At 33.2% G+C, this 139,593-nt stretch overlaps 4 protein-coding genes across 8 annotated transcripts; 1 reads left to right on the plus strand and 3 right to left on the minus strand.

Annotated features, from left to right (window-relative positions):
* The first annotated feature begins 5,732 nt into the window (after window positions 1-5,732).
* Window positions 5,733-59,780, plus strand: LOC131855269 (uncharacterized). The gene is made up of 10 exons (XM_059206514.1): window positions 5,733-6,105; window positions 31,921-31,998; window positions 40,853-41,009; window positions 41,964-42,105; window positions 52,900-53,090; window positions 55,416-55,494; window positions 55,792-55,934; window positions 56,629-56,785; window positions 57,806-57,940; window positions 58,541-59,780. The coding sequence occupies exons 2-10, from the start codon at window positions 31,929-31,931 to the stop codon at window positions 58,736-58,738; spliced, it is 1,272 nt and encodes a 423-aa protein (XP_059062497.1). The 5' UTR covers window positions 5,733-6,105; window positions 31,921-31,928; the 3' UTR covers window positions 58,739-59,780.
* A 2,994-nt stretch (window positions 59,781-62,774) lies between these two features.
* On the minus strand, window positions 62,775-85,844 carry LOC131855268 (NAD kinase 2, mitochondrial). 2 transcript variants are annotated; one of them, XM_059206512.1, is made up of 12 exons: window positions 85,480-85,844; window positions 74,785-74,926; window positions 73,816-73,980; window positions 72,276-72,314; window positions 68,272-68,373; window positions 67,863-67,971; window positions 67,369-67,478; window positions 66,360-66,474; window positions 65,797-65,930; window positions 65,078-65,217; window positions 64,500-64,625; window positions 62,775-63,353 (listed from the first exon to the last, which is right to left on the minus strand). In XM_059206512.1, exons 1-12 carry the CDS (start codon window positions 85,526-85,528, stop codon window positions 63,235-63,237), a joined length of 1,350 nt encoding a protein of 449 aa, XP_059062495.1. In that variant the 5' UTR covers window positions 85,529-85,844; the 3' UTR covers window positions 62,775-63,234. The 2 variants fall into 2 exon arrangements, with proteins under 2 accessions (XP_059062495.1, XP_059062496.1); XM_059206513.1 differs by lacking the exon at window positions 72,276-72,314.
* Window positions 85,845-91,063: 5,219 nt separating this feature from the next.
* On the minus strand, window positions 91,064-106,355 carry LOC131855273 (endoplasmic reticulum junction formation protein lunapark-B). 2 transcript variants are annotated; one of them, XM_059206520.1, is made up of 9 exons: window positions 106,020-106,355; window positions 98,492-98,727; window positions 97,843-97,975; window positions 97,255-97,342; window positions 95,857-95,978; window positions 94,733-94,862; window positions 93,572-93,706; window positions 92,491-92,565; window positions 91,064-91,790 (listed from the first exon to the last, which is right to left on the minus strand). In XM_059206520.1, the coding sequence occupies exons 1-9, from the start codon at window positions 106,050-106,052 to the stop codon at window positions 91,711-91,713; spliced, it is 1,032 nt and encodes a 343-aa protein (XP_059062503.1). In that variant the 5' UTR covers window positions 106,053-106,355; the 3' UTR covers window positions 91,064-91,710. The 2 variants fall into 2 exon arrangements, with proteins under 2 accessions (XP_059062503.1, XP_059062502.1); XM_059206519.1 differs by having other exon boundaries at window positions 97,228-97,342.
* Window positions 106,356-108,697: 2,342 nt separating this feature from the next.
* On the minus strand, window positions 108,698-117,216 carry LOC131855302 (uncharacterized). 3 transcript variants are annotated; one of them, XM_059206555.1, is made up of 9 exons: window positions 117,113-117,216; window positions 116,303-116,432; window positions 115,247-115,360; window positions 114,314-114,449; window positions 113,220-113,305; window positions 112,682-112,900; window positions 111,292-111,499; window positions 110,027-110,112; window positions 108,698-108,952 (listed from the first exon to the last, which is right to left on the minus strand). In XM_059206555.1, exons 1-9 carry the CDS (start codon window positions 117,206-117,208, stop codon window positions 108,759-108,761), a joined length of 1,269 nt encoding a protein of 422 aa, XP_059062538.1. In that variant the 5' UTR covers window positions 117,209-117,216; the 3' UTR covers window positions 108,698-108,758. The 3 variants fall into 3 exon arrangements, with proteins under 3 accessions (XP_059062538.1, XP_059062540.1, XP_059062539.1); XM_059206557.1 differs by lacking the exons at window positions 116,303-116,432; window positions 117,113-117,216 and adding an exon at window positions 115,498-116,085; XM_059206556.1 differs by lacking the exons at window positions 116,303-116,432; window positions 117,113-117,216 and adding an exon at window positions 115,440-116,085.
* Between the last annotated feature and the right edge of the window lie 22,377 nt (window positions 117,217-139,593).

Below are 139,593 nucleotides of genomic sequence, written 5' to 3' on the forward strand. Positions count from 1 at the left end.
AATACATCTTACAAGCTGTAACAACAACATAAGATGATGTTAATGTTACAGACGTTTATACAAAGTTACAAGGAACAAAAATGAAAACGACAATTATAAAGAATGAAAATAGAAGTTAGTTAGTATATGTATCAAATACATTCCTGAGATTATTTTCTTATTTCAACCTATAAGCCTTTATTATTAATAATTAGTTTGTGATATTTCATTGGAATATAATTATCTATTACATATTGAATACGGTCTTCTTGAATATATAAAAGTATTACATCATCTAAATATAAAAATTTTTCGTTTTCTTTCATAGGAGTAAAATTATACGAGTATATACATCAATATGATACTTGAAGACCCGTTTGTATCCATATGGCGTAGATCTCAACAATATTTAATGTATTTTTGATCGTTATAACTGATTTCATTGTAAATAGCAGTTTGTTATTAACCACTATTTAAATCGATGCAAAGCATTGATGTTGTTCGTCGGTGCTACTACACATTGTCATAAGAATATTGTAATTGTTTAATCTCTATATTTAGTTGTATTTTATTATTTGCTATTTTTTTATATTATTTCTTATTTTGTTGTTTGATGATTTATTTTATTGAAATGAGCTGATGACTGTTTTTGTAATTTCAAACAAATATGAATCTATTCAAGATAATATAACAAGTACCATATACCATACGGTTACAAAACAATCTTGTAATAGGGAATAATCAGATCCTCAATCGACAATTGTTAACATTTGTAAAGATAAGATAAAAGGTTTGATCACGATGAACCAAATCACGGGATAGATAGAGAGAATCGCGTTTAGAAAACTTGAGGCCTTTCTACAAATCTCTTTCTTTATTCATTCCTTTCTGTATGGAAATAATATTTTGGATAAAACAACGCTACCTAGCTGTATTCGAGCTCTATTCATTAGTATAGATATAGTAATGGTCGGAATTTGATCATCAGAGATGGTTGTAACGCTTCCAGTAGAAGTGGTCAGGTTTCCATACTGAATATTTGTGATCACACATGTTAATCATAACGGAATTAAACAAAATAATATAAATACATCGAGTAATGAAATAAATGTGTGGAATGTTTATAATAATTATTATGTTTTTGTTATTCTAAATACATTTTACAACTAAATACATTTTGTCTATTAAAGTTATTTTATATTATGTTATAAAAATTAATTGTCCTTTTATTATATTAATCTTCTATATTTAGGTATTATTTTCTATAGTCATTTTTTATCACTTTTATATTGTCTATGATTGCCTTACGGGTGATTCAGTATAATCGATTGTAGTCCTAAATTAAGAGTCGGATATACATTTTGATTCCTGAATTATATAGATTCACTGGTAAAAGCTGTATTAAGAGGCCTTTCGGATTACTGGGCTATGTGGCCCGTCATTTTGTAATTTTATATTTAAAACCTATTTATTATTAATGTACTTATTAATTTAAGTTTTGTTTTTACTTGTTAGCAATAAACTATTAGTAATGAAAGAAACAATATATATGGTATTTATTTTTAACAGTATGTTAACCCCAAGAAGACACAAGTGTGCACGGGTACCGCAAAAAAGATTGCATTTATCGTGTCTCCTCAGTTAAGTCAAGTCAGTCTGGATATGAAACACTACAACTCTCCTTGATATGAAACAAAATCTCATATATATATATAATAGCATTGATATGCCAATGCCAAGGGTCAATATAAGGCTGCCAATATAAGGCTAAAATAACCTTTAAAAAATTTGAGAACATTTTGTGCTCAGAAAAATGTAAGAAGAATAAGACGATAGTTTTTTTCTAAATTCAGCGTTATTGCCATTATTATCGCATTTGCAATTATACAAGGCATCCGGCCGCATATAGCATACTGTTCTTATCACAATACCAACTACTTCCATTTGACCACATTCAGAAACGAGGAGCCACAAGCATTGGTAAATTACGTCTTTGTCTCTGTGCATTTTCTATCTTATATATCACGGTGAGTGTTCAGATTAATACCAGTTGCTCAGTTTCATCACCGTACCACCTACCAGAAACTAAAAAGAAAGGAAGAAACTAAAATCATCTTTTAGCAATGCTATTTCCGAACCAATACTATATTGAAACCTTCAACTTGAAGTTAGCAACGCAATTGTAATGCCCCTGGTGTTGCAGATACTCATAGCTAGCTCATACTCACTAACCGCAACCTCTTTTGTCCCCTGTGCTATAAAATGTCCTAAATTAATTCCAATAATTAGTGTAATAATGTTCTCTTTATTAATAACAAGGATATTTGTAATATCGGCTACAAATTTGGAAAAAATACACATACAAGTCAGTGTGATTTTTTTTTTATTTTGTAGTAAAAATTAATTAAAGTAACAAAATAAAAGTTAAAATTAAATTAAACTGGTTAAATTGAATTGAATTCAAGTTGAATTCTAGAAAATATTATTTGATTATTGTGGAAATCAGTTAACTCCATTGAAAAGCAACTTAACGAATTCCAAAGTCACTGCGTAGCCGCTGATTTAATCTACATAAGCAAAAATTACATATTTTGTATACATATACAAAGAAATATTTATAAATTAACATATTTTTTTTTCTTATAAGAGCTTATAAATATTTCCATTAATATTATCAAAAATAATAATTCAATTATGACTTCTAATTTTAATCGATAGATTTATTGCAATATACAGCGCCATCTAAAATGAAGGTTTAAATATACCTGTGTATATCGCAAAAGTGCAGAGCGCCATCTATTATTTATTGGAGGTACTAAACAGACTTCCAAAGACGTGGTAAAAGCAACTGGTATAAAGTTATAACTCTAAACACAATCCGTACTTCTCATGTACTTAAATTACTCTATGCTTTGCTTTCTAATAAAAGACTTCAACGAGATCTACAACAATCTCTTTGATCATTTAAAAATTTTAATTGCTGCTTTCTTTTCGAATTTTTAACTATATTTATTGTGGATTTATATAAGATATTTTTTTATAATATAGAGTCGTCGACTTTAAAATGAATAATGACCTTCATATATCTCATAAAATACTCTACGTTAATTAAAAATAAACACATTTTCCTTACTTCTTACTAATCCTATAAATGTGAAAGTAACTCTGTCTGTCTGTAGCGGTTTAACGTCAAAACTACTAAATCAATTTAAATTAAATTTGGTACACAGATAGTCTAGAGCTTGAGAAAGGACATAGGCCTTTTAATAATAAAAAAGGTTTGTAAGGGGTTGAAAGGGTACATGAAAGGTATAGAAGTACCGTCATTTTTGAAACTAGAACAAGGTGGGCCGTGAGCTGGTTTATCATTCCCATTACAGTAAAATATATATGACTCATAAAAAACCCAACTAAGCAATAAATAAGTTTTTGACAGTCCTCCATATAAGTGATATGGTGTTGTCGGGTCATAAGGCCAGAACTCCAATTAAGGCAAATGAATATGATACACGTGATATCACTCAGGCGTTGCCATTCAACCGGACTAAGATGTCATGCCTCTGATCCTGTAATTTTACTGCTTAATCTGCACCGTACAACTGAAACATAGCTTACAGAGCAGGAGGCTTCGCAGCTAAAATGTGTGATACTAACATTAACGCAGATAACTTTTAATAGTCTATATGTGGTAAGTAATGTTATAAAGCTAAAGTTGTTTGTTTGTTTAGTTGAAGTTACTATCTTATTTTTATAGAATTAGATGTTATTTTGAGTTGTAGCGTTTGTTGTATTGTAGCGGAATAAAAACAAATAATATGAATCCATTAAGTATTAGGAACTAATTCGAATTTAAAAATTGTGACACTTATCTATCTCAAGGAGTTGATTCTTCTGGAACTTGTTCAAATTGTAAAATTATCGAATAGGCTATTTATCGAGGAAGGTAAAGCTAAAGTATATAGTTTGTAGTATAATATTATGCATATGTATATATATATATATATATATATGTGTAACGCAGACAAAGTTGCGCTGGTTGGCTAGTTATTTTATGTTTTATGAGTTTGTATTTCCAAATTTAAATATCAAATTAACGCTGCGGCGATGTTAAACACCGGAAACACTTAAACTGCGCCCTCAGTTATGTCGTTTGTACCATGCCTGGTAAGTTCAACGCAAGTCATCAAAACAAAAGTAGGGAACGTTCTTTTTAAATATTTTCTAATTTAACTGTATTTTATGTTCTTTAAGAGATTTTTTACCAATAAAAGAAGTGTATATATATTTATCATATCTTTATTATTAATAATAGTTAATCCACCATTTCGTGTTTCTGTTGGTGATAAAAGATAACCTATGTCCATGTGATAAAATAAATTTTGATGTGAAGTTTCATTTAGCTCACTTTAGCGGTTTAGTCGTGATAAGTTAAGAAATAGACAGACAATACATTCACATTTATAGTATTATTATGTAATATTATGTTATCTGTGGTATTATTAATATGTATACATAAATATAGAGGTGTATTACTGTTCCATATGTGAAATTGTTGTTAATAAAGTTTGTTGTAACAACTCATTACCAACATTTTTTAACGTATAATTAATTTTGTTGACAGAAATTGTGTTGAACAATATATATAATTTATTTAATATTTTTTATTAGATATAATTTAATTATATGTATTTTATAATTTTTTTGCACCGAAAAAATATATTAGATGTTTTGTGCAATAAAGAGTTTCTGTGATATTGTTTTATGAAATCTCTTCCAAAAAATCTTTGGGTAGAGAAAAAAACGACAAAAGTACACATACTATATATATGAATATTCTAGTAAGCATATTAAAATATTTATACATATGTAATCATAAACACAGATTAATATTACAAATAAATGTTCCAAAATTATTGTTTAATTAATTTTTATAGCTTAAATTAATAATAAGCAATAAAACTCACTTAATCTAAGATAACAGACTTTTCTAAAAAGGTAATATCTCCACTCCGTTTTCGTTGAAGCAACAATCAATGTATCCCATTATTTTAACTCATCAATATTCCCCGTTATGGTGCAACAAGTTTTAAATATCCTTTTCTGACATCATCTCACAATATCGCAATTGAGTTTATTTTAGCTCGAAATTATAGATACGACCTTTCCGAGAGCAACGTGCGCGAGCGCCGGTGTTGCCAACTTACTAGGATTACCACTAGAATTGGTAAATTTGACTCCCTTATATTACTAAAAATGTCATCCTAAATTCAATCTCGTTTAATTAATTTCAATTACAGTCTTACTAGAAATTTTCTTACGAGTTACTTAGTGCATATTTAATTGACTTTGTGAACACAGAAAATAAATATGGCGAATTTTAAATATTTTATTCCATAAGTTATTAATATAAACATGTTTTCAAATAAATAAATATATTTTGGAATTATTATTTAATTATTTATAGTTCTAATATAAATAAATTTTATTAACGTAGTATTATTGAATGGTAGGTGAAATAAGAAGAGACAGCTGAATTAAAGATTACTAGGAAAGTTAGGAAACAATGATCATTATATTATGACATAATTTCAATTTTATTTTTAATTATAAATAAGTATAGTTTGTAATGGAAAATCGTAGCTTAATGGTTATTCTAGCTGTTTCATTAGAAATTTAAAAAAGTATTGGGTCTCAGTAGTCATAGTGATACTCCTTCGGGTGGTTTTGTTCAAACTTTGTTTGCAATACTGATCGCAACCAACCAGTACCCCGTCCGACCACAGAACGCGCGGCCGCCATGCGAGAAAAAACGAATAATAACGAAAACGAAATTCCAAATTCAAATTGATACACCAACATTCCAGAAACTTGTAAATAATAGTCCTATGCCGCGTGATTGATTGAGTTTTTTTAAACAAAATAATTTAATTCGATTTTTGAAAAGCATATGGCCAGTCCAAGGATGTGAACTTTTTTAATTTATTTGTACAAAGGAATGTGGTTTTAGTGTTTATGTACCGAAGTGCTAGTGTTGTGTGTTTTATTTGTTATCTATTTTAATGTCCGCGGAGGTGTCAACCTTTGCGAAGTGCCAGTGTTGGATTTAAAAATAAATATAACAATAAGGTAAGACAATTAAGCATTTAAAACTTTATACGTTGATATTTAAATTCATTTTAATTTCTCAACGTTTGTAAAATTCCTTTTCCAAAGGTTGTTAATGAAAATATTATGTGAGTACTAAACACTAATATAAAATACCAAAGAAATAAAAATAAACAAATTAATATATGAATAACCATTTTTCAATCTTTCATTTATTTTAATTAATTAGTATTGCAAGTTTCTACAAGTTACTTTTGTAATGTTCAAGATGTAATTAAGATAGATCCTATAGAGAACTAAAGTCGTAGTCCTTCGAGCCGGATCAATTAACATATCGTATTACCAGAAATTAGAGTATATTACATAATTACTAAAAGTATGCATTCAAATATTTGTTTTATATTGCCTTTGGTCTTATTTAATACAAATCCTCGTAAAGTCGGTACTTCACATTTTCACTATATAGTACCTACAAAACAAAGTCGCTGTCGCTGTCTGTCCATCCATATGTATGCTTGAATCTTTAAAACTACGCAACGGATTTTGAAACGGTTTTTAAATATATATTTTTTTATACTACTATGGTGGTAAACAAGCATACGGTCCATATGATGGTAAGTGGTTACCGTACCCTATGGATGCCTGAAACACTAGGGGTGTCACGTGCGCGTTGCCGACCCTTAAGAAACCTTAATGTACCCTTTTTGAAAAACCCCATGCTGTAGTCTCGTGAGAAAACCTCGGCATGAAGTTCATTCCACAATCTAAGTGTACGAGGGAGAAAGCTCCTAGAGTGATTCAAGAGGGAGGTTTATATGTATAATACGTGTACACCCATACGAAGCCGGGGCGAGTAGCTAGTAAATAAAAAATTTGTTTCTCTAGATAGTTCATGGTACTGGTAATATTTTGTGATGTGTGTATTTCAGGCGCCAAGCCGCTTGCTTTGTAAGATGTTTTACTGCTAACGGGTGAGATAAGGTAGTGAAATTAAAAGGGAGGCATAACACTGTAGTGTATTTAGTAAATGGCTAAGGAATAAGTCCTATCACGGACGTCTAGCGGTTTAGCACACCGTTTTACTTCCGATGGTCGCGGGTTTGATTCCTCGAACGGTGCAAACATTTGTATTCATGAGTATGATTGTTTGCATCGATCTAGATGTTGTATATGTATGTTATGTAAGTATTTATTATCACTTGTCTAGTGCCTATAACACAAGCTCCGCTTACCGTGGGACTAGATGACACCGTGTTAATTGTCCAAAGTTATTTATTTATTAAATATATAGCACAGTTCATGTATATAAGTGACAGATACCACTTACCATCAGATCCGTTACCATGTTTGCCATCCCAGTAACAAAAAAAAAATATAAATTCTACAGAGTACTAAGCAATGGTCCTTCGAGCCAGATTAGTTAAGATATCGTATTACTACAAAATGAAAGGAAGTGAACAGTTATAGAATACGCAAGTCCATTGTTAGCTAACGCAGTTAATGTCTTGAATTAACTCCATTGTTAAAGTTAACTTGAAAACAAGTTAATATTATAAACGTACTTAAATATAAAATTATTTGTTATTTTAAGCTTCTTTCAAAATAAATGACGAAAATTATTTTTATATATTTCTGGTACGACGTTATTGCTCATGAATCGATTTTGATCAATGTTTTTTTAATCGAAAGAGTTGACTCTCGTATTGCTGTTAAATATAATTATAGTGAGATGTAACAAACTACCAAATTGTAAACATATTAAATGTCTCCATTTTATTAATTTAGCTTTTTAAAACTCCCCCATTACACGTCATACTCGTATACAAAATTTACATCATCATGAGGTATTTTTTGAAGGAATAGAATGGTGCACCCGCCTGCTCTAATGGTTTACGCTGACTTCATGATCTCATTCTCATTTTCATACTGGTGGGGCACCAGTGAAGGATGATGATAGGTCAGGTCTGCTGCTGCGAGTAATTTATCACTATAATTTTTTATATTGTAATATCTATCGCTTTCTTTGTGGCATCTTTTACTCTATATTTTCTTCCTGTATGTGTATTTTTCAATTTCTTTTTAACATTTTAGTATTTCTGATAACGTATAAGTGGTATCACGAGCCTTATATGATAACGTGATAACCTATTTTCGGATTATTCTAATGCTGCTGGCCGCAGACCTTTACACCTTCACCGGATGATAACGTGTTATAAATAACATGATAATTGTGGTGTTATTCCTATATACATAGGCGACGTTACCATCTACCGTCGAATAAGTAGCTTGTTTCAGTTAGATAAACAAATTTATAAATGATATTGATTACCAAGTAGTTATATTAAGTATCCAGTCGACCGTGTGTGAATACCTACGGCCTCCCCGACTCAGTGGAGCGTGGATAGTCACCCTGCTTGAAGTCAAGGTTCCATGACGCCTCATGACATCATTGCGTTCAAGAACTGGAACCGAGGACGGAATTAACTATATCCTTGACAATTCTTAATTGTTATAAAACAACCATTATAATACTGTAAGGTCTAAGAAATAAGATATATTTTCTACTAACGATCCGCCCGCCTTCGCACGAGTGTACATGTATTATACATATATACCTTCCTCTTGAATCACTCTATCTGTTAAAAAAACCGCTTCAAAATTCGTTGCGTAGTTTTAAAATTTAAGCATACATGGGGACGGACGGACAGCGATAGCGACTATGTTTTATACTATGTAGTGATTAAGCAATTATTTGTATTGGTCTAGGTGCTTCCGATATTTAATTCAATCTAAATTTTATATGTAACCTTTGCTTAGCCGGGAACTAGCTGACGCTATGAGAAATATTGATTAATGTGCTTAAATTGTGGCTATTATTGTGATTAAATGCACATCTTTTTTTTTTTCTAAAAAACTCATACATTGTTTTTTGCTTGAAGGATTTTTTTATGAAGACCCGGCCGCCCCGGGCAAGGTATGGGTACTGCCGGACTCTTATCGCCTTAAAATCCCAAGGTGTTCCTTGTCTTCACCTTTTGTCAGGATTACGAGAATTCGCGAGCAGTCTTTCGCAACCCCGACGGCGCTGATTCATATAGACAGAACCCTACTCATTTAAAATAATCAACCGTAATACTAACATAGCAAATTGAAATCTGACAAGTTATTTTAAATTAAAAAGTATTTATGTATATACCCACAACTTACTGTACATTTTTTTATTAGAACTAGAACAACGTTTTTTGGTCGAGTTTATCCTTTAGGAAAGGCAAAGGAAACATACCCATCCTGTCATGTCTACTTGTTGTTAGAACATAGTTAATGTTTTAGCGCGCAATTCTAAATTTAAAAGTTGACAGGCCACATTTAAAAATACACATTTTGACACTCAGTAGTACTATGTAATATTATGTTATCTGTGGTAGTACCCAGTGCTGTTAACCTGTGTTTAAAAAGGAAAACTCTATTGAAATTTACTAAGTTTTATTAAGTTGGCTATATAATATTTCCCAAAAACATGATGTCATACAAATCATTCGATAGTGTTTACTCAAGGTTGTATGGCGCCCACATTACACCTACATTGTGACGTCAGGGTATAAGCCGGAATAAGTGTGCAAAATAGCATAATATGTAGGCAGGCGTCATTGACAGGAGATTTTTAATAAAAATAATCTCACTGCTGTATATAAATAAAGTCTAGGTTTCTTTAAATATCTAAAATCATTATTATATTTCCTATTATGTGCAAATATTTGAGTAATTACTAATTAGTTGGTTTTCCTAATATTTTTGTTTATAATTACAAATATTTTCATAATAAATTCATGTCAACATAATTTCGAAGTGTTCTTACTTAATTTATTAGGTAGAGTTTGTAAAAAGTCGTCATCTAGGTACCTCAGTCTCACCTATTTCAGCCGCCAAGCAGCTGCTCTGTAAGATGTATTTAGGCTTTAGTCTATTATAAGTAATGAAATTACAAGATAAGAGGCAAGATAGTCCACTGGAATGACAGCAGATGAGTGTACCAAGTACAGTTTAATTAAAATAATAACCACTTTAATCACATTAATGAATAATTCACAGATTATTCAGATTCACAGAAATTTAAATTCAACATTATCATCATTTCCTTGTTTTAAAACCACTAGTTATGATGACGACTTGTTCCCTGATGCCGGCCATCGATCGATCAGGGATCAATATACACAATTTCCTATCTCAGTTGTTTTTATAATAATAAACACTCCAGCCTTTTCGCTCCAAAACTCCCGCTACCTAACTGAAGTACATCCATCCGTCAAATCTACTTGTCAATGTCATAAAGATTATTTAGGCCACTGCAGTTTCGTTTCAGGTTACTCTGAATGCATTGCGTAAAGTAACATGATTATTGACTTTACCATTTTTTATTAATGGTGTTTCACACGATAGTTAACACTTGCCTTCATCCCATCATTTGTTGTCGCATGTCATCCTCTTCCACTGATCCCTATCAGTCGTCATATCTGATCATGTTCTCCTTTTATTCATATCATTCTTCACGCAATACAATGTAAATTCAACATACAAAAGTATCATCACCATTATCATCATCTGCTTCTTCTTTATCCCATTTATTTGTTGTCGGCGTAATATGTTTTTCTCTTCCATTCGTCCCTGTTCGCAAACATCTCGTTATTTACTCCCTTTCTCACCATATCATCTTTCACACAGTCCATCCATCTCTTTTTCTGTACCTATTCCTCTGCCCTTATAACATATTGAACAACATATAAAAGTATATGTTGTAATATAATTCCCAGGAACCAATAACTATTCGAAATGGCAAATAGAAGGCAATAATCGAGCGTACTGTTTTGTAATGTAATGAATATAAAGATGCGCGGGTGTTTCACAATCGTTAAAATGTTATTTTAAACATGAAATAATAGTTGTAATGGTTTATACGTTCGCCTCTCATAAACTTCTTTACTAGACGGCCTCGGTGGTCTATCGGTTGAGCACACTTCTGATGGTGGCGGGTTCGCTTCCACGCACGGTGCAAACATTTAATGAGTGTGATTGTTTGTGTCGATCTGGGTGTTTAGTATGTATATTATGTATTTATTTACAAAAAAATGTATGTAAGTATTTATATCAATTAAGTAGTACGCTCAATACAAGCTCTGCTTAGCGAACCTAGTATTGTATCTCGGGTTTTTTTATGGATGATAATGAAATGATGCACCCGCCTGCGCTAACGGTTTATGTTGGTGGGGCACCAGTGGAGGATGATGAGATGAGCATGAGGTCAGGTTAGTTAATCCATCGTGACAAATTCACCAAGAATTTATCACGATGGTTTCCAACCACGTGGAGGTCGACCTGACATGGTACATTGCTAGCAATAGGAATTTCTAGTTCCCATTATTAACAATCCCCTTCCCCCCTGTATCTCGGGTTAATTGCATTTGTTCTTGGTGTGTCCATCAATGGGGAATCAGAACTATAAGTGGACATACAAAGTTTTTAATCTGTGTCAGGTTAGAACTCACGTCCCATTCGCCCATATTTAATAACAAATTCTATGAAAATATCTTTCCTCCAGTCATTTTTCAATGAAAAAGACAAACAGTTTTCTACTGGTCATGATTTTACGATTTTATTAAATGTAAGTAAAGTAATAAGTATAATAAAGAAGAAAATGTAGTGGCATTAAGTAAATTCCATACAGACAAACTCGCGGGAAATAGTAAATTGGTCATAATCCATAAACGTCTGAGTAAACAACCCACTATCCTTTTGAAGGCTTCAAACCTTGTAATATTTTCGCAATCACCCCAAATATGCTTCGACAAGTTGTTAAGGGGTCACTTGAAGATGTCTGCCCATTCACACAGTATTAATGTTGTCAGTAGTTCGACTTGATACCAATGTCATTTTGAGAATCATTATACAATCATTTGCCTGACAATATAAAATTGTTGAACGAGCGAGCTTTTAAAGTAAATTTAACCAAATGGCAAATGACATTGTTTTTATAGTCTCAAACAATTTATTGAATTTAGTAATTTAATGCATAAAATATAATAATTATGTCTGGCAATAATTCCGATGGCATGCTTATTTTATAATAATTATTTATTATTATTGATTAATTAGAATGACATAAATATATAAAAATTTGCACGCCTGTATGCAGGCTGAATACACTGGACATTATATTTAATATTGGTACACCAAAAGCACTGTATTCTGCGAATAAATGATATGATTTGATTTGGAATATCTAGTATCGCTGCTTAAGCCGTCAAATTCATAACAATTCTACATAGATCACAATACTATTTTAAATATACATACACATATATATACATTTAAAGTATATGACAATATATTGAATATTTATTTCTCTCTTGTTCTCTTAAATCTATAAATAATTTTATGTTTTAAAAATTTGTTTTAACTTTTTGGCGCCATAATATTTTTACTTTTTAATATGGACTTATGCATACTATGGAACATAATTAAAGAGTTATATTGGTATTATAAAATCTTAATACAGTCTATTTCTGTATTTATACAGTAGATTATAATATTTATTTATCAATGTATAAATCGTGGGATATTTATCAATCGCTATTTAATATTTCTTTATTTATGATAGTATCTTACTAACTTACGAGCGTGCATAGCTATAATTGTTCACGAGATTTTCATTTAATGTTAAACATACACACCTACATAAACTCACAATGTAAATAAACTGTCATAAAAAAAAGACATTGAGTTGAGTTTCTTGCCAGTTCTTCTCAATTAAATCTGTATATAGAACTATACTAATAATGGTAGTGAAAAAAAATATATTACAAAATATTATAAACGCGAAAGTTTGTTAGTATAGCTGGATTGTTTTTTGTTACTCTTTCACGCAAAAATTACCGCATACCTCTTATAGTCTCAGTTTAAAAATTTTAGTCAGAGTTGTACTACTGCCTGTAGTAATACTGTGGTAATTGTAATCTGTGGATTCGATACAGCTACGGTGCTGCAAGGGCGCGCGCGGGCTGCATATGTATATGGTTGCATAATACTTGACTATGTTTATTGGCGAGTGTGGGGTAAATTTACAGGTACAATAACTATTATAATAGTATATTACGATATAATTCTCAACCATAAAACTGTGATGCACAATGTTGCTTTCCCGCGGTTTTACTTTTATAAATCAGCACGCTGCGTACTAGCTAAAGCCGCGCGATGGTCAGTACGAGATTTGAAAAAAAAAGCAAATAGTGCAGTTATGGAATATAACTTCATTTGCGTTTATAACGCACCCATGTTATATGAACTGCTTTATATATATATATATCGAAAAACGTCTAAATTAGATCTACGAGCAAATGCATAAAACATATATTTTTTAGAAATAGGTGTTATTTTATAATAGGAAGAACGCGTAAAGTGGCAAGAGCTCCACCGACGAGAGCGTAGCTCTTAAATTATGAATGAAATGAATGAAGGTGTTATTTTGCGAAATACCATTTCACTGCTTAATTTATTTAATATTATTTTGTTTAATTCCGCTACAATTAGCATTTATGAGACCACAAATATTCAGTGCGGAAATTTGACTACCGTTACGACCTTCTCTAATGGTAAATTCAGACCGTTGTTGAGTCTACACCCATATTGCAATATGGGTGTAGACTTGCCTCGCCTTGTTCAGAAGGAAAATACGTGCTGCAGCACATGAGGCATCATCAGGCATTGAACAGAGTTCGGATATAGCCTGGAAGCATTGACGGCATGTAATATGGGTCCTATCTATGCGTTTTCATTTAAAAATGTATTTTTTCTAATAATGCTAAATATCATTATCACTAAATCCAGTTTGTATATGTAAATAGTACCTATATGTAATACAAAATAATGTCTTAAATATTAGTATATGGTATTATTCGCTTAAAATGAAAACTTTGAATGCTAAGAAAAGAACAGAAGAGAATTTGGAAGGCTTTTTTGCTCAGGAATTGCATTAAATGGAATGAACAACTTTACATACATAGTGTTAAAAATGCATTCACGTAAAATTACACAAAAGTATGTGTGTTCGTTGTCTGTTGTAATATGATGATTATCTTGTATTACTGTTAACAATACAACTCTAGGTAGTTGTTTGTAGTGTACTACACAACTGAAAATCACTCAAACCATAACTAGCATAGTGTTTCCAAGTAGGGTTCGATTCCTAGCATGGTATAAACATTCGTGAGTATGATTGATTGTATCAGTCTGGGTTTTTTCTATGTATTATATGTATGTATTCACAAAAAATCTATATTCATAAATTCATATCACTTGTCTATAGGTTTTGTGATTTGTTCTAAGTTAACATATAGCCTAATCCTAACTATCCCAATATCTAACACTACAAAAATTTCGAAATCGGGTCAATATTAATTTATAACACTAGCTTAGATTTTTTTTATCCTACGATGGTGGCAAACTGGGCCTAGCTTGCCAAATGGTAAATTAGAATTTCTAATAGTAAATAAGATTTCAATTTTTTTTTTATTTTTAGAGACATACACAAAATGTACAAATGTATAACTAATCTATATTAACGCAACATATATTATTAATTAATACGTAACATATAACGGAAGCAGGTTATATGTAGATGTAAACTTACATAATTCTATCACTAACGATATATGTACATATTACTGTCTGTTCTAAATACATAAAATTTATACATATTAATAATATTGAAGTGTCTGTTTGTCATTTCAGATTAACAGCTTTTAACTAAATGCATATAAAACTAGGCATATACGGTACGGTATTACGATTAAAAACGTTACGTTACGTTACGGTATAAAACTCTTTTAAAAAATTGTCTTTTAAATATTAGGACTTCAGAATTTATGAAAAATATTAATGTGGGAAACATAGAAGGGAAGTGGGGGAGGGGAAAACCAAGGCACAGCTACATCAAGCAAATTAAATACAAAATCCCCTATGTTGTATTTAATTTGCTTGATGTAGCTCATGTCGTATTAACATTCAAAGAGCATGATGGAAGATCGTGGGATGCCTGCCACTGCAAGAGCTCCACCGACAACAGTAGGCTCTTAAAGTATGAATAAATGAAATGGTTGTTTTTAGAAATTTCTGAAACGGCTGAATCGATTTTGACAGGACTTCCCCTCACATGTAGCCAATATAATAAGATAACTAAAACGAATAAAATTCAGACGAATTCGCGGGTACTCGTTAGTTTTACATAAAAAGTAAGCATTTAGCAATCAGTTAAATTGTTGCTTGCTGACGTATATGGTAGTGTTGAGTAAAGGTAGTCCTTGTCTTATATGATGACTAATAATCCTTTGGAGATGTCAAAACTCTTATACACAAATATATTTTATAGACAAGGAGACCATGTACAAAATTGTCTACGTGGGTAACTCTGATATAATATAATATACTTTATTTGTAACCTACAGTAAAGTAACGACATAAACAATATATATTAAAGAACACATGTAACATGTTACAATAAGGCGGCCTTATTGCTGAAAGCAATCTTTAAGGCAACCTTTGGGAAATGATTTATATAGCATACACTTTATTTGTAACATACAATAAAGAAACGACATATACATAACACTGCCAGTATCTTCGGAACGTTGCCTAAAGGGACCCCTTTTAATAATATATTTTAGTCATCATATTATATTTTTTAAGCTTTTTAATTTTAGGTTCTTAGTTGTACAATTAGGTTATGTAAATAATAATAATATATACATATATATGAATTAATACGTGTGTAGTTACAATAAGGCAGCCTTATTGCTGGAAGTAAACTTTTTAAGGCAACCTTAGGGAAATGAATTTAAAAATCCAATAGGTATTTTTTAAATAATTTATAATTGTTTTTTTTTTAATAAATGACTCTGGAACGGTACATTCACTTACAATAACGATGACTGTTGCGAAAAATAAAATATTTTTTTATTAATTTTATATTGTCTATGCCTAAATAAGTAAAACATATACATATCTTTGTTACATCTTTGTTTATCACAAATTTGATTTGATTTGATTAACTGTATTCAGTGGCGGGGCACCAGTGGATGATGTTAGGATTAGCAATTAAGTAATATTAGCATATTGTACCAATTTTCTAAGGAATTAACCACGATGATTCCCAGGACAAAACGCGCGGAGGTCCTTCTTCCTTCCTTTATCCTTCTTCCTTCCTTCTATCAAACTACAATAGTAGATGTACTAGGCAGTTTGAATAAACATAAAAATTACATCACACGCCATCATTAATGCTATGTTGAGATAATAATCTATGAGAAAAACCATTGCAAAAAACCTGCAACGAAAATCAACTTAAACCCATTAGTAATAGAGTCGACAATTGGTATCTAACCTTGGAATTTCCACGACATAATTAGAGATTTTTCATTTAATTATCCAAAGGAAAATAACCTCTATGTCTTGGTGGACAAGTGCCAGCTGATTGCGTGGTGTGGGTGGCATATAGGCGGTCGTCCTCGCTCGGAGGCCGTATATAATCACCTGGGCTTCTGCCATTAATAATATACAAGGTGTTAACCAAAGGGTTTAATAATCAGAAATCTAATTACAATTGACTAGCCGTTAACGCTGAACTTTCACGCGTCGAATTGGAATAAAATAAATCTAAAATCTAAAAAAGTAGCCTAACTTACTCCTTATAATATTAGCTATTTGCAAATGAAAATCCCATCAAAATTGTTTCAGAGATTAGCAAAAACAAACAGACAAACAGACAAAAATATTTATGAATAAATTTTCATGTAAGTACCATATATACTTTCAAATGCATTTAGAGAAAAGCTGTTAATTTGAAATTATATACAGATACTTAAATTTTATATATTTATATGTATAGATATAATTTTTGTTAATTTTATTTATTGCTCTTGAACCTGCAAAAATATAACGAATAAAATTATAGAGTAAAAAGGTACAGAAGGCGGTCTTATCACAGACAACCATTTGGGTGCCATCAGGCTGGCCGTCAGATTGATTCCTATTAAAGCTACTTAAAAAACAATTTCTTTAAACAGATATATCTCTGAAGATTAATAGAATACAATGAATTCCTTCGTTCGGATAGAGCGTCTAATGCAATTTGCTCACTGGTCAAATTATGTAGCTCTTAGTTTTAGGGCACAATGGGACTGGCATGTACTTTTAGTTTGTACGAAAGTCCCTAAATACCAAAGAAATAAAAAAGATATAGGTTTCTAAGATGGCGGCGACTGATTTCACGCTAATCAAAGGAGTCGCGTCCACTCTGAATAATAATGACGTAACGTTTTTTGTGGCACACGGTCGATGGCAAGGACCTGCGTCAGGTGGTCGGTGTCATGGCGTGACGTCACACGCAGGTGACATCATGGCGAATGTAGAGTCAACAAAAAAGCAAAACCGAGCACCGGAGACACGTATAATTTATTTATTTATTTCAGGCTACTAGGCCCATATTATAAATACCTTATAGACTAACATACATATATAATAATACTAGCTCTGCCCGCGGTTTCATCCGCGTTAAATTTCATTAAAAAATATATATGTTATTCTGATGCATAAGCCATACTACTGTAAAGTTTCATCAAAAGCCGTTCAGTAGTTTTTGCGTGTAACAAACATCCATACTTACAAACTTTCTTCTGTGTAATATTATTAAGATAATATAAAAAAAAAACCTCAGCCTTTGAAATGTTCGTTGATATTGTTTTTTATACCATACTTTTGGAATATTCGTCTCTTGGACACTGTTGGTACATATTTGCCACTCCGGTTATACGGCCATAATTAATATGAAAACCATTTATACCTTGTCACAATAACTATTAATTACGATTGAGTAAAAATGTTTGAAGTTGACAAAAGTGTCGCTATGATAAAGTGCTAAAGTATTGTACGTGTACCTAGTTGCGAATACGAATCTAGGCCAACTATATATTGTATATCTATGTTTTTTACCGCAGTCCTTGAACAGACAAACGCATATTTATAACATGGCGTCTAGTTACGAAATTGGAAAAAGTATGCAACGAATTTCTGCGTATCAGTAGGTACTTATACAAAAGAGTTACTCGTTACCGAAACGATACCTTAGTTACAACCTTTTTATATTAGTTGGTGTTACCGACATTTCTTCCATAAACTTTAAGATAAAAGGTAGTCTTTATCTGCCTCTGTAATATAGTCTATCTTTATGACAAAGTTCGTTCATATCAGTTCAGCCGTTTTGTCATAAAATGACGATTTATGTATCTTGTATTTGTAGTAACGACTCACCTGATCGAAAATATTAACCGACTCATATATATATGAACAGCATAACGGCCATTACGTGTTCATGTATTCAGGAGAACTAAACTGTTATATCTCCTTACCCTTCATATCTTACCTTTCGACTGAAACGCATCTTACCAATAAAGCTATTTTTCGGCCAAAGAAAACAAAGGTAACGAACATGTGTTTATACAAAGTTATACCTCGGTAACAAATCTAACTATCATGTCATCGACTAAATACATAACAATTTAAGTACATACACTAATCATTACATAAGCAAAATATAAGGTAAGACAACAATTGACACATCAGAGGTCATATCGCATGTGAATCAAGCAAGGTTGCCGAACTACAACCATCCAATACAAGTAGAGACATACGCGGCTCGATCATGAATGGAAGTGGAACTGAATGGAAGGTCTTATTAGACTGGATATTACCTTGAATGGGTCTTCCTAGTAGGTGGTTTTGATTTTCATATTAGCGGGGTACTATTAAGTATTCAATCATGTTTGTTTGTGTGATTTGTTTGGTATATTGTAGTGTTCGAAAATAAACCTTATTTAATTAACGCTGAGGGTCATATTTTATTGTTTGTTTGTTTAGTGACTAAACACTAAAAATAACAATTGTACAGTGAGAAAATGTATATACAATTATCTACTTGGTTACCCTATCTCACTTTCTTGCATCTCGCGATGAAAAAAGATCAGATTTCCAGGTTGAGATATGTCAGTGAAATTACAGGTTATGGTCGCATGTCACCTTTCTGATGGTCCTTTTTAGATATAATAGAATATGTTCCTAATGAATGAAAGGTGAGAGGTATTAAAATAGTATTTTTTATATTTTTTATTGAGGAGTTTTATGCTGACCCTTTTTTCAGAGTTCGGTATGAGTCAGGCACAAGAATTGAAGGATATTCATAGCAGCGATGGTTTTAACCCCTCAGGATAGAGTGTGTATTTCCAAAGAGATATTTAGTTTATGCATGAGTGAGCTACAACTACATAAGATGTGTAGTGGCGTTTCCTCTTCCATTTGGCAAAATCTGCATTATTTGTTCAATTGGCAAAATAAGCCTAAGTTTGTCATGTGTTTACTGCAGTGTCCAATGAGGGCCCTCCCTAGGCATGATTCATATATTGTTTTTACTCAATAGTAATAGTCTAGCGGGGGTATTGATTCGAATAGTCTTTTGTAGGACAGAGTATATTATGATTTTTAGAATTTTTGTTCTTATAATAATTATAAATAGTACAATTTAGTGACGACACCCCAGACTAACCAGGATAGACCATACTGGCGAAGATTGATCAGACGGGCCGACCTCAAATAATGGGACTAAGGCCAGGCAAAAGAAGAAGTTCCTATATATATTTCCTGCGATTGAAGTTGGTTGGTTTTCTAGAGCAAAATCTTTGATTCCCACAACTATTGTTGACTGTTGAACCAGCTGTCGTTGACTGTCGCGTGCTCTCCAAAGACGAGTATTATGCAAAATATGTTTTTATACATCTTATGCTAAAGTTATCAGGAACAAATGTAATGAAATACGAAACATAGTTTCACACGAGTCCCCATTGTCTCATGGGAATATTGTGCAAGCGTTCTCCTTTTGTAACTGAAGAATGGCCCCGCTACAAAATGCTTTAGATTTCGTGATAAGAAACGAATATTCTCGCTTCTCGTAATTACGTGACAATTATATAATTATTTACAATGTGCTTGTATTAATTTTAAAATGTCTTGATAACTATTGTTGTGAACTATTTATAGCGATCAGCCATATTCTTGTGTTGTTTTTGATTATGTATTTGTTTCTAAATGTATTGGGAGATAAATAACAACTGTAATATATCTGGACAATTCACACAGCATCATATGGTGTATACAGTGTGGTCTAAAATTGATTACTTAGCGATAACACCGCCTTTTATATCAACTAATGTATATTTACTATTTTAATTTTTTTGTTATATATTTGGTGCAATAAAAAATATAAATAAAAAAAGTTAAATAATCTCTAAATCCGAATATTAACGTTGATCTGAATTTGCATTCTCTTAATGTAATTCAATGAATATTTATTTGTACCTAAAGACAACGTAACCTATTTATTTACTTTAAATAAATAGATGTTTTATAATATCTATTTATTTATTTACTTACTTAATCTCGTCTGTGGACATTTATATGTCCATAGATGAGATTAAATCTTATTTCCCATCACATCTATCACAATTCTAATCAATTATCATATTGTGACCTCGGAAAATAACAATTTTTATGCAAGACCAGCGATGCGCGTCGGTAATGATCTCTAACTCCGGTCAGTTTAAGTTTTACACGCAAACCTGCGTCATTTTTTACACATAACCAGTTTTTACACGCGATGTCGACCGTGTGGCTTGCACCGGAAAGACAACATTGGCCAAGAGTAAAAAGTAGTTTAATTTTGGTCTAGTCTAATGCGTATAATTGTTGATCATAGATGGCCTTTGCAAATTCACCGAGGGCGAATGTAAACTCTCTAAACCCGCGGAAGGATCTTTAGAACAGCTGAAGGCAAACTCCTGCCTGACGAATGCGACATCAGTCTTTGGGCCCGGCTAGGGGTTCGATTTTTGACACAGGCCGTCGTGATTTCAATACCCGTTTGAATGGGACAGGGAAAGACCCTAAAAAGTGGCTGAAAAAAGGGCGAGTGCAGAGGGCACTTCAAACCTGCGAAAGGATTTATGAAGCGGCTGCAGGTCAACTCCTGCCTGACGGATACGTCTTTAGTCTGAAGGCACCGCCAGGAATTTAAACCTTACCTCAGGCCGTTGAAATTTCGATTCTCGTTTGAATTGGACAGAGGCTCGATATTAAAGGCCCTAAAAAGTGGCTTATTTATGTAAATAACTTTTACCAATTAAACTATATTTGAACCATTATTATGAACATATAACAATGGTTCAATTCAATATTTATTCTAATTTTTACATTAAAAAAAATCATAAATTTTTCCTTGTTGCGTGTTTGTACTGTCCGAAGAAACTAAACGACGACCATTAAAAAAAAATCAGTGTGTTAAGCCGCTACACCAGCGAGGCCATAATTAAATAAATTTAAAAAAAAAATTATCCTCGAAATTTATGATTAAAAATCAATTGTAACTCATAAGAAATGCTTCCGTCCCTATGTTCCTTTGGTAACGGTAAAAATTACGATATGAAGCAGACAGTCATGCCGCGGACCGGTCGTACGGTGACGTAACAACTCGCTACACAACCTTGTGCAACCAATACCCATGTATACGAACTGGTTAGAGGTAAATTAGATATATATATATTATCTATACCAATATATAAAACTGAAGAGTGTGGTTGGACGTACTAATCTCATTGAAAAAAAATTAAGTGTTTCTCATTTAGAAGAAGACTAATATACAGCAAATTAATGGAAAAGTTGAAGTCCTGTCGTATTAACAATTAAACCGATTGATAGAAGATTGTGGGAAGCAGAGAAGATTGTAGCAAGAACTCTACCAATAATATTTGCGGCTCTTAAATTATTAATGAATCAGACAAGGCTATATACATATCTTATAACATCACATTACAGCCACTATGAGTGAAGCATCAATGAAAATGTTTTAAATTCGGGCAAAATGTGACGAAATTGTCTGCGAGTGAATGTCCCGTTAAAATACAGCCATTTCAGAGATTAGCAAGAACAAACAGACAGACAATTTCTTTTTTAATTAATTTAATGATGCATTTGTCGTATATACTTTCATATGGATTTAGTATAAAGCTGTTAATTTGAAATTGCAAACACTCAAATTTTATTTATTTGTATAGATTTATTTATTTAACAATTATATATTTTATTTAATAATATATAGTAAAAGGTGAAAAAAATTACGATATTGTACAAAGTCTTCCCATCAGATTAAATACCTAGAGAGCTATTTAATCTGTTGGGAAGACTTTCTCCAGAGGGAGAACATTACCTCATTTTAACCGACTACACAGAGTGAGTATACCGTCGTGTTTCCATTATTGTATAGCGACATTGCTCCGGTTGTTTGCTGTAAGTTGTGTCGTAACCGGACCTGTTAAACATAAGCGCTATCTTATCCGCTGGTTCAAATCCGGCTCGAAGGACCAATTTGTCTCAAGTGGGAACACAACTATTTAATAAAAAAACTGTAATAATTGTATGTGTATTAGGAAATATACATTATTTCCTAATAGGGCTCATACATGATTTAAAAGTGACATATCAAAAAATAGGTATGAAGATAATACAAATATTTATAAAAAGAATAGTGGACAAGCTGCCAGCAAATCATATTTTATTTCATTCATTCATTCATAATTTAAGAGCAACGCTTGTCGGCGGAGCTCTTGGCACCTTCCTCGATCTTCCATAATACTCTTTAAATGTTGTACCAACATCCACGACGTCACGACTCCAATTCTGTCTTTAATTTCCTTGATGTAACTGTGCTTTGGTTTTCCTCTCCCCCTCTTTCCTTCTATTTCTCCCTCAATAATAACTTTCACAAATTAATCATACTGTATCAAGTGTCCTAACGTTATTAGTACAACTTCATTTCTTACTTCATCTTTCCCTCTAATTCTTTACATCCATTTATTTTAACTATGATATATAGTAATGGGTTATTCATGACAATATTGTACAATATCTTCCTATCAGATAATACATTTCTACATAACATTACCTCTCTTTAACCGACTACACAGAGTGAGTGGTCCGATTGTTTGCTCTACGTAGTTGTGTCATAACCGGACCTGTTGGCCATAGGCACTATTCTTATTTGATCGTATACATTCCCAAAAACTAGTTAAAACCAGTTTGAAATTGACAGACAGACTGACGGGAACAAAGAATGGCATGGACCGTATACGGGTTTACTTTATTTATGTACGTACGTGTATTACATTTAATTTATATAATATGTATACCTTTAGTATATGTATTTTGTATTGATGTAATATCTATTTATTTTTATAGAGCGTCATCTACCTTTTCTATACTCAAAGCTTCGATCACACAGGTTGTCTTTAAGAGGTTGCTGAGTCCATTCTCTCTGCTATTCTATTATAACATTTATCTGTGAAGTATCTAAATTGTAACGCGTGAAACAAAAACATTGTACCCCTTTTTACGAAGTAATTAAGTATGAACGTTTCGTACACTTATAATTTATATAGAGAAAGAGTACAGAATGTTATTTTTTTAAATTATGCATAAAAATACATTAAATCAATAATGTTATTTACATTACATACACTACCATGTATTTAACATAAACACGCATAAGTCAAATTGAGGATAGATTAATAGAAATAGAAATAATCTTTATTCAAATAAACTTAATATAAGCACTTTTGAATAGTCAAGTTTTTTTATTCTACCGCTTATTCGGAATGCAGATTTATCACAAGAAGAATAAGCAAGAAACTTGTGTGTTCCTCTTTTAAATAAATAAATATGTATATAGTGTTATTGAATGTGAAACAACCATAATTTAGATTTATTATGGTCCAATTCGACCATTGAACGACCATAATAATCAGCGACAACGATATCATATAAGTTTAAATCAAAATCTGAAATTATGCATCTCGTAACCTAAAAACCCATATACATCCGAAGACACAAGAAAGTGTGTCGATAAATAACCAGTAATATTACCCAATGAAGGACGACTCTTGATGTATGGTCACAACATAAATCTTATTACATAAGGCGTAGATGTTAAATTACAATCACAAGTCATAATTTGATGTTTTTCGGTAAGGTGTCGTAAGATATTTTAAATAGGTTAATAAGGTAAGGTACCTCAGTCTCAACTATTTTAGCCTCCAAGCAGCATGCTCTTGATTACGTATGGATGTATTTGCAAAAAACATTTGAGTAGTTATATTAGTTGTCTAATACCCCTAATACAAGCTTAGCTTGGTAGTAGATGGCTCTGTTTGAGTGGTCCTGCGTTATTATTATTAATATAAAATAAAAAAAATTATAGGCAAGCTACCAACAACACTCCGATGCAATAAATTTTATATATAACCTAACATCTGTTAAATCATATTTATTGAGCAAATAATATTACACACTAAACGATTACTTAAATAACAAACGTGCATGGCACTAGTTGTTCATGCACGGAATTTTCATTTAATGTTAGACATAGATACCACAGATAATATAATATTACATATAGATACCTATATAAATAAACAGACTTAAAAAGAAAATCGGTTAAGTTTCTTGCCAGTTCTTTCCAATTGAATCTGTATAACTGGCCGGTAGATAAAAAAAGAATACAAAAAACTTGACTGTTTTAAATTTGGCGCGGTCATTATTTATACGTATAATTGGTAAATGACGGGATCTTACCACGTTTTATTTTTATTGTGTTCTCGATATTTCTGTACTGTTTCAACCGCCATGATGACGGGTAAACTTATTTACTAATTGTACGTATAAAAAACTTGACGTTCATAAGAGGCTAAAATGTACTGAATAAATGTTTTTTGATTTGATTTGATTAGTAACTAGTATATGGAACCGTTCATTTGAAACTATTAGTATATGAGTCTATAATTTAAGAAGCCGACCGAGCATACCTGCTGATGTTGTGCTTGACGAACCTTGAATATACTCATATTTCCGGGTACGAAGACATCAAAGCAATTTATTTTATCATTCAAAAAACATCATTAAATTTTATTTTGTATTATATGGTTTTCCCAGTGGCATCACAGGATGTGATTATTGAATTCACGATTTGTTAATTAGCAAAAAACTAATCTTAAAAATATTATTTCCGCACTAACATTATAATAGAACTTAACTTAAAGTTTATCTTTACATAGTATAAAATTAAGTCACTTCCGCTGTCTGTACGCTTTACGCTTACGCTAGATCTTTTAAAATAGACAGCGGATTTTAATGCAGTTTTTAGCAATAGATAGAGTGATTCAAGAGAAAGGTTTATATGTTTAATATATGTACCGCCGTGCGAAGCTGGGGCGGTTGTATAATCATACAAAGCCCAACTAAACAGCTCTGCTTAGTAGTGCTTGTATTGTGGGTACTAGACAACTGATAGAAACACTTAATCACATTTTTTATAAATACATAAATAGGTAATATGCATAGAAAGCACTCAGATCTATATAATCTTACCCACGGATAAAAAATTAGTCATGCGAGGAATCGAACCCGAAACCCGAAACGAAAACAAGCGATATGCTACCTAGCTACCGCTATACCACAGAGACTCCAATTCCTTGAATTGATTACGAACATAAATAAGAATTGAGTAATTCAGTAGATAATTGGCTTTCACCGTGTCATTCGGCTCACTCCACTTGTGCGACCTTTGTTTTTAATGTCTATGGTCATTACAAATTGATTATTGCCGCCAAAACGCAAAACTATGATTTCTTGTAATTCACAACAAAGAGTTTTTTTCCCTAGATCTAGAGATTTTGAACACCTGAACAACCCCTAGATTTTGTACCTAATTTGTAGCATTTAGTATTTAAGATAATAATAACCATGGACAATAACTCGGCGCCATCAAATGCCAATTTAGGATCGTTGTAAATACAAAGTCTAGTTACAACCAACAGCATTATGTAGAATAGTTTGAATAAAAGGCATCATATATAGTGTAAATAATAATAATAACTATGGACTATTCACACAGCATCATCTAGTCCCAAGCTAAGCTGAGATTGTGGTATGTCTGTCTAGAAACTGACATTCGAGTAAATACTTATATGTATAGTTTTTTTTTGTATATGTACTTAATATATATATAAAATACAATACCGATACAATCAATCATACGCATGAATATAAATGTTTGTATCGTGCGAGGAATCGAATCCGCGACCACCGGACGTGAAGCGGTGTCCTAAACCACCGAGGTCGTTAAATGGTGGAGAAATGATGTTCCAACATTGAGTTCCTTAGTAACTACAATATACAAAATTACTATTATTCAAACTGTGTTATGATTTATATTGTTAATAGTAACACATTTTTTATTACCAATACTAAGTGTGAATAGAAATTGTACTCATTTTTTTCTGAACAATGTAGGCTTATTATGACTCAATATGTATGAACAAGTGTTTCACACAATCTTATTCAGTTCACAAGACATCTGTACATACAATTCGTAATATGACACAATATCATTTTAAATACATATATCATTTGTAACCGAGAATTGTGTCATCACAATCAATGAGGGTTATTATATATAATATATATATAATAAATAAAAACTCTTAGTTACTTTACTTTACTTTAGTAAATTAATTTTATAAATTTAAAAAATATTATTTCTGATTTATATATTTTTGAAGGTTTAGATACAAGTTATATACTTTATATCAATATATTATATAAATTGACAGACAGAATTACTTTCGCATTTGTAATATTAGTGAACTTACATTGTATTAATTTTATTTTATTTATTATTTACATAACCTAATTGTACAACTAAGAACCTAAAATTTAAAAGCTTAAAAAAATATAATATGATATATATAAATTTATATACATGTATGTGATATATTTTTTTTTATAAAGGATAATAATGGTATCGTACTTAAGCTAACAGTAGACTGTGGCGAGGCACCGGAGGAGGATAACAGGATGAAAATGAGGACGGGTTAGTTAACTCATCATGATAAAATCACCAGGAATTAATTACCACTCTTTCCACGGGAAACCGCGTCGACGTCTATCTGGCATGGTTACGTTGCTAGCAATGGAGTTAGTAAACCCCATTACTAACGAGGATTGTTATTCATTTTTCATCGAAAATATATATGTATTTAAACTTATATATCTTACATCAATCGCCCATCAATAACAAGTCTCTTCCTCGCATATACGTATCCCTACACATATTTAAATTTATATATCTTACATCAATCTCCTTCTATTAGCAGTGGGGTGAAACATACAGGTGGCAAATAGCAAACCAACATAATCGTTCCCATTTCACTCGTAGCTGAACAGTTTTGCAATACGTCTGTATCTGTATGCAATACCGCAGCCGTATCATTTCCCCGGAGGCTGCGTAACTGACACTTTCGTTTTTCATCTTAGTGCCTTTACACAACACGACCGATACGATCCGATGAAGTACATCTTTTCTTTTTAATCGGACCAAAAACAGAAAAAAAAGAGAAATGATATGGCTAATATTTGTCGTTTTTTTATTGAATTTTCCATTTCGAGGGATTAAGGTGTCATGACTCTTAACCTGTAATCTCTATACCTTATCTTACTCACCCTACAATCTAAACACATCTTTCCAATCGACAACCGCAACAAATTTCGCAAAATAAGCTATTTGGCAGCTCAAATAAGTGAGATAGAAGTAACGACACACGCAGAAATTTTTTTGCAAAATTCATAGCTCAGTCGATATTTAATATCTGTTTACAATAACTATAATACAAATAAAAATAAAACAAGTTAAGAATAATATTACTTATTCGGTAAATATTCAACAAACGCGACACAGACAAAAAATAGGAGACTTAATATGCAAATATACAAATATTAAAATATGTACAATTTAACTATTGGAGTCATCTGTCAGTTTCTATCAAGTAGTTACAGTAAATATCTAAAGAGAAAAGGACTCAACGATATATCACTAATTTAATTTTGACAAAATTATTTGAATGACTATAAAAAAACTCAGGGACGACGTGCCGACTATTTGTAAGACTAATCATTTGTAACTATTGTCGCATATACGATTATAACGATAGTATCGTGTCGTATCGTCGGATCGTAACTACTAAATCTGTACAAAGTAACAGTTAGCACTCCCGTTTGTGAGTGTTAATTGTATATAATTAATTATACAATATTTTGACTAGTTCCTTTCTATCGCAACGATTGAACCGTTTTAAAATTATTGCGTACTAGTTATATGTTTATTCAGAAGATTTAGGTTATCTATAATAATAAAAGTAAATGAGAACTTAGAATAACAAACGCATGTTTCAGTAGAGTTTCATATCTGTTCTTCTCAACTGATGTAACTGGTTGGGACGGTAGGGTGGGGCCTGCCCTATATCATCTACAGGGTGGGCCAACGCCGCCGGAGGCTAACATGACCTCGCAACTCCGGCAATGGCGCTCATTGGTCCACCGTGTGGTATTTTTAGTGGGTAAGAATCCCACACCCAATCCTCGTCATCCCTCTGAGGTTTGATAATGTTTCGACACGATAAAATAGGACGGTTTGGTAGGACATAGGTATAATGAAATAGTAATAAACTATATACTACTAACGAATATGTTATTTGTGCTAATGTTGGACTACGCTGACATATAACAAGTCCAAATTGAGTCTAACTAGGTCACATATGGCCATGTGTGGATATATGTATTTGATCAGTTTAAACATTGCAACACTGTACAGCAGGTAGACACTTGTGACTACATCCTATTACAATACTTTGTGTACAGATTTGTACAAACTACAATATACAATATGCGTACTGTCGGGAACAGATTTTTTTATTTGATAATAAAGAAATAGTGCAGCCAGATTGACTTGTTATGGACCTGTTATACGGAGAATAGAATAGAATAGAAAATCATTTATTCAAATAAATTTACATTGAAGCACTTTTGAATAGTCATCACATTTTTATTCAATTTACCGGTAATTCGGAAAGCTGTCTCATCACAAGAAGAATGAGCAAGTAACTTGCGTGTTGCTCTTTTAAACAACTTTGTTCTTACTATACATTTTTACGTTGCAATGTCTGAGTACAAACTACCAATTACTACTACATCAATTAAATACTCAAATAGAGAAATGAAATACATAGAGCTGACCGGAGGATCAAAAACCAAGTATTTAACATGATCGTGGCAGAGGACGACCGAAAAAAAGATGGATGGATTGTGTGAAGAAGATGTATAAAAGAAGAGTAAGCTCAGATATGACGGCTGATAGGGATCAGTGTAAGAAGAGGATATAGGCAAAGCAATGATGAATGGAATGGTGCACCTAACGGTTTACGCTGGCGGGGCACTAGTGGGGGATAATAAGATGAGCATGAGGTCAGATCAGTTAGTGCAACGTGACAAATTTATCAAGAACTTATCACGACGGTTTCCAGTGGTAATTGCTTGGAGGTCGACCTGACCACACATGACAACGACATGTCCGGGGAGAAAGGAATTATTAGTAATGTGGAGTAATTAATCCATTACTAGCAATGGACCATGTCAGGTTGACCTCCACGCGGTTCCCTCTGGAAACTATCGTCATAAATTCGTCGTGAATTTGCCACGATGGGCTAACTGTCCTGATCTCATGCTCATCTTATCATCTTCCACTGGTGCCCCGCTAGCGTATACCGCGCGGGCGAGTGCACCATACCATTATCATCCATGAAAAAATAAAACGTCATATCTGTAGTGCTGACGTATATTTTTTTATTATAAGTGAAATGCTAAGAAAGGTGTCTGTGTGAGTGATACTGAATGAGTAAGTCAAAAATTAACAGAACATTTTAAATAATTACTTCATTTTAATTTTTCCTCAAACCTACGTTTATGTTCTTTTGCTTCTAGTGATAAAAACAGTTATACCAAATTGAGGTCTGCGTAGGTGGCTTCGAGGCGCTTTAATTCCAAAAAAGGACAGATCAACAGAAGGTCAACTCTTGTCCGATAAACTTAAGACCTTGACTTAGGTCCCCTTGTTAACGAAAACGGTACTGATAATACAAAACTAAATTATACTTATCGTAAATTATATTTTTAACTAGCTATTTATATAGAAACTTAGTTTTAAATTAAAATAAATATAATTTTAAAATAAAAGTGTTGTAACTGTATTATTACTAAACTAGCTTTTGCCCGCGGCTTCGCTAGCGTTAATTTATCCTCTTAGGGGTGGAATTTATCAAAATATCAAAATACTTTATGTATGCAAAGTCTCACCCTGATCGGTTTAAAATTGACAAAGTTTCATATAAACTTTCATCCCCTATTTTATTCCTTTGAGGTTAGAATTATTTAAAATCCTTCTTCTTCTTAGCCGATGCCTACGTCATAACATCTACCTGCATACCAAATTTCAGCCCGATCCGTCCAGTGGTTTGGGCTGTGCGTTGATAGATTAACTCACTACGTCAGTCACCTTTGAGTTATATATACATATTTAGATTTGTATTTAAATTTATTTGGTTCCTTTTATTGTACATTCTTGTTTTGTTACTTCATTCTGTTATGTCAGTAGTCTATCCAAAATATATATTTTCTCCGTATACCTATTCTTTATTTCTTTTACCTATATACAAATACTATAAAACTACAACGAAAAGTAATTTAATTTACTTGAATAAAATTAGCAAGAACAAACTGACAGACAGATAAAAAAGATTGCTGCGAAAATATATCCCTAATTAAATTTAAAAATAAATTTTTTATTTTAAACTTGAAAAGAATAAGAGATAAGTTTCTTGTTAATTCTTCTTAGCTCTAAAGCACTCCAAACTGGCGGTAGATTTGACATTATCGTAAGAGCCTGTAGTAGACCTACATGAATAAGGATATAGTGATTTGATTTGATTATAATTTCATTACGACCATGATAACTGTCATTTACCAAACAAGGTCTAAGCCCTAAAATGTCATAGTATTGTTACACATACTGATTACGATCTGGTGAAAGGCCGCACGGTTACGCCTTGCAACTAGGGTTGTCAAATGGCCGATATAAATATGAAACTTCGGTATGAGAACAAAAGCAGTTAGCCGTAAACATGAATTGATCGCAATGGTTTTAATATATGAACAGACTGCAGACGTCATACCATCAAGTGAGACCTGTGATACCACTCTTACATATGACACTCCTGAGAACTAAAGTGTCATCATAATGTCATTGAAATTTTTAATAAGGGTCTATTTATGACCCTCGGTGGTCTAGCGGTCTAGCACACCGCTTTACTTCCGACGGTGGTGAGTTTGACTTCTCGCACGCTGCAAACATTTGCATTCATGAGTATATTTGTTTGTATCGGTCTGGGTGTTTTGTATGAATACTATGTATGTATTTATAAAAAAATCTAAGTATTTCTGTCAATTGTCTAGTACCCATAACACAGGTTCTGTTTGCCGTAGGACTAGATGGCGCTGTGTTAATTGTCCAGGGTTTTTGTTATTTATTTATTTATCAAATAGGGATCACAATTACGACGGCTTGAGCCGAGGATTGAACTCATAACGGTACCCTCAGACTAAAGTCATATCCGTCAGACAGGATTTGGCCTTCAGCCGCTCCATAAGTCCTTCGCGGGTGTGGAGTGCCATCTACACTCGCCCCCTATCGAGTAGTCCGAAAAAAAAATTGTCTGTTTGTCTGACTGTAGTATTGTGTTGTTGTTTCAGACTGAAAGATGTGGAGCGTGTTGTTGTTGGTGGCGCTAGTAGCGACCGCGCGTTCTAAACAATTACCTCACACACATGGTAAGTACCTCATTTTTTTATTAGTAGTAGTTAATTCTACAATCTACAAAGTGTACGCGAGAGCTCCAGCTGACCTTAGGAAGTGCAGTGGTACACAAATTTTTTTTTTATACTACGATGTTAGCCAACAAATGTACGGCCCATCTGATGGTACCAACGGATCTGATCCGGCCCAACGGATACCTATGGACGCCTGAAACACCAAGGTTGTCACATACGCGTTGCCGATTCTCAACAAACCTTAGACTTAACCTTACCTTACTTTTCTCGAAAAATTTCATGCTATAGTCTGCTAAGAAAACCTCGGCAGGTAGTTAATTCTACAATGTAAATGTATGTGGGAAGAAGATCCTCTGAAACCGTACTGTCCGAGACTACGTTCGTTCGTTCGTAATTACATGAGCGGCCGTTTCTTCGGCTTCAAAGCAGCCCCGACAAAGGGGACTGTCTACTGACAGTGTGCACCTATTGTGTACAGGTGTTTATTTAAGGGACAGTGGCCGGACGGTTAATAGTTTTAAATGTGTTTAGGTATATGTTATTGTTAATTTTAGTCACACTGGAAATCAGTGAGTCACACCCAAACTTAGCGAACATGTTTTAGTAGTTTTCGACATGTGAATGACCTTACAACCATTATTGGCATGGTGGTACAGTCAGCTTAATATAAATGTTTCTACTATTATTAATATTAACCTAGCTAAACTTTGTACAAAGTCGCCTGCTTGTGTACAATTACTACCGCCAAGTATATTGTTTTGTTTGTATGTTTTTCGTTTATTTATTTATTATATTTTTATGTAATTGGAATGACAAACAAACTAACGGCTCTACTGGTGGTAATTGGTAACGTCACGAACACCACGATATCACGTGATGCCCATGATACCACACATGTGTTGCCATTATGGATCACATATATATTAAGTCTCTTATTCTGTAATTCAGTCGGTAAGATGAGATATAGCTGTGAAATTATAAAACTATGGAGACATATCGTTAAATCCTCAGAAATAACAACATAAATTGGTGCAATTTATTTTAATTCATCAGAAAAAGCCTTCATTTCTAAGAACTTAACGATATGCCTCCATTGTTTTATAATCTCCAGTCCATTTATATACTCTTATATATGCTTGCATTAATAATAGTAGAGTAAACCTCAACGTGTTCTAAATAGTTGTTACAAAACAATTAGGTATCTAATTATACTATTCAAATGTTGCAAGCACGCAATGAACAATAGCTAAGTAGTTAGTTAATGTTATTGTCTAAACATAATAAATATCAATTTGTAAGATCGATTTATTAAGACTATCATCCTACCATTACCATTCTATCATCAATCAGATCTATACATATAAATAAAATTGGAGTGTCTGTTTGTAATATTGAAATAACCGTTTTTTACTACATGCATACGTAAAAAATGTTATGTATATACACACCAAAATAACATAATTTTTGTCTGGCTATCTGTATGTCTGTTTGTTCCGGCTAATATCTGAAATGGCTGGACCGATTTTGACGGGACTTTTTTTGGCAGGTAGCTGAAGTATAATACACACTTTTATTTTAGAAAAATATAATAATCTAGACGAATATAATTTGAGACTATTGTAATATCATAATAAGTAAACAATAAAATAATAAATATGACCTTCATAAACATAACCAACTTCAACAGGGGCCATGTCTGTTCGGGTTATGGCTACTGATTACACTATTTGCTTTTGACAAAATGCAGTAGTATATGTTGGTTGTCACTCTATGCTCCCTAAATTGAATTTAAAATCTGTTTTTTTGTAAACATGTATCAGCTCATTTGAAAGGAATAAAAGCTAAGGTTCTTGTCAGTTCTTACTCAGTATACTCAGTATACGCTCCGAACTGACCGTAGATTTCGACATATCACAAGAGTCTGTAATAGACCTACATGAATAAAGATTTTGACATATCATAAGAGTCTGTAATAGACTAAGATATTTGGATTTGGTTTGCCCTAGGTGGTATAGCATTTTAACTCGACTCCAGCTATGTCACCCTCAATGTCAGATTACTCCTAGTCTGTATAAGCGACATTGTCCTGCTCCTCGGTGCTTAATACCTTATCTCTATATATGATCTTACAAAGCAGGCCTCTAAAGGCAGCAATAGATGAATTAATGGTACCGTCACAGACTACTTTGTATAAAGCAGTGATTCCCAACGCGGGGCCCACGTCCCACAGGGGATTTTGATTTTCAAGTGGGCAATTTGAAAATGGACTCGACACGAGTTCGCTCCGGGCCATTTCAATGCAATACTAGATTTCGGTGCCAAATTAAATGAAAAAAGCAAATTTTAAATAACTGTTTTATCTCTAAATTGAAATAGTAAATAAAAATAGAAAAATCTTTACTAAATTTATTTGGAATTGTGTAGCCCTAACGGGTTCTTTAATGAAGGGGCTGTATATTTATAAAATATTGTTCTAATACAATAAATGAAATAAAAGGAATTATGGCAATGCGTATCTTCGCTCGTTTAATTTCAGTATTTGATTATTTTGCTTATTGTGTTTCTTTAACAATTTCCTAATAATTACTTCCTAAATCATCTCATTTAAATTTGTTAAGTGAACATTCATCAATTAAATATTACGTATGTTATTTTGGAGGGGGAGGGGGGAGCATAAGAATTTTTGAAAGGCTAATGTGTGGCACGGCACAAAAGATTGGGAAACACTGGTACAAAGTTAACCTCTGATCCTCTGGTAATACTGTAAAAACAATCGCCTGTCTCGTAATTTTTAAAGCAATCTACCAATACTGTTAGCAGGTTTTAGTGTCCGGCTGGGTGCACGACCGGGGTCGATGACCTTCGGGTCGGTGCGCAGACGCATCCTTAGAAATTGCCCACATGGTCATTTCCAACCAACTTCAAAATGGGAAGTTCTAAATTCGATCGCCTTTTTTGTGGGTCTAAATAAGACATCTTAACCAATTTATAGTAATACTAGTGTTTAACGTTTAAACAGTTCTATACATTTTAGTAACAACTGCGTTGATGACTGACATAGTCAGTAAAGTCCTTCTCTTATTAAAACTAAGATATCTCCTAAAGCGTTCGTTGAAATTAAATGAAGGAAAACAACAATTTTGTTCAAAATTGAATACTTATAATTTAGATAAAAATTAATATCATGTTTATAAAAACATCTTAGTAAATAATGTATTATTTTAGAAGAAAATTGATACCAGAAAAAAGGTTGGTAAGTTAAAAGCTAGACATACATATGTATGTGGTTGCGGACTTTTTTTAGAACTTTTAAAGATGAAGAATTCCATCATACATACTTATTGCGTAAGTTTAACCGTAACTTTAACTAACCTGACTTGGTCATCATATGATCCATACGTATACCACCAGTATAAATCCACCGTTATCATTAATCATAATTTCCATTATCATCGATAAAAAAACAAATGTACAGTCGAATGAATAAAAATAAAACACATAATATCAAGAAATAGGTACATATTGTGAATCAAAGTAAAACATATATTGTTAACAAGCTCATCTCGCGTGACACACACCTATTATAAATGTCTGTCCGTCTGTACACACCCTTACGTTCCCACAACAAAAAGCGCCTTCAAACTTAAGACTACAAATTATGGGCTCAAAGATTGTTGTATCGTTTCGTCTTGTACAAAAACTTTATGGTCTTTTTATGGGCTACGTTTCGAAGAACACATAATTTTATGGCATTTACAATCGCTCAGTGTTATGGGAGTTCAAATGTTACATGGGAGTCATGTTTTTAAACTCACAGTTAATGCTCTTGACGCTTTTGTTACTTATTTTATGTCGTATAGCTGTCCATGCGACTTCGTCCGCGTGGAATTTAACTTTATTTTTCTAAAATAAAAGTAACCTAAGTTAATCCTTATTACATTTTGCCAAAAAAAGTCCCGTCAAAATATAGCCATTTGAGATTAACCGGAACAAACAGACAGACAAAAATTGATAAAAATGTTATTTTGGTGTATGTACGTATTTATATTCATATGCATGTAGTAAAAATGGGTATTTCAATATTACAAACAGACACCTCAATTTTATTTATATGTACCTATAGATATAATAAGAAATTTAATACGTAAAGACTATACAAGTACCTACGTATATAAATACGGAGGTACTTGCTGTACCGACAATGTTTATCATGTAAATTATTTTAAAATAGGGTCACACTTATTACCTAGCGTTTAAAGACAATATAGCCTAAAATATAGCCTACGATCCATTCTCAAACCAATCAAATAAACCCTCCACCAAATCTTCTATAGCGGTCAGAAGAAATAAAGATTATGAATGTGATTGTTTGTATTGGTCTGGGTGCTTTTTGTACATATGTATATAATATAAATAGTGAATATTATGAATGTATTTTAAAAAAAAGTATTTATAATATTTATATTACATAATACAAACTACGCTTAGCTTGGGAATAAATGGCATTACAGGAAAAAAACCTGTAAATAATTTTTATTCTAGCAATTCTAACCACAGATTCAACTTAGGCCGTACAGATCATTTATTTCTTATAACATAGGTATACATAGATACTACCTATAATATAGTATAATATACTATATGTTCACGGTTCACGCCTACCTAATAATGACTATATCTAATAAGGAATAAAGTAATTGAGAACTGGATCCAAAGAATTATTTTTTTTATATTCGCAATGATTGGTTGGAGGTCGTGAATTACTCATGAATTATATATGTAACCATACTGAGAATATAATCAGATTTTTTAGTTATATTAAAAAGGTCAACCTTATTATATATACAACATGTATAGACGAATAATTTCTATACAATAGGAAGTGATAATACAATAATACAATACACTACACAGTATAAAACAAAGTCGCTGTCGCTGTCTGTCCGTCTTTATGTATGCTTAAATCTTTAAAACTATGCAACGGATTTTGATGCGTTTTTTTTAATAGGTAGAGTGATTCAAGAGGAAGGTTTATATGTATAATACATGTACACCCAGCCTCGCTCGGATGTACATGTATTATATATATATAAACCTTCCTCTTGAATCACTTTACCTATTAAAAAGCGAGTAGGTAGTATACAATAAGACAATAAAAATTATATTATTTCTTCCTAAAACCCGTGTTTACCAGCCCAATATATATACAGTCCTTCGTTTACAACACTAATTACTAACTATAATTGGACCTATGCTTCTATCCTTAACAGAATAATTTTGTAATATTTGAGTCACAAATGCCTTTTAATTTTGAACTGATAGACATTTCGTCAAAATATCTGCTATAACTTTTTCAGGGGGAAAGTATTTAATTATATAGGCCTGCAGGCGTATTATGAACTCTTATTCCCAGTCAGTTTAAGGCCGTAAACTGAACTGCCTGGAAACTGACTGGATTTTAATGAGCTCATAATAGAGAGCCCCCTGATGGAGATATAGTGTGGATATACAGCAGTAAATATCATTTACTCTGGATTTCAAAACAGTTGTACGCAAGATTTATCTATAAATATGGATTATACTTTTTATTCCGAAATTAATGTACCTTATATGCGTTGCCATTCCAGAGAACTAAGCTTCGATGCACTGTAATTTTACTGTCATATAGTACCCTTCAAACCGGAATGAATATATTTTACATGCAAGTTACTTAACTGCAGACGTTAGGATATAATATCTACCTATGCAGTCGATTTTGTACTCTCTCCCTTTTAAAAAGAGTTAAATTTTGTGTGTCACATATTACCATATATTTATTAAAACAGACACTGAGATACAATACCGACTCAAGCAGTCGATTTTAAACTCTCTCCCTTTTGAAAATGAGTTAATATTTATGTGTCAAGCATTACCACATATTTATTAAAATTCATAGCGTCACTCTCCTATTGCAGTCTCGAGCGATGCATTGGAAATACTCATGTGTCACATGCAAATACCGACCTTGTGTGAAGGTCGTACGCGCTATATTACAACGAGAAACTGGTGACATAACAGGCTAAAGATCATGATGCAACTTGTTACTGAAGGTCATTTTTTAATAACTTAGAATGGCAAAACAGAGGCACCTGATGGAGTCGCATTAGGACATTAACGGCAGATCATTAGTAGATATTACAAAAAATTCTGTGTCGCCCTGTATGCCTGAATTTTTTATAATGTAGTCAAAGTCATGAGAGGTGAAAAATGTAACCAAGCGGTATTAACTTCGGTGTCCATAAGAGCGCCCAATAATTACGTAAAAGCAAGAAGACAAAACTTGTATCATGTTCCATGGAGAAGAACAGAGCTGGCCAAACAGGCTCCTATTTCTCTGGCATTGAGTCTACTCAACGGTGTAGTTAGTCGCTTTCCAGATCTAGACATATTTACTTGTAATTTGCTGGAGTTTCGTAGGATGGCAGTAGATTATTTAGGTAGTATGTTAAATGGAGATTAGGTATTATTATTATTATTGTTTTTTTTCTCTTTTGTTTTTCTTGTGTAATTAGTGTTTATAATTGTGTGTATTTGTATATTATCTTCCTAAGTGGGCATAAGACTGTTAACATGTAAATAAATATTTCATAACTATCTTCAAATCTCTCTTCATCCATCTCGATCTAGTTATGAGATATACTTTTAAGATAAAAATTTAAAGTATAATGTCTAAAATATTGTAACTAAGAACCATCTCGATCAAGGTATTTTTCAAACGAAAAAACATGTCATAATCGGTCCATTTGTTTAGGAGACACCTACCTATGCCACAGACATGTCGTATTATAACAACTGTTTTTGAATTGCGGTGTTCAAAAAAAGTAGACAAGAAAATAACTTTTGAAATCTTCATACAAACTGTGCGATCTTGTAATCAATAAGGAAAAAAAATATTTTAAATATAAACTTCCACTTTATGTCATGGTAACAGCGATTCAATTATAAGTCTCACTCTCTAAGAGTCGAAACTCTACTCGGCTTTTATCTCGGTATACCCTGTACAACTAAACATGTATAATATATAATAAATATATATAATTGCTCTGTACATGTGTTTGTCACTTAATTTCCGTCCAAACTACCCCCTTTCCCATTCAAACATAAATCGAAATCACAATGACGTAAGCCCAGGTTCAAATCTAGCGACGCCCTCAAACTCAAGTCGTATCCGTCAGAAGTTGATCTTCACACTTCAGCCGCTCCATAAGCTCTTTGCGTCTGGAGTACCTCCTGCACTCACCCTTATTGTCGTTTGATGGAGTTATAAATGTCAACAGCATTAGAATAGTTTGAAAAATAAACTAAAAAACGGCTTAACCGATTCGGATGAAATGTGTGTATAAATCAATAGGTTCCTGGATGGTTTTAAAACGTACTACAAAGTGTCTTGTCTTTATCCTGACAGAACGTTATACGTGGGTTCCGCCAGGAGTTAATATGTTTTTTAATTAAAACACACATCTATATGTTTTCCTCAGTTGTTCCAGTGGAATAATTTTTGTATACTTTCTACAAAATAGTTAATATTTAACTGGCGCATACCGTATCATATGTAACACAGTAATTTGCAATGCTTTCTGACTTCATTCGTATAACTACGAGATTATAATCAAACATAAACATCATAATGGTTTGGCATTATAAAGTAACATTATATATATAAAAAACTACTTATATATGACAAAGTACATAGAGACCCCATGGGAATTTTATTTACATTTAAAAATTATGTAGTACTTATTATAAAATATTCTTATCTGTAATAATAATAACACAAAATAAAGCACACAGCGCCATCTAGTTCTAAACTAAGCGAAGCTTGTAAGGCTTCTAAACGACCGATATAAACACTTTAAACACACTTTTTTAATACATAAGTAACACCCGGACCAGTTTATACAAACAATTATATTAATTTTTTTTTTTGACTACTATAATGCCTTTAGCCTCAGCTGGCCTTTACAGCTTTGGCGGACGATAGGAGCAAGTGCAGATAGCACTCCAAACCCGCGGAAGTACTTATGGAGCGGCTGAGGCCAACTCCCGCCTGACGGATACGACTTTAGTCTGCGGGCACTGTTAAAGGTTCGAACCTCGGCTCAGGCCATCGTAATTTCGATCCCCGTTTGAATTACACGGAGGATCGATCGGAGGGGGATAACCATATATATGAACAAAATGTTTGTATAATGCAAGCAATGAACCCGTGACCATCGTAAGTAAGGCGCTGTACTAAACCGCACCGAGGCCGTCAGTTCATTCAGTTTAATGATGATTACATGTTCGTATCTCACAACAATCAACAAAATACACCGTTACAGTAACGTTAACATATCGCCGAAAGCTAATGTTGACTTACATTTTGTACTCATGTGTTTGAACACTGTGAAAATGATATATAAATATGTTGTACTCGTATATATTAACCAGCGACCCGTCCCTTTTTTTTCGGACTACTTTAATGCTGTTGGCCGCAGCTTGGCATTACAGCTTCACCGAACGATAGGGACGAGCAGATGGCACTCCAAACCAAAGGAAGGACCTACTTATGGAGCTGCTGAAGGCCAACTCCCGCCTGACCGATACGACTTTAGTCTGATAGCAGCGCTAGAGGTTTGATCCTCGGCTCAGGATGTTGTAATTTCGATCCCCGTTTAAATTGGAGGGGGTATTGATCGATGGGGCTATCTTTGGGTATATAGAGATAAATACATTGATTAGAAAAATGTTATCAAAGTGCAGACTAATCTACCACCCGTTCACAAGTATGACGAATGTATTAACCGTCATTTTTAAAAATGCTTAATATTTACAGATATATCAACAACAACAGTAGCCACAGCAACAGAACTGGACACAACAACGTGGCCCGGCGCATTGGCGCCACTAGACACGCTGACGGTCGCGTGCGAGCGAGACAACATGCATGTCACCATCTCGCTCGCGCACACGCACGCCGCGCACTCTGACAGGTTAGATACCATAGAGTTTACTTTTTATTCCAAAGTCCTTTAGGCAAAGAAAGCAACTGAAGGGGAGTCATGTCTGCAAGTTTTTATTTGTTTATTTTGTGAAGAATTTGTTTTCTGCGCTTATTTGTATAAAGTACTCGAGTATTGCACATGACTGCATTGCGCCTTCACGACTATTATCGTAGATGGAGTAGTCAGAGGCATTACCATCTGTAGGCCTTATGACAAACGGACGTGTTCATTGTATATTTGAAACCGATGTGGCTCAAGGCGGACTTACTGCCTTAGCGCCGTTTATCGGATTAGTTTGTTTGTTGTATTTGTTTCCATCACCTGAAAGTCTGGCAGTGGCACCATCTAGTCCTAAACTAAGTAGAGCTTGAACTATAAGTACTACACTACTATTTCAAACGAATTATCACATAACGAATTATTTATACAAATAGGTGTATATAAGTATATCTTTATATTGTTTAGGATCCGTTTCGATCCGTTTCTAAACTCTGTTTAGTTTAAACCTAGACAGCTGTGTGCATATTATTATTATATAATAATAATAATAATAACACATATCAATTCCCATAGGGCCCTGTAGTCTCTATCTAAGCTGAGCTTATGTTATGGGTACTCAACTACTCATAGATATACTTAAATATGTTTTTTTTTTATAAATACACACAAAATTATATAGAAAACAGATCCATACCTAACAATCATTCTCATGAATACAAATGTTTCCTGCAAGGAACCGAACCCGCGACTATCAAATGTATGGCAGTGTGCTAAACCGCTAGACCACCGTGACCGACAATATTCTAGGTTGTAATGTAATGTAAATTGGACTCTATTCCCGGCATTTAGGCTCTCATCTGGGCCGTTCTGTAGAGCCGAGACTAGTCAAACAAACTCTTCAAAAAATATTCTAGGTTATTTATTTTGTATTTTTTCCAACAGTATATACGAGACGTTCAACGGTATAGTGTACCCAGCTGGACTGGGCAGTAACTCCACCTGTCTCCGGGAGTACGTGTCAGCAAGAGGGGATCTGCAATACACCCTTCCATTAAAGGGATGTAACACTATGTCCACGGACAGTGTAAGTACCAAAAGATTTTTTTATCTTTCTTCTCTTTTTATACCGTCTCCTACTGAAGGTTGGCGATCATCATGGTGACCTTAACATGGTCTAACATTTTTCTAAACAGGATCTTATCTTAAACCCTAATAACTGCCTTAAGTTCTTTAGCCATGACATGCGGCGTCTGCCCGGTCTTCGTCCGCTCTAGATTTTATTTAATAATTACATATTATTTATTTATTTCTCCTCACAAACGTGGATGGCAACAAATATATGTAGTATTTTAGATAATACAATACATAAAGTTAGTATTAATAAAATACTGCTTACAATGTAGTTTTTGATATCTGTAATTCATAGCTCAAAATGAGTATTTTGCTCTGCATTACTGAGTGAGTGTTTCTCCACACTGAGTTATGACCCATTTTATATTGCTGTAGCACACATGTAGTATTTATATTGTATTGCATTAGTCTGAAACATAGAAGAAAAAAGATTTTTATTCTGTGGTTTATATAGTCTGTATTGTATACTATTTGTATTTCGCGCCTAGAAACTATCAACCAGCAATTTTTATCATTTTTAATTATTCATTACTTGTTCACAAAGTTATAAATAAAGGACAAACAAATGATTACTTTACAATTGAGGAGCAATTTCATTCAATCTTTTTATACTAAACAACCATTACATTCGCATCCATCCTTACATTAAAACGCCTTTTTTCTATATTCTATAGTTGATCAAATTACAAAGCAATATATCTTTTTTTTGGACTACTCTAATGCTATTAGACGTAATTGTATTGTATTTAATTATTTATAGTTGTCTAGTACTCATAACACCAGCTCTGCTTAATTTACGACTAGATGGCGCTATATGTTATCCAGAATTATTATTATTATTCACCTGTTAACATACAGGTTGATCAAACAGCCAGTCAGTCAGTAACCAAAAATGACGGTTCATTTAACACTTGAAAATTACGTAACAAAGCTCTGACGTACGTAAGCCTGACACCACACACGGTTCTATTGTTCTGTCACTTTTAACATAATACAACGCCCACCCACTTGTCTCTTGGTATAGTGAACAGCATAATGCACTGGGAGAGGGAATTGTTAGTAATCATATGTATAAAATTCTCGTATCACAATGTTAGTTGCCATACTCCTCCGAATCGACTTGACCGATTTTTATGTGATGCTTATTTATTAGGTTTGAAAACATCGGCTACAATCTATTTTTCTTACCCCTAAATGATTTATCATTTAGGGGTAAGAAAAATAGATTGTTGTTTTTTTTTTGACAATTTATCGTTTATTTTTTATAATAATTTTTCCCTCCTATCGATACCCCGTACCCTAAGCCGAAGTTCAAACCCTTACGGGGCCCTCAGACTAAGGTCGTAACCGTCAGGCAGGAGTTGGCCTTCAGCCTCTCCAGAAGCCCTTCCCCGGGTTTGAAGTGCCATCCGCACTCGCCCCCTAATCGTCTGGTGAAGCAAGGCCAGCTGCGGTCGACAGCATTAGAGTAGTCAGAAAAAAAACTGAATATAGCCTAATGACAAACGTACCGTTATTTGTTCATTAGTGTACGATTACTGCGACGGCCACGCGGTTTGGTATAGTTTTATTATTAGTTTTCTTTCTGAATTTCCCGTAATCAGGTCTTATTCAAAGTCAACTTTGAGTATAAAACATTAAAATATTCCCTCACAATTATTTCAAGAACATTGTCTACAAATCAAATCCAGTAATACTTTTGTATGCATCTCACATGTTTCCTAGTTACATAATGCATGACATGTGTGTGCAATGAACTGTGATATTCTCAGTACTTATTATCATAAATTATCTATACAAATAAATATAATTGTAGTATCTGTTTGTAATTTGAAATTAACAGCTTAGCACTAAGTGCATATGAAAGTACGGTACTTACATAAAAAAATATCTGTCTGTCTGTCTGTTTGTTCTTGTTAATCTCTGACACAGCTGGACCGATTTTGATGGGACTTTCACTCGCAGATACACTAGCTATCTGAGACTGTGATGAGTTGCTTAGGCTACTCTTATTTTAGAATTTCGTTTATTACCCACGACTTTGTCTGCTTGGAAATCGTATAGTTTGGTAAGAACACACAGACAGACATGTTTTTTTAATTAATCTATTGATGTAAGTACCGTAGATATTCCATACGCATTTAGAAGAAGCTGATAATTTGAAATTTTTTATTTGTATAGATTTTCACAATTATTAGCGTTTTATAGGCAGTTTGTTATTTAAAGCAATAAGAGCAATAATGGAGTAAAATATCGTACTCAGAAATACTGCCTGTATTAGTACGATATTTTAGTTCACTGAAATGATACCACGAGTGTAACAATGATGTCATTATGATCATTTGTCGTCAAGTTAACCGCCAATGTTGCCAGTTATATTAAGAAATTAACGTAACGCTACAAAAAAAACGAATGTTACACCAAAAATTACAAAACCGTCTGAGTGTTGAAAAAATGTTCAGACGCGCTAATATTTCGTTCCCTACTTACATAATATGCTTCCCACAAGATTCTGTCTAATATAATTGCAATATTGCAACTCTCAATACGACCTCGTAAGTGCAGTGAAAACACTTTTTTAATTTAACTTAAATGGCTTATTATATAGGTCTATTACAGACTTTTATAATATACTGAAAAACTGACGGCTAATACGGCTCTTTCTTTTCAATTGTGCTTGTACATGTTTACAATAATACAGATTATTTTTTTTATTCAAAATTATGCAGAATAGAGTGAAAATGCATATTGCAATTGCATTGTAATATTGCCAAAACAAAATAGTCTAAAAGGTCTAAAAGAATGTGTTTAAAGAAATGTAATTTGTTATATTAGCTAGTAAAAATAAAGCGACTCATCGTTCCCTAACGCCCTACGGCTATAGCAACGTTTCCTGACTCAATACAGCTATTGTATCACGATAATCGTGATCATAACTCGTGATCTATACAAATCACATCACTTCCCGCCAGTTACATGATGGTAACTGTAATATATTACCATAATTAGCGATGACATAGCACACTAATAAGAAACTAAATAAAAAAGATTGACATATGCGAATTGGATGCGTATATATCATACGTAACATGCTGCTTCACTTGGTGCTTAAAATTGCGAATAACTCTATCTAATGTATAAATTCTCGTGTCGCGGTGTTTGTTACTAAACTCGTCCGAAACACCTTTACCAATTTTTTTGTGTGCATATTTACTAGTAGGTTGGTCTGAGAATTAGCCAAATAAATATACATGACTAAATAAATATTTTTAATCAAATTTTTTTAAATTAAATGTCTTATAATTATTCTTCATTAAAAAAACCAATGTTTGCGGTATTGATTTTGATGATATTTTATATGTATACTCGGTAGGTCTGAAAGTAGGTTGTTATCTATTACCCCTAAGTGATATGGTTGGTCCAAAAGTATCTTATTTATCTCCATTCATATATATATTCTATACTATATATATAGTATTGACTTAAAATTTTAATAAACTATATATTTTCAATTAGAATGCGTTGCGTTGTTTTAAAGATCTGTGCTATATAAAATATAAATTTGATTTGTTCGTTCTTTTTATGCTGTCTCTACTTTTCTTAATAAGTGGCAGATTAAAAGAAAACTATCACTGTTCCCAACTTAAATTTACTTGAATAAAAAAAATTTTATTAATTGAAATTTCGAATGCATAATCTTAGTGTATAATTAACAAATATAATATTAATAAAGACATTTATTCAGCATAACATCAGGAGAGTTTACAATATTATTTGTACTATATATATCTTAAACGTTAACCTACTATTAACGTTGAAAGTGACTCCCACTCAGCATTTCCACTATTCCTTTTCATAGAGAATCTTAAATAAGAACATTTTATAGTGGCTATGCACATAAACAGCGCTGGTTCTAACTACATTTAATTATCCACTATAATCACCTGTGAATTACGCACAAAAACCTTGTAGTTTAACAACAAATCCATTAAAGTAATGACTGTGTGGATAGGAGTCTTTAATTTGACATTTTTTCTAAATTGCTAACTATTTACAATCTTTTTGCTGGTCACTATTAAAAAAACCTTTTAGTTAATAGTCTGCAGTAAATAATAAGCAATTTAAAGACCTTTTTATTCGATTAACATTAGTGTAGTAAATTATCGTTGGATGAATTTTTATTATATGTAGTTGTGATTAAATCACGTATATTTTGGTCATATTGTGATTATTGTTCGTAAACTCAGTAGTAGAACAATGGCAATAAAAACTCAGTACTTTGTAACAGATGAGTTTTTTTTTGAGAGCGATTTATCGAGAAAACAAATGGAATATAGAGCTGGTAAATACAATTTTATCAAATCAGGCGGGTAAAATAACAGTCAGTTCATCGATTTTTGCTATTGAATATCCAATTCTGGTCATTCATACCGAATACCGATATATCAAAACACTACGAAACAATTTTTTAAAAATGTGTTTCCTTGTAAATTTTCATTTTATCAGGAAAATCACGTATATAAGTTTCAATAACAAAGGCTTAATTAATATCAAATTTTTTTGTAATTTATCAAATTAGAGACATTTCCGAAATACACGAAATAAATATAGGTATACGACAAAATAGTGCATTTTAAATAATACAATGAACGTGTGTTTTATACAAATAAAATATTTCAATTGTCTGGAAGTGTATTGTTAGCCTGTGTACCTAAAGTACAATAATCTACAATTTTTTATAATATGATAAACACGCAGTCCTAAATAAACAGTTTTTTTAAATTCACATTTACTTCACTCTGCATCAGGGCTGCCAACGTTAAAACATTTAGTTTCATAAAATATCGTATATTACTTTAATTTGACTCATTAATCTTATCTATAATCTATATAACATCATACAATAGAATTTTGAACAATTTTCGTATATTATCTCGTACATACTTGGTACTTGAAGATGATGAAAATATCTACGTACTAAAGACTAAAAATATTGTATTTGTACTCATACGGTAGGCATCCCTGTTCGGCAAAAATACACGTAATAAATATTCATCAGTTCACTTTTTGTAGGATGGTAAACATTTTAAAAATAAATATTTAATCCTAAACAAGCAAAAAGTGTTTATTAATTTATCTTTTTTTTTGTTGTGCACGGACTAAGCGAACCAAATATAATTATGGTAACTTAGATCTTTATCTACTTAAGTAAGTATTAAAATATATTTTAAAGAATTTATAGACACACGGAGATTTTAGATTAAATTTGACCAATACCAAAGAACTGGGTGTTTCGATTTATAAAATAAATTATCAGTTGAGATTTCAATGTATAAAAAAATATACGAGTTTCTTGCCAACTGAAGTAGCTAGCTGAAAACGTGCACAAGAGGCAGCAAGATCCTACGACTTTTTCTTATGGCGATCAAATTCCGACCGATACTGAATCTTTTGTCAACACAAGCGGTGGGCCCTAGTGCTGACCAAATCACGACTCAATCACGGCGAATAGTGAACACTAGGCTTCTAAGCTATATCCGAACTCCATTCAATGCGTGATGATGCCTCGTTCATAGGCGAAACACGTGTCGCAATATTAATGCTGTCGGAATATGGGTGCGTAGTGCTGTTAATGTTTATATGCAATGGATACCACTTACCATCAGGTGGTCTACCATCTTCTTGGCTATTCCATTTACATGATGACATATGTATGTAGGTGTTTCCACTAAGTATGTATATACCTAGGTTACAGCATCTAATAAAATCACAAAGAATCATTGCAAAACAATTTTATAATATGTAGATTCTAATAAAATGTTAATATAACCAGTCGGTGTGGGCGTCATTTAACGCATTATGTTATTTGTCATTGATTCTTTACTAATGTTGTTCCAATGAGGCTGCCTTATTTGAAATGTCAACATTTTATTTCGCTACAAATAAGCAATGGTTTATAAAAAGGAAAGGACTGCAATGTGCATCTAAATGTAGTTATATAAGTTTAGAGTTGGCAAAATTTTATACAACCTATAAGTAGTAGAGTAATAAATATATATGACTATTCAAAAGTTTATTTGAATAAAGATTATTTTTATTTCTTTTAATACAGTCTAAAATAGTGTAATTTTTATATATTTATGTAACTAAAGTAGCAAATAAGCTGACAGTTCAAGATGGTAAGTGGTAGACATATACATGAACAGAATCATAGAGATCATGTTATCACGTGATGCCCGTGATACCACGCATGCCTTGCTATTCTGTAGGGCTAACATATGCTGTAATTTCAATGCCTTATCTCAACCTCAACCGATCCACAGCTTAACAAAGCTGCATGGCGGCTGAAATAGAAATCTTTGAATGAAAACATTTATATATATATTGAAACGTGAAGCAAAAACTTTGTGCCCATTTTTCGACAGTTGCTTGGACATAGGAGTACGAAATTTCGCACTATATATACCTATAGTTTAGTGGAGGGTAAGGAGGGCAGAATGCGAATATTTTTTCTAAATTATACATAGCAAATATATTAAATCAATAAAAAAGACATTAAACACTACTATGTATAAGACACAAGCGTATATACTCTTTTGTTTATTGTTAAAGTCTGTGGTCAAATTGAGAATAGATTAATATTGTTTGTGTTTAATAATATTTATCTAGTCTTTGATGAATGTTCAACCTTATAATTTAAATTAATTATGGTCGAATTTCGAAGACTGAACGATCAGTAGTATTCATAAAACGGCATAACCTTAATAAGTCTAAATCAGAAACACTTACCATCCACGCCTTTCAAATCGGTTATATAAAATCAATCGAGGCCACATTACTCATAACGCATTACCCCTCTACTGGCACCACCTCGGGCAAAAACATTTCTGCTAACTCATATGATGGCCTTATTAATTGCCACTTAGTTCTGCTACGTTTAAAAAGAATAATATCTCAGAACAACTCACACAGCATCATCTAATCTCATGCTAAGCAGAGCTTGTGTTATCGGTACTAGACAACTGATATAAATACATAGATAGTTTTTTTTTTGTAAATACTTGCATATTATACGTAGAAAACACCCAGACCGACAAATAGTCGTACTATAAATACAAATGTTTGTACCATGCGAGGAAGCGAACCGCGATCGTCGGAAGTAAGGCAGTGCTAAACCGCTTGACCACCGAGGCCGTCAAACAAAATAATATACAAATAAACAAAATAATAATCTTAAATTCACAGTCGATTAATAGACGAAACTAATTTCGAGATTGCGATACGATAGTAAATAATGATCCATCACATCATTACGTTGATGATAATGATGATTATCTCCGTCGAGATGACATCAGCGTATAATAATAACAGTTGTGGTCATGAAAATGAGTCTGTACAAGTACCCACTATTTTTCATATACAAACTTGTATTTAATTAAAATATAGTAGTATATAGCAGTTATATAAACAAACATACTCACGACTGCATGTTCATATAGGATAGGCAGGCATCGTCGACAGTAGACTGCAAAAATTGACATTACATTTTGCTAGGTTACAAAAAAATATATCAGTTGCCTAGTGCAGGATAATAAGATGAGCATGAGATCAGTTAGCCTATCGTGACAAATTGAACTGTGGAGAACTGGGGGAGGTTAACTCAACATGGTACATAGCTAGCTATGGTGTCAACAGTCCAGATTAGTAATAATCTCCTTTCTCCCTATGTACCTAACTTTACATGGTCTAAACACCACAGATAAGCAAATATTAAACAAAGGCGCCACCGTTGATTTTAATGCAATTTTCAGCAACAGATAGAGTGTGATGCAAGAGGAAGTTTTATATATATGCGTGTTATAAAATATAACAAACCGAGTAATTCAAAAATTTATAATGCATCCGTAAGAAGCCTGGACGGGTCGTTATAAATAAAAATATTATTATAGTAGGCGTGCATATTTATAGCCTATATGTTATTCTGTTGTATAAGCTATATTCCTGTAAAACTTCATCAAAATCCGTTTAGTACTTTTTACGTGAAAAACATGCATCCATACTCACAAACTTTCGCGTTTATAATATTATTAAGATGTAAAAAGATTTGCTCTCATAAAACCAAGTGGTCGAATTTGTATGGCACCGTATGTATCATACAACTGTCGGACCAGTATACAAGGCCAGGTAAAGGTCACTTGTCTTTCTCCAGAGGCGGTAACATTCTATTTTTATTTATTGTTCGTGTAATGCAGCCTTAAGATCACGTTCCGCAGTAAATTGTAGTACATACAAAGTTATTTTATACTACTTTTAACTGCCTTAAGTAAAACCACTGTAATTCTCGCATCGCGATTTTTATACTGACAAAACTCTAATATTTTTTCTACTACTCTAATGCTGTTGGTTAGTAGTTTTACATTAATAATAAAAAATTGACATACTAACTGAAATTCAGGGTAAGTCATAAATTATATATTAGTACTGTCCCAGACATAGATTTATCAGCAGTGGACGTCTTCCATGCTGAGATGATGATAGTTTAACGTTAATAATAAAAAAATTACATACTAAGTTCAGTAAGTCATAAATTATATCTTAGTACTGTCCCAGACATAATTTATAACTTTATGCAATCATAGCAATCCATTTTTAGCTGAGAATAGAAAGTCTAGATTGTTTACTTTTTTGTAAACGTTGAAAAAATGTGAAGGTGTAAAAATAACTTTCAAATTTTAAACATACTCATAATATTATTATATCATTTATTTATATTGCACATTATTATTCTCTGCACCACTCGTGGTTGACAGGTAGATAAAACCGTATGGTATTAAAATTGCCATATGTATTTTCAAAATATATATTTTACCATTTTTTTTATATAACTTAAAGCATATGCTTTAAGTTATATAAAAAAAATGCGATAGTCAATGGAGTGGATGTAAAGGATGAGAAAGCCTCAAGAAAGGAGGGATGGACTATGTGAGATGCACAAAAAGTATAAGATCAGATATGACTGCTGATAGGGACCAGTGGAACAAGTTGACATAAATAATTAGACAAATACATTTTTTATTCATTTATCTATATACTGAACCGACCCTAAATAATGGAATATAGACGGGGCAATGATGAGTAAATTTGTTTGTTTATGGCAGTACCACAAGTTAACAGCTTAACCAACCCTCAGGAAATTTGACATAAATTAAGAATTTGAGATAGAGAAAGACATATGTAACTTTATTTCGTTATAGTCGAGCGGACTGTTGCGGACACGAACTAGTATAGAAGAATAATGTATTGTTCCACAGAAACGAATATTATTTTGATTATAATAAAGCATTTAAACATTAAAAAATCCTCATTTCTTATATGAACTTGATGTTACAGGACAAGAAGGATTTTAAGGATAAGATATCTTAGACCTCTGGAATGGCAATGGCATGAGTGGTATCACTTACTCGTATTTTTCAGGCGACACATTACTTTGGCCTACGGTTACCGCTAACCATCAGCTTCATTGCTATTACGATAACATAACAAAAAAAACTTGTTTCTGTTAGTCAGTTAAAAATGATGTGATTTTCATCACAATTATGGAAGTGTTGAAAAGTATGTTACAACTCTGTCCAATAAATTTGCCAGCCATAAAACATTGGAAATTTGCGATGCGAAAGTTTAAAATCATGTTCCATAATTTTATTACTTAGTATCAATTTATTAACAATAAATCAAATTAGACAATACTATCACCAATCAATCAGTCTTACCGTTAAATATTAAAAATTCACATCATTGAATCGATATCCTTCATAATTTCGTGTGTGCAACGGACCGGATGTGACGTCACGTCCCCTCATTGTTGTGCGTGGCTGGGCTCACGCTTGTCTGCTGCACCATGGGTATATTACCCATAGTTACATTCATAATTATATTTAATTTCACTGCTTTTAATTCAAATGTGCTTACATTAAGTTTCTTTTAATTTGAATAAAGATTATTTATATTTCTATTCAATTAAATACCGAGTTACTAGTATAGAAAGAATGAAAAGGTAGTTTTAAATCAATAAAAGATAATAAAATTAGCACCCTCCTACGCTAACGGTTTACGCTGTCAAAGCAGCAGTGAAGGATGATAAGATAATCATGAGGGCAAGTCAGTTAACCCCACGTGTTTATCACGATGATTTCTGGGAGAATCGAATGCAGGTTAACCTGACATAGCATGTTGCTAGCAATGGGATCATTAGTCCACTTAAGTAACAATCTAATAATAAAGTAACTTCCCCCTATATTAGGTAGTTAAGTTAGTTTACTCGGTAACTACCTTAATCTTACTAATTTTATTGAGTATGAATCGAAGATTGTTACTCTTTCACACAAAAACTACTGAACGCATATTTATGAATCTTTATAGTAATATAGCTTATGCATCGAAATAACACATAGACTATATTTTATATTGAAATATATAACTGAAATTTAATGCCGGTGAAACCGGGGGCACGGTGTATATAGAAAGATAACTACCAGTTATCTTTCTATATACACCTTTGTATCAACTAACACTAATTACAAGAAATATTATCCTGTTCAAAATTTAAAGCAATATGAAAATCGTGCAATATAATTCATTCATTCATTCACCGGTCTGTCTTTCTTACGTTTCCAAAATAACCCTGTAGAGGTATACTGAGAAGACTAGGGTATATAGTGAAAATAAATATTGGTTTCCTTATCTCCAGGACGACGGCACAGTGGAATACTTCAACAACATCATCGTTCAGCCTCACCTGAAGCTGGTGACCGGCCAGGGTCGAGGGTACCACGTGAGATGCCGGTACAGCCGTCGCGACCTCACCCACTTCCACGTGTACCATCATCGGCCAAGAGCTGACCGTCTCAGCAATTCATTGTCCGATACTGATAATTACAGGTATGTTTTTTTATGGATGATGATAGAATGATGATCAATATCAACATCGATTTATAGATATTGAAGTACTTATAGATAGATAGATTGATTCTATATTTACCAATCAATTACAAACACACAGCATACATGAGGTCCAGAAAAAATAAATTGTACCTACAATTAAAAAAAATAGTGGTGGCAAAGTTGAAATGGTACCGCAAAGTTAAATAGCATAATATATAATTGTATTATTTATACTTATAACTAGCTGTATCCGTGACGTCGTCCGCGTCGAATTTAATTTTATGTTTCTAAAAAAAAGTAGCCTAACTTACTCCTTATTACATCAGCTATCTGACAATAAAAGTCCCGTCAAAATCGGTCCAGCCATTTCAGAGATTAGCTGGAACAAACAGACAGACGAACAGAAAAAATTGTAAAATATGTTAATTTGGTGTATGTACCGTGTTTATATTCAAATGCATGTAGTAAAAACGGTTATTTCAATATTACAAACAGACACTCCAATTTTATTATATATATATATATATATATATAAGTTACTTATCTTACTAATATTATAATTGCGAAAGTTTGTGAGTATCGATGGATATTTGTTACTCTTTCATGCAAAAGCTACTAAACGGACTTTGAGGAAACTTTACAGTAATATAGCTTATATATCAGAATAACACATAACAATAAATGTCAAGTAAGTGTGATGCAGACGAAGTTGCGCAGGTTTGCTAGTTAATAATAAATATTGAAAGAAAATATCGAGTAGCTTATCTTGGGTATTATTATTAGATAGTTTTCATTTCGATCTATCTGATTTTATATAGTTAGACATATCGAATAATAATAATAATGAATGAGGACAACTCCCACAGCACCATTTAGTCCCAAGCCAAGCAGAGCTTGTGTTATGGGTGATACAACTGACAGAAATACATCAATATATTTTGTAAATACATAGATAATATACATTAAAAACAACCAGACCAATAATTATAATGGAATGACCTTTTTACAGGACATCAGGTGTGATGTCAGTTTGCGGTTCTTGTTTTTTTATTACTGTTGTCGGTAACTTAATCGATATCGATGTTATAGAAGACTTGATGTCGATATAAAAACATCTATGTTCATCGAACATCCCTAGTCAACGGTAATCACTTGTCATCAAGTTATTCCCAAATAGTTTACTCACATGCCATTATTAAAAAAAAATCGGTGACGTCATTGATCCTATTCATGTATCCCATTGTAACCGACAAGATAGATCGTCAGTTTGTTTGTCATTAAAATTATTTAATATATGTACGTCTGACAAACTTGTAGTTGTATAAACAATACAGAATATAATGAAGTTTGCCATAGACCTTGACATTTAACAAATTACCTTGAAGAATAATTAATAATGTGCCAGGAAATGAAAACATCAATGATTCTGCTTGCCTAGCATTTATATTAACTGTTCATACAAAAGACATCAAGCGATTTAATTCCGTTCCTAACTAATCTCCGCCTTCCCGTTTCCCAACCTTGATTTTGGCGAATGCACATTATGCTAAAGCATACTTTAAAAAAACTATTGAAAAAATTAAAAAACCTGTTTTTTATTTATGAGTATGGTAATGGTTTTTATTTTCTCAATGTAAATATACTCGAGGTAGGTTGTAGAAAGTTATCTGCGTACCTCTGTCTCACCTATTTCAGCCACCAAGCAACTTGCTTTGTAAACTATATTTCTATTGTATTAGAATTTGGGTGCTATTAGACAGTGAAATTACACATATACAAATTTAATTTTTACTGCCTTGACCGTTTGTATTAGTCTGGGTGTTTTCTATATATATATCTATATATATATAACTCAACATGACTGACATAGTGATCTATCAACGCACAGCCCAAACCACTGGACGTATCGGGCTGAAATTTGGCGTGTAGGTAGATGTTATGACGTAGGCATCGGCTAAGAAAGGATTTTGATTAATTCTACCCCCAAGGGGATAAAATAGGGGATGAAAGTATTTATGAAACTTCGTCAATTTAAACCGATCAGGCTGACACTTTGCTTGCATAAATCTACTATGACGTAGCCATCTCCTAAGAAAGGATTTTGATAAATTCCACCCCTAAAGGGATAAATTAACGCGAGCGAAGCCGCGAGCAGAAGCTAGTTATGCAGATATTTCCAAAATACTGTATTTTGTACCACTTGTTTAGTAACCATAACACAAGCACTACTTAGTTTGGAACTTATATGGCGGTATATAAATAGGGTTACAATTACTATTAAAATTTATAAGACTAATAAATATTTTTGTATTATATTTTCAGTGATGAATACGACGAGGATTCAGGGTTACTGCCGTCCGTTACTATGAAAATATTCAAAGGGGATCCTAAAGATAAAGAGGTAACAAATTCTACAATTCTATCTTCATGCCAGACTTGTCAATGGCAGAAAGATTAAATGTCTAGAGAGAGAGAGAGAGAGGATTTTGTTATGAAAACAATATACTCCGGAACAGTAACTTCTTGATTCCAGAATTTTCTTTCACTCTTTGTTAGGTTCCGTAATTCAAAGTGACGTAGGCTAAACTATACACCAGGTTGACCTGTTAGAAGATTTTATTAGGATTCGAGTCCACGTGGTCCCTTTACCAACAATACCTTTTCCCCATAAAAGCGATATTACTCCTATTCATTGCAGGTAGCGTCCACAGTACGTATAGGTGATGCCCTGACCCTCGTGGTATCTCTGGAGAAGCAGCGTCAGTACGGACTGCTGGTGTCTGAGTGCGCAGTGCGAGACGGACTGGGCTGGGCTGAGCAGAGTCTCATCGCTGATGATGGGCGAGTATTAAACATATTTATCAAAAACACTCGAGTTTCTTACTCGTTTCATTCTTCTCGTGTTGGAATTATTTATAAATGAGCCGTAGATTAAAGAAAAATGACTATTCAATAGTGCTTGACTTAAGTTTATTTGGATAAAGGATGTTCTATTTTATGTAAGATTGAAATATCCCGTAAAATGTAATGCATACACTATAGATAGAACTCCGCTGCCTATGTGTGTGTGCTACGCACGCAGGTGCCAAAACAAAGACACAGGATGAAATGGCGGCGACAATTATTGACATAAAATGCACTCAAATTTCGTAATAAAAAAAAATATATACAACATATTCATTATAATGTGAGTGTGAGTCAGCAATAAGTAAGTATTTAAAAGTCAAATATACATATATAAAATAAACATATGTTTCATACAAACATTTTGTCGTGAATATAAGCTAAGCAGCGCATGTATTATGGGTAGGTACTAGGTACTAGACAACTAATATAAATAATTTTTTTTGTAAATACATACATATTATACATAGAAAACACCTAGACCAATACAAACAATCATACTCATACATGCAATTTGTACCGTGCGAGGACACAAACATCCGACCAACGAACGTAAGCCAGTGTGATAAACCGCTAGACCACCAAGGCCGTCAATGTATGAACGTGTATTAAGTGTTTTTTTTATATACAGATGTCCATTAGACGGCGAGATAATGGGCATGTTCCAGTATTCAGGCGACAAACAGGAGGCGAGCGTGTCGTTCCCGGCTCACAAGTTCCCATACACCGCTAGCGTGTACTACACCTGCGAAGTAAAACTGTGCGATTTGAACCATCCCACTGATTGTGTAAGTAAACCTGATATGTTTTTTATAATTAAAACAAACCCTTACGATATTAATCAGAATAAATTATTGTCCTTCGTACTATTGCAACATCATAACTTTCAGCTTTACTCCGCTAACATTGTGGAATGGGGGGAAGGGGATTGTTAGTAATGGGGACTCATGACCCAATACTAGCAATGTACTATGTCAGGTTGACCTCCACGCGGTTCCCCCTGGAAACCATCGTGATAAATTCATTGCGAATTTACCACGTTGGGCTAACTGACCTGACCTCATGCTCATCTTGTCATCCTCCACTGGTGCCCCGCCAGCGTAAACCGATAGCGCAGGCGGGTGCACCATTCCATTAACATCCATAAAAAAAAAAAACATTGTGGAATGAACTGTGTAAGGTTTTCTCTAGAGTTATTTAATAAGGTCATGATAAGGATTCTAAGGTCAGCTAAGTGCACTTTACATCCCTAGTATTATATTAACATATGAGGGAACACCAGATAGTTTTCAGATTATGCTTATTCTATAGTATAGAAAATACGTATATAAAATGTAACAACATGAATTTGAGCTTTATTATGCAGCTATATATATTTATATTTGAAAATGTAGGTATGTAGTATGGAACTAGTTTTGTATTTTATTGTATTTTTATGGATGAGAACGGAATGTTGCACCCGCCTGCGTTAACGGTTTACGCTGGCGGTTTCTAGTGGAGGATGATAGGGTGAGTATGAGGTCAGGTCAGTTAGCCCTTCGTGACAAATTCACCAGGAATTTATCATAATGGACGGAATAGGAATTTATATTATTTTGAAAATTTGACGTTCATAAGGGGCTGCAATGTTCTACATGAATAAATGATTTTTGACTTTTGAATGGTTTCCAAAGAGAACTCTGACAAAGTACATTGCTAGCAATAGAGTAGTCAATCCATATGACAATACAATCCCCTTTCCCCCATATTGTAATATAGTAGAGATAAAATAATTGAAGTCAAAGATATTGTTGTCATTTATACTCTAGGAGCCATGTGCACATAAGAACAACCGAGTTCGCCGTCAATCGGACGAGGGCTCCCCAGCGACTGTGGAAGTGTTCTCCGGACTGTACGTCAATGAAGCAGACTCACTCGACAATGATGAAGTTACCAGCGAAAAGGTAGATAAAACTAAGATAATCCATGTATGTATTTACATGATATAAATGTAAATATAATGTATGTAATGATGACATGACTAGAAAACTAGAACAACTTCGGTCTATATATGGGACCACAATACTTGACACGCCCGCATTTCGCTAAGAATATTTGAAAAAGAAATAGGCCAGGGCGACATCTAGTCTCAAACTAAACTGAAATCAGCTATAGATTTTTTTCCATATTCATAAATTATTAATAAAAATAGACATGACATAGGTACTAATCACAAGAACCCCTACAAAGCGTCAGTTTTTTTAGCCATTCTAAGGCTGTTGGCCTCAACTGGCCTATGAGCACAGTTAGTTCAGGAGTACTCCATACCCGCGGAAGGACTTAGGACCAGCTGGAGCCCTGCCTGACGGATACGCTTTATACTCAGAGCACCGAGGCTCGAACAACGGTTCAGACTGCCGAAATTAGATTCTCATTGAAATGAAACTTGTTATATATCGGAAGAACATTGACAAAGGATAATACCTCTAACTACCTCATCTAGGATAAGTCGTGAAGGTATAAAAATATGTATGAAATTATAATAAATGTTATTTTGATTACAGAAAGAAGACGAAATCTGCATATCGCAACGTAACTTCGCCATCGCAATATGTGTAGCAGGCGTTATATTAATGATATGTGTAATTGCGGCCATCGCATTCATACTGGCCCGGCGACGAAATCCCAAGACCTACTCGAGAACTGGCAGCTCACTGTACAGCGGCCCTTATACAAACACTGGTTATTCGCACACGAGTTAATATAGAAAATCTCCAGTCAAATATTATAAATAAGTTCTCAAAAGTTGGGAGAAAAATGTGATTGGTTTTTTAACTAAAGAATTTAATGTATTATTTACCGCCAATTGTCAGTGTTTAATATCCACAGACAACACTAATAAGTACGTTCTATACTGCCATATAGTTCCTTAGTGTAAATTTGAAAAAAGAATCGATAATATCATAGAGAAATTATGTAAAAAGAACATATTTGTATTTATGAAGTGAAATTCATTTTTAAATATGGCGGTCTGATTGGATATAAAAGAAGCGCAGTAATAAATTGAGTTCTTGGTAACTTAGAGCTACGAATTAATGCAATATTATATTAAATTTTACAATATAATCCAATTATTAATATTAGATGTTGTGTTCATATCACAACGATCAGTCAAATTTAGATAAGCACTAGTTATTTACCAATATATTTAAGAATTTCGTGAGCATACTTAAAAAAATACCTACCTATTTATTTTGTGATAATTCGTACCCCGTCTCCATTTTGATTTTAAGTTTTTTTTTTATTTTTATTGTAAGTATTTTAACTAAAAGGTTGCCTTACATTACGTAATAGATATATAATGTGATCAAAGCACAATATTTAGCTGAGGAATGTGGATTTAGATTCTATTATGGGTTTGGCCTGTGAAACTTCCGGATCAAGACATGACATAAAGTACCGATGTACAGATGTGTGTAGTAGTAATAGTACATTCCAATTTAAGTGAAAAGGCAAAAGATCAATACCATACAGCCTATTCTACAATAATCCAGACATTAATATTATATTCTAATTTCAAACTTGTTTTTAATATACAGTTTCATAGGCCTTTTTATTAAACGGTGGCGGGCCATATATATTTTCTCTCGCAGTTTTTCTTTTAGTTCAAGATCTTCTGTAACGATTTCTTTAATGTTTAAATGTGTGGAGATAGCTATAAGAATACCTAAATGTATAACATTTTTACCATGTTTTATAAAATCATTTATTGTTTTTCTTTTCTGATCCACTGAGGCACAGGAAAAATATATGAAAGTTATAATATTATTTCTATGCCTGAGGTAAACTGCAAAAAATGTTTTACGGTAGAAAAATAACTGTTATATTTATATACCAACCATCAGAGTATTTTTTATTGATTGAACGTATAACGGATGCCATATATTTTAAGTTATTTAAGGTTAAGACATTCCACGTGGAATGCCAAATCCGTCCTAACGGTGCTATTTTTCGGGCTTATATTTTAAGTTGCTTTTGCTTATAATCCTATATATAACAACGAATTAGTTCTGATATGTGTTTCATAATTACCCCATTGTTGTTTTTATTTCGTATACTAATATACTAGTTTTTTTTAATACAATGGGGTTCTGGAACGATATCGGCGATGTAAGTGATCATGTACGAATTTTTTTTTAACAAATATACTGACTTCATATGTATTGTATTGTATTTATTTTATTTTCCTATATCCTTTATCTATCCTTGAAAATTCAGTTACGGCCAGTAGTTACTACATACAAACAACATACATAGGCCTGTCCTGTGCACAACAAAAATCTGGAGATTTTACCAAACTAACGAGGAAACGTCACTACACATACTATGTGGTTGTAGCCCACTCGTGCATAAACGAAATATCTCCTTTTGAAAGTATACACTCTATACTGAGGAGATAAAAACCATCGCTCCCAAGAATACCCCTCAATTCTTGTCCCTGACGGGTCTAGTAGCGAACTCTGAAAAAGGGCGAGCAACAATAGATCTATGTAGGTCGCAGTGCTAAAAGTCCAAGGCTAAATAACAACACAGCCCAAATCCCCCAATAATAAAAAAATACTACATACAAAAATATACATATGACAATAAAGACCTCTATGGTACAGCCATTTGAGTTCAGCTTAGTTTGAGACTAGATGGCGCTGTATATTCCCTACCTTATGTTATTGTCCCTAAGTATACTGTAATAGAGGCCTAGTGGTTTACTACCAACTTCGTCCCTAAAGATAGCGAGTTCAACTCTGAGAGACACCAAAAAACTTGCCATATGAATTTATTCTTCTGACTAAACCTCCGGTGACGGAAACACCGATAAATAAACCAAATTCGAGGGAAAGCGATAGGCTGACCTCTGACATGGTTGATTCCATACACAGCGGAATGCGGGCCAGTCAAGTATTCCATTCCCCATAACGTCAACCGTTAACAATATCTCTGGCTACCCCTCTGAGATTAAAGTTGTGAAGATATTTTTTGTACTAATAGTTAAGAAGTTTTTATATGAAATCAAACAAATAGAATATTCAGTAACAAGTTTATTTTGATTATTGTAATGGTCTTGTGGAAAGATAGACACAACTCACTATTACACCTTAGTACCAGTTTCGAAGTGTATTTATCTTAAACTGAAAGTAATTACGTACAATTTAATATATTACAATTAAATTAATCTTCACTTCTCTTACATAACGCAACTCATAAGACATAATAAAAGTTTACAATAACGCACAATTAACTTTCATAAATCATAAAATATTTAATGGCAATTGTATTGTTTGGTCATTAAATAAATATAATTTATAATGACTATATAACTGTATTTATAGATATTTTCATGTTAAAGTGTAAATTTAATACGTAAGATAAACTATCACGTCGGTGCTTAAAGCATATGGACTTTCTTTTCAAATCAAGTGAAAAACATAGTAGAACATATTAGCCGCTTATGAAAGTCAAGTTTTTGAATTAACATTTTATTCTCTACCGTCCAGTTCAGTATACAGATTCAATTGAGAAGTACTGGCAAGAAACTCAACTAGATTTTACAAACTAGTCTAATGCTGTTGGCCTTTACAGCTTCACCGGACAATAGGGGGCGAGTGTAGATGGCACTCTAAACCCGCAGAAGGACTTATGGTGCGGCTGAACTTGAAGTCCTTTTGCGGGTTGGACTTGTATAAATTTGAACGTCCATACACGGCTAAAATGTCTTACATGAATAAATGCTTTTGATTTCAAATTTCAGTTTTATGCTGGGGAAATGTAATCAACTGATATATAATTCATCACAAACTATCCGATTTCAAACTGCAGCCGTCACATATATTATTAACTGACTTAAAAAAGGAGGTCTCATTTTTTGTGTTTTTTTAATGATTTTTTTATTTGAAAATTGGTGTTGCTCATGCTTGAAATCCAATGTAAATATAATCAATATCTTATCACTATTTTTTAACAACGCTAATGTAATTGAAGTCGCTTTTTTCGTGGCCTGAACACGCGTAAATTTTTTTGTACCTCTTATTCAAACAAACAAATATATAAACAAAAATTACTCTTACCCTATATCTCAGTCTTACACTAATGTGATTATTATTTACAAAAAAAAATATAAAATAGCGAACGGCCATAAATGATCACAGTTTCAACAGGTTTACTAACAAATTACAACCCAAATATTATTTATTGACATTTCTAATTAGAGGTCACTCGTTAATTACATACATCACACTAATTGCAGTCATTTTTACCATTACTCCACCCCCTCGCACAGCCCGACACATTTATATATTTAAAATTTCGTGTTTTATTCATATAATTGAAATAAAATGTCACAAACCTAAGAACCACCTAGGTAGGTGGGAATGGCCCTAGATTTCATGATTTTTTTACACGAACTATGACATCTTCAACCCCTTGTCACAATAAATAATATCACAATTTATTCCCCTAACGTGTAACCTAATAATCCCATTGAAGTCCCATCGACTTTACTGTAAATATTACAAAAGTAACTAAGCGTCGTAACAAAATTATCGTTGTTGTGATAAAGTAACAGTACAAAATTTACGTTACATAACAAAATTGATGTAACATCACAGAATTAATGTTACATAACAAAATTAATGTAACATCACAATAACAGTCAAATGCGCTCAAAATTTAATATAAAAAAAACAACAACGTTAACGTCAAGCTATAAAGATATGGCACAGTACTAGATGAGATAATTCGAAATGAATAACTGTTTGAAAGAAAAGAATTAAATTTGGATTCTTAGGTCATTTACGCATCAATAAATAATGTTGGAGTTGTTTTCAATCACGACAAATTTAATCTAGCCCCCTTTCTTAATTCGCTAATTAATTACCGACTTCAAAAGTAGAAGTTCATAATTCATGAATTCGAACATTTTTTGTTAAGCAAATAATATTGCGAAATTGTGTGAAATACAATTTTAAATAGTCTCTTATGTATAGATTTGATATATTATATAACAGAAGGTGTATCAAGTAACCTGGTCTTTGTAAACAAGGGGTATTTTTTATAAAACTATAGAAATACATATGTATATTGTAATATATATACAGTGGTGATATAACCTCTTTAGAAGTATATATATAGCGTTGTCCACATAGCCAAATAAATATATGCCTGTATACAAATTGAATAGTTCCTCACTGCGAGTTCTACTTTGTTAATGGGGTAGGGCTTCATCCATTTGCACTGTCATCAGGGAATCTTCAGGGTATATCTCCAGTAAGGCTTCAGTGCCATCGTTGAAGGGGAACGAGACACTGCCATCGACCACTAATCCTGAATGAACGAGACAAAACATACACACTTTAAAAACTGCACCAACTCGAAAATATAATATTAAGAACTCGCCTTTTTAAAGCCACTATAGTTTATTGGTTGACTAAAAAAATGCAGTAGGTATATAGGTAGGTAATGAAGTAAGTCCGGTATGCTAAATGTTAGACCAACCAGGCCATCATATATATATTAGAATGGCAACGGAATAGGCGACGGATGAAAGACGACTACATGCAACTGAAATGAGAATGTTGAGGTGGATATGTGGCGTGACAAGAATGGATAAGATAAAGAATGAATACATTAGAGGAAGTATGAAAGTGGCACCGGTGTTAGAGAGGTTGAAGAGTAATCGTCTATCATGGTATGGACATGTAATGCGTAGGAACGAGAATAATATTTTAAGAAAGGTGTTACATATGAATGTGGATGGTTATAAGGGCAGAGGAAGGCCGAAAAAGAGATGGATGGACTGTATGAAAGATATGGTAAGAAAGGAAGTAAATAACGCGATGACTGCGAACAGGGATGAATGGAAGCGAAAAACATATTACGCCGACCCCAAATAAATGGGATAAGGAAGAAGCAGATGATGGCAACGGAATAGGATTTGATATGCTGATAAAACTGAGTTTACGCAAACATTATTTCAAATTAACACATTAGTGGCCAGCACACTCTTTAAAAAGCCCAGTGACAGGTAATTTTATTTGTAATTAATGTTTATGTATATATAAATTAAATAAAGTACATATTAGTAAAGTATTATGAGTTCATGATTTAAAAATTTATTATAATATTTAAGGTTATATTTAGCGACACGTCCTGGCTTTGCACGAATGCATAACAAAACTTTAAATTTCTTAGCTTGTTATATACTATAACACGCACGTATTATACATATAAACCTTCCTTCTTCTTCTTCCTTTCCTTCACATTATCTATTGCTGATAACAGCATTAAAATCCGTTGTATAACTTAACAGATATAAGCGAAGACATAGCGGCGGCAATTTTATTTTATACTATATAAAGATTATATTAATACAAATTATTTAGGTTTTCTTTAATGACACTTGTAATCTGTGAACAATTTCTACCTAACAGTATAATAAATAGAAAATAAAATAAATAGAATAGTTTATACCTGCGTCGGTGCAGTGCGAGCGTACACGCACAGATGCGGCGGAGTCCCGCACACGCAGGCCACGTGGCGCCGGCCATTCTTCGAACGTGATGTATTCGCGGACGCTGTACGCCAGCTGCCGCGAATCTGACAAACAAAACATTTTATCAATAGCTGCCTTTAAACGTACAAAGTACTGTCTTTGACGCGCTAAAAGATAGGAAATAACTTATTTATTTAAATTGAAACATACAAATATTACAGGCGAACATGTATGGCGGGAGTGCTCAAAAGCATTGAACAGCGAGTAGAGAGTAGTTGACATATCATAAGAGCCTGCTATAGATCCGTACGTATGAAGATATTTCAATTTGATTTGATAAAAACATTCCAGTTCAATTATACATTGTATAAAGAGAGATATTTAAAATCTATCATACTAATTTCTTTTTTAATTCGTGACCCAAATAAGTATTTTGGTGAAGGCTGACATAAGGCAGGGATACTACAGTTTGCGGCACTGTGCGTTATTCTGCGGAACTATGCGTTAAGGTGCGGAACCTTGCGTTAGGGTCCGGTAATTCGATGGTAAGACTCACCAGGTGGGAACATCAGTTTCTGGTTATATCTTTCTGCGACTTCGCGTGCCTTCTCCAGCCGCGTATCCAACTTCACGTCGAAGTCCTTACCGAGGATCTTCATCAGCTCCAGTACCGAGTGGGTTCTGAGGCAATTTATACTGGAATCAATAAAGATTAATTACAAACTGAGGAATTGGTACTAGATTCACTTCTGAGAGCCGTGACCCAGTGATTTACTAGTCAGACCGATAAAAAAAATTATAAATTGTATTTCTCAAGCGATGAAAACGCTGATAAAAATCCAAAGTAATCCGAAAGATGGCGGTAAGCTATGTCATGTACAATTAAAGCTAAATAAATTTATAATCGAAATTACATTTATCTCAGTTATACGCGTTCGTTAGTAGACTAGGTTAGGTAGGAATTAGGGAAAAGCTAAAAATAACCTACAAAACAAAATAAATAAAAAATCCAATATACGCATGGAGGAGATTTTTAGTAATGGGATTATTTATGTATTTTATTATGTATGTATTTACAAAAAATCTAGGTATTTATATCTGTTGTCTAGTATCCATAACACAAGCTTTAGCTAGCTTGTGTCTAGATGGCGCTGTGTGAATTATCCATTATTATTATAAATAATTTTCTATTGCAGTCTATAATCCACACGAAATATTAAATACAAACCACATGAAATGCTTAAAATAAAACATAAAATACTAATTATAAAGTACCTGAAATGCCATGAAGTACTGCCCGTGCCGGTTGTGACACAGAGCCCTGAACTCTTCGTCTGCGTCCACTTGCCATTGTCGATCTGCAGTCGAAGCAACGACACTCGTGACGTCACACTTTCGCCTATGAACACCTGGAAATTTCCATTGATTTTCATTATTGATTCTTTATTTTACACATATATTGGACTAAAACAATGATATAATAAATGTAATGTACAAGAACGAGTTTATCTTTATTAAATCTATAATAATAAACAATATAATTATATATACATATTTAGACACAGCAAACGTTGCTTTGCCATATAAATTAATATTGCTATTAAAAAAAGGGGTTGATCGTAAAAGGGAGAAAATTTGAAGTTATATGTGTTTTTCAATGATAATTCATAATAAGAAAACTGTCAAAATGTATTTAGAGATATCAAAAATAGACGTGGGCCAATTCTCAGACCTACCAGATATGCACACAAAATTTCACAGAAATCGGTAAAGCTGTTTTGGAGGAGTATGATAACTAACATTTACTTTAATTTAAAGTTAAAAATAAATAAATATACCTCGTTAAGTGCTAAAAATGGCAACACCTTCGTGGATAGCTGCGAGCTTGGTGCGTCTTGGTCTGTGTGGTCGGGCTGACACTCCGTGTCCTGGAAGTGAGACACTGGTGGGTATCTGCAATTTGTCGTATAATTCAAATGACGTACGACAAAATTATAATCCCAACTGTTGGGTAACGGTAGAGATTAAATTAAAAATCTATGTGCATAATTGCTACTTTTCAATAATAATTTATTAATAAACAAGGACAATTCCTCTGAATTGTCAGAGTGTCATCTAGTTTCAAGTTAAGCAGAGCTTGTGTTATGGATACTAGACAAATGATATACATACACTGTTTTTTTTATGAAACACATACATAATATACACAGAAGGGGATTGTTAGTAATGTGGACTAATGTCCCCATTACTTGCAATGTACCATGTCAGGTTGACTCTACACAGTACCCTCTGGAAATCATCGTGATAAATTCCTGGTGAATTTATTTATTTATTTATATACACACTATCATAACAGGCATATGCCCAATACATATAATAGTGCATATACCCAATTTGCCACGATGGACTAACTGACCTCACCTCATGTTCATCTTATTATCCTCCACTGGAGCCCAGCTAGCGTGTACCGTTAGCACAAGAGGTACATTGCTAGCGTTGGAAACTACACTATATATCTTTTTTAGTTTATATATTTTATAACAACTATATTGTTTATATTAGGTATATATGACATTAGTCAGTAAAATATTTGCGAATATAGTCGCGGTTTGTTTTTTTTTATCTCTCGTCTTTGATCTCTCTCCTTTACAACTAACAGTGGGGCTAGTAGTCCCCTTACTTCACTAAGAGACCCCTTTCTCCCGTTAAATAAAGATTACTATCTAAATTAAACCGTTAGACCACAGAGACCTTCTCAAAATTAAAACGAGTTAGCAAATAAGCAGATGGGATGGAAGAAATAATATATACATATACAAATACTGTATTAAATTATTGTTGTGGTACCTGCAGTAGTGAAGTGTGTGCAGATCGACTGGTGTAATTTTGTCGAGTAGTTTGGGCACGCTTGACACTGTCGTACGAATTCGTGATCTGCGCAGCCACTTAAACTTGCCCTGCGAATAGTATAAGATACCATATATATCAAAACTGGTCAATATATATATTTATAATACGACGAGCTGAGTCTCTTGTCAGTTCTTCTTAGCTCGAAAGCACTCGGAACTGTTAGTAGGTTTGACATTATTTCTGCCCGCGGTTTCACCGGCGTTAAATTCAATGTAAAATATAGCCTATATGTTATTCTGATGCATAAGCTATATTACTGTAAAGTTTCATCAAAATCCGTTCAGTAGTTTTTGCGTGAGACTAGCTTATATGTGGCTATATTTTTTATTGAAATTTAACGCTGGTTAAAACGCGGACACAGAGCTAGTATTAAATATAAGTGTTAAACATGTAATTTGGTAAATAAATATATAAAAATAATTAAAACTCACCTCCTTCAATGCGTGTAGCGCACCCTTGACGTCGTTGGAGCACCACGTGGGTAGGCACAGCCTCCCGACAGACCGTTGCGGGGAACTGTTGAAGCCTATCACTGGTTTACTGAAACAATCATCATTATTATTATTACCCCTCCGTAAATTATACGCGTGGTGACGTGGTAATATGATGCTTGCGTGAGTGAGTGCGTGATTGAGTGCGTGAGTGAGTGCGTGAGTGAGTACGTGAGTGTGTGCGTGAGTGAGTGCGTGAGTGAGTGCGTGAGTAAGTGCGTGCGTAAACACGCACTTACTGCACTGCTTACGCACGCACTTACTTACTTTCAGGCAGAACTTAAATGTAACAATTGTCAAAAGTCAAATTAGTAACTGTCACCCGCACCATGCTACAGCGCATACTTACTTTGCATCTCGTACCCTGGAAGCGGCCAGTAAAAAGGTGCCATCCCCACCACACGGCACCACTACGTCACACCAATTGATTAGTTCATCGTTGTATGTTAATCTGTAACAATAATAATCATAAACTCAAAATAACTTTCAAACAAAAAAGACTAGGTAATAAATTGTAGCTATAAAAAATAACATTCACATAAAAAACAAAAAATTGTAGCTAAAAACATCTCGATAACGTTTAAACAAAAAAACCGCATCATGATAATGTTAAACTTATAATTTTTTTGGCTCGGCAGTTAATGGTGTAAATAAATGGATCAGTATAACAGTTAATAATACCTATCCATTTATACCTGCCCTTTCTACGCATTAAGCCAGTACTTCGGACAGCTGGTCCAATAACGTGAGATACGTTTCTCCAAACAGTGCTATAACTCTGTATATACATACAGAGTAGGTATAGTAATCACAGAGTACACACGAAAACGATTAAAAAAAAATCATCAATATTAGTTCAAATATTAGCAAACAACAAAGTCAACAACAAGCGTCTGGGCAAAATCCACTAGTTCTATAAACATAAAAAAAACCTTTTTTTTAATTGAGTTAGTTAAAAACTCATACCTATTCTATACCTACCTACTCTATACACGAATATATATACTTTTTACCGCGACTATCTCGAGTTATCTAAAGTTATCGCAAAACGGGGGTTTATTTAATAATTAACAACCAAAAATAAATTGTAGGTACTTAACCTTTTTTGCTCCTCAGTTTAATTAGCCTACAATATTAACTGCATTAAAATCTTTCAAATATTACACTATGGTTATCTGGTACACAGCTCTACAATCTATAGTGAGAAGTCACTATCGACTATGAATATTGATTTTTCTGTCAGCAGATTGTTTTCTTTACAGTATAAATCAAAGTCGCTGTCGCTGTCTATCCGTCCCTATGTATGCTTAAATCTTTAAAACTACGCATCGGATATTGAAGCAGTTTTTTTAATAGATAGAGTGATTCAAGAGGAAGGTTTACATGCATAATACATGTACACCCGTGCGAAGCCGGGTGTTTAGCTAGTATATACATATGAAATACGTTGGACAACGAACTTCACATGTCAGATTATTAGATTTGTATTTATGTATGGTATATGTATATGTATATGAAGCTATTTATTCATATATATTGCCAGTATAGCTAGTGGTTATCATAATATTCATACTATGTAAAACTTTAGACCCCTATTTAAGAAAATTGCGCGAACTGAAGAGTATTTCACACTTATAGTTTATGTAGAAAACGAGTACAGCGAGATTTTTTTTAATCTATACATATAAATTAAATTGGAGTGCCTGTTTGTAATATTGAAATGATCGTTTTTTACTACATGCATATGAATATAAATACGGTACATATGTACACCACAATAACATTTTTTACAATTTTTGTCTGTCTGTCTGTTTGTTCCGGCTAATCTCTGAAATGGCTGGACCGATTTTGACGGGACTTTTTTTGGCAGGTAGCTGATGTAATAAGGAGTAACTTAGGCTACTTTTATTTTAGAAAAATAACGTTAAATTCCACGCGGACGAAGTCGAGGATACAGCTAGTAACGAATATAAACACATATAATCAATAAAAAAAAATTATCAGTCGTGTAATATTATGGTAATGGGTACCGTCATATTACACGACTGATAACAAGCGTCAATGAAAATAATGGCAATATTGGTCATTGTCAATATTGGTAATTGCCAAATCAGCAAATAGAAACAGTCATTTCTGTGCTGTTATCAAAGTAATCTATATATTAATAATATGTGACGCAAGTCTGTAATAATAGAACCTTAAAATGTTCAAACTTATGATTTAAATTAATTATGATCAAATTTTCACCATTGACTGATTGTTAAAATCAACTTTGGTTCGAGCATCGACCGGAGTTAAACCTAGTTATATGAAAATACTAGATGTTCCCGCGACTTCGTCCGCATGAAATTAGCCGGAACAAACAGACAAACAGACAAAAATGGTAATAAATGATATTTTGGTGTATGTGCCGTATTTATATTCATATGCATGTAGTAAAAAACGGTTTTTTTAATATTACAAACAGACACTCTAATTTTATTTATATGTATAGATGTATAGATCAGCTGTAAATTAGTAGTAGTAGTGTAATTAAATATATTATAAAATTGTGTTGTGTGTAAAAAAGTCGAAAATGTCCAGCACCTATTGATTGAATATGATAGGAATCGAGCAGAGAGGGAAATATTTATCAAAAGTTTTGAAATCAATTTTGATTTTAATGTGTGTGTTATTCAGGGTCTACTACTATTTGCCTTTTTTCTGAGATTGCGCTTTGTGTGTGCTGATACAAGGAATTTGATAAATAGCTCGTATAATAGCTCTCACTCGGTAATTATTTAATTATTGTTAAGTAGCTTTAATATTTGTTATAATAAGGTTCGTTTCAATTTATGTTACAAAAAACGCAAAATAAATTTAGATAATAAAAAAAATATATCATAAACATATTCGTTTTTTTTTCAATTCTCCATCTGCAATACTCGTAATTTCCATATACATATTATCAAAGACCGATAATATGATTACAATGAGTTTCCGTTCAGATTTATCAAAATTATATTGTTGTTATATAAAGGGTATTATGGCCTTATATAATAGGACAGAGGTCGTTGCTACTCGGCTCTAAGGCGAACGTAAAGATTATACAATTAAATATATTATTAATTATGCTCAATATCATACATCTTTATTTATAAAAATTACGTTTTTTGTCCGTGATGGACTCCTAGACTGAACCGACTGCAATTTTGATTTGCACATTGTGCGCAATTTGATATAACTTGAAAGATAGGATAGCTTACATCTCAATTTATAGTCGCAACATTATTTTACTCAAGAACCTTAGCCACAGCAACTCATGTCCAGGTCAGCTAGTTACACTGTATAATGTACAATATGACCTTTAAGGTCTAAGCAAGTTTTCTCGAGTGATGCAGTTTCAAGAAGGGTATATTAAGGTTTTTTAAGGATCGGCAAAGCCCACGTGACACCCCTGGTCTTTCAGGCGTCCATAGGCTACGGTAACCGTTTACCATCAGATGGCCTGTATGCTTGTTTGCCACCGTCGTAGTATAGAAAATTAAAAAAGCAAAATTATGCCCAATAGTTTAGGATGTCGACACATACATAGATTTTTTTATGAATGATAATGCATTCCATTGTCATTCATAAAAAAATAATGTACGCGGCTGCGCTAACGTTAACGCTGGCGGGGCACCAGTTTTTTTTTATGGATGATAATGGAATGGCGCACCCGCCTGCGCTAACGGTTTACACTGGCGGGACACCAGTGGAGGATGATAAGACGAACATGAGGTCAGGTCAGTTAGCACATCGTGACGAATTCACCAAGAATTTATCACGATGGCTCCCAGGGGGAACCGCGTGGAGGTCAACCTGACATGGTCCATTGCTAGTAATGGGGTCATTAGTCCACGTTACTAACAATCCCCTTCCCCCCGGCGGGACACCAGTTGGGGATGATAAGAAAAACATGAGATCAGATCAGTTAGCCCATCTGGCAAATTTACCATGAAATTATCACGATGGTTTCCAGGAGAACCGCGTAGAAGTCAAGCTGACATGGTGCATTGCTAGCTATTCTATTTATATTAATGAAACAAAATAAAAGTTGAACTCAACGCGCACGAAGTTGCGGATAACAGCTAGTCTTACTTAATATTATTTATACGCAAAACTTTGTGAGTATGTATGAATTGATGGATGGATGAATGTTTGTTGCTCTTTCAGACAAAAACTACTGAACGTATTTAAATAAAACTTTACAGTAATATAGCTTATACATCAGAATAACAACTACAAATTTCATGCGAGTGAAACCGCGGGCACAGCTAGTGGTTAATAAAAATCAAACGCATTCAGTTAATCTCATGCTAATGACACAATTACCTTGCGGGCGTCTCTACAATGGTCCCAAGTTTCGCACATCTGAGAGAAAATAATATGTTATTATCTTATTAATATTATAAACGCGGAAGTTTGTGAGTATGGATGGATGTTTGTTACTCTTTCATGCAAAAACTACTGAACGGATTTTCATGAAACTTTACAGTAATATAGGTTATACATCAGAATAACATATAGGATATAAATTTTAAAAAAGAGTTTTATTTCAGAGATTCACATATATTATGAATTGACAGAAAGTTTTTTGATATCGGTTAGATTTGAACTAAGAATCTTTCAGTCTCATCATCATCATCATCAGCCCACTGCAGTCCACTGCTGGACATAGGCCTCTCCCAAGGCACGCTACTGGGCACGATCTTCAGCCCTTCTCTTCCATTTTCTTTTGGTCTAGAAGAGTATAATAAACCACTAGGTCACAACTCACCTACACAATGTAACTAGATGTTTCCCTAATACTTCTAGTTTTTTTTTAGTGGATGATAATGGAATGATGCACCCGCCTGCGCTAACGGTTTACCCTGGCGGGCACCAGTGGAGGATGATAGGATGAACATGAAGTCAGATCAGTTAGCCCATCGTGATAAATTCACCGGGATAGTTTTCAGAGGGTACCGTGTGGAGGTCAACCTGGCATGGTACATTGTTAGCAATGGAATCATCAGTCCACATTACTAACAATCCCCCTCCCAATACTTCTAGTTACAACAGTGTACATGTATTAACGCACGTAACACCTCTATAACCCCAAGTTCATGTAAACGGAATTATTATCATTCGATAAGAAATGAACAAAACAAACTTTTGTTTACAATAACAATAATCGGAAATGCGTTTCATATAATCATGCTTCCTTTGAAATGCCAACGAGGCTTTAGATAATCCTGGTATACAAAAACAGCCGTCTACATGAATTTAGAAACAAAAAAAAAACAAAGTTCATTTAGAAAAACATCACTATGTTAATATCGTCATATTTTTTCAAATTATCAAAAACAGTTGCCCGAAACTGGCGTTTACAGCTTTACCGAACGATAGGCGCGAGTGCAGATGGTACTCTAAAATCGCGGAAGGATTAATAGAGCAGCAGAAAGACAACTCCTGCCTGACGCTAGGGGTTCGAATATGTCGATCCCCGTTGGAATTGAACGGGGATCGTCTGGTGTACAGAAACGTGGAAACAAAATGCTGATGACAACCTTGCTGATCAAAAAAATCTTTTCGATACTAAGATAATCCAAAGGAACATAAGTTCAAGAAAAAAATATCAAAGTCACGGAAAATATGCTGTATAAGCGACATTTTCGTTTATTTCATTCATAAACAAACTTCATCTCGCTCTCCTATTTCGTCCAGTTAGCTTGGAACGGCGCAGTGTGAATTTCCCTGGGTTATTATTATACCAATGATTGTATCGTACGAGGATCGCACCGGCGACCATCGGAGGTCAGGTAGTGTGCTAACCCGCGACACCAGCAAGGCTATCAAAAATCCACTTTAGTTAATAGAATGATCATTTCACCTGCTAGCCATCTCCACTTTCAATCCAATGTCCCTCATATTCTTCGCAACACTTTCTTCGAATGCTTTCTGTTCTTTATGGTTTTGTAGCATGGCGTCGTAGTCTGACCCTCGCTTCCGAAGTATCCTCTCCAGCTCATCATCGGATATGTTCTCTCGACTGTGTCTGTGGGAAGACCATGTTCACTATTATTCAAATATTATCTTTTTTATTTATATCTGTATCTAACAGAAAAAATAGGTAGAAAGTGTTCTGTCTATGCTTATTTTTGGTGTGTGTATAAAGAATTTATCCTTAATTATTATTTCTTAATAGAATAACGCAACTATATATATTTTTACTGATTGGAAGAACATATATTCTGTATAACTTTATGGATACCCTGTCCAAATCCGGTACCTAATATAATATTATTATTATTGTTTTTCTTTGTACATCCCTATGAGAACAACGAAAGAGTTTATAATTTCACTATACACTTTTTTTCTAATCGGAATGTTGATGATCTTATATTACAGATCAAAAAACACAGTAGGTATAACATGTGACAAATCTTTTTTTTCGAATTAGGTGTTATTTTACAGAAGTCCATTTCATTACTTTATGAACATTATACCCATTATGGATACCCTATCCAACTCCGCTACAATTATATTATTATTATGCAATGGAAATTGAATAAAAAATAGATTTTGGACTACTCTAATTCTGTTGGCGGCACCTGGCCTTCGCTGGACGATAGGGGGCGAGTGCAGATGGCACTACAAACCCGCGGAAAGACTTATGGAGCGGCTGAAGGCTGAGGACCGGTGTCCTCAAACTAAAGTCTTATCCGTCAGGCGGGACAGACCGAACCTCAGCTCAGGCCGTGCTAATTTCGATCCCCGTTTGAATTGGACGGGGGATCGATCGGAAGGGTGGACAGGGAATCGATTGTAGGGTACAGCTTATAACTGTTACATTGCTTACTTTTCATATTCGAATCTCGTGACCTTGGACACTATGAGGCTCTTCTCCATCTTCAAGTGGGGTCTGTCCTCTTTGTTACTGGTGCTGCCTCGCCTCTTCGTGCTGGACAGAAACGGCTTCGTGACGTCATTTTTTTGAAGACCTGTAACAGTTTTGATCTAAATTTTATAACATTGCCATTTTATAAAATAATATTTTATTAAAATAGATGTACATTTAATCACTTAATGATAATGTATTATTTTGTTTAAGTTCTCTACCATTAGCATGTGTGCAACACACAAATATTCTGTGCGGAAACCTGACAACCGCAGTGGTCAGTACTTCCGATGGTCATAGGTTCGAATCCTCGCACGGTGCAAACATTTGTATTCATGAGTATGGTTTTGTATACGCTGGGTGTTTTCTATGTATATTTATTTATAAAAAAAAATAAGTATCACTTGTCTAGTACCAATAACACAAGCTGTGCTTAGCTTAGGACTAGATGATATTATATAGTATACCAGTTTCATAACAAAACCTAATACACTCATTCTATTTCCGCCTACACCAAAACGTTACAAGTAATCACAACACGCGACCCGGTGCAATGCAGTTCCATTCAATGGATGCATTGATTACAAAGTCAAGCAAAATATTAACAAACAAACACACTTAGATAAACTTGACCTATTGACTATTGGAAGATATAATTGGAAAGTGGAATTTTTTCATTGATAACCGTTTATATTTAGTATTTGTATACAAATATTGTATACAATACGAAAAAAGGGAATTACATTCGACGAAATGGGAAACGAGGTTAGTAGAATAATAAAAATACTATAATAATAATGCCCCTGGATCATTCACACAACACCATCTAGTCTCAAGATAAGCAGAACTTGTGTTATGAGTACTAGACAAGTGATATATATATGTACTTACATTTATACATATTACATTTTTTGTAAATATATACATTTATAGAGGACACCCAAACCAATACAACAATCATACTCATGAATACAAATGTTTGTACCGTGCGAGGAATCGAACCCGCGACCATAGTACGGCTGTGTGCTATACCACTATATCATGCTAGTATCTACCCGACACTTTGTCTTCAATAATGCAGAAAAAGTGTGTCAATTCCAAGCCATTCTCTTATCAAATGTAGAGAATGGCTCTATAAGAAATGTGTCAATTGGATATATATTTGAACACGCGACCATCGAAAGTAAAGCGATGTACTAAACCTCTAGACCATAGGGGCCATCACAGTATTTTAAATTATAGGTTGAAAGACGGCGTAATGACAAAGATAACAAGGGGATGCTGTGCAGGTTTGGACATTTGGATAGGACTACTGAAAATAACGAGAGATCTATTCAACGATAATTGTGACCTGAAAGGGCCTCCTCTCAGCTGGTGCCGCAGCGTGTCACTGCAGCGCTGATTTTCAGTGGAGCCACTAAAAGGAAATAGCATTCTTGATATTATTGAGTTTAAATGTATAAAATGTAATAAAGTTATATAATATAATATAAGTATATATATAATAATATAAGTAAGAGTAAGTTAGATAGATAATGATAAATGTCAAGTAAGTGTAATGCAGACGAAGTTGCACGCGTCAGCTAGTAACAAATAAATAAAAATGGCATTGACACAGTTATTTAGAGTCAGATTAGAATTTACGACCTTGTGATACATAAACCGGGGTAGCAAACCACTAGGTCACCACCCGTTCTCAATAAAAAATAAGGTTTATAAAATTGGTACATCTTTTTAGAAATGCGTCACTTCGATAGTGCTGATTAACAAATGTCAGCACGGAATCGACTGATAGGCCGTATCATCTAAAGGTTAACTTCCACTGTAGGTCATTGAACCGCAGCGGTGGATCTTTTAACCAACTCTTTATTGAGAGTGAGATTAGGCAGGTACTTATACTCTCTATAGTTAATAATCTAAACACTAAACGCTAACTGATTAATTTAGTATTTGCAACACATGTTGGGATGGACCATATCTGCATGTGTGTGTGATTTTGTATGTCATTTTAACTTTGAACTGTTTTAAGCTATATTTACAAATGAATTTCTAAATTTTATGTATACCCCGTAGATCTGAGTGTCAGGTTGTTATCATTTTTTATACACCTATCTAAGGATGACCCATCCAAAAAATATTTTTTCTGTCAATTTTTTATAATGTGTCATTAAAAATACACTCATAAATTTCCATTCTCCTATTACCAACCCCTATTTTTTTTGCGACATTTATATAAAAAAATAACGTTTGACTTGGAGTTAGTAATATATATCTCTACATAATATAAAATGAAGTCGCTTCCGCTATATGTTCGCTTAGATCTTTTAATTTAATCTACACAAAGGATTTTAATAAAGTTTTAGCAATAGATAGAGTGATTTAAGAGGAAGGTGTATATGTATAATACATATACACGAGAGATGCCGGGGCAGGTAGCTAGTAGTATGTATAAAGAGTAATAATTAAATATATAACTATTGGCACAGATGATATAATAATTATTAAGTTATATCGCACAGAAAATGAGATGAAACTAATGTATCATAATTAGTAATAAATAAGACAGAATAATGAAATAACGTCACAAATTTAGTCACTAATAGGGTCGAACCTGTGACCGTAGATAAACTTGTAATGATACCCACCAATATCTAGACTAGACAGTAGCAACTAAGAGAGACCCTAACTGACCCATTTCTAATAGACCCATTCTTTACATTCGATAAGAGAATGATATACTAGTTGTACACCAGACTTTGTCTGCATTTTTAAGACAAAAGACACTCGGTACAAATATTTGTATTCATGACTATGATTATTGGTATTAAAGACTTCCATGCGGGTGAAACCGCGGGAAAAGTAATAAATAGATTAAATACAACATTATTTTGACAGATATCAAATAATAGTGACAATCTAGTAAAATATTTGTATTATTTGATATCGTTACTTATTAAGGGGAAGACCAAAACACAGCTATATCAAGCAAGTTAAAGATAAAGTTGGAGTCGTGTCGTATTGAGAACTAAAAAGGTTGATAGTAGCCTAAGTTACTCCTTATTATATCAGCTATCTGCCAATAAAAGTCTCGTCAAAATCGGCCCAGCCATTTAAGAGATTAGCCGGAACAAACAGATAGACAGACAGACAAAAACTGTAATGATATTTTGATGTATGTACCGTATTTATATTCATATGCATGTAGTAAAAAACGGTTATTTTGAATATTACAAACAAACACTCCAATTTTATTTATATGTATAGATATTGGAATTATTATTGAATACATGAATGAAGTTTTATATATCACTATGTGACCATCGACATTAGAGTTTTTCTATAATGTCATTCGTTCATTTAACGCGCATTTTTCGCTTAATTATTTTCAAATACAATTTAGAAAGTGAATAAACACTACGGTAATCATTTACCATCAGATGGGCCGTATGCTTATTACCTACATGATATACCAACACTGCAAAAAATTGTGATTTCAAATACAATTTAGAAAGTGAGTACAAATAATCAATGTTAGTGAAAAAATGGTATCACCATTTTGCAGTTTAAACCCTGAATGTTCGCATAAATTTGTTGCTATTTCCATTTCATCATCATCATTATCAGTTGTTAGTGCTTACATGATAATTCTTAAGATAGAATGTTTATTTACATTTTCTGTATGTTGTATTCAAACAGAAGTATATATTATATACAATTGTATATCTATACATCTTACTAATATTATAAATGCGAAACTTTCTGAGTATGGATGGATGTTTGTTATTCTTTTATGCAAAAACTGCTGAACGGATTTTGATAAAACTTTGCAGTAAGATAGCTTATTCAAATTCAAATTCAAAATATCTTTATTCATGTAGGTCTATTACAGACTCTTATGATATGTCAAATCTACCGTCAGTTCGGAATGATATCGAGATGAGAAGAACTGACAAGAAACTCAGCTCGTAATTTTTTCAAATAATAGTGGAACATGTTTATGATAAATACAGTTATTAAAATTCAAATTTGGGAGAATAGAGTGACCACCAGCATATGCTATCGCAAAGAACAAAAAATTTAATCAGTGTTCACAACCTGAACAGACCAGTCCCCACAAGCAGCACCCGTTCACGAGTATGACGTATGAGCCAGCCATCATTGTACTCAACCATATTTGAGGGAGCACATCGACCCGGCCCACCACGCCGCCACAAGTTTGAACTTTATAGCGAGCATGACTGTTTCAGGTTACTCCACTACGTCAATTATATTATTTACAGCATAGGCTGTACCGATCACAGTTTTCACCCATTACAATATTAAATTTACATTATTTAATTTACAATATGTCATTACAAAATTTATAATAAGTTTCTTTATTGTTATTACATTATCCATGTCAATGGGAAAAATTATATGGCTCATAACAAAAGTTAAAATTGTAATTAAGTCCACACATTGTAGTCATTTAAGTAGTCGTTTATTTTATAATAAGCTTTAGAGCAAAGTGTTTTTTTTACATGTATCTTAAATTTGGCTTCACTTAAATTTAAAACACTATCTGGCAATTTATTATAAAAACGTATACAATGTCCCATGAAAGATGTACTTACTTTTTTGAGACGATAACTAGGCATATTTAATTTATTTTTATTCCTTGTATTAAAAGCGTGTAAGTGACTATTTTTTGGAAATAAATTTAAGTTTTTGCGTACATACATAATATTTTCATATATATATTGAGAGGGAACAGTAAGAATACCTGTTTCTTTAAAGCGTTCTCTAAGAGATTCGCGACACGGTAAATTATATATTGAACGAATTGCTCTTTTTTGTAATATAAAAATTGATTCTACATGCTCTTCCCCACAATATAATACCATACGACATTATACTATGGAAGTAACTAAAATACACTAGTTTCGCTGTTGCAGTATCAGTCAATTGTCTAATTTTTCTGATAGCAAAAGCAGCCGAGCTTAGTCTTTTGGCTAGTGTGAATATATGTGGACCCCACTGCAATTTATTATCTATTACAATACCAAGAAACGAAGTCTCATCAACAAAGTCCAAAACATGATGATTCATACTAACAGTTGTCGTTACTTGTTTTACATTTGGTAAAGAGAATTTAACACATTTTGTTTTCATTGAATTAAGCGCTAGATTATTTGATGTAAACCAGTTTAGAACATCCTCAAGAGCAATATTTATATTATTAAAATCCTTTGTATTTCTTTTCACTTTGAAAATAAGTGATGTGTCATCAGCAAACAATACTATGTCAAGTATGTTTTGAAACTGGTATGGTAAGTCATTTATATAAACAAGAAAAAGAAATGGGCCAAGTATAGAACCCTGGGGTACACCCATTTTTATAAATGACCCCTTGGACTTGCTTCCTTTAATGTCTACCACTTGAATTCTATCGCGCAAATATGATCCAATGAGTTCTGAGGATTTTTCTCTAATTCCATAATGCTCTAGTTTGCGTAATAATATCCTATGGTCAACGCAATCAAACGCTTTAGAGAGATCACAGAAGACACCAATGGCATCCTGTGAATCTTCCCAGGCACCGAAAATACTTTGTATTAAGTTAATGCCTGCATCAGTAGTAGACCGTCCACTTAAATCCAAATTGCTGCTTATGAAATAAATCATGTGTATTAAAATGAGCTAACATTTGTGTAAGTAGTATCTTTTCAAAAATCTTACTAAATACTGGTAAAATTGAGATAGGTCTAAAATTTGATATATTGTCTTTGTCACCAGATTTAAATAGCGGTATTATTTTACTCACTTTCATTAGACTGGAAAAATACCTTGATCAATGCTCATATTAAATATTTCAGTTAAATGTGAAGCAACTTCACTTATTACAGTTTTCATGACTCTAACTGACATACCCCAGATATCCTCAGTTCCTTTTAGATTGAGAGCGTTGAACGTTTTTATCACACAGGAGCAACTGATATGATGAAAAGTAAAGTCATGAACGCAAGGATTTATGGTATTTTTTAATAATGTTTCAGCTAAACTAGGTGACGAGTTTAAATTTTCCGTAGCTTTGAGAGGTATTGTTGAAAAGAAATTATCAAAAGTTTGAGCAACTAGTTCATTATTATCAATAATAACGCCATTTTCTGCTTTTAACTCATATTCTGACTGGCGCGACTTAATGTTACCTGTTTCTGTATTTATTATATTCCAGGTAGTTTTTATTTTATTTTTAGAAAACTTAATTTTATTCTTTAAATAAAGTGCCTTGGCGGCCTTACATACTTTTTTGAATAACTTTGAATAATTTTTGACATATTCATAGAATATAGGATCACGCAAATATGATCTAATATCATATAATTGATACATATTTTCCCTACTTATATTGATACCTAATGTTGACCATTCAGCGTACTTAGAATTATTGACTTTAAGTTTCTTTACTGTAAAATTGTTATCAAAATGATTTTTTATTATATTGAAAAAACGATTATATGATATATTTGGATCAATATTATCAAATATCAAAAACGGTAAACTTCCATTTAATCTGTTTTTAAAATTCTGTAATTTAAATGCTGTTGTTGGTCTGTAGAACTTATACATAATCTCGTTTTTTTCATTACATGCGAATGTTACTATTTGTCCACAATGGTCTGACGGCAATCTATTTATAATCGATTTATTTAAAATACTAAAATACAATATATATTATCAATACATGTTGCCGTAGTGGATGTAATATATCTGATATATATATTATATATCAGAATAACACATAGGCTATAGTTTAAAAATACATTCAGTAAATTGAGCTATATATAATGATAAGTGTGATGCAGACGAAGTCGCGGGCGATAGCTAGTATAATATATGTATACGATCACGACACATACACAGTACATCATGCGAAGTCTACGTGGATGTACTAGCCTATATTTCTTTATTTAAGGAAAGAGATACATCGGCTTTAGCACTTCCAGTAAATTTATAATTTATATTATCATAGTTAGCCAACCAAGATTCCACAAATAAAAAGGATACACATATGTATTTACGAAAAAAAAAAAATCTATGTACTTGTATCAGTTATCTAGTACCCGTAACACAAGCTTTAGCTAGCTTAACTTGGGACTAGATGGCGCTGTGTGAATTGTCTTGAGATTATTATTACTATTATACACACAAAATAACAGTTACTCTTATCCAAAATACTCTCAAACGATCAGACACTCTTCTTCATTGAGGAAATATATTTATTAATTTTACCACGGAACAGATCGACGTGACAACGTTATTTGCGTTACAAGGACTAATTAAGTAGTTTATGGCAGTCAACAACCGATTAAAAAATACTCATCATAATCGGTGCTAAATTGAACAAGAAATAGCTTAACGTACGCACATAAACATAAGCGTAATTCAGACCTTCATTGAAGTCAATTGAACCGGTAATCATTCAATATTTCAGAGAATTAAATTATTACAAAAAAAACCTAACGATGTGGTTAATGACTGATAACCTCTCAATTATTTGGGGATATAGAAATCCTGGTTCAGAGTCCACGGGATAAACTGACTAACTAATTAGTAATAAAAACAAACAAACAACGGACCGATTTCGAATTGTCATTCTCTAAACATATCTCCAAAACTACAATTTTACTGAGATCATTTTTATTAAGTATCGTTCATAGATCATAACGAACTAAAAACAATAATATAAATAAATAACCCTGGACAATTAACATCGCACCATTTAGTCCCACGGTACAGCTGGCCTTTACAGCTTCACTGGACGATAGGGGCGAGTGCAGATAGACTCGCAAAAGGACTTACAGAGCAGCTGAAGGCCAACTCCCGCCTGACGGGTACTACTTTAGTCTGAGGTACCGATCCCCGTTTGAATTGAACGGGGACCGATCGCAGGAGAGTATGTATGGATAGTTACTCTTTCACGCAAAACTACTCTACGAATTTTGATAAAACTTTATACATTAGAAGTGTATAAATACAGTGGGTTCTCTTTGCCAAGTTCGAATTCGACGACGCTGTCGGGTAATGTGAGCCAACTCTAAGTGAAATGACTTTCTGCAACTAACTAAATCAACATGTATCACTTTGTATTGATAAGTATAGCAACATTGTTTGTTGTCCTTACTGTATTAGATTATCCACAATAATTAACATTTGAACCCTGTATCTAACAAGGATATTTTCATTTATGTAATTGGAAATGATTTAATTATAGAATTGAATGTTATTGCTAATGGATTATTGTAAATTACGTATTATTTCCGTGCGTTATTATTGTTTCCTATTTGATAACGGGAATAGGAAGTAAGCTAGGGTCACATGTTACTGGAAAGATAATAATGTTTCCTGTAGACATAGTAGTTGTCTGGAGCAAACATTTCATTCTCTGAACAATCACTGGCAATGTTTATCTGACACCCCAGTATATAACAAACATTCAATAAAAGAAATAGAAATAATTTTTAATTTTATTTAAATAAACTCAATATGAGCACTTTTGAATAGTCATTCTACAACTAATTCGGAACGCAGATTCATCAAGAAGAATGAGATGAGCAAGAACCTTGTGATTTGCTCTTTTGAATTAACATTATTATAAATATTTAAATACATGTAAGAGACATGATAGATGAGGGATAATCAAAATAAAAACCGCTATGCACTCATTCCTTGTGCAATCAGATAATATTGAACAGCACTATAAATTTTAAGATTTTACTGCTAAAATGTTTATATATTTAAAAATAATTAAGTAAGTTAACAAGTTTATGGGAATGTGATTTAGATGTAAGATTTTTAAACATTAGTCTATCAAGTATGCCTTTGGTCACAGATACAAGGTTGAGCCACAGAGAATGGAGCAATTACATACTAATTAATAACAGAGTAGAAAATAAGCCTTAAGTTTTGGTTGTTAAATGACTTTATGTAAAAAAAGAGAACATTACAAGAAACATTGTTTTATTTTTATTGATAAGTATAACAAAATTCACATATATAAGTATTTAAATATACAAATAAAAATAAGAATATACAGTTTATCCAGTTGACAGACCAACAAATTAATGTTATATCCAAGAGAAACAAAGTTTATTGTATGTATGTGTGTTTATTTGTATAAACACACATACATACAATAAAATTAATGTCAAATAATCTGATTCATAAATAAAATTATATAATGACAGTGCAATGTGTGTGTGTGTATATACCTCCATTGGAGAGGAATCACTGATTAAACAATTTCTTTTAATTCTGCTAGCCTTGTCATATGACAACATTCCATGAGAATAGAATGACATTAAAAGAATTGTTTTTATATATACTACTATATATGTATATTATATTTCCATTGCAGAAGGAAAATTTTTAAAATTCATGTCTGAAGATGATGTTGTTATCCCAGCCAATTTTAGCCACAGTGACTGTCTTCAACTCTGGTTTTGCCGTTAATGTGCTCGCAAGTGGCTTATGTAGCCAATTTTGTTTATAAAAATCCTCGCGCATTGCGGCCATGAGAGCACACCATTCACATAATTATAGCTGTCAATTATACCATTCATGACTAACACTAAATGGAAACCCCATGCATTAACAATGATTGCTATACTGTTTGTAATTTAAAATATCATTAGTGAGTAATAGGCTATAGTTTTATATATATATGCAATTTAATAACAAATAATGTAAGAAAAATTCAAACAAAAATATTTTGGTTAGTGTGTAACCTTATGGCCTATTCGGAATATTATCTAGCCATTCATTTAAATATTGTTTTCATTCCCCAATAACCTTAGTGGAGGTGAAATGTGTTAACAATTACGTAGACGCACTATCAAATCAAATCAAATAAACTCGTTTATTTGCAGTATAGAGTGTTTATAGTTTTTAAGAATATAATATACAATGATTGGACATTACATTCAACATTGTTAAAATATATTCGGCCTGCATTTAGACATGCATATTTTTATTATAACACCCAGAGAATACTATTGAGAAAGCTTAATAAATATAAAACCAGCAAATGAATATTTCTATTATATTATAAATTACTGATCACTCTCATGAGAACTAAAAATAATATCAACTATTTCAGTGTTATCTTACATACAATTTAGTCAAATCCTGGCTGAAGGCAGCCATGGAAATCAAAGAAGTCAGAAACAGGATAAAAAAATGTAAAATAAACATAGATGGTTTTTTAATGGTTTTTTCCAAAGAGCCTATAAAATTATAATGTTTCATTGGATACATAAAAAAAATCTAAAACCTTAGCCAATAGAGCAGTAAGGTAAGCTTCTCTAATGTGACTGAAATTGCAAACAAACTGATGGCCCACTGATGAAAAGGGGCAAGTGTTAGGTGCAGACATTAACAGCAATGGACATAGTGTTATTCATGTTATACGACAGCCCTGCATGCCCTTAATACATTATCATTCCTGAGGACTAATGTCATGTCTCAATACCTCGTAATTGTACTGCTATATCTTCCAAATCAAGCTGTTTAGCGTCAGAAAAAGGAATGAGAGAACGGTATTCACTCTAATAAACAATAACAATTATCTTATAGCTTCTAATTTCTGTATCTAAGTAAAATAATTTATATACTTACGTCTAAGTCCCTTTGCAATAGACACGCTAAAATTATTCAACACAGACATATTCACGTTTCAGCACTACACAGTTCAGTTTATATTTATAAGCTCTTAAAGATATTGAACATTTAAATAAGTAATTTTTTTGCATCCAAACACTAAAATCACTAATTAATTGTAATATTGGTATTAAATTGTTGATGTAAAAACTCAATGACAAAAAGTCATCAATTGGATTGGATTATTTATTATCGTGGGGGCGTGGCGACTTCATGAATTCATAGGGCTCTCTCGTGTTTCGCATTAATGATACTGATAAGGTTTTTATTATTTAAATAATTTGCAGATATAAAATATCATGGAACGACTCGAGTGTGCACAAGTTTATTATTGACTTTGAAAGTTGTCAATAAGGTTGATTTTGACAAATGTCAGATGTTTGTTTAATTTTTTTTGTGTCTGTAAAGTACAGCACAAAGGGGCCTGCGCCCATACAGCCATATGCATGTTTAAATTGTCAGTCGTGACTTTGACAACGACGTCATATTTTTTTGCTTTATAGTATTCACCTAGATTGTACGATAAAAAACAACTAAAAATATATTAAATATTTTTTTTATATCTACTACTTTTAACTAAGGACCCTCCGATGAAGGCCCACCACTAGCCGGCTATGTCCGGGTTCTCCAGACATTTATATCTATGTAACTGGAAAGCGAACTGGTATTTAGAAATGAAAATCTTGTATACATAAATACGCCATTCAGTTAAATGTTTTCATTAGGTCCTTGGATGAAAAGCTATTTATCACATTTAGCAAGGTAAATGATTTTATACCTATTTTACCTGATTGTATATATTCTATTGCTATATCAGACGGTGTAAGATGAAATTTGAACGTTGTTTCCAAGGAGCAAAGCTTTGTTTCAAAATAAAACGCTTCTAACTGGGTACTTGTATATTAGTTCCATTATAAAATAGCTAATGAACGTTACAAGCAATAAATAACAAATTTAACAACACTATTCACTTGACTTTTCATTATTTACAATACCCTATATGAGGATTCTTATTCAACAAACACAATAATAATGGAATGTCGGATATTTACTGTAGGGCACAAATACATCAAAATTATGACTTATAAAATTTTAGAAAATTATTTAATTTTTTTATTACAATGATCAGACTAGGAAGCCAATAAATATTTTTAACTTTATTCACGACCCTAGAGTAAAAATCCGAATTAAACTATAAAAAAAAAATTAGGATGGTCAATATTATTGATGAAACAAAAAGGGGTCCATTCCATAACTATACCTATTTCTCCAGCAAACAAATTCACAAAGAAACCATTTCCATATATAATAATATTAAGTATAAAGGAATCGGTCACTAAAATAGCTAAATAACCGAATTATTCATTATTAAGTTAAAACATCATATAATTTATCTGTGACATGTCTTATATCAATCTGGCAGTGCAGGGAATACAGCAACAAAAAAAATAACAGTGAAATAAGATAATGTTAGGAATGTATGGGGCAAAAGTAATAAATAACAGAATCATAAATTATAACAATAAACACGACAATAATATTTACGATAGACAGACTACAATTAAGTCATCTCTGTCTACTGACACGTTCCGATATACGCAAATGAAAATAATTGAAAAAAAAACTGCAACAACAAAGCAAATGCAAATACATTAAATTGTTAAGAAATTATTTATTTTATTTTATTATATTATATAATTTAGAACATTATTTAATAATAATAGCAGTTGAACGTGTCAGAATTATTGTATAAAAGATTGAAAATTGTAAAATCTGAAAAATACATTTTTTTTTCTCCATTTAGAAGACATGAAAATGCAGGTAGACTTTCACAACCAGTATTTAAAAAGGTTCTTCATGCCTTATACACTTTCAGTGAATGTACTTAGTACAGCTAAGTTTCATGCTGGAATTGTTAATTATCAATATTACAAAATTTTGAAAAATGCAAAAGCGTGTAAAGTTTCATAAAGTATAACAAAAAATATTAGATTTATAAATACAAGGACAATGTTCCAGAAATCAATGCTCATATGACTTGATTATTATGTATCATTCAATTAAAAAAAAACATGTATCTTATACAATCCTTGTTTTATATGAATTAATTAAGTATAAAAATTCTACTATGGCCCGTGAACACACGATGATTTTAGCATTAGAATTCAACAAATTTGAGTCTGCACTACAATTATATACAACTATAATGAAATTATGAGCTTTACTTTGCACATTGTTATGTATATGTAGAATTATAAATAAATAAATAACCAATTAGCACAGCGCCATCTAGTCCCACGGTAAGCACATCTTGTGTTATGGATACTAGACAACTGATATAAATACATAGAATTTTTGTAAATACATCAGACCGATACAAACAATCATAGTCATGAATACAAATGTTTGCATCGTGCGAAGAATCGAACCCGCGAGCATAGGACGTAAAGCTGTGTGATACACCGCTAGACCATCGAAGCGTGATTTTATCCTCGCTATAACAGTCTATTCTTACGAGTACTAATTGAGTGTTCTGATACAGCATCGAGTTTCAAGCAGTTATAAAATACATCGTGTGCGACAGGCCTTATTTAGGATTAAGTTTTAAATAATTTAATATGAATACCTTAATTATAACATTTGTCTTTCTCCAACCCAATTCTACCCTGGTGTAGACCATATAAGAGCTCCAAATATAACTCAATACAATATCAAACAATACTTTTAAAATTTTAAACAATTTAATTATGACGTTAAATGTTTTTTTTTTTCGTCTCACCTTAGAATTCCCTTTGTTTAAAAAAAATATTTGCTTCAAGAGGTAATTATTAATATTGTAATACATAATATATATAGAAAACACTCAGCCCGTACAAACAATCATAATCATGAATGATTGTACCGTGCGAGGATGTGAACCCGCGACCATCAGAAATAAAGCGGTGTGCTAAACGACTAGACCACCGAGGCCGTCAAATTGTGTTTAAAATTATAATATATAAGAATATAAGTGATTTAAAGGATAAATCCAAGGGAATCATATGGCTGGACATTTTTTCGCAATGTATGTTGCTTACAAATTCTCTCGCGTTAAATGCAGCATTTGTTTTTGAACCACCGCATTTGACTAGAAAATAAATCATTGAGTATAAGCTTAAATATATAGTTACATTAGTGCTAATGTCAATGGAACCAGAAGGCAATAGACTAGCTGTTTACAGCGACTTAGTGCGCATAATATCTAATCTTTTGACTATCCAATCACAATAGTTACTGTGATAGAATAGACAGTCAGCCAAAATAAATAACTTTACATATAGATAACTTCATAAACACCTCGTCATTATATTTAAAAAAATATATATACTAAATTATATTTAAATCAGATGAAACCTAAGGCTTTATGACTCTATTCCTTCGTCTTCTTTACAATGAATCCATCAACGTCAGGCTATATTGTATTTTTATACACTAGTAATTTATTATTTTAGCATGTCTATTATACCATAAACATTGTATTGACATTAGCATTAATATAACGTTGTTAAAATAATTGTTAGTTGCAGTAAGGAACATTTTTATGAAACTGAAAATTCTACATTTATGATATAAAAAATTATAGTATTACAATTTTCAACAATATTCAGAACACATAGATAAATTGAATAATGTTAACAGTGAAAATAGTATTTTAATAATTTGTAATAAATCGTTACAAAGATGGCGCCATATGTAAAATGCATAAATTTTCTAGTTCCATAACTAAAACAATTATGTGTTGGTACTATTTAAGTAACCGGCCATGATAATAGATTATAAATAGTTTTTAAGATGTTTACACTAACGCTATGTCTACAAGATTCATAACTTAAGACAATAAATATAATAAATTATCTGCACATTCCCTTCGATACGAGAAAAAAGGCGGGAAAGTACGCAGAGAGCGCGTTTTTAAATTTCGAATTTATTTTTTGTTATTCCAGAATACAATGCCAAAGTGCCAGTGCATATTTAAAACAATAAACATGCTCTTGTGTGAGTTGGATGTTTACATAGCCCACTAAAAATGTGTATGCGACTTTTTAAATTTCGAATAACACAAAATTAATTCATTATTAATCTTATATTTGTAGGTTGTAATTTGTGGTTAAACTTTTTAATATTGTTTATAATACTTCTTTTGAAAAAGAACACTATATCAGTCAGTTGAAAAAGGGTAGAAACCACAGCTGAATTTTATATGGGAATTACGATATTTTTTGGTTTTTACAGTCAACTGAGATTTGGATTATTTTAAAACTGGGACTCAAACCCCGACTGAAAATCCATGACAGGTCAGACTTCTGTATGGACCATAGTAGTCGAGAAGTTTATTTAATGTTTCATGTATATTTATATAGCATATCTTTTTTTGTAGTGATATGTTTTATCATATTTTTGTTTTATTGATATATAGGAACTGTTATAGAAAATAAATTATAGAAGAAAGTGACTTATATAAGTAGCTAAAATAGATTACATAAATAAATTATTTTCGAATTCAAGTAGATAATTTATATTAATAGTTTAAATGACGGCTAGTGTTATATAGCCATAAATAATTTTATTTTTCGTCTCTCTGCCTACCCCGTAGAGGATTTATCGTTCATACACATTTTTAAAGTCATCAAAATTTTTCTAAAAGCAGAATATGTACACTACAATAATAAATTATGACAGTAGTATTCAAAACAAATAATTTATATCGATTATTAAAATAAACAAACCATGTCTTACGATTACAAGGATTTATAAGGGACAATACTACAAAAACAGGCTCCATTATTCGCTTCCGACCAAGTACATACGACATCACCGCTAACAATTAGCAAGGCACGTAATTTTTTATATTTAGTCTGTAATAAATAACCAATGCTAGCCCATACTGTGAAAATACAATGGTACGGATACACATGGTTTTAAAAAGCATGCTTAAAAATATTGTAACATGGCTATAAAAAACATGCTTTTGTATTTTAGACATATATCGATAAAATGCTAAACAAATACCGCAAACCGCCAGTATTGTCTTTGATCGTTTGCCTTTCGCGTTATGGATAATACGATTATTACTATGTAAACAATGTTCATGAGATTTGCCGAAGAACGTTATTAATTATCAAGGTGATCGACCTTTGTTTTGGTGCGATATTGTTTTATTATGTACAAGTGTTGTCATATTCATATCACAATTGCATTTAACACATAGGTAGTAAACGCGGTGCATATATTTTTTATGTTAATTTTTTTTTTTTTTATTTCATAGATATTATGCTAATTTTTGTTAACGATGCCGACGAAACTTACAATATATTTGTAGTATAGTTTCGACACGATATGTCATAAGAATGCTCACTGGCACGTGCAATCATTTCTAATAGCATGCTTCTAATAACCATGTGTATTCATAGCCTTAAACTTATTTATTGTCCGTCCTTTCAAACGAAGCCTGAGAGTTGGCACATACACTTTAAAAATAAATACCAGCTCAATAACAAAATGTATAAGAATATAATTCGCTTTTCATTGTTTTCAGATTTAACGATGAGTTCTATTTTCAAAATATAACATTTAAATCTATAGTAAATAAATCGCTATATTATTATATTTTGAAAATCGAATGTGGCTATAATAGTGTTGTATAAAAATTCCTAAAAAGTTATATATGTGCTTACTCTCGTCATATTTTAAAAACAATCAGCCCAAATACTGGTACATAAGGTGTATATTTTAATAGCTAGTATTATGACAAATTTATCTTACCGTCATACTCGTGTTGATGTCGTTTAATGTGTGACTTAACAAATCAATAATGAATCTATAAAACCAATATTTACTATAAAACCTTTCATTTTATATTTAATACTATTCAATGACTATTAAAAATGGAGCCTTCTAAACAGATATAAAGAATACGAAAGCATACTGTCTTTTGCACGTATTATGCATTAGTATTATTTTTATCTCGCTATATTTCGTGTTTCGTTTTTAATTTTACTCGTTTAGCTTTGAACTTCATTTTAAAATGGCGTCCTATCAAAAAATGGATGCCGATCACAAATGGCGCGAAATCGATATCGGTCGCCATGTTGCTTTTATCCATGAATATGGATTGTTTAGAATTTTATGTAGTAAATTGACAAGTGTCATTCAGTCTTCTTTCTTCTCTGTATCGGATTTCGGTTCCTCCTCGGCTGTTGAGGTGGGCCGATCCGAATCTCCATCTGAACCTTAAAAACGAACATAGAGATCACTTATGTGCCAATCGTTCCTTAAAAAAATGTATACCTTATAGTCTGTTTTTTAATCCCGGAGACAAATTCGACGTTTCCGATGTTGCCAGTTTTTGCATTTTTTAAATAGGGTTGTGGCACTATCGGAAATTAATATTAATTACACATTTTCATAGGTTACTCAGTCAATAATGTGTGGGTGTTTATTTAAAACGCAATATCACAAAATTAATAATGTATACGTATTAATAAATTTATGGTTAATAAATAGTTTTATTTTATTTTTCACGATAATAAAGAACTAACTGCATTTTTTATAAAACAAATGACCTTCTTATAGTGTCATATATCATAAAACATACACCTAATTAGAATATTTTGCTGTTTGAAAGAAAAAAATGTTGATTTGTAGCTTAATACTGTAAAAAATACAATTTGTACGGAAACGACAAAAATGTATTTTTATGCTGTATAACACGACGACAGTAATGGAAACACTAGTGAATTTAGAATTCAGTTGTGGAAACGTAATTTAAAGTTTTAAAACTAAACATATTAGTAAAAGCTTCCGATTAAACAAATCGGTACCGCATATACATCACTATCCCGCTATAGGTGGTAATATTATTTGAAACTATAACACCTGTCAAATTGGTCTCCGCGATTAAAAAACAGACTATACATGAGGTAAACTTACCGCCAATTTTCAGTACACCATTATGTTTCTCGTCTTCGCTATCGCTTCCAGAACTAGGGACCGGTGAGTCATCATCTGACGAACAAAATAAATAAAAAAATAAACATTTATAAATACATTTTAATTTAATTAGTTCTACCCATTTAGATGTATCAAATCAGATTACAAGAAAGAATACGTTGCGGTTTTTGTGTTGATTATTCGAAAAGCAACACGCAAGTTACTTGTTCTTTGTTCTTGTGATGAGACTACGCTCCAAATTAGTAGTATAAAGGAATAATATTAATGGGGACATTGCTAGCAATGTACTCTATTTCCCCTGGAAAACATTGAGATAAATTCCTGGTGAATTGGCAACGATTGGCTAACTAACCTGACTGCATTCTCATTTATAAGCTATTACTTTAAAATTACATAAAAATCCATTCAGAAGTTTTTGCGTGAAAGAGTAACAAACATTCATTTACATGCACAAACTTTCGCGTTTATAATATTAAAATAATATTCAATCACTGATTCTATTTATTGTTAAATTAATAATAGGTTAACTACTGGTGAATTCATGTCTTACTGGATATTTCTATAACCAGAGAAGGTACCCAAAATCCCTGATGGATCAATTTGACACGCCTATTTTACTAGATATATTTGAATTCTGGTTTACACAATACCTCTGGCCACCCCACTTAGGGTACTATCGTGATAATATGTTTATTTCTTTATTTCATACTACTAATGGCCCATATTATAAATACCTTACAGACTAACATACATATGAAAGATATTACATTTAATATAAATTGTCTGTGTGGTCACGGCACTGATGACGGTAATCTGCCACGATAGCGCCAATACACACCCCCTTCAGCCAATAGTCCTCCTTCATGAAGGTGGTCAGCATGTTGGTGGGATCTTGGGCCACAATCGACTTGAAACTCGCGTTATGACTCGATTTCAGCTTTCCCTCAAGGTCAGGTTACTTTTGGTCCATATGTAGTCGACAATGTCCTGCTCCTTAGTGGTGTAGTGTAAACGGGACAGGTACATTTCCCAAATATTATAACTAAGGGTCGGTACAAACCTGCTGTCGCCATCGGTAAAGCGCGTGGGGAAGACAGTAGAGGCGCAGCGGGCCGTTGCTTCCGCGCTGGGTTCATCTTACCACAGTACGCACATACATATGATACGAATTCGAATTCCTCCACCATCGCCATACCTGTAGAATTCAAATCCAAAATATCTTTATTCATGTAGGTCTATTACAGACTCTTATGATATGTCATATATCTTAATGTTCGGTGACCAAACTGCGACAGTTTGGTTTTAAATAGAAACTGACGGTAGATTTTACATATCATAAGAGTCCGTAATAGATCTACATGAATAAAGATATTTTGATTCAATGTTATTTTTTGTAAAACTTCCCATTATAATAATAATATCCCTGGGCAATTTTCACAGTGTCGTCTAGTCCCAAACTAAGCAAAACTTGTGTTGTGGGTACTAAACATCTATATATATATACATATATGTATATAATATATTTTTTTTAAATACATATATAATACACACAGACCGATATAAACAATCATACTCATGAATACAAATGTTTGAACCGTGCGAGGAATCGAACCCGCGTCCACTTTTCTAAAGCGTTAACCACTGAGATCATCAATAGACTGTTATCTATAAATATAATGTACATTGATTTAAAATTGATTAAAAGGAAGATATCTATCTAATCTAAATGTGTTTTTTTTATTTATATATTCAATTAATACTATATAAACTTATAGCTGATTGTCAACACGATTATATCTTAAAACTTAACTTTAACTATATTTAGAGAGGTATATTCTAATTTTATTTACTAGAGAAATCAGTTAGCGAATAAAAATGTAATTTCTATTTTAATATTGTTGTAATTATTATATATAATTTACTTTCTCTCTATCAATATATTGTTATAAAATTAATTATAATAAAATGGTAATACTAAACAAAAACATTTTTCTGACGAGCTACTCACTTGTCGGCGACTTGTTCACACATGCAATTTTAACTTTTAACGCACCGCGTCCTTTTTTTTAAATTGTTTATTCATTCTAATATTTATTATAAATAAAGCTTTGTAGTTTATTAACAAGTGTTACTTTAGACTGCCAAAAAAATTTAAGTTTTAATTGGCCCGTTGATGAATATGGTTGCTCACCACTGTTTAGTAAATTGTAAACAAACTAACCATTGTGTGATTTGCATTCCGAGCATATAAGCGCCATACGATGGTTGGGCCCCTCCTTCAGTAGGTAGTCGACCACTTTGTCCAACGCTGACCGGTTCTTGTCTAGAAGCGGTCGCGGCAGCTGGTCCGACTTTATGAAACAATTTTATTTTAATAAATCTTTTTTATTTATTTATTTTATTTAATTCAGGCTACATAGCTCATATTAGCGACTAGCTTTTGCCCGCGGCTTCGCTCGCGTTAATTTATCCCCTTAGGGGTGGAATTTATCAAAATCCTTTCTTAGCGGATGCCTACGTCATAACATCTATCTCCATACCAAATTTCAGCCCGATCCGTCCAGTGGTTTGGGCTGTGCGTTGATAGATCACTACGTCAGTCACCTTTGAGTTATATATATTTAGACTAACTAAATAATAATAAAATATAAATTCAAATTCTTATTATGGTCACGGCACTGGTGAACGGCAATCTACCACGATAGCGCCGATACACCACCCCAGAGCACTCGCCTACGCTAACGGTTTACGCTGGTAGGACACCAGGAAAAAGATGAACATGAAAGCAGATCAGTTGGCCCATCGTAGTAAATTTGCCAGGAATTTATCACGATCGTTTCCAGGTGCAGATTAATATCAGGTTGACCTCTATGCGGTTCCCTAAAACCATAAATCTACCTCACGCCCAATTTTCGTCCTCCACTACCTGCCAGGATAAACTAAAAGCAAAGAAGAGTGAACTGACGTGTCTTACTTTATTATCAATTAAAGAAATATATTATTTAGGAAAACGTCACTGAATTAGTCATACATTGTGGATGACAATGTATGTAAGTTCACTACACTAGATATAATAACATCTATTCAAAAGAGCAACACACAAGTTTCTTGCTCATTCTTCTAGTGAAGGGTCTGCGTTCCGAATTAGTGGTAGAATAAAAAAATATGACTATTCAAAAGTGCTTGTATCGAGTTATTTTAATTTATTTGAATAGAGAATAGTTCTATTTCTATCCTTGCCTAGTTTACCATTCCGACTAACCCAATAGGCGATAGTTATACCTTACCATCAGGACAAGTTTACCATTCTTTACCACTAAAATTACATAAAAAAAATTAACTCACCCTAAGTCTGGGCCCTTTGTATATAGCGGGCGTATTGTTCAAAGCAACCACATTCATATTATTGCTGACTGGTGTTGACGACTGCAGAGCCAGTTGACGCTGTCTCAACTGACCAGGAGTCGCTGAAATGAAAACATCATATTAAAACAGTGGTACACCCACAATGAAGGAGTTCATGATCTTATGGCAGTTTTTCAGTCGACAAAGTGTGATATTGCGTATTTAACGAAAATAATCCAAACTTTGAAATATGTGACGTCACAGTACGGGAAGTCACGCATGCAACCAACTAAAGGATAGGGGTTTATTTCATATACATCGGCCTCGGTGGTCTAGCGGTTCACACCGCTTCCTTCCGATGGACGCAAGTTCGATTCCGCGCAGTGAAAACATTTATATTCATGAGTATGGTTGTATCGGTCTGGGTGTTTTATAAGTATATTATGTAAGTATTTATATCAGTTGCCTAGTACCTATAAAACAAGCGCTGCTTAACTGAGATTAGATGACGCTGTGTTAATTGTCCAGGTCTATTAATTATTATTATATTGTTTACTAGCTACTCGCCCCGGCTTCGCGCGGGAGTCATGTATTATATATATAAACCTTCCTTTTGAATCACTCTATCTATTTAAAAAAACCGCTTCAAAATCCGTTGCGTATTTTTAAAGATTTAAGCATACATAGGGACGGACAGACAGCGAAAGTGACTTTGTTTTATACTATGTAATGATTCTCAATAGCATTAATTTTAAAGTATTGCGATATATAGATCTCGACTCTTACTTTAAATTAAATATAAACGATTCTACTTGATATTCAAACGATCGTTCAATATCGGATAGATATCGTATAATTATGTGATAAGATACTGTAATCTATTGCGGTTTTGGAATTTGTTGGTAAGGAAGTATTTGCAATACAAAACGGATATTAAATTGATTTTGCCCGCCTCGGTGATTTAACGGTTTAGCACCGCCATCCGATGGTCGAGGGTTCGATTCCTCGCACGGTACAAACATTTATATTGATGTGTATGATTATTTGTATCGGTCTGTTGGCGTGTTTTATGTGTATATTATGTATGTATTTACAAAAAAAATATCTAAGTATTTGTATCAGTTTTTAGTACCCATAACACAAGTTCTGCTTGCCGTGGGACTAGATGGCGCTGTGTTAATTATTCAGAGTTATTTATTATTATTTATTTAACTAGCTAATTAATTACAATTTATGATAGGTATGTAACAAAATAAATGCATTTATTTTTATATAGGGTACATGCACTAATTCTCATACGGCAAAAAATAACATCCAGTATAAAAAAATGTGTTATCATCTAGAATTAAAGTATATTTACAAGGAAACTACCTGGGGATGGTGAACTAGGGCTATTACCGGGTACGTTGAGTGTAGGCACGAACGGTTTTAGAGCTTTCGACTGTTCCTCTGGGCTGCCGTACTTATCCAGGAGGTTTTTTGCAACCTGTAAACAGATTTGATACACTCTATATTACACTTGTAATCTATACATAGTATAAAACAAAATGAGCCGCGTCATTTTGCTTATCTTTTAAATTACGAAACGGATTTAAATGCAGTTTTCAACAATAGATAGAGTAATTCAAGAGTAGTAGAGAGTAGTAGTAGAGTAGTAGAGTAGAGTACTAAGTAGAGCTTGTGTTATGGGTACTAGACAACTGATAGACATACTTAGATACATTTTTTTTTGTAAAAAACAAATTTATTGGTCTGGGTGTTTTTGTATATATGTCTGTATGTAACATATATACAGAAACACCCAGACCAATAAAAATGTTTTTACCGTGCGAGGAATCGAACCCGCAATCATCGGAATTAGGGTGCCAAACCGCTAGTCCACCAAGGCCTACAAAATGATTTGATATTTTTTTTTATAAATTTTTAATTAAATTCCCGTACATCATATTTATGTAATTTACTGCAAATAAAATGAGAATTTTATACCTTATATGTTTCCGTATTCATAACCTCTTCTAGTATCTGCTTCTTCTCTTCTTTCATCTTGTTTAGTTTTATTCTGTTCTTGATGATCGATCGTTTGTAATACCACCGTATGGATGACCGGAGTGATATTGCTCTACGGACAGATGTTTTAATAATTTAATATATACATACATAATCGCAATTTAATTAAACCTATGGTTTAAAAGTATATTACGATATAAGTGTGTTATTATGGTAACTCGTATAACACACGAGGCGGAATTTCAGCACGAGCCAAAGGCGACGGCATAATAGAGCTGAGTGTGTTAAAAACGAATGTACATCGTACGACGTTTTTCAACACACTTGATTTTAAATAAACTCAACCATAAAACTATTATGCATACTGTTGCTTTTCCATTGTTTTACTTTTTTAAAACAGCACGCTGCCTATATTGACTGGCGCCACGCAGGGGTCAGTTCGAAATTAGATAAAAAATATAATAGCAAATAGTGCGGTTATGGAATATAAAATTAATTGCCTTTATAACGCACGTGTTTTATAAATCGAAAACCGGTGAAATTCGGTCCACTTTACGTGCAAATATTTTGAATAAAAAAATACAATTCCATTTTTGTATTAAAATGTTAAAATAAATTTAATACTCACACTATTGGGAAAACGACAAACGGCGAGGCATACATAACTGAATGTACCCAGTGTTGCCCTCTGCCCATATAGACGTAATAGTACAAAATCAGGAAAATAACATAAAGTCCAACTGAGTACGTGTTGACATAGTTGTTTAGGCGTCTTTGCCTCTGTACATATGACATGTCATCTTCCTCGATGCTTTTTATCTGCGTTTCCAGTCTTTCTAGAACCTCCGATGTTGTTTTTTTGCGCTGTAACAAATAAAATGTTTGTTTAGGTAACTGGAATAGCAAAATGGTTTGAAATTACGAAGGCCTGAGCCGAGGTTCGAACCCCGAGCGTTACCCTCAAACTAATGTCGTATCCATCAGCTAGAAATTGGTCTTCAGCTGTTCCATAAATGGTTCCGCGGGTTTGGACTGCTATCTGCACTCGCCCCCTATCGACCGATGAAGCTATAAAGGAAGCGATGAAGGTGTGCTAAACCGCTAGACAACCGAGGCCGTCTGGCACTATGGCAATGAACTATACCAATAATACCTACTACGATATTTTTTTTAATGAAAGTCTGCTGTAAGTAGAGCGAGACGAAAGAGCTTGCGGTTAACTAAAAACAATGAAGGTTTTAAAATAGTCTTTGATATCAAATTTAAAGTTTATGGCACTTAAAACAAAGCTTACCTTAAATTTAAGTTAATTTATACATATATATACTAACTGACCCTGCAAACGTTGTTTCGTCATATACATTAAAATCGATATTAAAAAATAGGGGTTGATAGTAGAAGGGTGAAAATTTAAGGTAGTATGTATCTATTATATTTTTGAAGCCATATTAAAAAAAATTGAAATTTAAAATGTTGTCACAAATTTAAAAAATATGTTAGAGGTGGACAACCCTTATCACTTAGGGATATAAAATAGATAGTAGCCAATTTTCAGACCTACTGAATACGTATATAAAATTTCATAAAAATCGGTCAAGACGTTTCGGAGGTATATGGTAGTTAACATTGTGACACGAAAATTTTATATATAAGATATACCTATATGTTTATCATGACTCATGACATTAAATATACCTATGCAGCTATTGGAATTAGAACTAGTCACAATTGTATTATTATTAGGACATAATGGAATTAACAGATTTAGATAAAAACAATAATGGACAACAAAGTTTAGATAAGATCTAATATCTTTCATGAAAATCAGTACGTATTTAATTCAATACTTTATTTGCAAAAACACAGGTACAAATTACTTTTTATATATAAAAATAAATTGCATTAAAATATTATTGCGACTATAAATTGAGATGTAAGCTATCCTATCTTTCAAGTTGGATCAAATTGTACACAATGTGCAAATCAAATTTGCAATCAGTTCAGTTTAGGAGTCTCTCGCGGACAAACAACGTGACACGTAATTTTTATATATAAAGAAATAATTTAACACACCACACACCATGTTTTGACTGACTCCGATTCCTTTAAAAAAACGAACAGGTACAAAGTTGACGGAATAACTATGAATATTATTCATAGTATATAGGACAATATCAGTAGTAAATAGACGGATACGGCAATAGGTCAATATCAATTAATTGACAGATCAAATAGATAGACAATAAAACAAAATGAAATTCAACAAAAGTATGCACTTTAAAGAAAGTTGAAAACTATGCAAGAGGCATACGGCCAGCAGTGGAATAATATATGCCAAAGAAGAAGATACACATAAAAAAAATCAAATATTAATATTACAACCTAGAGACCCCAAATTGGACGGAATTTGTCCGAAAACTCTTCATATATTTGAAATAGAAATAGAAATAGAAATAATCTGTATTCAAATAAACTTAATATAAGCACTTTTGAATAGTCAAATTTTTTTATTCTACCGCTCATTCGGAATGCAGACTCATCACAAGAAGAATGAGCAAGAAACTTGTGTGTTGCTCTTTTAAATAAATATGGATTTACTTATATCTAATTAACAACAAGGATTAGGCATGCGACAATCAAGATAGAAACCGCTACGCAATTTGATCATATTAGGTGTTATTTTGCGGCTTCACACATGCTAATAGGAGCGGAATTAAAGGAAATAATACAAATTCATTAAGTAATGATAACTTTCTGATATTTTTATTTCCGACTGATTCTGCATAGATGTAAATACTGGTAACAAACTAAATTAATTCGAGAGACGCTCGACAATTATTGATAATTTTTTTATTTTGTTAATTTCGCTATTTGACAGTTTGTCACACAGTCCTAAAATGTAATGCTGAACAAAATTTATTTAAAAAACCTAACACGCAACGTTCGCACATTTCTTGGCCGTTTTTTTTTTTTGATGAGTCAGCGTTCCGAATGAGTGTTAGTATTTAATATGTGAGACGAGAGGATCCCATTCACTCGACATAATGATAAAAAAACCTATAAATAACAAAGTAACTCTTTACGTCTATTTCTTCTAAAATACGGTATAGTTTACCATAGTTCGTGAATTTCTTTCGAAAGTTTGTTGGTGTAATACATGCATATATAGTATATATATACTATACTATATCATCCACCGTCACATACATTCTACACTCAAGATGAGCTGAGGCGGGTCGCTGTAGCCCAGCGACTATTAAAAAACATATGAAATGAACAAATACATATAATGCGTAAATTTATGTTATAAAACTGTGTACAATTCTCACAGCGCCCCCTTGTCTTAAACTAAGAAGAGCTTGTTTTATGGGTACTAGACAATTGTTTAAATACATCTTATATATAAAATTCTCGTGTCACAGTTTTCGTTCCCATACTCCTCCGAAACGGCTTGACCGATTCTCATGAAATTTTGTGAGCGTATTGAGTAGGTCTGAGAATCGGCCAACATCCATTTTTCATCCCCTTAAATGTTAGGGGTAGTCCAACCCTAAATTTATTTTTTATTTTTTAGACAAAATTTTTAGTTTCTATTTTTTTATGTTACAACATACAAAAATACATACAATCCTAAATTTTGACCCTTCTATCATCAACCCCTATTTTTTTATAGCGTTATTAATTTATATGGCAAAACAACGTTTGCCGGGACAGCTAGTAATTTATATAAAAAACTTATAAAAACAATAATACTCATGAATACAAATGAACAGACTATCTGAATATATATAAGACTAGATAAATATATATATATATATATCGACGGCCTCGGTAGTCTAGCGGTTCAGCAAAACGTGCAATGCTATACTTCCGATTGTCGCGGTTGCGGCCCACGCACGGTGCAAGCATTTGTATTCATGAGTATGATTGATTGTATCGGTCTTGGTGTTTTCTACATAGGTATATGAGAATATCACGATCACCCATGCGATGGACCGACCAAGTTAAAGCAGCGGTAGGCGGTCCATTCCACGAGTGTACCAGAATGGTAGCCAGTAGGGAGAAATGGCGTGCTGTCGTAAGGCGGACGAGATCTGCCTCTCACTCCACTACAGAATTGCTACTTATATTATCAAGGGATAATCGAATAAGAAGAGATACAAAAATATTTAAAAAGAAATATCTGGGTATTTATATCAGTTGTCTAGTTCCCATAACACAAGCTGTACTTAGTTTGGGACTAGATGGCGCGTGAATTGTCCAGGGTTATTAATACTATCATTATTATATTTATCTAGCAATAGTCGTTATAGATACTTTTCTACGTAGTTATAACACCGGACCAAAAATTTCGCGAGAAAGTGAAAGTACTCGCTCGTTCACTCGAGACCACGCTTTGAGATTGTAACTGTCATAGTGATTTGAAAGTTCGCAAAAACCATCATCTATATCTTCACGATCATTATCCTCGACAGGGTAATCAGTATTATTGTTAATGCCGACGTCGTAGTGAAAAGTGATTTTTACATGACCAAGGTTTTTTTTTATAGAATAGGACAAACTACTTTTCAGCTAAAGTACTAGTAGTATAAAAATAAGCTGATGGTAAGTGATTACCGCCGCCGCCAATGAACACCTCGCAACACCAGGGAAATAGCAAGTGCGTTGCCGGCTCTTTAAATTTCAATATCGTATCGGTTCGGAAATTCTACTGGTTATGCGTGGCAAAGTTTCTGGAAAAACGCACTGTGGAGGGCCGCCATTCGTTCATATAATCAGGATGGCATTTTAGTTTCTTGCTCTCTACTCAGAACATCCTTAGGGATATATGCGGTAGAAAATGCACAGAGATGCAATATCTTTCCGCAAAACCTGTCGAGTCGAAAGGTCGAATCTGTCACAAAGACGTTGATTACCAATGGCCACTCAGTTTTGAATGCGGTCAAATGGAATTAAATGTTTTCTGCTTGTCAAATTGCTAGCTCTCTATAATCCCCATTTAGTGATATTGACTATTAGGAGCTAGCAATTTGACGCTTGCATATATCAGTACATTCGAGATTCCAAGGTTGAATTTGATTTTCAATTGCAGGACTTATCAGCGATTATATCGTGAGTCATGCAAGATTGATGAATCTCAAGTGATTTCATCTATTTTCGTGTTCATGCGTTGTAAAATACATTGTAATATTTTAATATGAGATAAATGTAGATAGATTAGCCTCAGTATATATTTACATGCCATAATGTTAAAAACACATGAAGTCAGTTCACTTAGCTCTTGGCCAGTGAACTATTTTTTCTTTTCCAATGCTGCTTATTGACAATCTGTTTATTTTAAAACAATGTTACAATCTGATGGCTCTTTTTTATAAAATGGTGGTATCCCTTTCAATTGATAAGGCTAGTGGACTGAATTTCAGGCGCTGTTTGCAAATCTTTCCGCTAATCCCTGGATGTCACATTTTTTAAGTTGACAGTTGCTTAGACTGGTAGCTTCTACTGTAGGATTCTATTTCCGGTTTTAATGTGTTTAATTTTATTTAATAATGTGAAATTTGTATTCCCCAATACATAAATAAAACATAAAAGTCGTAGTTTATACTACCTACGACTTTTTTTAATGCATAAGAATGGTACCAGCTGTCATTGTGACTACGTACTACTACGGTATACTGGGGATATGTCAATATCTCTGTTGGCGGCCCTAAATAATCATGATGATTAATTCCTAGTTATCTAACTGTTTCGACCTGACTTCAGCCCTATTCCGACATTCGACATTCCCCACGGTCGCCCCGCCAGCGTACGAGTATATAGTTAACGCAGCTGGATGCACCATAACATATTCATCCACACAAAAAAAAAAACAAATCCTAGATGAAATCTCATAACCACTTAAATAACCATACTATATTCGTCCACTCATAAAAAAATATAACAGCTTCTAGATCGAATATTATAAGCGCTGAAATACCAGTCAATCTTCGTGAAAAAACACGTGTGTGAGCCCCAAAGGCAGTTAACAAAAACGTATATTTAAAACGTAATTCAACCTTTATACTGTTTTATGATCGTACAATGAATAAATTTACAAACAAAATTAGTTAAAAGAGTAACACACAAGTTTCTTGTTTATTCTTCTTTCCTTAGCTCTCCAAAAGAGCGGTAAATTAAAAAAACAAGTAATGACTATCCAAAAGTGTTTAATTATAAGTTTACTTGAATAAAGATTTTTCATTTCTATTCCTGTTTTCCTTAATGAAATACACCATTGTACATTCATTAGCATTGTTTTAATACGCATATATGAATTGTTAATGAATGATATCATTCAATACTATTGTTATATTGAAAACAAAGTCAGACAATATATATTTTTAACAGATAGCAAAAAAAATATTATACCGATTTACAAAACAACCTTGTAGGATTTACCGTAATAGACTTTGTACAATGTCTGGTGTGGGTACCTCTGTCACACCTATTTCAGCCAATAAGCAGCTTCCTTTATATATGACGGCCTCAGTGGTCTAGCGGTTTAGCACACCGCCTAACTTCCGACGGTCGCGGGTTCGATTCCTCGCACGGCACGAACATTTGTATTCATGAATATGATTGTTTGTATGGGTCTGGAAATATTCTATGTATATTATGTATGTATTTACGATAAAAAAATATATATCTATGTATTTGTGTCAGTTATCTAGTAACCATAACACAAGCTTTAGATAGCTCAACTTGGGTCTAGCTGACGCTGTGTCAATTATCCAGAGATTATTATTATTATATATTACATATATGTATATATGTATATGTAATTTGAAGGATCATCCTTCAAATAGTAATAGCAATAGTTTCCTACAAAGTGGACCAAGTGGATGTCGATCCTGTTAAGTATGCAGAACATTATTAATAACTGTTCCCCAATAATAACCATGTCTCTAATCTTGTAATTACACTATCATATCACACACACTCTTCAACTAAAACACATTTTACAAAGCAAGTCACTTAATTAAGTGACATTTTAGAACCTATCAAACACATTTTTTTTCCTCTTCCTATCTGCAATCAGTCCCAGAACTACGAGCAGATTTCTTTTGGTCTGGGAATTAAGAATGAAGTGTCCACCCCAGCGGGAGGATCTGCTTCTTAAGCATACTGCAAACATTACACAATGTCGCATCTTTTTTGTCGCTTGGGGTAAAGTATTTGTAGTAATTGAGCAGCCAGTTGATTTGGGTGTCAACATATAACAAAGTAATCAGCTTCTAATAATCTATTAATAATCTATTTATTTATACTCCATATTGCACCAATTACAGACCAAAAAAAATCAAAATAGTAAATGTACATTAACTGATACAAAAGGAGGTCTTATCGCTAAGCAATCTATTCCTTTGTATAGAAAAAGTAAAAATAAGAAAAGAGCATGTAATAAATATATATGACTACAAATATACATGTTAATATGTATGTTATGGTCAAATTCTATGGAAGACAGCAGTGAAATTACAAATTGAGGTACAAACAAAAATATATCTCAAAAAACGCCAATGCAGGTGTACCACTGGCATTACCACACCTTTTGTGACATACACAGTTTAATCTATAAATTACTGTTAACAGGTTTCATTATACAAATTAATAAAACTCATTTTGAATACAATAATAAAATGATATCATAGTAAAAACTAAATTCAATATTAAAAAGGGATATTTCATCTGTACCTACATAGAGTATCTGTGTATCATGGATTTTTTTTGTCTCCATCTTTCAATAAGTCAAAAACTGAGCAGATGTGATAAGTGTTTATGGAATAAAGTATTAATTAAAATAATTTATCTATGCTAAAATTATATTCATACAGAATACTTAATATAGCCTTCAACTACATTATTATGAAACAGATGCACTTATTGAATAATTATGAAAAGAATAAATATGTTGAAATCTATGTATAGCCAATTTAAGATGTATATGAACAGATAGTTCAAACCTATTATATGTACAATTAAAAAATAATAGGTCACGACCAAAGATTTGAATTCCCGCCAAAAAGAATCTAAAATAACCATAGCATTATCTATCATCTAGGTTCTGGATTTGTACCTACAAAATTTACGTAGCTATTATTTAACTGAATACTTACTCGAAATCTTGATAAAAACCCGAAGAACCCCATTATATCTTGAAGTCAAAATCACAAATAATAAATATTCCTTGTTACACTTATTTAATTTCTGTTGATTCTATTTCGACGTCTAAAAATAAGTTTGGCATAAATTGTGATGACGAATTTGATTGCCGACTTTCTAACCTAGAACACTGGTACGGATAGATATTAGAGAATATTCCAATTAAAAGTATAATGAACTGTAATTAATTAGAAACTAGATCACATATACACAATATTCGATAAAACAAGTAATTCTATTATAGCGAGTACGTCATCGAAACAAATAAAACGCGAGCAGAAGACAATACATGTCGAATTCGACAAGCAAACTGTGTTGCCAAAATAACATTTACAAATTACATTTGTTTTTGTGACGTTTGATAGTATTGTATTATATTAGTATTTACGTACGTATATTATGTAATGCATATATTTCATAGGTTTATTATTTTAAAAAAATTAAGAGCATCTACTCATATAATGGGAATAATAAATCGATGTAATGATAGTGAAAAGAAATGAATTATATTGTTTTTTTTCTCGGTAAATAATTGTAACAGATTACATATTTGTAGTAATAAAGTATCTTTTTTGATATAACGGTCTGTATCCTCGACTATCTATTAGCATCGCACCGACAGGGAATTCATCCTAACACGCTGAAATCTAACTGGTCTCGGACTCTGGGGCTTCGCAGGAGCTTCCTCAAGGGTGCACTTAGATTATGGAATGAACTATCTGTCGAGGTTTACTCTAGAGACTACAGCATGGGATTGTTCCAAGAAGAGTTTATTAAGGTTTCTCATAATACGGTAACGCGTACGTTATACCTTTGGTGCGTCAGGAGTCCCTAGCCTCCGGTAACCATTTAGCATCAGAAAGGCCCTTATGCTTGATTCCCACCATCGTAGTATAAAAAAATGGGCAACCAAATACTATGGAGTCTAGAACATTGTATTTTACTACTCATTTTCCCGTTACTATCCACCCATAACTGAGAAGTTATAGGAGCGGATAGCGCGTACTGCCAAACTCTACCTCTACCGGGTCCTTTCTTCTGTCTCAATCGCCTTTTTAAGTTGCTTTGCTTCTACCCACCTCAAATGATGCGTAATACATATCGGTAATAAGATTTTTTTTGGGTATGTACGTAATACCGTTTTATTACAATATGTAAGGTTAACTTTGGTGAATATAGATAGTGCACTAAATATCATTTCATACTCCACAAATAAAAAAAATAAAAGCATATCTTTTATCCGTAAAAATCTCTACATATTTTGCGGCTAAAAGAAATGCTTTCTTTTATTTTTATAAATATTAAAAAATATTATCCTAGATCATACCTACCCTGAAGAGGGCTAAAATATACTGAGGTGTAAACACTGGCAGCGCCAGAAGAAATAACATAGGTTAAGACAGCACAAACTGACAGAATGACAGTTTTTGATGTCATTCAGTGTCAGTACTGTCATTGTAGTGTAACGTTGAAATAACGAGTAAATGGATAAAACAGCCTTTATCATTATATTTATTTTATGTGTGTAATTCATTGGATTTTATACCACAAATATAATATCATTCTTGTACCGAAAATATCTTTGTTTACGTACTACCCTGATTTACATCAAACAGACGTAAATATGAATCTAATAAGTTCGAAAAAAAAACTTTCTGTGTTAATTTTATTTTTGACTTATTTTCCGTTTGAAATAACCAATAACAAACCAAAATTATTCCAAGAGATGTATTCAAATAGAGTGAAATATGGGCAAGTTGCTTCATCACGTTGTTGGCATTTGACAATGCTCATTAGTAATCTATTTGTGATAAACGAATATGTATTAATTATAATTACGTGCTCAGTGGTAGGTAGTTAGGTATGATCGGGCTAGTCATGCATGGGAAAGACCTACCATCAGTAGATATCCGTGTACGACTTGGTCGTCTAGTCAAAATACCGTTTGCTAACCAGGTCCTGCGCGGAAAGGACCTACCATAAGTAAGATGGCAGTGTAGGATTGGTCTTCTAGTCAAAATAGTGTTTGCTAGCCAGGCCATGCGCGGGATGGACCTACCATCGATAGATATCCGTGTAGGACTGGTCGTGTAATCAAAATAGCATTTGCTAGCCAGGTCCTGCGCGGAAAGGATCTACCATAAGTAGATAGCAGTGTAGGATTGGTCATCTAGTCAAAATAGAGTTTGCTAGCCAGGCCATGCGCGGGATGGACCTACCATCGATAGATATCCGTGTAGGACTGGTCTTGTAGTCAAAATAACATTTGCTAGCCAGGCCCTGCGCAGAAAGAACCTACCATAGGTAGATGTCAGTGTAGGACTGGTCATCTAGTCAAAGTAGCATTTGCTAATTGGGACCAAAGAGTAAAGTAAATATACCAAAGGAATGGGACCCAACCGGGGCGAGAGGATTATTATTACGGAAACTGTTAGGCCCCATTGCAAGTTATGTGCCATGTTATGTCACACATAGCGCAGGACGAGTCTAACTGATGGTTTAACGTTGGTGCAATTTCTGATTTTGTATTTTTTAACTGTATACTATGTACCTGAATTATGGTCAGTCAATTATGAAGATATATTAATGAAACTTTCGCGGTGTATTTATTTGTAAAAAAGTATATTTAGCACATAAATATAAATAAGTTTGCTATAATTAAACATATTTCAATAATTCAGCTTAACAGTATATTAACAATTTTGCCAATCTTCTTTGTAACATTCCAACGAAGTGACGCTCGCTGAATGGGGTCCCTCCTGACGGCCATCGGAGTCCACACACCTACACAGACCCCGACGGCATTGGATTCTTCTGAAGTTACCATTTTTGCAGCATACAGGCTTCTCAGCTGATGTTGCCATTATCTCGGAGGTTAACGCACATTCTGAAAAACAACGCAAGACCATTAAAATTGATACCGACGATTGTCTATATTGACGGCCTCGGTTGTCCAGCGGTTTAGCACACCGCCTTACTGCCGATGGTCGCAGGTTCGATTCCTCGCACGGCACAAACCTTTGTATTCATGAGTATGATTGTTTGTATCAGACTGGGTATTTTCTATGTATTTACGAAAAGAAATATCTATGTATTTGTATCAGTTTTCAGGTACCCATAATACAAGCTTTAGCTAGCTTAACTTGGGTCTAGATGGCGCTGTGTGAATTATCCTGAGATTATTGTTATTATTATTATATATTTTTAGGGAGTGTTACCGTCAACAGCAATCGTTCGGCAGCGTGCCTCGCTAAAGCAGAATTCAGAGATTACAACAACGTCATCTAGATTATGAGTGAGATAATCACAATATATTTTAATTTAATAAATATGATTTGTACCTATATACTTGAAGTAAACATATAAATAGTAAAGATTAAATCAAATTATAATTATGATATAAAATGCATGTTCTAGAAATTTGATATTCATATTTATTTTTTAGTACAAAACATAAGTTTCGATTTGACCATATCGGTTCTACCTACCTACTGGCTTTAAATAGAATCACGATATTGTCGATATAATTTGCACAGTCCTGTTGCATCATTTAAAAGATATAAGCGAACAGACAGCGAAACTTTGTTTTATCTTCTTATATATAAAATTCTCGTGTCACATTGTTAGTTACTGTACTACTCCAAAACGCTTTGATCGATTTTTATGAAATTTTATATGCATATTTAGTAGATTTGAGAATCGGTTACTATCTATTTTTCATACCCTTAAATGATAAAGGTTGGCCACCCCTAACATATGTATACTTTTTTTATTTATTGGACAATTTAAAAATTTTTTATAATCACGTAATGTGGCATTAAAAAATACACAACCCTAAATTTTCACCACTCTACCACGAACTCCTATTTTTAAAAGTGATATTAGTAACTAATTTTTTATGGCAAAACAACATTTGCGGTGCCAGCCAGTACTATGAAAAGATTATAAAGTAATCACATACTGCAATCCATTGATTCATATTCAGGTGTATGGGGCTCTGCTTGGTAGTTTTCAATCTGATGCCCCCGGTCGTCGACGCACATTTTCCTACAAAAAAATAAAATTTTAGAAAATATACTAGTTCCATTTACTAAAGAGATAACATATATTTCTGTTGCAGACATTGATACTGTTATCAAAATGTTTGTTTTCCAAAAAATGTAACAGTTTAGTTCAATATTTTTTATGAATTTGCGTATATGTTCAAACACAATAAAAAACAAAAAAAAAGGTAATATGCCGACATGATATTGGAGGTATAGAACATGGTTGTCATTTCCTACTCAGTGGGCCTTCAGATCAGTGACGGCCTTATCCTTTACGAGGCTCCGGGCTTTGAGAGGCCCTTTATCCTACGTGAAAAGTATGCGAACGATTGATTCGATTTAGTTAAGTCTAAAGCTATTCAACAGTAACAAGACCATCTCACGAAACCACAGACCACACACGAGTAGTGACCTCAACTCAAAGACCCTAAGGATTCGTCGATTCACCAACATGGCATGTAGAGCCTTGCATTACGGACCTACTTCTAAATGCATTACAATAGTCCACCACTTAACTGAATTGTAGAATGCAAGTGGTGATACGTATGGATGAGGACTGGAGTCCAATGAATTTTGCATAAAGATCGTTCATGAAGTTTAAACAAAAACAGGTAAAAAAAGCGTACATATACATATACCAAATTAATGGAATTTTCCACGGATTCAAGAAAACTGTGCGCTATTTTATATTTTGATTAACATTGTTTTTGTTAAACCATGGCTTGCGTAGTGCATCAAACCTCCTCCTTAAAACTCATTCACATAGTTCCTCATTCTACAGTAAATCCTTCTCAGTCCATGCTGTTCGCCTCTGGAATTCTATACCTTATTCCATTCGTAGCGCACAATCACTACCCATTTTTAAGAGCTCGGTTAAATCCCATTACCTCTCCACTTAAATTTCCCTGTATTCAGTTTTTAAATAAATAAATAAATTGTTTTTTCTTTGTGTATTTTAGTATTGGTAATTTTGTTCATTTTCGATTAATTACCTAAGTCAGGAAGTTTATGCAACTTGCCACTAGGCAAAATGCCACTCTCTGGTTGTTTAAAAATTGTTTTGGTTGTGCCGCGAGGACTCTGCAAGAGTGAGGCCCCGGGCAATTGCCCTCTTGGCCACATTCAATCCCACCACTGCATCAGATTGTTTTTCATTGTAATTACATAAAAAAATACCCACGTTCCATTTCTGGTCCGAACAATCCTGCCGTACGTTCCGTCCGGTAGACACTCAGAAACTGTAGTAAAGTAGTCCATATCAAATCCATCTTTTTCACTCTGCAAGATGTAGTGTATAGTTTCGTTCATTTTATCTAAACACGGAGTGGTGTAATTGTACGTTGGTTCTCCGGTGGACTGGTCAGGAAAGAGGTCTAGGTTGCGGTTATCTGGAAAAAATATGTCCATAAATATTGCTAAGAGTAATATTTCACTCTTCTTCACTTCTTCAGTCACTCTATTCTCCCAAATTTGAATTTTAATAACTGTATTTATCATAAACATGTTCCACTATTATTTGAAAAAAAATACGAGCTGAGTTTCTTGTCAGTTCTTCTCATCTCGATATCATTCCGAACTGATGGTAGATTTGACATAGCATAAGAGTCTGTAATAGACCTACATGAATAAAGATATTTTGAATTTGAATTTCTATAAAGAATTTTATCAATTTTACATATTTTATAGCTACTAACTCACTCAGAGTTTCCACGGGTGGAATTATTATAAATTTCACTTATTTTTTAATAAAATAAAACCAATGTCACTCTCTGATAAATTAAGTAATTTAAACTACATAGGCAATTCTATAGGTAAAGGAGTTTAAAAAAAACTATTTTATGATACGTTAGTCGGTCGAAACCCGACGATGTACGAGGTTAGAGAGCCAAATCGAGCAAATATATATTGAAAGAGCCAAAATATTTTTAAGGTTAGCAGTCTTTTTTTCCTTCAGGAAAATGTTTATAGAGTCCCATCGGATTGAGGGGCCATTGAGGAATGCCGTATTGTTACCGGCGAAAAATCTGACGGTTATTTCTCCTCGGATATATCGCCGAGGCCATGGGAACGCTTTCGCATTGCCCAAGACCCCGGCATGTTCCTATCGAAGGCATCTCCGTCCGTCCTGGGAATAGGTACACATGCCATCTCCAGATTCTAATGCCTTCATGCTTAGCTTCGGATGAAAGATTAGCAACCCTAATGTACACTCGAGTTGGGTTGTAAGCAAACAATAAAATATCTAACCTCACACCATACCGAAGGGGATTGTTAATAATGCGGACTAAAAACTCCGTTGCTAGCGATTTTCCATGCCACGCGGTTCTTGCGGGAAACCGTCATGATAAATTCCTAGTTAATTTGTACCGATGACCTAACTGACTTCATGTTCATTTTATAATCCTCCACTGATGCCAGCATAGACAGTTAGCGGAGATGAGTACACCATTCCATTATCATCTCTTAGAGAAAACCTCACAGCATATATATTTAATTATTAAGTCTTCGGCTACTGTGCCATTGCCCTTAAAAGTTGTATCAATTGAAAGTTTTACACTATAATTACTTACAGCAACTCAAATTGGCTATAGGCGCCTCACGCAAATCGATCGTCGTAATGCCATATCCATTCTTAATCTCCCCAGTGATTGTATCAACGCAATGACATATATTATTCAGACACTGTATAGGGTTGAAACTTCCATCCGTCGTGCATCGAGGACCAACGATTGGTAGCGGAACACCTGGACTGATAATTCTCCTCAATTTGTCGTGGAAACGGGAGCAACCTGAAGAGGGAAAGGATGTTTAAAATGAACCCATCCATATATTTTTACCAAAACCACTAGTCAGATGTTAATCAAATTTATATGCGACCACATGAGACTAACACAATACCTTTTAAACAAAGAAAGAATCATCAAGATTGGTTACCGTAGACAAAAGTTGTGCGTAAATCATTTATCACGCACTATTCATCATTTAATGGTACAATTCGAATTGGTAAGTAGTTTACTGAGACTATTGTAATAAATGTAATTTTTTCCAGTTATTTTGATATAATTTGACCTATATAGACTTTGTAAAAAATATATTTGCCATACTAACCACAGTGTAGGCTTTCTTTCGTACGTCTCCCCATGTATAACACTTCGCCGAACAATCTTTCTCCCTCCTCAGATTGGCAGAAACATCTGAAGAATAACACATTATACATATACTTTTAGTTAATGTTCAAATCCTAATCGTATGTGAAGTATAACTCGAATAAAAAAAGATCACAATTTTTAATGGAGAATAGGACCGGTCTCATCATCCTAGGAGGGATATTACATATTGTGACGTTACATCTAAATGTTCAGTTTAACATAGGAAATCAATGGTATTGCATAGGTAAATGAAACATATTACATTATATGTATAAATAAATGCTAAGTATTTATAATTTGTTATAATAAAGATTTTGTTAAGTTTGCGTGCCCTAACAGGGTCTATAAAGATCTAAAAGTACTAATGGTAAATAGATGTAACTAGGAACATTATAGAATGCAATAAAATATTGAGTATTAAGTGCCTGCGATAACGGAATATATTGGGGGGCGCTCGTGAAGCATGACGGGATGAGGATGAAGTCAGATCATCGTATCGAATTTACAAACTTACTTACTTCTAAACATATTACTAAACCTTTACACAACACTCACGCGCGCAGTTTAGCGCGGGAAAGCCCTCTGAGGAATTGTTTTTTGTGTTCATTCTTTTGCGCGTTATTGTTAATATTCTTTGTCATTCCACTTATTTTTTAATATATTCCACAGATATCTATTCAAAAGACACGTTTTATATTTATAAATTATCAATAACTCTACAGTTATTTCTTTTTGCCATAGATAGATGTCCGTCATTTTGCAATAGTAGTTAATTTTTATAGAAAAGACCCCACGATTGAAGGACGCGGAAAAGCGATAGCTAGCGACGTGCGTGGCGTTTCTTATTTTCTTTGACTACATTTTTCCTGCATTTTTCTCTTTGACTACATTTTTCTTTCCTGCGTGAAAGCTGATTCATGCTTGAAAGAGCGTACGTGTAAAGTCATCTTTCTACGGGGAACCGCGTGGACATTTTAACCTCCATTGCAATGTGATTGAGCACTAGCTCCCTCTGACAACCCCTTTTCTCCAAGAAATAAGATTAACACTTACGTCTGTGTAGGTATACAAGAGACGGCATTGTAGTTCCCTTTGCCGTCGCAGCTAGGCCGTTCCTCTAGTACGCCAGTCTCGCCCTTCATGTAACGGTCGTCGAAATCATCTTGCGCTCTGTGGCATTTTGAATCCACTGGAAGTTTAATTATACATTATTTAGAGAATAATTGGTAGTTTGAATCTGTCAGACACAATGAGTGAATTTTTATATACCATACGACAAACGTGCTTGCGGTAATTAATTACCGCCGCCTATTAGCACCCGCAACAGAGGAATTAAAAAAGAGTTACCGGCCTTTTAAGAAAGAATAAGAACTTTTCTTAAAGTTTTCAATATCGTATGGGTTCGGAAATACCATTGCTGGAAGGTGATTTCTCAATGTGCGTGACTAAATTTTTCTGTGAAAACGCAAGGTGAAGTCCTATCATTTAATAAGTCAGGATGGTATAATTTCTAGCGAGTGCTATGGTGAAATTCAGCAGCTGGTAATAATACTGAATTAATGAAATGAGAAAGATTACCATCACATTTATATGTTTTACTGGAAACTAAATTTATAGCTGACTATCGACATGTGATTAATAACAGAATTATAATTAAATATTTGCTAAATGAAAAAAATATTGCAGACAAATACAAAAAATGTTAACCTGATGCACATCTCATTAAGATAACGAATCTTTGTCAATCAACATTTTAGTTAGTAAGTAATATTTGTACAAATAAAATTTGGAACTATTATTTACATTTAAATTAAATTACTACTATATTTTGCGAATTGCCGTCTCTTTGCATCCATTAGAAATTTAATTACAACTTTATTTTGAGAATAGCTATTTGTTTGAAACTATTTGAAATTAAATATGGTTACCATTTACCATCAGGTGGGCCGTCAGCGTGTGTGTCATTCCTGTTACAAAGCTACTTACATCTGGCACAGAAGCCCGCTCCATCACCAGAAGGTTCACAGGTGAGCCCATGACCACATCTACCAATATTAACACCAGTCCCTGGACCGCCCACTGCACAGTTTTGGTTTTCTCCTGCAAATACGAAAAAAATAACCCTTATATATTATAGATTTATACTTGACCTAGATCAACAATTTATACTTGACCTTACTCTTTACATCATATTTCATACAATCGATTCATCTTTTTTCGATCGTACTCTCCCTTACCATCCATACACGTTCGTTCTCCGCTAGCCTCTCATCTGGACCGTATACTTTCTTATACATATAGTAACCACATTAACACTTCACTAATATCAATTTTACTGCTATTACTCTATCAATCTACTATATCTTGAATCAAACAATTTACTATTCGAAAATAGTATTTAAATAAGTTAATAAATAAGAAAGTGCTTATAATTATTGAGTTAAATTATTAATATTATTTTTACTTCATATTTTTTATACTACCGCACTATAAACAACGAAGTATTTTCTATTCTGTAGCGTGTGTGGTAATTACGAACCACGTATTGTCACTCTTTAGACTAATTCTCATCCTTCATACATTGTAATGAAGGGTTATCTGCTTATTATTATTTTAGTACGAGAAGCACATTTGTACGTTATGTCAATGTGTACTGATTACGGTGAGTCAATTGCGGAGCGGTGTAAAATGCGTACAGCCGTCAGCGTTTTACACCGCTCCGCATCCATAAAACGCCTCTACATATCCCCTCCGATCGATCCCCGGCCAATTCAAACGGGGATCGAAATTACGACCGTCTGAGCAGAGGTTCGAACCCCTAGTGGTGCCCTCAGACGTATTCGCAGCCACTCAATAAGTCCTTCCGCAGGTTTGGAGTGCACTCGCCTCAAATGATGTATTTGTGTTGACTGTACATAAAATGCTGCATCATAAAGAGTGTACACACATATGTATATGATAATGTAATGTTCTTTATTTTTATTTTAAATATATCATAGTCGAATTTCGACTATCGGGCGATCATTAGTTAAATTGAATTACCGAATAATGGCATGCAGTAGTCACAACAGTTGCATATTGTCGGGGATGGCAACCATATACCAGTATGGGTTGCATTGTTAATACGACAGTTAGCAGCTGGAGGCGCGCATCCAACGTTAGTCATATGTGTCTAAAAACAATAAAATTAAATTATAGAAATATTCCAGACTTATGACATTGGTGGGACTGGAGGGAAGATAATTGATAGTAATGTGGACTTTGCTAGCAATGTACCATGTCAAGTTGACCTCGACGTGGTTCCCTCTGGAAACCATCGTCATAAATTCATTACGATGTGCTAACTGACCTGACCTCATGCTCATCTTATCATCCTCCACTGCTGACCAGCCAGCGTAAAGCAGTGCCTTAGATTCACTGGTAGTTTTGTATATTCCTTTATCCATATTTAAAATAGAAGTATTATTTTTGTCTATTGTTTTTATTACACTTCTATCATAGTAATGCTCTGCGCTCTGTTATAGTAAAGACCTTAAAGCGTATCTCTTTTTCGATAATTTATAATTACTCTGTGCTGTCTCGTAAGACGTAAAAATTAACCCTTATTCCAAGAGACTAATGTATTAAGCCTGTAATGTCATAAATCCTGTTCACTACCAACTCTCACCCTTCAAAACCAAAACCACATCTTACAAAGCAAGCTGATTAGCGATAGAAATAAATTCAATGGGGTTCAATAATGTGCGTCATGAAAAAATTGTTTATAATTTATCTGGGAATTCGTCCTGGGAATGATAAAGATTGGCGACACACGGTCATCTCATTACTAATTTTACATTCAACACAACTCACTGAACAAAATCCCGTTTCACATAATATATCACTATTCACTACATCAAAATAATATAACAAAAAACTAATTATAAAATAACTTGAATGGGTCGCCATTTTGAATTTAACACCAGTATTATACTGATTGCAATTGTATGTTATCGAGAATTATTTTAATTATTTATCGATATTGATAATATTCGATGACTAATATTTAGAATAGAATAGCTATACCTTTATCTGCTTATCAGTGAATTATTTCCTTGCAATGTTACACACGATGATGTAGAAAAGCCGTCTGCGTGGGACCCTGAGATTCACTTATTTCAGCCAGTATTAAAATAAAAAATCATTCCTTGTTTATAGTATACATTTATTATTATAAATTTTTCTATTTACGGTTTTTCTTATTGTACTTCTTCTATGTACACAATAAAGTGTTTGATTATATATATTATAGATTCAATTATGAAGAATTAGGAAGAAATACAATTGAATTTCTTTTTTTTAAAAGTCAGTTTGTCTTATAAGTGTCTATGTCTAACATTAAATTAAAATCCCATACATGACCAACTATTGCCATGCACATTTATTATTTAAGTAATGGTTTAGTAAGTAATAAGCTGAGAGAGCTGGTGCGGCATGTGAAGCGGCTGAAAAAGCCAAAACATGTAAATACAGGTGTCTAGGCTCCGAATATGATTTTGTCCCATTCGGTGTCGAGACCCTTGGTCCGTGGGGTCCTAGCGCTATAAGACGAAAGAAATAACGAAAAGGTTAGTCGACATCACAGAAGACCAAAGAGCTGGCAGCTACCTTGGACAAAGAATTAGTCTAGCTATTCAAAGAGGGAACGCTGCCAGAGTATCTTCGAAACGTTGCCTAAAGGGACCCCTTTTAATAATATATTTTAGTCATTATATTACCTATATTTTTTAAGCTTTTTAATTTTAGGTTCTTAGTTGTACAATTAGGTTATGAAAATAAATTGATAATATTTAGCTAATATATGTGAATATAATTATTGATACAGTTAATTGAGTTTGTGAAAAGAATGTTGTTAGTAATAAGCTATCAATAAATATGATTTAATAGACCATTTTAATTTATATAAAAAGCTGTCCTTTGTTATTTTTTGCAAAATTTTATACCCATTCTCTTTAAAGACCTATAGATTTCTTCTAAACGATTTGTAGAAGGTGCTAGCGACATAATTAACTTGTGTATTCGATAATGAAACAACTACAAAATATAAAGCAAATTGGTACTTGACTATAAATTACCTTTATTTATATAAATAAATAAAATTAAAGTGTCTATTTGTAATTTCAAATTGACAGCTTTTCATTCAATGCATATTAAAGTATATACAGCACATATATCACAATTTTTTGTTTGTTCGTCTGTTTGTTTTTGCTAATATCTGAAACGGCTGGACCGATTTTGACGGGACTTTCGCTCGCAGATACGAGTAGCTAATATTATAAGGAGTAACTTAGGTTACTTTTATTATAGAAATTTTATTTATTTTAATTTCATACGGACAATTTCGCAGATAACAGACAGAATATACTAATATTATAATGATATAAAGTTGAAATAAGCCCGTTCTTTATAAGGATAATAGGCTACATAACATCACGCTACGACAAATAAGAGCGAAGCTACAATGAAAATTGCTGCAAGAACCTAATAAAATATTAGGTGACGTTATATTCACATAAATTATACACCCCTTTTCTCAACTTTCTTTAGCCTTTGCAGTACCTATTAAAAAACATTCTTCTAATACAGTAAAATAGTCATTCTAATTCCTACGACGCTTTTTACACGAAACTGTAAACACACAAACAATCAGAAAAATATCGCATGGTTACAATTTTAATATATATAAAGAATACTTTTGTAAATAGTAACATATAACTTTAAATAAACATACCTATGGGATAGAAAATTTTCTTCGAAGTTCAACCGATCAACCCGTCAGGTTGATTGCCCCTCCTGGGCACTGACCGCATTACCTCGTGTAATCGCAATTGCGATAAATATGTACATAAATAAATCGGTATATAGATAGATGCGTTTAATTACTTTTTACAAGTCATAGATTAAAAATAGAATATACTTCAAATATAAAAGCGTCCAAATTGTAGTCCAAAAGGTAGAAATAAAGCTGTAGGCAGGAGGTATAAATGTATATATGCTGGTTATAAACGGTATACAAAGTGGAAAATAATACTCATTAAACTGAACAATTCATTCATAATTATACCATAACTAGCTTTTGCTCGCGGCTTCGCTCGCGTTAATTTATCACTTTAGGGGTGGAATTTATCAAGTTTCATACAAACTTTCATCACCTATTTTATCCCCTTGGGAGTAGAATTAATCAAAATCCTTTCTTAGCGAATACCTACGTCATAACATCTACCTTGCATGCCAAATTTCAGCCCGATCCGTCCAGTGGTTTGGGCTGTACGTTGATAGATCACTATGTCAGTCACCTTTGAGTTATATGTTTAGTTATTGAAGAGGAGTCTGACTTCTGAGACACAGGTATTTTCTATACCTATTATTATTATTTACATATATATATAATATTACTTTTAACGGATCATAGATTAAAAATAGAATATACTTAAAATCTAAACGCGTCCAAATTATATTCAATAATGATAAAGTTGTAATCATAAGTTATACTGCAGTATTTACATAACCTAATTGTACAACTAAGAACTAAAATAAAAAGCTTAAAAAAAAAAAATAGAATATAATAACTAAAATATATTATTAAAAGGTAGGTAGTTCCCTCTTTGTATATATGTTGTGTTGCTCTTGAATGACTAACCTTTTCGTATACGAATGGAAGTCGAAAACACAGGTTGCATCCCATATCTTCCATGGAATATCATGTCTCTAATTATATACAGATATTATACTGTAGGTAGGTGTATAGTTGTGAACCGAAAACCATAAAATAAAAGAGGACACTAACTTTTGAAACACAGTTATTTTCCATACCTACTCCAAAAATTAGGGGACTCCATAAATGATTTGTACAAATTAAGTGAAAATAATATTATTATAATTATTAAACAAATATTATTATTTTTGCTAAGAATTAAAGTAGAAATCTATGTAAAAAAAACCTTTTCGTATTCAACAAATTGTAACCGTAATACATATTAATATTGTATAACCTCAAATATTATGCATTAAACATTATTATGAATACTAAGGTGTGACTGTTCATCTGTCTGTCCGATTTGTTTTAATTTCAAGAGTAGGTAAAAGGGTGAATTAATCCTAATGTTTTTTTTTAACTATTCTAATGCTGTTGGCCGCATCTAGCCTTCACAGCTTCACTGAACGATATCGATCCTAATGAAATTTGATGTGAATATATATCATGAGAACGGACATAATCTACATTTTATCTCAAAAAACGCAGACTAACTAAGCGGGTAAGAGCTAGTATTAAATAAATTGAATACACGCCATAAAGTTGGCAAATATTGTTAGGTATTATTATAAAAAACCCAGATTCCAGAGCGTCAGTTTCTTAATATTGAGTAACGTTTGCTTAAACCAACGTTATCAGAAGACGGCGTGGTGTGTTTGGTTTGCTTATCAGCACGAATCTCCTATCTGTGTTATCATATACACCATTTTATAAGCACTTGTTTGAGGAGTCGACAGTGAGATGTGGGTTATTTGTTATGGGATTTCATGATGGAATATTCCGTTATAATTAACACATTAATTTAGTTCTTCTTTATTTTTAGACGTAAAACCTAATTGTCTAGACGTAGACTTGTACTGAGTCGTTAGCGTGGATATAACTGAACCAGCTTCACTATAAACGTTTATCGAACATAAAATAAACTTTTCATACATCCTTTCCTTACTAATATTATAAATGCGAAAGTAACTCTGTCTGTCTGTCTCGCTTTCACGTCAGATACACATATAAAAGAAGAATAGAAATTTGATATACAGATAGTTTAGACCCTGAAAAAGGACATAATTTCCTTTTTATGTGAAATATGGTTATAAGGGGCTATCATTATTTTTAAAGCTAGAAGCTTGAAACTTATTTTTTAGCCTGTTGTTAGAATTGTATGGAATTCTGTATCGTCTATTTTGTAGCTAAAACGATGAAACTTTTATATTTAGTTTTTATTGGGTTCGGTTAAATATATTTTCTTTATTTGGTCAAAGTCACTATTTTATGCGGACGAAGTCGTAGATACAGCTAGTATATATAGCGACTGCGCAATTTGTATTAAGGCTTACATCATTATAAAAGTCTAATATAAAAAAATATATTTTTCATATAAATTTAAACACGTGATGGCGCAATTTGTATTAAAGTTTTCATAATTATTTTCAACAGTGGTAACTTGACTGACTGACTTCGTACGCGTGTATATCTTTGGACAATCCACATAATGCTATCTAGTCGCAAGCTAAATAGAGTTTCTGTTATGTGTATTAGACAACTAATAAAAATAGAATATTATATATATATATATATATATATATATATATATACATATATATTACATATATATTTACATATACATACACATACATAGAAAATACTGGGACTAATATAAACAATCATACTACAGATAAACTAACAATCAGATGGTTTTCACTTAATCACGACTTCGTTATGCGTAAAGATAAAGATTTTTCCACTGGCATCTTCAGGAAAGTGGAAGCAAAATATTTTGTAAGGTATATACAACATTCACTTAGTAAATTAAAATGACAAACTTCTTAGTATTCCATGGATTCACCATGCGGGATCCGGGTCCATCGTATGTCAGAGAAGGAAACTCCGAACAGTTTAAGCTCAGATAGGAATCAACTGTATCAATCATTCATACACTATAAGCTGACCCCGCAAACATTTTGCCATGTAAATTAAAATCGCTTTTAAACAATAGGGACTTCATGGTAGGAAGATGAAAGTTTAGGGTGTCACGTTAAAAATACATACATTTTTAATGCCACATTATAAAATAATATCCAAAAAATAAAAAATGAATATTAGAGGTGGACAATTCTTATCACTTAGGGGTGTGACCAGATAGTAGTCGATTCTCAGACCTACTGAATATGCATATAAAATTTCATAATAATCGGTCAAGCCGTTTCGACGGAGTATGGTAACTAACATTGTGACACGAGAATTTTATATATAAGATATTTATAATTATATTTAAGGACCTAATTGGAATCGTGTTGTATCAACATTTAAAGAATATTTAAAATCATAGGGAGTGGAAGAGTTCCTTACCACATGAGCATGGCTCTTAAATTATGACGGAACTGTACTAATAATAATAGTAATATGCTTTATTTGTATATACCATAAAAATATATAACAATTGAAGTTGGTTCTAGGTAATCAAATGGCGAAATACTGCGTAATACAATATGAGGAACGTGATATCCTAAACTAGGTATTACACCTATGCTATAGGTATCAGTGCTCTCTTGTAATTAATATATGCATATGTAGGTATTTGTTTATATCTATTTTATATCATAGGGGATTTGTGGTTGAATAGAACAAGATTCCTCAGACCTAAAACCGAAACTTGATGGAGTGAAGTTTCGATTTCTTAGTGGTAGATAAAAAACAAATTGTTATGACTATTCAAAAGTGCTTCAATTAAGTTTATTTGAATAAATGTTTTTCTATTCTATTCTATTCTTATATAGTAATTATACCTTTGCGTGAGGTTTTCATTTTAGTAACTTGGTGCTAATTTAATTGTTGTAAACCTAGACGAAGCCTAAACGTAAGCTTCATCTAAGCCTCAGATTTTTGATGTTTAACTAACATAAGTATGAGATAACATACATTCATACATACTATAAATTATACAAACATAATAAACAATCTAGACCATGATGAAATATGTGTTTGAGGTGAATAAATGAAGGAAAATAGTACAAAACGATATTTGTCAAATGTTATCTTACTTCTTAGTGTCTGTTCATAAAAATTTCAAAGGTATCATAAACCTATTCTAGTTATCGCACGTTTGTCTTATCATTATGGAATAAATTGAAAAAACTATTACATATCATAACTAGCTAACCCAACGAACGTTGTTTTATAATATAAATTTCTTCTAGGACCACCCTTATTATATAGCGGTATAAAAACAGTACTACTAGCGTAGATCTACCAAATATACACCGAAAGTTACATAAAATAGTTCAATCCGTTTCGGATAAGTACGATAACAAACACTATGACAATATTTTTATATATTAGATATTAGTTTATGTAAATATTTTAAACGAACTCCCCAAGACCTAAAAATTACAAAAGACAATATCGGAGCAATAGTGGTGAGGGTCAAATGGGCTCGGTGAGGCGGTTAGACAATTTAATTATTTACTGACTCTTTTATTGCACGAGAAATGTAATCATCATCAACTTCAACATCAGCCCGGAAGACGTCCACTGTTGAACAAAGGCCTACCCCAAAAGTCATCATGACGATCGGTCCTGCGCTGCTCGTTGCCAACGCGTTCCGGCGATCTTGAGCAGTCGTCGATCCACCATGTCGTAGGCTTTCCCACGGTGCGTCTTCCAGGTCACTAACTTTACTAGCCCAACGGTCATCTGTCCTATGAGCTATGTACCCTGCCCAGAAATGTACAATAAACATAATTTACAAAGTAGATAGGAACAAAAAGAGATCTTATCGCTTAAGGCTTTAAACAACCTTCCAAATAACGTTTAAGATAATACAGAATACAGAAAGGAAAACACCATTTATAATATCATAAAATCTATTAATATGTTTAAGTATTTCTATTAATTGTATAGTATCTATAGTACAAGCTCTGCTCTGCATGGGAGTAGATGGTACTGTGTGAATTTTTGAGGGTTAATAAAGTAATGTTTATATATATGTAGATATTAAAGACTATTTAATTATAGTGCCTTAATAGTAAACTGCGCGTGTATATATATCCATATTTCAGCAGTTAAATAATTTGTCTTGTAAACTGTTTCGGTATAAGGTTGAGATATGCTAGTGAAATTACATGGTACGAAGACATGATATCAGTCCCCGAGAATGATAACATAATGGCATGATGCTATTCATGTATTATATATGGACGATGGTTATTACTTACCATAAGGTCCGTCAGCTTATTTGTAAGTCCTACATTACATAAAATAAACACAAAAATAAAAAAAAAATAAGTGTGCGAATTTCGTTTGAGTTGTAATCTTCTCAGCCAGTAGAAACAGCATCCGTTCATAAAGAGAGCAACTCCATGACAGTGGTTATTAGCAATACTGTCGACGGATAGCTCTCTTCATTAACAGATTATGCGTCGTTTTCTTCTCTTCTTTCTTCTTTTAAATTGTATTTAAATTACGTTGCATTTCATTCTCTCCATTCCGTTCTGTTTTTACTTGTCTGACATCAAAATTTTAGGATAAATATTTTAAATTAAAAGGTTGTATGAAAAAAAAACGATACTTAATACCTAAGTTTAGTTGTTGTTTCTGATCATTTTTTACTTTATACTATACCTACCTGGAACATTAAGGATCTAATATTCCTTAATATTTTATTTATATAAACATATTATATATTGTTTAAGATGATCAACGTCATTAGCAAAACAAAATCCAACCAAGAGCGATGAGTATGTAACAACCGCTCGAGGTATCGATTCTAGTGGTGCCAATAATGTAAAATATATAATATAACTTACACAAATACTCAAACTTTAAACTAAAATAATAGATATAAAAATGGAATAGATAGTACCATAGGAAACAAAAATACCTAAAGATCATACAATAAAAACAAATAAATTACTAATAAACAATCAAAGAATTAACGAAATATAGCTACGTGGTTAGTTTATGTACTAGACTATCTGAGATAAGGTACGGGCGTAACGTAGACATTTATAGACGTCTAGCTCTGGTATTTATTCATTAAGAATTTGTCTTAATGAAAGTATTTAACAAGTACGTGGATGGATAGCAAAGGAGAGGACGACCGAGAATAAGATGGATGGATTGTGTGAATGATAATGTGTGAATGAGATTATGTGTATAAAAGGAGAGTAGGTAAACCTAGATATGACGGCTGATAGGGATCAGTGGAAGAATGTGGGTGACACAATGTCATCCATTGCATCAACACACAAAATCATTGGATAAAGTCACGACAATGATGATTCATAAACAATTTGCATAATGTGTGAATTTAATAATATTACAATTTATAATAAAGAATGTGAATAATAATTAAATATTTTTAAAATAGTATACTTAGCACAGATATTTTCTAAAATTATTCTAGTAGCTTTAATTTTCCGGTAAAACAATTTCATTTATTTAACGATTTCAGTTCTTTCGTTAATGTTACAAATACTTTCACAGAATTCATATGTACGTTTTACTGTGACGCCATTTTGTTTGTCGCGGCCTACTCGTGAGTACTACTGTATCTTTTGTCACTAAGTGTGAATTGGTCCAACACGATGTTTGCACTCGCCGCGTAATATTTGTTCTACGACTGCTGGTTGCTACAAAATACTTTGTAGATCCCGCCAGACATGTAACGGTAACGTTTCCTCTTTTAGTAGACGGTAAATTTAATGCTTTATATATAAAGCATCAAATATATTTGAGTACGAAAAAAATACCTTCTTCGAGTAGTTCTGGCAAGCGTCTGTATCGTTTTCATATCGCAACCGAGGAACAAATTTTGATATATTTTGTTTTCTTCTCCAAGATCTACCAATACATTTTTGGGACCTTAGAGAAAAAACCAAAAAAACTAGCTCTTGTTTATGGCCAGGAGCAAATGGAACCATCCCTGTTCCCTTCTCTCTTCCGAAAGCTGGATACGCTTGCCTATTTCGTCATTATAATTTTTAAATAAAGAAATTCTGGTAATTTTAGTGAAAACTGTATCAATATTCGTAGCGTAGTTGAGTCATAGACAAATGTTGAATATAAATACTATGTGTATGTGTTATTATCATTAGATTTTCTAATTACATTAATTCATATTTTGAAATAAAACCTTTTTTATTTTTTTTTTTTAATAATATAATATCATCAAAATAAATTAAGCAATGTTATACCATGAAAAATAAATATCAAACTTAACAACGATTGATTACAAAAATTCTTTCACCTCTATAAAGCTACAATTTCACCCAGTAACATAATTTCCCCGCAATTCCATGGTATACAACTAGTATTTTATATACCTTCTTAACTGCACTGCAATTGCATAGAATTAAAAACCGATATAGTTCAAACATCCAACACCTTTAGCTCAATTAACGTGCTCCGCCTAACTGCTGTGAAGTACTGGTTCACGAAACACAACTAATTTGATTGTCGGCCGGCCAAGGCGAATATGGCACCGTTATACACTGGCTACAAATAGAAATGGATTTGTTCAGCTTTCGTTAATACATTGTCGTATAAATTATTGACATATAATATTAATTGGAAATATGGCATCATACGAAGTAGATCAAACCCTCTTGAAATAAAAAAAAACAAACTATCACATAATTGGCGCGTTAATACATCACGTAATGTAATAAATTATAGGCTGAGTAGGTACTTTTGCCGTTCCCTGAATCGAGAAAACGTAACAAAAAAAGAATGCATTAAATATATTTTTTAAAATTTCTCAACTATGAATAAGTGTTCTAATTTCAAATATTTAATTACTACATTTACTGCTTTTTGTGTAAAATAAAATAATGTAAGTTCTATTAAAAGTACCTAATCAGAAAATTTAAGTGGTACTGTTAGTTAATAAATTATTAGATTATAATTAAAAATATTACAAATGTCCCAATTAAAGGCAGTTTTTTGTGGAACACATTTATAGTTCTGTGAATACCTCCCATAATCACATATCTCGAAAATACCTAATACTTAAACATATTTACTCTTTATTTATAAAAATATATTAATTCAATATATTAATATATTTTTATAAAAAAATAAATCAAATATATATTATCTAGAATTAAGGATATGATGATTTTTAAAGTGTTTTAAACATTTTAAAGCAACAATTTCCATTGTAACGATGAACATGGATTTTGGAATTTGAAAGAACACGTTCGATTTTTAAATACAAAACCAACCACATGCCAGCATTTTAAATAGGTCATACGTTGCATCACAGAATTATATATTCAAAGAAACAACGAGAACTAAAATAACAAATACTTGGAGAAACAAAGGAGATGCTAATGTAACAAGTTTAAACAATTTGTATGTATAAACTGTCTAAGGTATTTGCTTTTCAATAGGTTGTGGACCATATTTTTGTTCTAACTTGTTACCTAATCAATTTCGCGGCCTTGCTACCTCCTACAGGTTTTTTTGTAATTGGAATGGTAAACGAGCTGGCGATCCACATAAAGGTAAATGTTAGGACTGTTCGAACGACTTAGTTTTTTTCGGACTACTCTAATGCTGTTGACCGCAGCTGGCCTTTATAACTTCACCGGACGATGAGGGTCGAGTGCAGATGGTACTCCAAACCCGCGGAAGGACTTATGGAGCGGCTGAAGGCCAACTCCGCCTGACGGATACGACTAAGAGCACCGCTAGGGGTTCGAACCTCAGCTCAGACCGTCGTAATTTCGATCCGTTTGAATTGGTCGGGGGATCGATCGAACAGGCTGTCTGAAGGACTAAGATGTCATGAGTTTTATATAGTAATTTCACTGCCATCATCATCATTGTCATCACTGTCATCATCTCATTGTTCAACCGAAACATAGCTTACAAACTCCTTAGCTCCCTATTTTTTTAACTGTGCGAAAGATACATAATTCTAGAGTGGCATAGGCTTTATATTATGTTAATATTATATATATGTATGTATGGATGAATGTATGATATAGAAATATGCGTATAATGGACTATGGTGTGAAAGAGACTGAATGATGGAAAGTGGAGTGAGGTGAGATGCGTAGAGAGAGCAGGGAATTAGTCGAAATTGAGACGAAAGTTAAAAGGAGTATTTAGGCGTAATTAAGAAAAAATAAAGAAACAGGTGTTTTAATGTGTTTAAAGCTGTATGAAGCTGTGATCCCCGTATTCAATCCCGGTTTTACATATAATTCTTTTGTACGTCTGTTTGTTTGGAACAAATTATATTTCACTGTATTTCTGTACGATTTGAATTGGAACACAATTGGACCTACGGTGCCTCTTTAACAAGCAAAATGATGTCTACCTTCCTCTATTTGCTATAAAACTCATAAACTAATGAGTTACCGATCGAAACCAGCTGTGGCACTTGTATCTACATAAAGATAGTGTATTCTACTAAGTAACATTGTAAGTTATCTAATCACACCCAATAATATGCTAAATCGTGCTTTGCAACTTTTTACGTTTTTTAAAGTCACGATTTGTGTTACAAGTTTAACGATTTTTGTAATATATAATACATTGTTAAGAAATATACAACACAGTTATTATATACATTATTTTTCCGAACTATTCTAATGCTGTTCGCCCCAGCTGGCCTTTACAGCTTCTCCAGACGATAGGGGACGAGTGTAAATGGCACTCCAAACCTGCGGAAACACTTATGGGGCGGGTGAAAGCCAACTTCTGCCTGCTATATGATGTAAAAATATATGCTTTTTTTAAACTATTCTAATGCTGTTCGCCGCAGCTGGCCTTTACGGCTTTGCCCAACGATAGGGAGCGAGGTCAGATGGCACTCCAAACGCTCGAAAGTTATAGTCTGAGGACACCGCTAGGAGTTCGAAACTCGACTCGGGCTGTTGTAATTTCAATTCTTAATTGTATTTTTTTTTCAAACTATTCTAATACTGTAGGATTAGGCTTTTATTCTGTTCTAAAATACCACACCTAATAATATTTTATACCAGATTGGAACTGTACAACGACGTCTATATCAGTTATATAGACGTCGACTTTGTTTAACTCAGACTTTATGTACCTACCTCTTTTGAAAGTAACTGGATGGCAAACAAGCTTACGGACCTGATGGTTAAATTGTGAACATCGCCTATATACTTGGATAGCACTACACATATAACGTTATTTAGTGAGGTTCTTGATATAACTCATGTCATTTCAGAGGACTAAAATGTCATGTAAAGACATGTAATTTTAAAATGACGGGGTCAATCGAAACCAAAAAAGCTAGACGAACCACAAATTCTAAATGAACGCAACTTACCATTCCAATATATACTCTAACACGATTGAAATTAAATCACGTTTAGAACAAAAATATGACATTCCTTTTTGTATCACAAACTACCTCATACATATGTAAAACAAATACAGGTAATACCATGATCTCAGTGACTGAACACTGTGTTTTATCACCTTGTGATAAGGGTTATAATTAAGTAAACAAGACTATCAGCTGAACAAATATTACATGTGCCTAATAGCGAGACGATCCACTGCTAAGATTTTCAATGTAAAAATGTGGCGTTATTAACAACGATTCATCAACCTTTCACGATTAAGGAAAGCGTGATTAATTTTAAACAGAAAATAAGCACAAAATTCGCCAAAGATGGACTGTAAAAAGTCATCTGCGTGGGTACCTCAGTCTCACCTACTTCAGTCGTGAAGCAGCTTGCTTTATAAACTGTATTTTGGTGCTTATTAGTAATTTTTATGGGACTATTCTAATACTGTTGCGTTTTTTTCAGACTACTCTAATGCTGTTGGACGCAGCTGGCCTTTACAGCTTCACCGGACGATAGGGGGCGAGTACAGATGGCACTCCAAACCAACGGAAGGACTTATGGTGCGGCTGAATGCCAATCCCGCCTGACGGATACGACTTTAGTCTGAGGGCACCGATATGGGTACAAACCTCAGCCGTCGTAATTTCTATCCCCATTTGAATTGGACGTTGGATTGATCGGAGGGAAGCTATTAGGCAGTGAAAATACAGGGTAAAAGGTATGACATCCTAATCCCCTCGTAAGGCAACATTTGAGTTATATTATGGCTATCATATGATAACGTGATGTCCGTAGTGCTGTTCACGTTATGGCGACGATTACATGCATAAAAAAGGTCCGACTGATTATGAATGCCTGCTATTTCGATTTATATATAGCGAATGGCGTTGTATAAAGAACCATATTTTTTTATAGAGTGATCCATTTAAAGATATTTTATTATATATAATATACCATTAACATAGTTTTATAAGAATTTAAAAATATTAATAATAACCCTTGATAATTCACACTGTGTCATCTAGTCGAATGCTAAGCAGCGCTTGTGTTATGGGTACTAGATAACTTATGTAAATACTTAAATACATTTTTTGGTAAATACATACATAATATACATAGAAAACTAGAGACCACCTTTAAATGATGGTCGCGGCTTCAATGTATATTATGTATGTATTTAAAAAAAAGGTGTAATATTGCATCAGTTGTCTAGTATCCATAATATCTACTCTGTTTAGCTTGGGACTAGATGGCGCTGTGAGAATTGTCCTGAGATATTATAAGAAAAAAGCAATAGTCAGTCTTGCTGTTTGTTACCTTTTTATCATTAAACAGATCAACAGTTTAGCAAAAACAATTTTCCATGTGAAAGTAAGTTTTATCACATCAGTATTTTAACACATGATATACAATCGGAAGTCCGTGTATAAATTACTAGCTGGTCTCGCGACTTCTTCCGCGTGGAATTGACTAAATAACGAAAAAATATTGAATAATCTATTTATTTTACCTCCTTAAAGGTAAAAATTTACCAATTTTGAATGTCATATTTATTGATATCTTCGCTTCTAGTTTTAAAAATTACGATACTTCCGTACACCCTTTCATCTCCCCTTTCAACGCCTTACAACCTTTATTTCGCATTAAAAGGTAGGCTATATCCTTTCTCAGGGTCTAGACTATACGTGTATCAAATTTCATTTAAATCGGTTTAGTAATTTTGGCGTGAAAGCGAGACAGACAGGTAGACAGACTGAGTTACTTTCACATTTATAATATTAGTAAGGATTAGTTAAAAAGTTACAGAAACCGTAAATGTTACGGTTCCCGTAACCCTAGCCTAATAAAATAACCTCTAATGCAGGAATAGACGTTTTGAAAATGATTTTACCGTCCGATACAACTGTACGGCTAAAGTGGGCCGCGTGGTGTATGCAAAACCAATTATTATATGCGTACAAACCACAGGTTATTGTTACAAAATATCTTATTGTTATACAAACGAAGACCTACGTTTTCTATTACACAAATGCCATCGGCCATACCTAAACGTTATGTTCGGTGAATTTGCGACTAAGTAAAACATTCTATTTTATGTTCTACTAGAACCATCTCGGTTTCGCTTGGATGTACAGTGACAAATAATATAATAATAATTGCAATAGTACATCAATACTTAGCCACTAAATATAAATTAATCACGGAAAAATTAGCCTACTACAAATACACCCCGCAGATAGTACTCGACTCTCCCGGTTATAGGTCACAACAGACCAGATATAACGCCACATGATAAGGAAAATAAAATAGTTTACCATATAGATTTGCAATACCAAATACACATAATCTTCTATAAACACATACAGAAAAAATTACTAAGTATACTGATATAGCAATAGAACTAAACATCCAATGGCAGGTAGAAACAGTAAAAACTCTCCCAATTATTATCTCGTCCACAGGTGTCATTCCAACATCCTTACGGGTGAAGCTGTAATATTTTTGAGGACTCTAGCCTACTTACTTTCATACTTCTCCAAAAAGCTGTAATTCTAAATACCTGTAGAATAGTCCGCAAATTTTTGTCATCGTTATCATTTATTTTATAATTGTCATTGTTTGGTCATATTCACCCGCAATGACAAGTTTAACACCCCATCAAAAGGAGATATAATATATATATATATGTGTATAAAAAAACAATAATAATAATCTCAGGACAATTCACACAGCATCATCTTGACCCAAGACACCCAGACCGATACAAACAATCATACTCATGAATACAAATGTTTGTGCCGTGCGAGGAATCAAACCCCCGACCATCGGACGTAAAGCGGTGTGCTAGACCGCTAGACCACCGAGGTCGTCAATAACATATAACTATATGTGACGGAGGTCAAATAATTATATAACAATTATATAGCACAGCATAATCATCATATGCGTCTTCCTTATCCCAATTATTTGTGGTCGACGTAATAGTTTTTCTCTTCCATTCATCCCTGTTCGCAGTTATCTCGTTTTTTACTCCATTTCTTACCATATCATCTTTCACACAGTCCATCTCTTTTTTATCCACATTCATATGTAATACCTTCCTTAAAATGTTATGCTCATTCCTACTTATTGCATGCTCATACCATGACAGACGCTTACTCTTCAACCTCTCTAACACCGACGCCACTTTCATACTTCCTCTAATGTATTCATTCTTGAACATAACACATTATAGAGTGGAAAACATAAGAGACCTTAAAACTATATATTGCGGTATAAACTGAAAGGACCTCCACTCAGTTGTTGCCTCAGCTTGTCACTGCAGCGCTGATTTTCAGTGAACCCATTACTCGAAAAAAGGAAATAGCCTTCTTGCTATATGATGTACATATATATGCATTTTTCGGACTACTCTAATGCTGTTGGCCTCAGCGGGCCTTTACAGCTTCGCCGAACTATAGAGGGCGAGTGCAGATGGCACTCCAAACCCGTGGAAGGATTTATGGAACGGCTGAAGGCCAACTCCTGCCTGGCTGATACGACTTTGATCAGAGGGCACCGCTAGGAGTTAGAACCTCGGCTTAGCCTATCGTAATTTCGATCCCCATTTGAATTGGATGGGGCATCGATTGTACATATATGTAGACGTATTCTACATATAAAACATATTATATATTATGCATACAAACCCAATCTTTCTTTATGTTAGAGTTTAAAAAAGTTATATGTCAGGCGAGTTGTAAGAGTCGTGTAAAATAAAATAGTTGGGAATCTCAGTTATACTTATATGTTATACTTCGTTGTATAATAAAATGAACTCAGTTACTTGCATCAATACGTACATTTTACAAACAAAATCATTTAATTCAATCTCATCAAATCAAATCAAATCAAATATCAAACAATCAAATATTTTTATTCACAATCAGCTCGGCATGCAGACGAGAATAATTGTCAAGAAATTCTGCTCTCTTTCTATTGAAATATGACGGACTACTTAACAAAAACATTATACGTATATCAGGTAATCACTAAGTATCTAAATATACATCCATCTATGTATCTAATTATTGTATATTTGTATTAATTAATACTCTTATAATCACTCGAAATGATTAATACTAATATTATAAAGATATAGAGCTGATTTCGTTAAGGAAAGTAAATTCTATCACCTTAGCACCGTTTGAAGAAATTCTTTCACTGTTTGAAACGTACATTATTTCAGATTTATATATACTGTATATTATGTAAATATATACAAACTCACAATTTTATGATGATAAGTGTTGAGTAAATGGGACTGTAGGACCTACACGGCTCTATCTATATATATATACAACTCTATGGCTGGCCACTATTTATAAATCTATTTAAAAAGTAAGTAATCACAGAGACCAAATTACCTTCCGACCATAAAATTAAACCACGTAAAACTAAATAAATATTGTAATACGTCTCTATTCTGATATGTTATCAACATTTACTGCTATCCTAATCTTTAATAAATGGTATTATTTACTCTACTACGACGAAGGTATTATACGTGCACAACATGTATTAATGTAAACAAGAAAAAAAATACACTAAATGTCAAATTATCTTCGATTTTTTCATTAGCTTGAATTAATCTTTCCGATAAAGTTAAATTATACTATTTTTTGTTAAATTAAACACAAACGTTGTAATTATCAATCAGTTATTGTGTCTATTTCGTTATGTTACGAAATAGACACAATTTTTAACTTTGCTCTTTTAATTTCACTCATTTAAATTTACAACTAGTCAATTTAAATAAATTAAAATACTCACATCACTAGATATCTATTAAATTACATTAATCAATAATAATATTATATACTCATAGTAAATTAATTGCATATAATAAAAAAAATAAGGAACAAATTAAAATCTTACCAAGAAAATCGTATGCAGCTTCCGCTACGGTTTTCGCTCTGAAAATGGTCGGCCATTTTGAATCACGTGTTTATCTATTCAGTTCATTAGTATGGACGCCCTGTCTATCATGTGACCAATCACAAGTTGGAAATCTTCGAATCAATCAGCGTATATGGGTATTAAAAAAATAAACGTCCAATGACAATGTATAAATCTTTTGAAAAAAATTCAAATGAGCGTAGTCAAGTATTTCCCGCGGAAATTCTAAGTTGAACACCACTATAATATGATAGTATTAAAAAAATAATAAAATTACATTTGTACTTTAAATTAAAGTTAATTGTAATAAAATTTAGAAACGCAGTTAATTATTAACTTAATTAAATCTTTAAATACGCACATTCGTTTTGTTAAAAGTTACGTAAATAGACGTGGAAACTCGCGCCGAAGAAGGCAAGAGTCAAAATGGCGTCTTTACTTACATGTTGGCTCCTTTATACGGTTGTACCTGTTACGTCATACACCTGTAGCTGGGACAAGCTATTATTCATATTTCTTATCGTTTTTAAAGAGTGACTACGGAAAAACGACCCTATAGCCAGCGCTCGGTCTAGGAAGTAGTGCTTTCGATTTTCAACAATTGTTTAAGTTTTACGTTCTATTACATGACCGGACTAATGTTTTCTATATTTGTTCATTTCTAGGTTGAATTTAAATTGTTTCCTATTCAGTGCTGTAAAGAATACATTTTCCTTTACATTTAATTGTTTTCCTATAAACATGATTTCTCATTGGGTTTCAAAGAAATTTAGAAGAGAAATTGCCTTAATGCAACTTTTGACTACGCGATGTTAAAAAATCTTAGAATAATCTTCAACCAACTTCGAAAGAAGCAGGTTCTGAACTCTACTCGTTGTGAGGTCAATCTTCTCGAGGGAATCTGGTGTTGTGTCAGTTCTTCTTAGCTCGAAAGCACTCCGAACTGATGGTAGATTTGACATATCACAAGAGTCTATAGTAGGTCTATTGAATAAATATATTTTGATTTGATTTGATTTTATTCCAAACTGCAGTCAATAAGACGAGACTAACAGGTCTAGTAAATATGAAAGCCATTGTATATAACAAAACTCAACTATTATTTTTAATAAACGGCACACTTCGAAGGATTTTATCTTCATGGTTATTTCTTATTACTACATTTTTTTTACTACTGTATATGCACTACGGAGATCGTATGACGCCGGTGGTATACCTCAAGCGTTTCTATTTCTGAGAACTAAATTGCAATGCCACTGTACCCTATAATTCCGCTGCCATAGGATAACAATTATATAAGGTGGTGAAACTACATCAGCTATATACATGACCACCAATACGGAGATCGTATGACGCCAAGGGTATACCTAACGCGTCTCTATGTATTTTTGGCGACTAAACTGTCATGCCACTGTACCCTATAATTCCGCTGCCATATGCTAACAATTATATAAGGTAGTGAAACTACATCGTCTATATACATGAGCACCACTACGGAGATCGTATGACGCTAGTGGTATAACTCACGCATTTCTATGTATTTCTGGGGACTAAAACTGTCATACCACTGTACCCTATAATTCCGCTGCCATATGATAACGATGATATAAGTTAGTGAAATTACAGGGTACATAAAAAAATTACGTAGATGTACATCTACATTGTGGAATCACCTTCCAGCAATGGCATTTCCGAACCGACACGATATTTAAACCTTCAAGACGGTCTCGGTGTCTAGTGGTTTAGCAGACCGCCTTACTTCACATCGCGGGTTCGATTCCTTGCATGATACCAAAATTTGTATTTATGAGTATGATTTTTTGTATTATCCGTTATATGTATTTTGTGGTTGTTTTTAAAAATAAAAAAGAGTTTAGTATAATATATATACCCATAACACAATAATAATATCCATAACACAAGCTCTGCTTAGCATGGGACTACATAGCGTTATGTATGTTATCTTGGGTTATTATTATTATTATTATTATAAGAAAGAAGCGTATTCCTTCTGTGGTACACCATCAGATCTCTCCAATTTTCGAAAATTGGGATGTTAGGACTTTTTACGTTGCCACCGGAGTCACGACCTCGTGACTAAAGAGTAGGTAGTAAGAATTCTACCATGTAATGGTGCTCGTGTGGTTTTTTAGTAAACGAGGATCCCACACACGCCTCCAACGGACGGGACGCTCTTTTGAAGATTTTTTATTGCCTGGCCTTAGTCCCATTTATTGGGTCACTGTCACTGTTCTGCAATGCTTCGAGATGTTCACAGAGAACCGTGTAGACTATTTTGTATGATAAAATGCGGAAAAGTTGTACATCCCTGTTGCTGAAATTACGTGCCAACGCACATATAAATATATGCACAGTCCAGACTGCTCGCAATTATCCTCAGAGTTCTAATATATTTCTAATTGCATTGTACAGCGGTGATTTTTATTTATATTATTTATATTTTTATTCTTCTGTGTGTAATTTTTGCCTGTATTTCAGTAAATACATACATTAACTCTAAGAAAGTAGTAACACCAGAAAAATTGGCTAAAAGAAATCCAGAAAAAAAAATATTGTTATATTATAATTACTGTCAGCAGGCCTATTTGGACATAGTTTAAAAACTGCGGAAGCACTTTTATCTACAGAGTTTTGAAAGGAGAAGGTTAAAGAGTCCGAGAAATCGTCATTATCACAACTCTCCTTTGTCACAACTCTCCTCGGCCTCCCCTACTATAGGAAAAATATATTATTAAGAGTTTAGGTATTTCCGCGAAATCTTAATGTATGAGTACATAGACTACATTTCATCTACATATAACGGAGAAAAGATTATAACTTATTTACAATGCATATCTCGGATGACGCTATATTATACAATATTTGATTAATACGATAGCAAATTTTGTGCATTTTGTTATTTTTGTCTTCAACATGTTAGGGAAAATACTAAAGTTTAGATTCGGAAAGAAAATGGGTGTCAAATATATTTATTAATATTTATAAAATAATGTTTCTATTCTCCATTAAAGATTTACACGGGCACGTCTGTTAACAGTTACTTTTATTTATACCACGTAGGTGGCAAACAAGCATATGACCCATCTGATGGTAAACGGTTACCGTAGCTCTGAGATACCAGGGACATTTCGTGCCTTTAAGAAACCTTAATAAAATAATATAGCCCTTCTTGAAAAAGCGCATGCCTCGGTAAGTTGTTCATTCTACCATCTATGTGTACGCGGGAGGAAGCTCCTCTCGCTCCTCCTCTCAACCGCACTGTTCGACACCACTTAGAGGATGTATTCCGATGTCGATGGCCATCGGTATGATGGTTAGAGTTAACCGTGGGCATCAAGTCAAACAATTCTTCAGAACACAGTCCGTTGTATATTATTTTTAATTCAATTGATTTTCTTGCCAGATTTTTTCAATTGAATCAATATACTGAGCTGGACGGTAGGGAATAAATATAGGTAATTCAATAAATTTTACTATCATAACCGGCTAAAATGTCTTACATGAATAAATGATTCTTGATTTTATTTGATTTCATAGTTGCAAAATATCCCAGAAAAAAGTGTGTAGCTTCAAAAATGACGAATTTCCGTATAAATTTTCATCCTCTGTCATATTTTACCCCCTTAATGGTTAAGTTTTTACAAACTTTATATGTCATATTGATTTCTATTTAATTAACAACCTAGAAACAAAGTTTCAAACTTCAAAAATGACGATACTGCTATATGTACAACCCTTCATCTTCCCGTACAACCCTTGACGACCTCGGTGGTATAGCGGTCTAGCACACCGCTTTACATCCGATGGTCGCGGGTTCGATTCCTCGCACGGCACAAATATTTGTATTCATGATTATGATTGTTTGTATCGGTCTGGGTGTTTTCAATGTATGTATAATATGTATGTATTTACGAAAAAAAAATATCTATGTATTTGTATCAGTTATCTAGTACCCAAAGCACAAGCTTCAGCTAGCTTTGCTAGCTATCTAGACCCAAGTGGGTCTAGATGGCGCTGTGTGAATTGTCCTGAGATTATTATTATTATTTCCCATTAAAAAATGTTGTCTTTGTCATGTCCTTTCCGTGGGTCTAGACCAGAGGTTATTGTATTTTTCGGTTTTGGGTAGACCCCCATTCTTACCTGATATTGTTTTTTTTTAATTTTTAACTGTAGTAAAGTTTAGTGTTTAAAACATAAAGTATAAACAACAAGATGACCGCTGTCGTAGACCCCTTGCAGTTTGTCAAAGACCCCTGGGGGTCGATATAGACCACTTTGGGAATCACTAGTCTAGACTGACCCGGGGCAGCAACAGGCGGACAGCGGTCCGTTTGTGGACTGCGAAAAGTAGCAATCCTTGCACCAAGTATCAATTAATATGTACATAAGGTTTATTAGGTACACCTATATTAATTAAAATAATATTTTTAAGCCACATAGAATCTAACATAATACTTACTCTATCCTATGTTCCATTTTTTTTTCTGGACCTCGTTAAAATTTTAAGCATGACAGACAGATAGACAGTTACTTTCACATTTATAAAGAAGAAAATTTACTTTGGATCGAAAAAACTATAATTTTGTGGGGTATTCATGAAAGGAAACATTCTTAAGGGTCGGCAACGTCTATATAGTGTTTCAGGTTTACCATCATGTGAGTTTCACTCGATTGCCACAACTGTGTTTTAAAGAAACTAGTACATACCTCGTTGGTTGCTGCAATGATTTGTCTTTAATCACCGAGACGTATCAGGGTCCAGAGATTATATTCACTTACAGACGCATATCGCTTTCCTTCCGACCGACGCAGGTTCAATTCCTCGCACGGTACAAACATTAATTAATTTCAAAACATAAAGACATTAGAATAAGGAAACTTATCTTTGATGCAGTAACTGTGAATTTAAAAAGGGGAACTTTATAAAAAAAGGATTCCAGTGACAAAAATTGTACGTGTAAAAAAATCTTATATATAAAATTCTCGCACAGTCACAGTTTTCGTTCCCATTCTCCTCCGAAACGGCTTGACCGATTCTCATGAAATTTTGTGAGCCTATTCAGTAGGTCTGAGAATCGGCCAACATCTATTTTTCATCCCCCTAAATGTTAGAGGTGGTCCACCCCTAAATTATTATTTTTTATTTTAAGGCAAAACGTTTGCCGGGTCAGCTAGTATTGCTATCTATTTATTTACACGTGTGACCGATGACATCAAGATCTTGTCATCATCTGCTTCTTCCTTATCGC

The sequence above is a fragment of the Achroia grisella genome, unplaced genomic scaffold (assembly GCF_030625045.1).
Source record: "Achroia grisella isolate CSIRO2021 unplaced genomic scaffold, CSIRO_AGI_Agris_v1 utg1360, whole genome shotgun sequence".
Taxonomy (NCBI): Eukaryota; Metazoa; Arthropoda; class Insecta; order Lepidoptera; family Pyralidae; genus Achroia; species Achroia grisella.

Coding starts and splice junctions, on each gene's coding strand:
- LOC131855269 (XM_059206514.1), top strand. CDS start 31,929: ATGTGGAGCGTGTTGTTGTTGGTGGCGCTAGTAGCGACCGCGCGTTCT. Junction 41,010..41,963: donor CACGCCGCGCACTCTGACAG/GTTAGATACCAT, acceptor TTTTTCCAACAG/TATATACGAGACGTTCAACG. Junction 57,941..58,540: donor ATGAAGTTACCAGCGAAAAG/GTAGATAAAACT, acceptor TTTTGATTACAG/AAAGAAGACGAAATCTGCAT.
- LOC131855268 (XM_059206512.1), bottom strand. CDS start 85,528: ATGTCTGTGTTGAATAATTTTAGCGTGTCTATTGCAAAGGGACTTAGA. Junction 73,981..74,784: donor ACGAGATTCGAATATGAAAA/GTAAGCAATGTA, acceptor GTCTTCCCACAG/ACACAGTCGAGAGAACATAT. Junction 66,475..67,368: donor CACACACTTCACTACTGCAG/GTACCACAACAA, acceptor GACAAATTGCAG/ATACCCACCAGTGTCTCACT.
- LOC131855273 (XM_059206519.1), bottom strand. CDS start 106,052: ATGGGGTTCTTCGGGTTTTTATCAAGATTTCGA. Junction 97,976..98,491: donor TTTGTCGTTTTCCCAATAGT/GTGAGTATTAAA, acceptor ATCTGTCCGTAG/AGCAATATCACTCCGGTCAT. Junction 91,791..92,490: donor TGGTGTACTGAAAATTGGCG/GTAAGTTTACCT, acceptor TTCGTTTTTAAG/GTTCAGATGGAGATTCGGAT.
- LOC131855302 (XM_059206555.1), bottom strand. CDS start 117,208: ATGGCGACCCATTCAAGTTATTTTATAATTAGTTTTTTGTTATATTAT. Junction 116,433..117,112: donor GTGAAACGGGATTTTGTTCA/GTGAGTTGTGTT, acceptor TATTGTTTTTAG/ACACATATGACTAACGTTGG. Junction 115,361..116,302: donor CTACTGCATGCCATTATTCG/GTAATTCAATTT, acceptor TCGTATTTGCAG/GAGAAAACCAAAACTGTGCA.